This window comes from Neomonachus schauinslandi, chromosome 4 (genome assembly GCF_002201575.2).
Source record: "Neomonachus schauinslandi chromosome 4, ASM220157v2, whole genome shotgun sequence".
NCBI lineage: Eukaryota > Metazoa > Chordata > Mammalia > Carnivora > Phocidae > Neomonachus > Neomonachus schauinslandi.
In genome coordinates, this window is record NC_058406.1 from 102,557,994 (window position 1) to 102,702,172 (window position 144,179).

Genomic DNA, 144,179 nt, shown 5'->3' on the forward strand with positions numbered 1-144,179 from the left:
CTTCTCCCTCTCCCTCTGCTCCGCCCCCATTCCCTCTCTCTCAAATAAGTAAATAAAATCTTTTTTAAAAATTGCAAGATACACCAATGGGTTTTAATTAACAGAATACAGAAAGTTCACTGATATGGTTTCAAATACCACATTACAATTCACCTTGAAGAAACTACCACTTGTGTTTTGGTGTACTATCAAAGAAGAATACCCAAAATTATCTGAAAAGGGTATTAAAATTCCTCTTCCTTTTTCCAATTACTTATCTATATGAGGACAGATTTTCTCTAAATACTTCAGTCAAAACATTAAATGCATAAACAGATAAGAAAATCAAGCTGTTTTTTTTTTTTTTTAAAGATTTTTTATTTATTTGACAGAGAGAGATATACAGCGAGAGAGGGAACACAAGCAGGGGGAGTGGGAGAGGGAGAAGCAGGCTTCCCGCAGAGCAGGGAGCCCGATGCGGGGCTCGATCCCAGGACTCTGGGACCATGACCTGAGCCGAAGGCAGACGCTTAACGACTGAGCCACCCAGGCGCCACTCAAGCTGTTTTTAATTAAACCAGATACGAAGAGATTTGCAAAAATATAAACAGATACTTTTCTTGAAAATATGTCATTTATATTAACCTAAAATTGGTTTATTATTATTATTATTATTATGTTTATTATTGTTTTAAAATGAATTACTATTTTATTTTATTTTAATTCTTTTTTTAAAGATTTTATTTATTTGAAAAAAAAGAGAGAATGAGAGAGAGAGAACACATGAGAGGGGATAGGGTCAGAGGACGAAGCAGACTCCCTGCCGAGCAGGGAGCCTGATGTGGGACTCGATTCCAGGACTCCGGGATCATGACCTGAGCCGAAGGCAGTCGCTTAACCAACTGAGCCACCCAGGTGCCCTACTATTTTATTTTTAATTTTTTAAAAATTAAAAATTTTTTTTTATCATTTGTTTTTGTTTTAAGATTTTATTTATTTATTTGACAGAGAGTGAGATAGCAAGAGCAGGAACACAAGCAGGGGGAGTGGGACAGGGAGAAGCAGGCTTCCAGCCAAGCAGGGAGCCCGATGCGGGGCTTGATCCCAGGACCCCAGGATCATGACCTGAGCCGAAGGCAGATGCCTAATGACTGAGCCACCTAGGCGACCCTGAATTACTATTTTAGAGGCACCTGGCTGGCTTAACCAATAGAGCATGCGACTCTTGATCTCAGGGTTGTAAGTTCGAGCTCCATATTGGGTGTAAAGATAACTTAAAAATAAACAAATCTTTAAAAAAATAAAATGAATTACTATTTTATTATTATTATTTTTTAAATTTTATTTTATTATGTCAGTCACCATACATTACATCATTAGTTTTTGATGTAGTGTTCCACGATTCATTGTTTGCGTATAACACCCAGTGCTCCATGCGATACGTGCCCTCCTTAATACCCATCACCGGGCTAACCCATCCTCCCACCCCCCTCGCCTCTAAAACCCTCAGTTTGTTTCTCAGAGTCCATAGCTCTCATGGTTCGTCTCCCCCTCCGATTTCCCCCCGCTTCATTTTTTCCTTCCTACTATCCTTTCTTTTTTTTTAACATATAATGTATTATTTGTTTCAGAGGTACAGGTCTGTGATTCATCAGTCTTACACAATTCACAGTGCTCACCATAGCACATAGCACCCAATGTCCATCACCCAGCCACCCCATCCCTCCCACCCCCCACCACTCCAGCAACCCTCAGTTTGTTTCCTGAGATTAAGAGTCTCTTTTTTTTTTTTTTAAAGATTTTATTTATTTATTTGACAGAGAGAGACACAGCGAGAGAGGGAACACAAGCAGGGGGAGTGGGAGAGGGAGAAGCAGGCTTCCCGCAGAGCAGGGAGCCCGATGTGGGGCTCGATCCCAGGACCCTGGGATCATGACCTGAGCCGAAGGCAGACGCTTAACGACTGAGCCACCCAGGCGTCCCGAGATTAAGAGTCTCTTATGGTTTGTCTCCCCCTCCAGTTTTATCTTGTTTCATTTATTATTATTATTATTATTATTTTAAAGATTTAGAGAGAGAGGACATGAGTGGGGGGGGGGCAAAGGAAGAGGGAGAGAATCCTCAAGCAGAGCACCCCTTACCCTACTGAGTGAGGAGCCTGACATGGGGTTTGGTCCCAGGACCCTGAGATCATGACCTGAGCCGAAACTAAAAGTCAGACACTTAACCAACTGAGCCACCCAGCCACCCCTGAATTACTATTTTTTAAAGTTTCTCAGCTTTAATTTCTAAGGTAGTAACTATCAGTAGATAAAGCCAAAATAAACACAGAGGTCTTTGGGGTCCTCAATAACTTTTTTTTTTAAGTTTTATTTATTGAAGTAATCTCTTCACCCAACGTGGGGCTCAAACTCACCACCTCGAGATGAAGAGTCACATAGTCACATGCTCTTCTGACTGAGCCAGCCAGGTACCCCAATGACTTTTAATAATATAAGAGGATTCTAAAACCAAAAAGTTTGAGAACCACTGGTCTATGAGAGTACATATACATATCATTTATCACAGGATCTGGCATATAAGCACTAACATAAATAGTAGCTGTTAATATGCAGTAGGAAGGAGCACCGGGGAGTGGCAGGAGCTAAGACTGAAGAGATAGTTAGGTGCCAGATTGATTGTGAAGCGCCATTGATAGCATTTTAAGCAGGGGATGACATGACTGAATTTTGTACTTTAGGAATCTAATCTGAGAGCAGTAGGCAAGAAGTGGGAGAGATTAGTTCCTGGAAATCTAGCTAGGAGGTTATTGCAATTGTCTGGGAAAGATTTGACAAGGATTTATTTATTTTTTATTTTATTATTTTATTTTTTTAAAAGACTATTTGACAGAGAGAGAGAGACACAGCGAGAGAGGGAACACAAGTAGGGGGAGAGGGAGAAGCAGGCTTCCCACTGAGCGGGAAGCCTGATGCAGGGCTCGATCCCAGGACCCTGGGATCATGACCTGAGCCGAAGGCAGCCGCTTAACGACTGAGTCACCCAGGCGCCCCTTGACAAGGATTTAAATGAATGTATCTAGAATAGGAAAGGAGGAAAAGACCTAGATTTGAGAAACATTTCTCAAGGTAGAAGCAGCAGGATCTGATACCTGATTGAATGTGTGACATGAGAGAAAGGAAAGAATCTGGAATAACTGTAAGATTTTTATAATGGGAGACTGGGTAACTAGTATGCTTTTAATAAGATAAAGGTATTATTTGGAAAACAAGATTTCTTGGGGAAGATGATATATATATTGAGCCTGAAGTGCCTGTGAGGCTTGTAGGTTGGGCATCTAAGAGGCAGTTAGAAATGCAGAATTGAGGCTACAGGAATTGTCAGGGCTACCGATATTGTTTCAGGAGTTATTAAGAGATAGATTGCAGCATAAAAGGGAGAAAAAATCATATTTATTGTCTGCTACATGCTATACACTCTGGTAAATGTGCATGGGCAGGGCACTCGTAATTGATGGCCCCAGTTTTCCCTGAAAGGGAAACCTTATATGAGGGAATGGAGGGGTGGGCAGCCACATGGACTTCTTGAGAAGAGTTTGGGACTGCTCCTCTGGCCTTTAACCACTCTTAATCATTCTCACAGAGAATGTTCCTCTCTTGGCTGAGGTTCTTTCCTTCTGATGAAATAGAAAATTCATTGGAAAGGATGGAAATTCCTTTCTACTTTACCTTAAAATTTAGCTATATTCACAGAGCATAGGCTTTGATATCAGATAGATTGGATTTGAATGTGCTTCTGTCCCTTACTAGTTGAGTGACTCTGGTCAAGTAATTTAAACTTCTGGCCTGTTTCTACATCTATGAGATGAGTAAAATAGCTACCTTGCTGGGTTATTATGAGCTTAAGTGAATAAAGAGGGTAAAACAATTATTAGCCCAGTCCTTTATACATAATAAGTACTGAACAAACAGTACTATCATCATCTTCCTCCCAACAACTCTGTGAGATAAATATTATGCCCATTTTTACAGAAAAAGAAAATTAAATATAGATTCAGAAACTTAACTACAATTGACTTTTATTTTTATTTTATTTTTATTTTTTTAAGATTTTTTTTTTTTTAAGTAATCTCTACAACCAATGTGGGGCTTGAACTCACAACCCTGAGATCAAGAGTCACGTGCTCCTCTGACTGAGCCAGCCAGGCGCTCCTACAGTCAACTTTTTTAAAGATTTATTTATTTGAGAGACAGCAAGAGCATGCAAGAAAGTGTGCATGAGCGGGGGAGGGGGGCGGGGGGGCAAAGGGAGAAGGAGAGAGAATCCTCAAGCAGACTTCCTGCTGAACGCAAAGCCCCTCTTGGGGTTCAATCCCAGACTCTTAGATCATGACCCGAGTGGAAACGAAGAGTCAGACACTCCACTGACTGAGCCACTCAGGTGCCCCCCTACAGTCAACTTTTAAATGGTGGCTAGCATTTGAATTCAGAACTAATTTTAGAGCCCTTCCCCTGCAGAGAAACTATATAGAGTAAGAGAGGAGAACCATATAGAACTCTGAGGAATACCAAAACTTAAGGGGTAAACAGGAAAAGAGATATCATCAAAGAAGAATCAGAGATAATAGTTTGTTAGGGCTGCCATAACAAAGTATTCTGGGCTTAACCAACAGAAGTTTATTTTCTCACAGATCTGGAGGTTAGGAGTCTGAGATCAAGGTATTGTCAGCGATGTTATTTCTGAGGTGTCACTCCTTGTTACACATAGCTGTCTTCTGTCTTCACATGGTCTATACTCCGCACATCTGTGTCCTGATCTCCCTTGGTAAGGACACCAGTTACATTGGATGAAAGCCCCCCTGTCCCCGACCTCATTTAACCTTAATTACCTCTGTAAAGATCCTATTTCTAAATATAGTCAAATTCTGAGCTACTGGGGATTAGTACTTCAACACATGCATTTGGGGAAAAACAATTTATTATGTATTATAGCATTCTTTTTTTTTTTTTTAAAGATTTTATTTATTTATTCATGAGAGACAGAGGCAGAGGGAGAAGCAGGCTCCCCGCGGAGCAGGGAGCCCGATGCGGGACTCGATCCCAGGACCCTGGGATCATGACCTGAGCCGAAGGCAGACGCTTAACCGACTGAGCCACCCAGGCGTCCCTGTATTATAGCATTCTTAATTTTCCTTCACAGCATTTATAACAATTTTAATTATGTGTTTTAATAATAATTCTAAATTATTTATTATATGTTAAATTTCTAGATCTTAATTGTACCTTTTAAAATCTGTCTTGCCGTTTTTATAGTCTTTTATCCTTCAGTCATACTTATATTTCCTTTAAATTTATTAAACATATTTATATGCTGTATTATGATTCCAATATGCAAAGTCTCTGTGGGCTTAGTTCTGCTATTTATAATTTCTACTCATTCTCATTCATGGTGCCTTATTTCCTGTTGGCTTGTGTTTTGGGATTTTTATTTGTGAACTCATATTTGAAGAAATTTTAGGGAACTTTTGAGGTCTGGATTGAAGGTACCTTTCTTCAGAGAGGATTTGTATTTGTTTCTTTTCTTTTCTTTTTTTTAAGTAGGCTCCATGGCCAGCGTGGAGCCCAATGTGGGGCTTGAACTCATGACCCTGAGATCAAGACCTGAACTGAGATCAAGAGTTGGACGCTTAACTGACTGAGCCATCCAGGTGTCCCTGTGTTTGTTTCTTTCAAGTGCCTGGGGATACTACCAACTTGTAAATTACTTTAAAATAAAATCTGAGCTTAAGTTTTTCTGTTTATTCAGGTAATGTGAATTTAGGCTATAAACCCGTGAGAGGACTAACTTGTGAATTCTAAGGGGAGATCTTTTTCCCCTCACTCTGGGCCAAGACTGAGATAAGGATTTTTCTTTTCCATCTCTCTTCCCAGGGTGGATATTTTCTAGTTTGCCCTTTCAATGAGAGTGGAGTCTGCAGAAGTCCTAGCCTTATTCAGGGGCATTCCAATCCAGGTGTTCTTTTTGCACAAGCCCTAGGCTTTGTCTGCTATCCCTTGAGAAACCATTAAGATGGAAAGCTCTGTCTCTGGGGGTTAGCAGATGTCTCTAGAACAGCCAATGTGGGGCTTATGTTTTTGGATTCATGTCTGCTACATGAGTAGCAGCCTTATGTTTTTGGATTCATGCTTTTGCTTTTTATATTTGAGCTGGTGTTTTGAGGTGTTTTGTTGTGGAATAGTTGTCAGGGTATCTGGTCTGTCATATTGCTAGAATGGAAGTCTGATTCTTTGTTGAATGTTGGTGCCCCGACACCCTCCTGCCTCCCCCACTACAAAGTTCCATGAGAACAGAGGGTAGGTCCATCTTGCCACTGCTATTTTCTGGCACACAGAAAGTGATCGATAAATATTTATTGACTGTATGAAAGTGGAAAGAAAGGAGTTCCCTGAAAGGCAAGAGGGGAAAAAATTCAGGTAAGGACTGAAAATAGGCCATTGTACTTAGCAATTAGGTCATTTTGAGAATAGATTTTATAAATTAATGAGGGCAAAAGCTGAATTTCACTGCGTTAAAGAGTAAATAGTAGTTGAAAATTTCTTTACCGAGAAATTTTAGAGTGATGAGAAAGCAGAGGGTGGTTGGGTTGAAGAAAGAATGAGTTTTTTTTAGAATGAGGGATTCAAACATTTGTAGGTTAGGGAGAATGATCTTCTGGCATGAAAGAAATTACAAAGAAGAGAGAAAGGGGGCACCTGGGTGGCTTAGTCAGTTAAGCGTCTGACTCTTGATTTTGGGTCATAAAATTGGTCATGATCTCAGGGTCATAAAATTGAGCCCTGTGCTGAGCCCGGAGTGGGGCTCTGTGCTCAGTGGGGAGTCTGCTTGAGATTCTCTCCCTCGTCCTCTGCCCCTCCCTCCCCTCGCACACTCTCTCTCAAATAAATAAATCTTTTTTTTTTTAAGATTTTATTTATTTGAGGATGAGAGAGACAGAGACAGAGCACAGGGAGGGGGAGGGGCAGAGGGAGAGGGAGACTGATGGCAGACACCCCGCTGAGCAGGGAGCCTGATGTGGGTGGGACCGGGATCACGAACTGGGCCAAAGGCAGACGCTTAGACCAACGGAGCCACCCAGGTGCCCCAATAAATAAATCTTTAAAAAAAAAAGGAAGAGAGAAGGGGGAATTGATAGGGCACAGTATTCCAGAAGAGACAGATGGGAGGGCAAAGTTAAAGCCTCTATAAGGAGATCCTCTTATTTAACTAAGCAAGATGGGGTGCCCATTCCTTTTTAGGTGGAATGCAAGGTCGTCTACAAAAGCCAGAGGCTAGGACTAGAGTGAGGTACTTGAGGAGGACAGCTCTGGGAAATTCACAAGGAATCTAGCTTTCCATACGGACTGCCAAGTTAAGGCTGCAAATCACACATGAGTACTAGTTCTGACTCCCATAAATGCTGTCCCATAAAGCAGCAGCCTATAACCAGAAGTAGAGAAAACACACCTCTATCCCCAATACCTAGAACAGCTCTTGGCACATCAGTAGGCAGTTGATAAATATTTCTTAATAAACAAACATAAAGATTAGATTCCTTAGAACTGGGGAGTGGTGAGGTAGTTGGGACCAAAGAACAAAAGACAAAGGTAATTGAGGGTGTGGCAAAAGTGTCTTGAGGTAGATCATTGTCCATGGAGCCTCAGGTGGACAGGGTAAAAACTGAAGCTACAAAGGATCTGATAGGCTGGAACTGTAGTTGGTCCAAACTCAAGAGATACAACATTGAAGAATGAGTGACATTTTTTTAATAAGATTTTTATTTATTTATTTGAGAGAGACAGAGAACAGAGGGAGAGTAGGAGGGAGAAGCAGGAAGCCCGATGTGGTGCTCGATCCCAGGACCCTGCGATCATGACCTGAGCCAAAGGCAGCCTCTCAACAGAATGAGCCACCCAGGAGCCCCTGACATTTTTTAAAAGATTTTATTTATTTATTTGAGAGAGAGAGGGAGGGAGAAGCAGACTCCCTGCTGAGCAGGGAGCATGATATGGGGCTTGATCCCAGGACCCAAAGATCATAACCCGAGCCAAAGGCAGACAGTTAACCGACTGAGCCACCCAGGCATCCCTGAATGACATTTTCTTTTCTTTCTTTTTTTTTTTTTTTAAAGATTTTATTCATATGAGGGCGCCTGGGTGGCTCAGTTGGTTAAGCGACTGCCTTGGGCTCAGGTCATGATCCTGGAGTCCCGGGATCAAGTCCCGCATCGGGCTCCCTGCTCGGCAGGGAGCCCAATGCAGGACTCGATCCTAGGACCCTGGGATCATGACCTGAGCTGAAGGCAGATGCTTAACCGACTGATCCACCTAGGTGCCTCCATTTTCTAAGTGTTTAGAAAATCTGTAGATTCTGAAATGGAAGAAGAAGATCCTTACATAAGCTGACCCAGATAACTGAAGCCTAGGAAAGGGGTAGTAAACTTGGTTTACTACTCAATTTCAATGTTTATCCTTTTGGCCTGGGACATGGAACTCAGACTGACTTCTCTTCTTTAAAGTCTGACAATGGGACGTGCAACTGCAGGTTCCAACTGAACCAAGCTCCTGATTGCTATAAGGTGAAAAGGCAATGTGCGCACTATCCAGAATCCCATTAACTAATAATAGATTAATACCAAATTAGAGGTCTCTAGAACATTCCACCAGGCTCTGACCTGGGAGCTGTCTTGTTCAACGTTTGTACAAATGGTTTATTTCAAGAACACTGATGACAGTTGCACCTGGCTATGGTGGTCTACAGTTGGTAGAGCTTCGACTCTTGATCTTGAGGTCATGAGTTCGAGTCCCATGTTGGCTGTAGAGGTTACTTTAAAAATTAATTCATTTTAGAAAAAAGAACACTGATGACAGATGATCACACTTATAGATAGCAAGAATATGGGAGGGGTAATGAATATATTGTTGGAGAACAGAATCAGAATGCAAAGAAATCTTGGTAGGCTAGACCAAATCTAACAAGATTTAGTTTAAATGGATTAAATGTAAAGTATAGCACAAAGGTTATGTGTGTGTGTGTGTGTGATATAGGAGATATGGCATAATATGTTTTGAAAATTACTTAGGAAACTGAATAGAAATAAGGGCAGAGTAGAGGGCGCCTGTGTGGCCCAATGGGTTAAGCCTCCGACTCTTGGTTTCAGCTCAGATGGTGATCTCAGGGTCATGGGATCAAGCCCCATATTGGGCTCTGTGCTTCAATGCAGAGTCTGCAAAAGACTCTCTCTCCTTCTCCCTCTGCTCCCCTCCACTCCCCCCGGACACTCACACTGTCTCTCTCTCCCAAATAAAATCTTTTTTTTTTTTAACATTTTATTTATATATTTGAGAGAGAGAGAGCATGCACAAGAGAGCAAGAGAGAGCAGGAGCAGGGGCAGAGGCAAAGGCAGAGGGAAAGGGAGAAGCAGACTCCCCACTGAGCAGGGAGCCTGATACAGGGCTTGATCCCAGGACGCTGGGATCATGACCTGAGCCGAAGGCAGTCACTTAACCAACTGAGCCACCCAGGTGCCCCTCAAATAAAATCTTAAGAAAAAAAAAAAAAGAAAGAAAGAAGGGCAAAGTAGGCAATTAAAATAGAGGACATACAAATGGCATATACATATATATACACTTATACCTATATATATATACATACATATACATGTATGTGTGTGTTATTATATGAGATAACTTTTTTTAAAAGATTTTATTTTTTCACTTGAGACACACAGAGAGAGAGAGAGAGAGAGCATGAGCAGGGGGAGAGGGAGAGGGAGAAGCAGGCTCCCCACTGAGTCAGGAGCCTGACGAGGGGCTCGATCCCAGGACCCCGGCATCATAACCTGAGCTGAAGGCAGACGCCTAACGACTGAGCCACCCAGGTGCCCCTATATGAGATAACTTCTGTTCATCTTTCTTATTGGCAAAAATTTAAAACTGCTAATACCAAGTGTTAGCAAAAGTATGGGGAAGTATCCAAGGTATTCACACAAGGTTGGTGGGAATATAAATCATTTTAGGGCAATTTTAAAGTATATATTAAAATTTTAAAAGTACATATCCTGTAACGTAGCAATTGAATCTTTTAATATTTGCCCCAGAGAGTCTCAGTTGGTTAAGCATCTGACTCTTAATCTCAGCTCAGGTCTCAATCTTGCGGTTGTGAGGCCTGTGTTGGAGCCTACTTAAAATTTTCTTTTTACCCCACAGAGATACTCCTGTATAGCACTAAGAGTCATAAAGAATTTTCACTGAAACATTGTAATAACCAAAAAAATGGAAACACTGTGGGTGCAACAACAGGATGTTTAGACTGATACATCCATACTGTAGGATACTAGATGGCAGTTATAAAAGGGAGATAGCTTTATACCTACTGGTGTGAAGAGTTCTCTGTAATGTGTTAAAGTGAAAAAAGATGTAGAACAGTACAAATCGTTTTACATATTTCCACATGTAAATATATACCCATGTAAATATGTAGGAAAAAGTCTGGAAGGATACATAACCAAAATGAAACAGTATGTATCTCTGGAAGGAAAAGACCAGGATTTGGGATAATGGTCAAAGAAAACTTTGGATTTGTCTGTCATTTTTTTGAATAAAGATTTTGATCCCTATTATTTACATGTTTTGGTTTTTTTTTAAAAGATTTATTTATTTATTTGAGAGAGAGAGAATGAGAGAGAGCAAGCACATGAGAGGGGGGAGGGTCAGAGGGAGAAGCAGACTCCCTGCCGAGCAGGGAGCCCGATGCGGGACTGATCCAGGGACTCCAGGATCATGACCTGAGCCGAAGGCAGTCGCTTAACCAACTGAGCCACCCAGGCACCCTGTTTACATGTTTTACAAAGTAAATGCATTCATGTTATTCATGAAGTCAAAACAAATTAAAACAACCCCACCTCACTCAATAACTACACCTGTAGGTTTTCTGTAGTAACAGTTATATTTTATTTTTTTTTAAAGGACTTTATTTGACAGAGCATGTACAAGCAGGGGGAGAGGCAGGCAGAGGGAGGGAGAAGCAGGCTCACCGAGCAGGGAGCCTGACGCGGGGCTCGAACCCAGTACCCTGGGATCATGACCTGAGCCAAAGGCAGACGCTTAACGGACTGAGCCACCAAGATGACCCTGTAGTATCAGTTTTAATGAGTCAACAGTGTGGAGCACCTGGGTGGCTCAGTTGGTTAGGTGTCTGCCTTTGCCTCGGGTGGTGGTCTCAGGGTCCTAGGATCGAGCTCGACATCAGTCTCCCTGCTCAGAGGGGAGTCTGCTTGTCCCTCTGCCCCTCCCTCTGCTTGTGCTTTGTCTCTCGTTGTCTCTCTCTCTCAAATAAAAATCTTTAAAAAAATGAGCCAACAGTGTGATAGGGTAGGCAGTGAATCTAAGGATGCCTAAGGCTCTCTTACAGTCCAAGCCCACAACCAAGCAAGTGATGGTTTAGTTCTTGCTCAGTCAGGCCCCATCTGGACCAAACTTAGGCACATTGACATATTTGAGCTCTTCCAGAAAGCAGCCAGGGTCATGCCAGGAGTGCACATCACACATCAAGGAGAAATAACTGAAGGAAGGGAGAATGTTTAGACTAGTGACATGAGATATACAGAGATGTAGAGCATTTGATACTTGAATAGTTTTAAAGATTTATTTATTTGAGAGAGAGACAGAGCGAGAGTGCACACGCACATGAGTCGGGGGAGGGGCAGAGGGAAAGAATCTTCAAGCAGAGTCCCCGCTGAGCGAGGAGCCCCACATGGGGCTTGATCCCACAACCCATAAGATTATGACCTGAGCCAAAACCAAGAGTCATACATGCAACCAACTCAGCCAACCAGGCACCGCTATACTTAAATAGTTTTAATGAGGATGAAGATAGTAGTAAATTTCAAGACACTGGAGTTATTCAAGAAAAGCCTGAATGATCACTTGTCAGGGATGCTGAGGAAGAGATCAATTCAGGAGGAATTAGTTGGAACTAGATGATATTCAAGGTTTCAACTAACTTTAAGAATTTATTTTAGGTGATTAACATAATAAAAAATTTAAAAAAAAAGAATCTATTTTAAATTCCCTTGGTCTCAGCCATATGTGCCAAACCCCAAATCCCTAAAACTCCTTTCTTTTGAATTGTCTTATTATAGAGAGGATGTTAACTTTTCCTTTTTTTCTAAGATTTTTTTTTTTAAGATTTTATTTATTTATTTGAGAGAGGGAGAATGAGAGACAGAGAGCATGAGAGGGAGGAAGGTCAGAGGGAGAAGCAGACTCCCCGCTGAGCAGGAAGCCTGATGCGGGACTCAATCCCGGGACTCCAGGATCATGACCTGAGCCGAAGGCAGTCGCTTAACCAACTGAGCCACCCAGGTGCCCTCTAAGATTTTTTGGTTGTTGTTATTTTATTTTGTCTTGTTAAGGAGGCTCCAAGCCCAGTGTGGGGCTTGAACTCAGAACCCTGAGAACCCTCTTGACCTGAGCTGAGGTCAAGAGTCAGATGCTTGACTGACTGAGCCACCCAGGCATCCCTTTAAGATTATATTTTTAAGGAATCTCTACACCAAATGTGGAGCTCACATTCACAACCCCAAGATCAAGAGTCTCATGCTCTACTGACTGAACCAGCCAGGTGCCCCAGAGGATGTTAACTTTTCAAAGGTACTTTGGCATACTATGAACTGGAAAGAATAGTCTCAATTCCATGAGTGCCAATTAAATGCCTCAAAGAATACAAAGATGATTATAATTGGAATGCTTAACAAGTACCAACTGAAGGGATGTAATAAAAAGTAAAAGTTTGTCTCCCCCTGCCTCTGCAAAATTTATTTCAGTGGGAGAGATTTTCCTCTGACATGGATGAAAATTCCAGCATCCCTCCTATCCTTTCATTACCTTTAGGTCACAGTCTTGCAATCACTTTAAGCAAAAGACACTCTTGATTCAGAAATATATTAAGAAACACATGAGTCTTCATCATATGTGAGGATTTCTCCCCCCCCACAGCTAGGCCTGCCTTTATGGAAAAAGGGTGGTTGGCTTCTCCTCCCCTTCTGCTGCAGGTCCTTCTTTACTTCCTGGGTCCTGACACTGTGAGCTCTAGGAGTGGAGCGGAAGGGAGACGGTGAAACGCTTCCTAGGCCTGGCTGATGGTGAAGGCTGATGGTCTCATGGGCATTTGTACGGATCCACCAGAGGCTTCCCTGCTGGGCCTTTCCAATGGCAATGCCAGCTTTCCTGACACAGAGATGACGCATTGTTTTTCTACGGCCACCACATCCCCTCTCATCTTTTTGTTTTCCAGAGGTCCATTCTATGCAGAACCCTTTGTGAAGAATCCCACTATGCTTCCACAAAGTTCTCTTGAGTAGGATTTAAACTGGCTCCATACTTGGCTTCCAGGATTAATGCATATTTGACCTTTTGTCAGAAGGGAGTGCAGTTACTACCAAGATGTAGCTGTTTACTTGGTTATCTCGGGCTTTGTTGCTAGCCAACCTTTGCCTTGAATTTTCTCTGCCATGAGTCACACACAGTCTAATGACCATCCTCTACCCAGAGACAAATATCAAATGCTTCAGTGGTTCCCTCAAGGCCTCTCTTTCTAGGCTTGAGGAGAAGAGAGAAGTGCTCCTGACTGCTTCTCCTTGGGATTTGGTGCAGCTCACAACAGGGTAGTAGCTGTCTCCAAAGAAATCTCTTTTGAAAACCCTGTGTATCTACTTTTTATATGAATAGAATTTCATATCTATTATATCTCGGTACTCCAGCTGAAACATCCAATTTAAAATCTTTCTTTTTTTAAGATTGATTTGAGAGGAGCGCCTGGGTGGCTCAGTCGGTCAAGCATCTGCCTTTGGCTCGGGTCATAATCCCAAGGTCCTGGGATCAAGCCCCGCATCGAGCTCCCTGCTCAGCACAGAGTCTGCTTCTCCCTCTCCCTCTGCAGATCCACCCCCCTGCTCGTGCTTGCACTTTGTCTCTCTCAAATAAATAAAATCTTTTGTTTTAAGGTTTTATTTATTTATTTGACACAGAGAGAGAGAGAGCATGAGCAGGGGGAATGGCAGGTAAAGGGAAAGGGAGAAGCAGACTCCCCACGGAACAGAGAGCTGGACTGGGGGCTCCATCCTAGGACCCCAGGATCACGACCTGAGCTGAAGGCAGATGATTAACCAACAGCCACCCAGGCGTCCCTAAAGAAAATGTTAAAAAAAAAAAAAAAAGATTTGAGAGTGAGAAGCGCTTGTGAACATGAGTGGGGGGAGGGGCAGAGGGAGAGAACTTCAAGCAGACTCCCCACTGAGAGTGGAACCCGGTGTGGGGTTCGATCTCATGACCCATGAGATCATGACCTGAGCTGAAACCATGAGTCGGTTGCCTAACCAACTAAGCCACCCAGGCACCCCCCAATTTAAAATCTTACTAAAGGGCACCTGGCTGGCTCAGTCTGTAGAGCATGTGACACTTTTTTTTTTTTTTTTTTTAAGATTTATTTATTTATTTGGGGCGGGGGAGCAGAGGGAGAGAGAGACTCCAGCAGACTCCCTGCTGAGTGAGGAGCCTGACGCTGGGCTGGATCCCACAACCCTGAGATTGTGACCTGAGCCAAAATCAAGAGTTGGATGCTTAACTGATTAAGCTACCCAGGCGCCCTGAGCATGTGACTCTTGTTCTTAGGGGCCTGAGTTCAAGCCCCACATTGGGTGTGGAGCTTACTTTACAAAAAAAAAAAGAAAAGGAGTGCCTTTGGGATCGACCCTCACGTGGGACTCTGCTCAGTGGGAGTCTGCTTCTCCCTCTCCCTCCGCCTCTCCCCCCAGCTTGTGTGTGCCCTGTTTTTCTCTCAATCTTGCTCTCTCAAATAAATAAATCTTTAAAAAAGAAAAAAAAGAAAAGAAAAGACAGGTACTCTAAGTGCCTTGTCAATAAATAAGTAAGTAAATAAAATTTTATTAAATATAGGGACCCCTGACTGGCTCAGTTAGTGGAATGTGTGACTCTTGTTGATCTCGGGGTTGTGAGTTTGAGCCCCCCACTGGGGTGGAGATTACATAAAAATAAAATCTTATTAAATATAAAACATAATCTGCTTTATCAATTCTGCTTTACAGCCTTCCCTGTTTCCTACCTGGGGTCTATGTGATTCAGTCATACTTCACAGGCCAATTCATAGGGTAGTCAGCAAGTTGTTCTGACATGGTCTGGGCATGTTCCCCTTTAGCGATAAAAAAAAAGAAAAGCCAACCCAGGGCCTAGGGCTATACAACAATTCCACTGCCCATGAGATGGAAAGTTGAGGACTCCCTCCCTGATCTAAACCTAGTTCTCCATGAGGGTTGAACAGAGGGCATTGTGATTTGGTAGAACAGCCATGGATTTTGAAGTCTGTCAATTACCAAGTGACCTTAGATAAATTACCTTTTTTGAGCTTCATTAAAGTTTTGTAAAATATATAATAGTCTTTTAATTCAAAATTTAATTTTTAATTACACAATACATATTCTCCTTGGAAAAAACAAAACATGACAGATGAGACTAAATTTCCTTTGATCACCACCTTCAAACGCACTCCTTAACCCCCTCCCCAATGGCCTCCCCGAGGTAACCACAATTCTCAGTTTAGTATTTATCTTTCCAGGCCTTTTTCAATCAAAAAAAATTTTTTTTTTCTTAAGAGAGAGGGGTGGGGGTGGGAGGGCCAGAGGGAGAAGGGGAGAGAGAGAATCTTAAGCAGGCTCCACAACCAGTGTGAGCCTGATGTGGGGCAGGGCTCCATCTCACAGTCCTGAGATCATGACCTGAGCCAAAATCAAGAGTCGATGCTTAACCAACTGAGACACCCAGGTGCCCCTCAATCAAATCAGTTTTACCTGTAAAAATAGGATAGTAATATCCATTCTGTGAGATGGAACAGTGGTGAAAATGCAAGTGCAAAATGTTTTCTTCTTTCTGTTTCCTCAGTGTGTTGGAAGGAGCTGAGACCTCCTGCAGGAAGAGAAATCTTACTTATTTCCGGGGGTGAAACTGCCTGCCCTCTATCTGGTATTAGGTGTGTTCCCCCCCCGCCCCGCCTCCGCCCAAAATTCAACAGACATCATGCACAGAATCTACAGTAGGAACAAGTCTCAGCTTGTTACATTGACAGACCCAGCCTCTTCTTGAATAGGGGTCTGCTGAAGGAGGGTAGCCAGAGCCAAAGGTCCAGACAGTATTTTGTCTCCTTTTTATTCTTCCATTTTAGCCAGGCAAGTATAAGTTAATGTCTTGTGTCTTCTCTTCCCTGTGGCTTTCATTTTAAACTGCAGAAAGGAAGAGATCATACGCCCAGATTTTTCCTCCAAAACAGCTTTCTGAGTACAAAGACAAAGCAACCCATCGCCCCCCAATTCTGCTCTGCTATCACTCCACAGGACAAGGGTTACTCCCACAATAGCTTTTTCCTACTATCAGGGAGGAAGCACAAGCCAAGATTCCCAAAGGCACTAGGGGTTGGTTCCCAGGTGCCCCAGAGCAGGATTTTATTTTAGCATAAGAACAAATTCCATTTACTGAGCATCTACTTTGCCAGCCATGATACAAGTTTCTTTACATATATCTAATTAATTCTAACAAAGCCATATAAGTTTTGTATTATAATTATCTTCTTATTACAGATGAAGGGACTGATGCTCAGAAAGGTTAAGTACTCTGGTTTTTTTTGTGGGGGGGGGGGGGCAAAGGGAGAGGGAAAGGGATACAGAATCTTAAGCAGGCTCCATGCTCAGCCCGGAGCCCAACGCAGGGCTTGATCTCACAACCCTGACATCACAACCTGAGCCAAAATCAAGAGTTGGAGGCTTAACCGACTGAGCCACTCAGGCGCCCCCCCCCAGTTCTTCTGTTCTTAAACTGTGACTTCCTGAGCCAAAGGAGATATTTAAGAACAGTACTTGTCAGTAGGAAGTGGTATTATGGAAGCAGGAATGAGAAGCATGGAAATCTGTGGAGAACAGAAGAGGTAGGGTAACAGCAAATTAAGAAAAATGCATGTCCCAGCAAGAACTGCCATTCACCCCTACCACTCAGCCTGGGCCATGCTTTAGGGGTGTGTATAAACAAATCTCTATAGCAACCATCTGGTTTCTGTCTTTCTACAACAACACAGGCTTGCATGTGTCTAAATATGGGCACTGGTGAGGATGAGTGTGGCTGGGGAGGGGAAGTCGACAGCTGAGTCAAGAGAAAATTGTGCAAAAAAGGCAGATTCCTTTGGTATGCCGTCATCTACCTCTCCCAGCCCAACCCCAAGGTAGGAAAGGGCTTAAGGCCCTGATCTCTCCTTGATTCACAGTCACAGTTAAGAGCTAAGCCCTGCATACATTTTGTCTTATTTTAACCAAGTATGTAAATTCTCATGCAGTCAGGGGGATCCCCTTGGTGCAAGAAGGGGAGGGTAGAAACTTTTGCTTCCCATTTCACCCCAGGTGCCACTTTCGGGGCCACTGAGGGTAGAAGTTGAAGGATCCCATCTGTTGAAGGCATGCTAGCCCCAGAGGGAAAGGTAAGAGAGAGAAGCCAGGCACAGGGGTATAGGAATAAGGATAGGCACTGCTGAGAGGATTAAATGGGACCAGGACTAAGTTACAAGAGCCCCTTAAGTCAGCACAGGGGTTCTCAACCAGGGGACCCCACGGGACATTTAGCAATGTTTGGGGACTTTTTTGTTGTTCTGACTGAGCATCTAGTGGGTAGAGGACAGAGCTAGTGTTAACATCCTAAAATGCACAGGACAGCCCCCACAACAAAGGTGTGTCTGGTCCAAAATGTCCATAGTCTCAAGGTAGAGAAACCCTGAGTTAGAAGAGCCTTCTCCTTGGTCCACTGCAGGACACCATCATATGTTACTTGACGGGGATACCATCGATGCCAGCTTGTTCGCCTGGGCCTTGAGTTCCTCTCAGACTTCCAACCCAAGTATTTAGTTTGTTTACTTCTAATAAAAGTAAATGCAAACCAGAGTCTCAAATTTGCTGTGAAATCAGCTTCTATTTTTTTTTTTTAAGATTTTATTTATTTGACAGAGAGAGAGCACGCAAGCGAGCATAAGCAAGGGGAGCAGGGGAGTGGCAGAGGGAGAAGAAGCAGGCCTCCCGCGGAGTAGGAAGCCCGATGAAGGGCTGGATCCCAGGACCCTGGGATCATGACCTGAGCCAAAGGCAGGCACTTAACCGACTGAGCCACCCGGGCGCCCCTGAAATGAGCTTCTAGAGAAGAGAGCCTTGGGTGTAGGAAAAGCCGCCTGATAGAGGTTGTGCAACTAGGCAGAAGGTACCACCATCTCTTGGCCTCAGTTTTACCATTTGTGAAATGAGCACACTGAACACAATGACCTCTAATGTCCCGTTAGTTCCAAAACTTGTCCTTCTGAATATTTCCCATATGTAGTTGTACCAGTTTAGGTCATTGGAAAAGGAAATGACTCAGAAATTCGAGAAGGGAAGTCTGAGGGTGACTCAGACTTTCCTAATCATAAAAGGCGTTTCAGACATGGCCCTTTAATGCTGAGCCAGGACTCCTGATCCCTGAATGATGCCAGGACTTCCCTTTGTGTATCTGAGTAGGTGGTCTCCTCATGGGGTAACTTTAACAACAGTAAGTTGCTTCTGCCAACTGCCCCCCCACCGCCCCCTGCCAACAGGTCTGCTAGTGCATGAGAGTTTTCTTTCTAGTTGAAAATATAAATATTCTAGCATAAGTATCCGTTTGATGTTACCAGTTGGGTTTGAGGCTGTAAGGCAGGTAGCTGGCACAAGATCAAGAATGGTGCTTGTTCATGGATACGCAGTCCTAGCAGTTAATCTGAATACTCTGAGAAAAGTTCATATACTGTGTCAATTCTATTTAGTTCGAGCTTTTCAACTAAATATTATAAGAAAGATTTAATAACCAAGAGTTCATATTTTGTATTAATCTCTAGTATCTACCTATGATAAATATGTCAAAACAAGGCTCAAAAAAAGTCCATCTAAATACACTAAGTGCCTCTATCACCAAATGTCCGTTTATATCAAAACTTTTTTTTTTACCTGAAGGGGCCACTTTACCACAGTGTGGTTATCAGTATTGAGTGCTCTCTTCCTGTCATAAGGAGACCTTTCAAGGTCTTGAAGAGAAGCTATCCTGGGTTGATGGAGTATTTGGCTCTTACTTTTTTTTTTTTAAAGATTTTATTGATTTATTTGAGAGAGAGAGACACAGAGAGAGAGGGAACAAAGCAGGGGGAGTGGGAGAGGGAGAAGCAGGCTCCCCACGGAGCAGGAAGCCTGATGCGGGGCTCGATCCCAGGACCCCAGAATCATGACCCAAGCCGAAGGCAGCCGCCCAACTGACTGAGCCACCCAGGAGTCCCTTGGCTCTTACTTGTTCTGAGTCATGTGGCTCATCTAAAAGTTTTCCAAAAGAGAGGCCCAGCTTTGTCTAGGGAGTAACCTTCCAATGCTGTTCTCCCGTGAGAGGTTTCATCTCTCTGCTTACCCACTCCAGCTGCGGTTCAGAGACTGCTGCCAAGACGCCAGACTCTTTGTAATCTTTTCTGAATAGTGACAGACTCACAATGAACAATTCCATCCTTCAACAAATATTTATTGAACACATATTATGTGCCATTCTTGATGGTGGGGATATACCAGTAAATAAGACAAAGTCCTGGTAGTTCAAGACGTACTTGTGAAATGAGTGAAGGACCCCCTTCCAGTTGTTTGCTTTAGTCTAGCCTGATTGTTCCTCTTTGTAATCAGTTGAAAACTGCTCCATTCTCTTTTCTTCCCTAGGATGCCTTCTCAGAGGTGCAATCCTTAACCTACCACTCAGTACCTATCACTCAGGCAGGCCTGAGGAGACTGGGCTTCATAATCCTCTGGGGTCTTCAGTCAAACGGATACCAAACAGCTTGTAAACCAAAGTTGGGAACCTTAAGGCTAATTCATTGCACAAGTGGTTCCCATCTTTCTATAATCTTTGGATTCTGCCCGAAATGCAGAACTCTTCCACTCACTTATGCCTTCACCCCTGGTCTACGCATTTTTCTGATGCCTCACACAGAAATTCTTTAGAGAATTTCCCTCAACCCACTCATTCAAATTACATCTGGGTTTCCCCTAAGACACTGCTTTGTTTGCAGCCCTAGAGGTCCCCCCCACCTTCCAATATCAGAAAGTGGGGAAACTGAGATACTTCTAGCTCCCTAAGGTCATTTTCAGGTCATTATTCTTCCAAGATATTTACATGCCATTCCTCCTGCTTTGGAGTTCATTCCATCAGGCTAAACTCTCTTTTATGTTCTTTGCTAGTCTTGGTCACTTCTATGCCAGGATGGTACTAGGCTTCATCTTTTCCCCAATCCTGAATAATTCTGGATTCATTCCAACAACCTGATTTGCTGATCCAAACATTCTATGCCCATAATTCTTTGTTGTTGTTGTTTTCTAAGCTAAATGGTTTAATCTTTTATTTAAAAAATGCAGTTGGGTTTAACAAGAGATAACAACAAAACCACAAATACATGAGCCACCTACCTTTGCAGCTGGATGTGGGAACTCCCTTGTTCTTTAACACTCTAATGACCTTTACTTTTACTCCACTTCAGACACCCATTCCTATGACCCACATTGTTACATGGAAGAGTTCCAACTCTAAAATCTTCAACTCTTAACGTCATTCTGACTACCAGGTCCCGAGCTTCCAGCTTAATCACTTCTTTGACTTCTAAATCATCAGCTCTTTGACCTTATCAAGACTCCTCTTGACCAGAGTTGATCATACCTTCCTTAGCCTACCTTCTTACCCGGTCTGAATCAGATGGATTTCTTGAACTCTCTCCCCAGCACCTTTCATTCCCTTATTCCCTTGTGAGTCCACTCCCTGTGTCTACAAATCATGATCCAGGAGCTGCTAAATGGTAATGTATCTTCTCTGCTTTTGTACCCAGGCAGTTGGGTGTTGCTAGAGAAAGAGGCAGAAATATATAGACTGGTAACCATTCCAGTAGCTTACACATTCCAAGGATTATACATTCATGGTTTCCAACCTGTTAGGCCCTTGACACTGTTCCCTAAACCTTTTACTTAGTATTATTGTCAGCTCTCTTCCGTTCCCCTCCCTTTCATCATCTCTTCTAAGCTTCCCTGGCGGTCTAGTGGTTAGGATTTGGCGCTCTCATCATCTCTTCTAAACTATGGCCACTCAAAAAAGCCCCCTAACTCCCACCTCCCTCTCAACTAGCAACTTTACATCTCCACAAAGAACAATGAAGCTGTCAGACAAGGATTCCCATCAATCACCGACTCCCAGTCACAAAGAGCTGTGAGTTTACCCATTGTTATATCTTCACCTTGAATCTCCAGCAGGATGCAGTATACATCTTCCTGCTTGAGACCAATTTCCTACTTAGCTCGCTTCACACTAGACTAACCCCAGCACCTCCCCTTGCATAGTGGTTGGCGCAGAGTAACTGCTTAATAAATGTTTGCTGAAATGTTTAATTGACCACATCCACCTGAACTCATTTTCATCCACTCCTCATTCTGTACTGAGCTTCAACTTTTACTTGTTCCTTTCAGTCAGTCAATAAATGTGCCTAAATCATTCCCATCCTAAAACAACAACAATCTTCCCACACTACTCAGTTCGATAGGCAAGATTCTACCTCTACCAATCCATTGACACTGGTGGATCAAAATGGTTACTAACTGCCAAATCAAATGGACACCCTTTAGTACGTTTTTTAAAAAAACATTTTGAGATTTTTATTATTGTTTTTAGAATTAAAGTGACCTCTATCAAATATATGCTCATTGCCAAAATCTTGAAAAGTACAGAAAGTGGACATACATGTATACTCTAAAGTATATTCCTGACCAATAGTTACCCACTATTGTGGCACATTTCTTTCTTGACATTTTTGGGTTTTGTTTTTTTTTTTAAAGATTTTATTTATTTTTTTGTCAGAGAGAGACACAGCGAGAGCAGGAACACAAGCAGGGGGAGTGGAAGAGGGAGAAGCAGGCTTCCCGCAGAGCAGGGAGCCCGATGCGGGACTCGATCCCAGGACCCTGGGATCACGACCTGAGCTGAAGGCAGACGCTTAATGATTGAGCCACCCAGGCGCCCTTTTGGGTACTTTTTATTACAGAGGTGAGATAGTCTAATTTTTTGCTTCATCAACCTCTAATAGCATTTTACATTATTGACCGACCCAGTTCTTAGAATAAACTTTGTCACTGGGCACATCTTCCTGATTCTCCTATTTTGTTGGGCCCTTTTCTTTATTCCCTTCACATGTTAGCTTTCTTTCTTTTTTTTTTTTTTTAGTATTTTATTTACTTATTTGACAGAGAGAGACACAGCGAGAAAGGGAACACAAGCAGGGGGAGCGGGAGAGGGAGAAGCAGGCTTCCCACCGAGCAGGGAGCCCGACGCGGGGCTCGATCCCAGGACCCTGGGATCATGACCTGAGCCGAAGGCAGACGCTTAACCACTGAGCCACCCAGGCACCCCACATGTTAGCTTTCATCAGGGTCAGCCCTCCAGTCTTTCTGCTCTATATGCTTTCACTTCCATGGTCATTAGAGTGTTAAATGCAACACCTAAGTGCGGACACTCCACTTAGTGGAGTTTCCTATTTTGACTTCTCCAACCTCTAGACTCATAAATCCAGTAACTTCCCAGTCATCTACTCTTGGATGTCCTAGAGGCACCTCATATCATCCCTTCTGCAACACTGAACTCATTATCTTCCTTTTTAAACTTGCTCTTCCAGTAGTAGTGTCTCTCTAGGTTATGACATCATCCTTTACCCAGTAACCCAGGCCAGAAACCTAGGAATTTTTTATTAGAGTCCTGTCTCTTCCCAAGTCGCACACCCCGCCCCCCCATCAAGTTCTGATTGTACTTTCCGTGTATTTCTTGATTTGTCCACTCTTCTTCATCCCCACTGTCCTTACCTTCTTTAGTTCCTAATCTGTAGCAACACAATAGTCTGTCTTACTCATAACTAGCCCACGGTAACAGTTTAAGTGGAGTGTCCGCACTTAGGTGTTGCATTGCTACTTCGAATTTATTATGCCACAAACTGAATCATCATCTTTCCCTTCATAACAACCAAATCCCTTAACTTTTCCATCCTGTTAACAGCCCCTCTAAATACATCAATTTTACCCTCTCCAGTCTCTTGCCCACACCGTGGTCAGAAAGATTATTCTAAAGAGCCAATCTGATCATGTCATTACCTTGCTTAAAATCTCAGCAGCTTCTCATTGCCTCCAGGATCAAGTCCAAAGGGCCCTTTGTGATCGGACTCTCCACTCCCTCCACCCATTTCTTTGCACCCCATCTGCTGTTTGGTATGCTACAGCTACTCTCAATTATTATTTTTTAAAGATTTATTTATTTTAGAGAGAGAAAGAGAGTGCACGAGCAGGGGGGAGGGCAGAGGGAGAGAGAGAAAAAATCTCCAGCAGACTCCCCACTGAGTGGGCCCGATCTCATGACCCTGAGATCATGACCCAAGCAGAAACCAGAAGTCGGACCCTCAACTGACTGAGCCATCCACGTGCCCCTCAATTATTTTAAGTTCCCAGAACACAATACCTCTAAATCTTTTCACATGCTGTCCTTCCATTTGGAAGACCCCCTTTCCCAATCTAACCCCTTTACATGACCATGTCCTACTCCATCAGGTTTCAGCTTACAAGCTACTTTCTGTGAAAGGATTTTCCTGACTATTCTTCCACCTCCCAAATGAGGTGAGTGCTTTCAGAGCATTTTGTGCTTATCCCATCTTTCCCATCTTGTATTCTGTCTGCCTACCCGTCTTTATCACATCCCCCTATAGTCTGTAAGCGCCTTGAGGGCAGAAACCATTTCTTAGGTGCTGTTACATCCCTGAAGGGCTTTACACGCCTTATTTTGTTTAATCAGCACAACCACCCTTAATGGTAGGTACCACATCATTCCTATTTTACAAATAAATAAACTGAAGCAAACAGTTTAGGAAACTTGTCCTGAGTTACCAAAATATATCAAAATCAGAATTTAAAACCAGACAGCTTGACACTAGAACCAGTCCATCCCTAAATCCTTCACCTTTAATTTAAAGCCCTTCACACAATTTGGCAGTAACCTACCTAAAACACAGATCTGACCAGGTCTTTTCTCTGCCATCCCCTCAGAGGTCCCTGGGCCTGCCTGCCTGCCATATCCTCTGTAACCTAGCTCCTGCCTGCCTTCTTGGCCTTGGACCAGCCACTCCCTAGGACCCGATACTGCTGCTGAAGCACCACCCATTCCACACTGTCTCATCCTTGTCTAAGTGTTGGTCTGTCTACCAAAATGCCCCTGATCACCTTATCTTTCTGGAGAAATCCTGCTCCTCTCTCAGAACTTACTCCATGAAAGTATTCCTGATTACTCTTTTCCTGAACCCCTTGTAGGCATTGGAGTGACTCCTGCCTCCACTCTCAGAAGCTGTGTGACTTGGGCAAGTTATTGTTTTAGTTTCCTCACTTGTATAATGGCAGCAGTCTGACTGCCTACTCATAGAACTGCTGTGAGGAATAAATGAGAGGGTGTAAGTTAAGCACGTAGCATGGGGCTTGACACATCCTAAGTACTCAAAACATTGAGCAATTATTTACTCATCCCTCTTTCTCTACGTAGCTAGGCCTCTACGACCCAAGTTTAACAATATAGTATGGTTTCTTCATGTGGAAAAAGAAAGCACCCACATATCACTTATATTTTAGCACAGTGCCTGGCATATTTTGGGCTCTTATTAAGTAACTGAACTGGACTATTCATTTATTATTTTTTTGAAGATTTATTTATTTTTAGAGAGAGACAGGGCAGGGGCAGAGGGAGAGGGAAAGTCTTAAGAGGATTCCATGCGGAGCACGGAGCCTGACCTGGGGCTAGATCTCCCGACCTGAGCCGAAATCAAGAGTCAGAGGCTTAACCGACTGTGCCACCTAGTGCCCCTCAAACTGGACTATTTAAGTACTATCCAACTTTCAAGGCCCAGTTCAATTTCCATTTCCACCAGTAATATTTACCTAATGATTCCAGCCCTTTGGATTTTCCCTTCTGGGAATTTTTTAAGATTTTATTTATTTATTTGACAGAGAGCACACACAAGCAGGGGGAGCAGAAGGCAGAGGGAGAGGGAGAAGCAGGCTCCCCGCTGAGCAAGGAGCCCAATGTGGGGCTTGATCCCAGGACCCTGGGATCATGACCTGAGCCAAAGGCAGACCCTTAACCGACTGAGCCACCCAGGTGCCCCTGAGATTTTTTTTAAAAAGATTTATTTATTTGAAAGAGAGAGCGAGAGAGAAAACCCAAACGGACTCTGAGCTGAGCATGGAGCCTGACACACGGCTCAATCTCATGACCCTAAGATCATGACCTGAGCCGGAACCAAGAGTTCGTCGCTTAACCGACTGCGCCACCCAGGCACCCCTCAGAATTCTTTTACCACAGCCTGACTGATGCTATGCAGTCTTGCATCATATGTAGTTTTGTCTCAATGCGGCTTCAAGTTCCTCCAGGGCAGACACCATTTCTTACGCTGTCTATCTGCCCAACAATAGCTAATATTTCTAATTGCAAAGTGTGTTCAACAGTTACATGTGAATGAACATATTCTTGCCCAAGCATGGGAGGCCTCACCTTATCATTAGTAAGTCCCCCATCTCTAAGAAAATTTCAGCTAACAACTCCTCTCCTGACTCTCCTTCCCTTGGCTCTTGGCATTCTGTGTAGAACTACATGAATTTGCATTTATTTGTATGCCTCTGTCGCAGCTTAGCTTCCCTTTCCTTGGTAACCCCCTCAAAGGCCCAGCAGAGGGCACTACACACCCGAGGGCTGCTTGCTCACTGCAGATATTCTCAACGGTGACTCTCCCAAGTTAGCTTGCTTTTGCCTGCATTTTCCATGCCCAGGCCACATTAGCTCAAAATAAATGCTGCTGGACAAGAATCATGGTGACTTCGTCCCTACCACCCTATGTATCAGATGGCTGAGAGGCTTGTCAGCAGAATCATCACTCAGCCATGTTGGGAGGAATGGAAGAACTCTTGACTCCACTCTCTGGAATATGGGCAGGAATCGCCATTTGGAGCAGTGCAGAGCAGTCTGTTCTGGTTGCATGGCCCCGCAGTATGGGAGTGAGGGAGAAGGAATGGCAAGGTTTTACACCACAATAGAGATTGCCATAATCCTTTCTTGGCACCCAGGATTCCTAAGACTACAGCTTAAAACTAAGGACCAGGAAAACCAGGAATAATGGAAAAGTCATATAAAAGCCTAGATATGGGACGCCTGCATGGCTCAGTTAGTTGAGCGTCCGACTCTTGATCTCAGCTCAGGTCTTGATCTCAGGGTCCTGAGTTCAAGCCCAGGGCTGGGCTCCATACCCAGCGTGGAGCCTTCTTAAAAAAAAAAAAAAAAGCCTAGATACTATCTCAAGCTCTTCAGCGAACTAACTTTGCCACCTTATAAGTAATTTATTTCTATACTTCAACTTTACCTGTATTAAAAACGAAACTGCACTGAATGATCCCCCCACATTCAGCCTCACTGATCTCACTCCCCAGCTGTATCCACGTGGCAAACATACACTAGGGATGGCATGCTCAGAAGTCATGGGATTGGTTTAAGGGGAATAGGAGGGTTGAGAAGACTCACTAACCCCAAGACAGTAAACATTCTACTAATTTGTGTATGTGTAGCTCCTTGCTTTGAGTTTATAACTTCTGAAGCATGTGAACTTTTGCATAGCTTTTCTTCCACAAAGACAATAAACCCCACAAAAGTAGGGAATGTTTTTAATGTATCTCCATACCACGGGCTCACTCAGAAAGGCCAGTGGTTGGGAGGCATCACAATCCCCTGGCTAAATCAGGAGAGTGCAAGTCAGTAACATCCTGAGTAGCTGAAAACATATTTGGAAAACTTCTGATTAAGGATCATTAAGAATGAGTCAGATACTGAGAACAACATTCCTAGTCCAGTTTAGAAGTGCCCTTCCCCTTCAATAAGATGGAGAGTTCTCTGGAATATCTATGTCTACTGGACCTTGTTTATCTTCCTTGATGCATACTCATTTGAGAAGCCAATCACATTTGGGAAAATATACTCTCCTCAAAGTTGGGCAAAATAGGCAAAGAGATACATGTCAATGTTGGTGTGTGTCGGGGAGACAGGTGTGAGTTTGTTGGTAACATTCTTTTCTATAATACATTCACAAGCAGTTTGTAACTTCTTGCAGTCGATGCTTGGGAGGTGGGGAGGAAAGAAGTCACTCTGCCTCCTGCTGGCCACAAGCAGAAAGGCTTGAGTTCCTTTTGGCTTATTACTAGAGGTCACATTTCTCCTTCACAGACATGAGAACTTGTGAAGGAATGGAAGACTGAAAGGGAAAAGGAAGAGTGGGCTTCTCTTTTTTGCTTAGCCTGAACTAAGCTCTAGGTGTTAATAAACTATTTAGATCAAATTCTTCATTTTGTGAGCCAAAACCTGAGGTTGAGGCATCTTCTACATTAGCTACAGAAACAAAAGGATAGACGGGAGTCAGGAAAAGCCCAGATCTATATGCTAACATCCCTACTCGCTCTCCCTGAGTGATGGAAGTGGGAAGCCCAGTCACATCCCCTATTAAGGGCCCCTGTTCCTTAGAACTCAGGACTCCACACCAGCTTCTCCCCTGAATGGTGTCTTCAGTTTCATTTTCTTCCCTTTCCCCAAACCCCAATAAAACACACCAACTGCTTCAGAGTATTTCTGGGTTGTGTTTTTTTGTGGGTTGTCTTCTTTTTTTTTTATTTCAAATACTGAAAAAGTCTCCTGGGCTCTGTGGGGCTCCCCACGCTCATGGCCCCCTTTCCCCACACTCACTGCCCTTCTCCCCACAGTAAGTCTATTTCAAGGACAGCACTTTTTTCAACGAACAATTAACATTAATTGTGTTCTCAGCTTGCTCTGCAGAACCAGAGGAGCTGTCTGCATCTGTCATATTTAGACGGACAGTTTCTTTTATCTGACACCAGATCCCCAGCCACATCCAAGCAAACAAGGCATTTCTCTACAGAGCTGAATTGGAACTCCTCATCTGGAGTCTACTCCACTCCTCCCCCTCATACCCATCCCACACCAGCCACATGGTTAGGAAGGAGGATAGTCAGGCATGTTTTTATCAACTCCAAGCCCTATTTCATATCCCCCCAAATTTCCCACCCCACCCTCTCAAACACCACACCCGCGTCCCACCCACCCCCTCCCATCCCCGCCAGGATTTCACTGAGATTTCTCCCAACAGTTATTTGGAAAAAAGGTAAAACAAAAAAGGTTCAGGGTCTTGGTGCTCAGCCCAAGGGGCCCCATGCGCTGGGACACCGCCGGGCAGGGGCTTCTGCCTCTCCAGCCCGCGCCCGAGCCACCTCCTGACCCCTGGCTGCAAAAGCAGGGAGGGGCAGGAGCCAGCACAGGACCCAGGAGGGCAGCGTCTCAGGATCTGGCGGAGCCCCGGGCAACATCATTCAACTTGGCCGCTGCGGACGAACACAGAAGAAGAAAAAGAAAACACTGTCAAGTAATAAGGGAAAAAACCCGAAGTTCCATCCCAGTCCCTACCCCGTGACTCTTCCATACTTAACAATCATTAGGCTACCTGGCATAAGCCTGAATCCGATCCGCAGAGAGTCGGAGAGAGACAGAGAGACAGAGGAGAGAGGAGGGGGGAGGGGGGAGGGGAGAGGGAGAGACAGGAAGAGAGAGAGAGAGAGAAGGGGGAAAGAGGGAGGAAAGGGAGGAGGGGAAGAGAGAGAAGGAGAGAGGGAGAGAGAATTTCAGGGTTTTTCTATCTACAAAACAGTGTTCTCTGTCTTTCTGGAGATGGCCATGAAAACAGTACAGAAAATTCTTTAGACAAGATCAAAGTAATTGGAGGTTTGCAGGGGCTCAGGCTGCCTGGCTTGGAGCAGGCTTGCTTCCACAGGCATGGCATAGGCACGTGCAGCAGCAGAGGCTGACGGGGGCACCCAGTGATGAGGAGGCGATGGCATGGAAGCCAGGGCCCGGCAATACACAGGCTGTTCTGAGTGGATTTAATAATCCAGGTTTAATCGAAGCGATTTGGATTTGGATTTGGGAATGAGCCTTCTTGCCATGGAAGTGATGTATTTCATGCTGTGGAAACAGGCGGCAAATACAGAATGTGGCTTGTTTCTTTGTTTTCTCAGCCTTGAAGATGACCAGGTAGAGAGGGAGCGAGCGGGACCAACAGTTTTCTGATTTCTCTATTTCTTCTATTCCTTACTGAAAAAACAGACTTGTGACCTCAGTCTTGAGGATTCAAATGACCAATAGAGAAAGCAGCTCAGACAGAAAAGAAAAAAGTACAAAATTCGAGAAGATCGGAGATGAAGAAAACGTACAAAATTATATATATATTTATATATATAATAACATGACATATCTATGTACAACATGGCTCGGACAGTTGAGGAAACTATACAAGGATGTTCAGCATTTTCCCCTTCCCACATGGACTTTAGACTAAGGAAGACAGCATGAGGAATGGTGCAAGAAACACAAAAATTATATACAATTACAAGTGACAGTCAAAGGAGTCTGGGGGCCAGGGAATCCAGGGATCCTGCTCTCTCCATTCCTTCCTCACCAACTCTCTCCTATCCAATCTGAGCGATAGCCTGAAAAGTGAATGGCTGGCCAGGAAAGAAGTATACACACCTGCCATCACCCCGCGTGCGCATCAGCAAGTTCATGGTCATTCTCATCAGGCCAAATGTTTGGCGTATCAGAGTTTATGAGGTGAAAGGGCAAGAGAGGATTATAGAATCTTGCCCTCTTGCAATTAGTTCTCCCCGTGGCCCTCTGTGTCCTGACTGGGAGGAGGATTCAGGCCAAGTTAAATAGACCGAAGGTGCTGGCCACCTGCACCCCTCTCCTCTACCTGCTCACGAATCCGCATTGCTGCTTCTCATCCCACAGGAGCTGAGTTACTGAGCTCTAGGAAGGCAGAGGTTTCTTAGAGATTTCTCTCTCCCTGACCACCTTCCCCCACCAGCTTCCTCCCAGGTGAATCATCTCCTAAGAACCTGCTGCTCTAGCCCAGCCATAGTACCAAGGCCCGGAGGCTGGCTTCAGCTTGTCCCTTTTCTTCTGTTCTCCCTAACAATGCTATCCCTGACATCTGATTACATCTCAAACGTGGGACTCCACCACATGTGCGTGACTGAGCATGTGTCCTCAGGCCCACAGCTGGGCTGCCAGAGCAGCTTTTTAGCAGCAAAGGTCCAGACTGGAGGCCGGGGGGGGGGGGGGGGCAAAGGCACAAAGTTTCCATAGAAGCTAGCTTCTTAAAACTTTTTCCTTGACCCTTTAGACCATGATACTTATGAGGCCCTCCTGACTGAATTTGTAACTCCGAAATCTCAATGTCCTCTCTCCCCATGTAGTCTTCAAACAGTTCCCCTCTGCAGGCTCATCCACAGGTCTTCCTCACTTAGTTTTACAATGAATACCAAAGACTTTTTTTCAGCTGGCAGTTATACGATTTTTAAAATTTGAATCAACCTTATCTACATTCAGCTCTTTTACAGATGAGGAAATAGAAATCCATAGAGGTTAAATGACTTGACCAAGGTTACACATCAGTTCTGCTCAGACAGAGTGCAACTGGAACCCAGATATCTTAACTCCAAACCCAGTGCTCTTTCCACTACCCCATACTTGCAAAAGCAACATGCTGGAAGAGAGAGAGAAGGTGCCCATTTCATGTAAATGATGTTCTCCAATCTTTACATTACTTAAGAGCCAGGGCAAACTGTCAAAGACACTCACTGGGTAAGGGAGGTTAAGTGGGCATTGTAGTTTTAGGAAAGCAAATCACTTTTTCTTTTTGAGGATTCTCTAAACCTGCCATAATGGAAACACGAAGCAATAGCAGCCTAAGGGAAAAAACACTCAGAAGCACAGAAAACAGATCTCATTCAATCTATCTTTCCCAACTATGTCAGGTTAGCCTCTGGATGTAAACCTACCAAATTATTCCCAAGGCTTAGCCTAACCAATCTGGGGATATGCTCTTCCAAAAGGAAAAAATCACATCTCCCCAGTTTCTCATACAATAGGAAAAAAAGCGTTTGCAGCATTATCCAATCCTAGTCTCTGGTCATTCTCATCAGGCCAAATGTACCTGGGCTACAGTGAGGGTGTGGAAATCTCAATTTAATCAAAGAAATGAACTCAGAACCCCTTTCCAACCCACATCACCTTCTCAGAAGCCCCCAGCAGAATCACAGTCATTTCTGCCTAGCAAGCTGAAAAGAGCTAACTAGGCGCTCATTCCATCCCTGCCTATGATATATAAAAGTCCAGTGGGTGAGGAAGGGGACGGGGGGGCCCAGGTTACCCCGCAAGCTTGCTGGTGACGAGCGAGGACTTTCTCTGGGGCAGATCCTGTGGGGTGGGGATGTGATCACCAGTCACCAGGTTCTTGTCTGGTCCTGCACTTGGCAGCTGCTTATTCTTCATCTTGGCTTTGGCCATGTTGTAGTCTCCTGAGTCAAAGTACTTTTGCTAAGAAACAAGAGGGATGTTTAAGTGAGTGAGGAACTCTGGCCTACCTCAAAAGCAAGGAGACTCTCATCCATTATAAACCCTCATCAACTTAGATCTTTCCAGTGCTCCTTGATTAACCTCATGCACACATAGTTTAGCATTAATTACATGTACTTATGTCTTCTCCCCAATGTGTTCTGACCTTTTCAGGTATGTAAGCAGTTTCCTAGCTACGGTATAGATTTTAGGAGTTAAGAGACAGCCCCTACATCCTTTATACACCCATCAGTACAGGATAGTTCAACCAAATTACTGATTATTCATAAAGGCTTACTTGGGACCGGTCAGTCTCCAATGGACTTGGTGCTGAGGAAATAAATGGTAAGATATAAAGAATAGTCAATCTGGGGCTATCCTAGCAACCAGCAGGAGATCAACCTCAATTCAACAACCTCAAAATTAAAAATGATTCCCTCAGACCATGAATAGAAACTGGGCTCGTTCATGAGGATAATGTACTTTTCCTCTGACTCCCACTGCTCCCACACATGTTCCATGGCTGTGACAGCCTGCCCACGCCTGCCTTGCCTACAGCAAGGTAAACTGCAAATCAGCATCACATCATCATCTGTGACTAAGACTCAATAACTAGGACTCTCCACAGGGATCTGTTTTGCTGTCCATTTCATCCACACCTAGGAACACACTCCAGTTTAATGACTTACAATCCCTCAGTTAGTTTTAGGTACATCTGGGGACAGAGAAACCTGATCAGGAATTAGATGGCTATGAAGGCAGATCCTCCCTTGGTAAGGAGGACCACTCTGGATGGAAATATAAGTCTCTTGAGGGAGTAGAGTTAATGGCTGGTACTAATTTCAAGGGTCTATTCATTTCAAGTTGAAGAAATCTATAGGACAGATGGTTTGATCTTTTTTTGAAATCATGCACCCCAAAATTTAGCTCTAATCTTAGAAAGTGCAGTCCTAAAACTCCCACCATCTAAACACACAAATGCCCGGAGGAGTCATTATTTCAGTTTCTAATGTCCTTCTTTCCCTCAATCCCCCAATGTCCCCATACCCAAATGTCTCAACATTAAGCCTTAACATCCTGTATGATACCATATCAGGGATTTATAATTATTTGCCTTGCTCTTTATAAGTTTCTGATTCCTCTCTACTACTGCCCAACAACAAAACCTCCAGATAAGCATTCAGGAGAAGCTCTACAGTTCTCATCCCTAAAGCCCCCTTTGGCTCCAAAGTAAAAGGATAAGAGATTGCGTCCCATACCCCTTTCTGGAGTCTCTTCATGAGGAAGTCGGAGCCTCCAGGCTTTTGTCCTAGGCTTGGATATTTGGCCTTTAGCTTTGCCTCCTCGGCTCTCTCAGGGAGAATACCTTCTTTCTCCTGTGTGTCCTGGAGGAAACAAATGGGCCAATTAAATTAAAAACTGAGAAGCAACTGCTTCTTAACCAACTGAGCCACCCAGGCGCCCCAGAAGCAACTGCTTCTAATATCTAATAACTTTTATACTATCAACTTTTCCTAGAGGTCCACCCTCTTGTGAACATACTGGCTCTATTCTGCTCCTAAATATAGCTAGACCTTTGTTCAAATCCCTGAAGCTCAAGACGACTGTATTGTGAGGAAAAAACAAAAACAAACAAACAAAAAAACAAGCTGCTTCTCACACTATGCCCAAGGAACCACCTCAGTGACTTGGGAGTATTGGGTTAAAGATAACACCTAAACAAAATACTTCAATCAAGAGCAAACCATAGCTCATTCAGCACAGAAGTTAGGGAAGACAAAGAGAGAAAAGAGCTAACCAGGGCTTCTGGTGACCCAAGATGAGCAGTAAAGTTCCCTAGCTGTCCCTAACACACAGTACAGGTCAAACAGAAAATCAAAGGGGATAATTCTACTGAGATGTTCCTTCTTATCCAGAGTCTAAGGTAGTCATCTGATAAGTCTCTCTATGGAGAGACTAGAGCTGTGTGGCCTTCTCCAAAAATCTCCACCCTAGTAATGAACAACATCGCTTCAGCATTTCCATAAACATTAGGTAGGAAGGTGACAGGTAAACAGAGATGAAAATGACACTGTTTTTAACCTCGGGAAAATTAAGATACAGGAGGTTCACTAGTATTTACCCACAGTTGTTGCCCAAAAGTAAACACCTTCCCAAATGGGGCAAATGATGGAAGTTTGGGGAACATGCCAAGAGCATGCAACTGGTTTGCAGGAGGCTCACGCTGTTGTTATTACTCTCTTCTTGCTTTTTGTGGCCCTGATGCTCTTTTCTTTGGTGACTTTTTACAAGGACCTAAAACCAAACTTGTGGCTTTTTTTAATGGAACTATATTCCCTTCCCTTGACAATCCGGCACAGTTATAACCAGGTGCCTTTCATGAATCCCGGAGCCCAGGACTAAATGTTGTAAGTCAAATACAAGCCACAAGAAGAGGTTTACTTGGGGTTTTTTCATCAGAGAATTGTGGATGAACTAAGTCCCACTGCCTTGGAAGTCGGGGTGGTGGTGGAAAGACGGTGGCGTCATTCTTGTCACGACTCTTTTGGTGTCTTTTCTAGGTTTAACCTCCATTATTCTGTATGAAACTCTAGTCCTCTTCAAGCCTATTCGTTCGTGCCTGAGGATGGGCAACCGACCATCCCCAAATGTCAAAATAGGTCTCTTGAGAAAGTTGCCGCCTTAAACTAGCCATGATTTTAATTACTTCTTCTCCCTTCTCCCAGTGCTGGTCTTTTAAACGTCTCTACCTCCACCTCTATTTTTCTGATGCGGGCCCCAGCCTGGTGGTTGGGTCATTTGCCCCCATTAACCAATAACACACATCGCTTCCCGGTACCACCATCCCCTTTCATTCACCCAGTCTTTCCAAACACCCGCCCCGCGCCCAAGCTTGGCCAATGATAGCACAGCTTCCATGAGCAGAGCGGTAGGCCTATTGGCCAATCAGGAAGAGCACGGCAGTGACTGACAGTGGGCCCAACTAATCAGCGCCAGAGCTGCAAGCTGTGTTGAAGCTCACCCGGCGTGATGCAAGAAGTGGCCAACCCCTGCAGAGCTTGAGACCATGGCGACCAATCCGCACTGGTGGGAGACCGTCTCCCGCCCCATCACAGTCGCCCCCGGCTCGCCCGCCCGCACCCCCTCCATTTCACCTGCTTCTCCTCGCCGGTTTCCTCCGCAGGGATATCCTCTTCTTGTTTCTGGGACATGGCGGGACCAGGACTGTGGAGTGTAGGGGGCCCGGGAAATCAACCGGAGAAGGGAAGGGGGAGGGGAAACGGGGACAACCTGAGCTGCTTCTTCGGCTCCTGTCACTACGGTTGCTCAGTCAAAATGGCGGCCCTTGCCTGTGACGTTGTGGCCGCCCCTTCCAATGGGAGCCAATGGAAGTGGGGTAGATGGAGCAATGACGTAACGATCTACCAATAGTCACCGGCTAAAGGTGGGGGTCTTTGGAGGTGACGGGCAAGCTGAAACACCAATCTGGAAAGAGAGTGAGCCCCAAGGACCAATTGGAAGCCCGTGGGGGATTTAAGGGGGCGGCGCTGCTAGGTTTGGCATTTTTGCTCCTTTGGTGGGACCAGATTCCCTTCATCGCTAGCACCTGGTGTACGGAAGGCTTTGCTGAGCTTCACACTGGAGAGGAAGGCTGGAGACCTTTCATTTTCAGATGGAGAGGATTAAGCTTTGCTCAGTGTTAGCAGAAAATTATCAATTTCCAGAAAATAATTTGGAGGTCAGAGTGCACCTTAAGTTGGTACAAATTACTATTGCAATGTATGTACTTGGCGTATGGAAAACGGAGAGACTGGGACCCCAAACCAAGTTGTCTTGCACAGATGGCTTTACGTTCCATTATTTAACGCATCTGTACAGTTTTATACTTGTTCAGGGTCAGCCCATGGAGAATAAGTTCCTTGAAACGGAAAGCACAGTTCTAGGTACCTGGTAAACGTTTAGTAAATACAGTTAATACTAGTTAACGTATCCTGAGTCACAGTTCAACAATATTTCTTGAGTGTTTGTGTGTAGATGGTAACGTATTAGTTTTACAGGGGTACACATAGAGTAAGACAGTCTCTGCCTGTAGAAAGCTTAGTTTAGTGGGCATGTGGGGAGGGTTTTCACAGTGTGCCAGGTATAACCTAAATCCCCGAGACAAGATTGTAGACACATCTTACTGGAGCGTTAGTCCACAGTTTTATATTAAAAACAAACAGTCTAATACTGATTAACACTGCAAAATTCATAATAAAATTTAATTTTCCAGGCAGCTTCTTGTGACAGCCTTGGGGCTATCTGCTCATTTTTCTGTATAATTAGGTGTACTTCTGGAAAAGTCTGAGAAGCACAGATTATTATAGAAGCAAAATCTGGTAAGCATTGAAATAAAAGTGTTAAAGTGTTTATAGGGGTTCAAAGGAAGACTAATTCAGTTTAGATTCCACCCCCCCCCCCAAAAAAAAAAGACTTCATGAGGGAGGTGGTATTTGAAATAAGTTTTGTTTTGTTTTGTTTTGTTAAGAGAGAGTGCGGTGGTGGGGGAGGGGAGGGGCAGAGAGAGAGAATCTTAAGCAGGCTCCAGGACAGCGCAGAGCCTGAAGTGGGGGGGGCTCGTAAGTTCATGACCTGAGCTGAAATCGAGTGGGACCCTTAACCAACTGAACCACCCAGGCACTCCTGAAATAAGTTTTAAAGAACTTAGCAGTTTGCTGAGTAAAGATGAAGGAAGGAAGGGTATTCTAGGTGAAGGGCTCAAAATGAAGGCCAAAAAAACCAGAATTGAGAGCAGATATGTAGGGCTTTCAATGCCAGGATAAAGAACTTGTGAATAATTCAGTAATCCATCAGAGACATTTAAGATTTTTAGGCCAGAGAGTGGTAGATCAGAACTGCCCTTTAGGAAGATTAATTTGGAGGTAATGAATAAAAAAAATTCAGAACTCCAGGCAGAAAGACACCAGAGACCTGGCACTCTAGCCAGGAGTGTACTGCAATATTCTAGGTGGGAGATAATTGAGATTTAAACTAGAAATGTGATAGTTGAGAGTAGAAAACTGTGAACCTAATTGAGAAGGTCTGTGGCAATGGAGTCTATGAGATTAACATCTGGGTGAATATAGGGAATGAGGAGGCCATTGGCTTCAGGGTGACTGCAGAAACAATAAATTCAAGACGAGGAGTCAATTTGGGAATGGAATTGAAAGAACAGAAAATGAGGTGTTCAGTTTTGACTTTTTAAAACCAGTGGGACATTTTGTGGAGATATCCAGGCAATGAGGTCTTTATAGACCTCTGAGATCTCCTCCAGAGCTAAAATTTTAGAGGTCTAGGAAATGTAGACATAGAGTTTGGGAGAAAAGTAGAAGGTAACTATGAATAAAGCTTCTTCACATATATGTAAATAAAGTTGTGGAAGTAGATGAGATCACCAAAGGAGAAAGAAAAAAAGAGCCTCAAGATGGAAACCTGGGGGCACCTGGGTGGCTCAGTTGGTTAAGCGACTGCCTTCGGCTCGGGTCGTGATCCCGGAGTCCTGGGATCAAGTCCCACATCGGGCTCCCGGCTCAGCGGGGAGCCTGCTTCTCCCTCTGACCCTATCCCCTCTCATGCTGTTTCTCTCTCTCTCTCTCTCTCTCTCTCAAAAAAAAAAAAAAAAAAAAGATGGAAACCTGGGCAAAAGTTGGCAAGGGACACAGATACACACGATCAAAGGGGTAAGGAGAAGAACCAGGAGAAAAGTGACAGAGAAACTAAAAGATGGAGAGGACAGGGGCACCTGGTGGCTCAGCTGGTTAAGCACCCAAGTCTTGATTTCACTTGGGTTGTGATCTTGGGGTCCTGGGATCAGGCCCTGCGTCACCCCCCACCCCCACCTGCATTGGGCTCTGTGCTCGGCAGGGGGTCTGCTTGAGGATTCTCTCTTTACCTCTCTCTCTGCCCCTCCCACTGCTTGTGTGTGTGTGTGTGTGTGTGTGTGTGTCCTTGCGCAGGCATTTGGTTAAAGAGCAAGGAGGTGGTAACAATATTTAACAGTAAAGCAAAGAAGGGCATCAGGGCAATGAATTGAAGAGGAAGCGGCAGAGGATTTTCTTTTTTGGAAAACAGGAAAGATTCAAGCATGTTTTCAGAAAAGGCAAGGGACTAATTGAGAGAAAATAAAAATGTAATTATCCATTTTTAAAGAGGAGATAATGAAAGAATTAAAGTCTCAGAGGAGATCATTAGATCAAGAGGGAGAGAGGCGGACAGGTTAGAGGAGAATGTACAGAGAGATTTTGAAGTAGCTAAACATTTAGGGAAGTCACACTGACTGGCCTTGCTTTTCCGAGGTCATTCTTTTGAGAATAAAAAGGATGGTGGAGTGGGATAGAGAATCTAGGAAAAATGGGGTTGGAAACAGCACTACAGAAAATAGCAATGGTTCAAAACAGCAAGAAAGATCTGAGATTAGATGGGTATGAATTTGTAATAGTCCTGATCCCCATGGCTTTGGTCAATAACTCTTGATTGCCTTGGAATGAAGAAAACAGACATCCTGTTAACAAGGGTAAAAGACTGGAAAAGAAGGAACAGTGGAGGGAGGACAATGAGGAAGTCTAGATTGCTTTGCTGGTTTGTTGAAATAGCTGATCATGGCATCTAGGCTCTTTAGGAAAGACAGAATAGAAAGGAGATGGGTGCACCCGGTGGCTCAGTCGTTAAGCATCTGCCTTCTGCTCGGGTCGTGTTCCCAGGGTCCTGGGATCGAGCCCCGCATCGGGCTCCCTGCTCGGCAGGAGGCCTGCTTCTCCCTCTCCCACTCCCCCTGCTTGTGTTCCCTCTCTCGCTGTCAATCTCTCTGTCAAATAAATAAATAAAATCTTAAAAAAAAAGACAGGAGATGAAGAACTGGTCATGACACAGATGAAGCTCAGATTTGGTAGGAATGACAGGGAGAGGCAGAAGAGTAGGAGGTTGCAGTGAGAGGGGAATTTCAGTGTGGATCTAGGAAGGTGGAGAAATTATAGGTTATGATGAGCTCTAGCCTATAATTATAATTGATGGCAGATATGGCATGGCTACAAAGTCACCGACTTTGATGTAATCAAGTAAATGTGAAGTCACAAATGTTGAAGTCTCAGAGCATAATCATAGGGAAGGAGGTTAGGACAGGGTAACTGTGACCCCTATGTTGGGAATGAGCTATAGGCCTCCAACATATATATGTTATTTAAATACGTAAGGCACCACATTGTAATACCTACAATATTAGCTAAATATCTATGACACTTACCAAATGAGTTGTAGTTGTAAGTGTTTAAAAGAACATTTCTGGCTGAGCTGGTCAAGGAATGTTTCAGAAAAGGTAGACCCTAAACGGGGACTGTAAGGATGAGTAGGAAGGTTGGAGATTGGCAGGGGGTGGGGAGGGAGGAAAGGAAGACAATTTAGAGGACCACCTTATCTTATAAAAGGTTAGAGGGTAAATGAGGACAATGGAAAATGGAGACAGAAACTATAGCAAGAGTAACAACTTCCTAGAGAGAGAGTGATCCTACTAGCCCATCTGTATTTTTGAAGAGTTCCCTAAAGAGAGTCTACAGATAAGGCTGATCTGGGAACCTATGTAAAAGCAGCAAAACATGAAGCTGTTTAGGTTGCTGGGGTCCTGGGGTGACTAGTAAGTCATGCTAAAGTTTTGGGGTTTCATGAAGACAAAGGGGAACCTGATTTCAAGCAGGAAAATGGTATCGTTAGACTTGGGATTTGGAAATATTTAACTGGTAGCTGCGTGAAGAGTGGACTGGAGGGATGGGGGAGGCCAGCTGGACCTCTGACTGTGGTAGCTCAGGCAAGACTTGAGAGGCCTGATCAAAGACAGAAGCCATGTGAATGGAGAGGAGCTGAAGAGACAAAGGATATTGGATGTGGGGAATAAAGATGAGGAGAGAACCAAGGATGAATCCCAGGTTCATGAGTGAAGTGCCATTTACAGAAAAGCAAATCCAAGGAGAAGAGCAGATTGGAGGAAGTAAGGAGAGAAGGGGACTTGGACATCTTACCTTTCAGGGTTTTTTCGTCCTGTGTCTGAATTTTTCAAGTCAGGACCTAAATCTGTTCACAGAGTATGGAGATGGGATATCTGGGCATGACACTGTAAAATGTGTCAGTGCTTTAGCTACATTCTTCAGAAGAATGGCCACTAAAAAGAAGTGAGACTGCAGAAGTATCTGGGTTTAAGACCTATGCCATTGGCACCCTCTGATGGGCCAAACTGAGAATACCAGGAGATTAACCAAGCTCCAGCCTCTCCTTGCCTCCTTTACAAACTCACATTCTTAGAACGGGCCTGAAGTGTAGCCCAAGGAAAAGTAGCTAAGTGATCAGACTAGTACAGTGTTAAAGATAATTTTCTTTTTTAAAGATTTTATTTATTATTTGACAGAGACAGAGCACATGCAGGGGGAGCGGCAGGCAGAGGGAGAAGCAGACTCCCCGCTGAGCGGGGAGCCCGATGCGGGGCTCCATCGGAGGACACCAGGATCATGACCTGAGCTGAAGGCAGATGCTCAACTGACTGAGCCACCCAGACCCCTAAAGATAATTTTCTTTTTTTTTTTTTTTAGATTTTATTTATTTATTTGACAGAGAGAGACACAGCGAGGGAGGGAACACAGGCAGGGGGAGTGGGAAAGGGAGAAGCAGACTCGCCGCTGAGCAGGAAGCCTGATGTGGGGCTCGATTCCAGGACCCTGGGATTGTGACCTGAGCCGAAGGCAGACGCTTAACGACTGACCCACCCAGGTGCCCCTAAAAGATACCATTCTAAGGGAATATATTCAAGTTGTAAACTAAAAGTTTTTTTTTTTTTTTTTAAAGATTTTTATTTATTTATTTGACAGATTGATAGCAAGAGCAGGAACACAAGCAGGGGGAGTGGGAGAGGGAGAAGCGGGCTTCCTGCCGAGCAGGGAGCCCGATGTGGGACCCGATCCCAGGACCCTGGGATCATGACCTGAGCCGAAGGCAGACGCTTAACGACTGAGCCACCCAGGCGCCCTAAAAGTTTTTTGAAACTAGAAAATTATCTGTGTTTATCTTCATTTATTCCTTCCCTGATGCTTTTCTTTATATAAAACTGAGTTTCTGACATACCATTTTGCTTCTCTCTAACTGCTTTTAATATTTCTTACAAGGCATATCTGCTGCACATAAATTCCCTCAGTTTTTGTCTGAGAATGTATTTAACCTTCCCTTTTGAAGGATAATTTCACTGGATATAAAATTCTAGGTTAAAGGGTTGTTTTTGTTGTTTTTTTATAACACTAAATATTTTACTCTCTCCTTGTGTGCATGTTTTCTTTTCTTTTTTTAAAGATTTTATTTATTTGACGGAGAGAGATAGCAAGAGCAGGAACACAAGCAGGGGGAGTGGGAGAGGGAGAAGCAGGCTCCCCACTGAGCAGGGAGCCTGACACGGGGCTCGATCCCAGGACCCTGGGATCACGACCCAAGCCAAAGGCAGATGCTTAACGACTGAGCCACCCAGGTGCCCCGCATGCATGTTTTCTGACATCAAATTTTTTAAAAAGCGTGAAGAGAATTCTAATTAAAAGATTAAAGATTTGGGGTGCCTGGGTGGCTCAGTCGGTTGAGCATCTGCCTTCAGCTCAGGTCATGATCCCAGGGTCCTGGGATCGAGCCCCGCATTGGGCTCCCTGCTCGGCGGGGAGTCTGCTTCTCCCTCTGCCCGCCACTCCCCCTGTTTGTGCTCTCTCTCTCTCTCTCTCTCTCTCAAATAAATAAAATAAATAAATAAATAAACCCCAGGTGTCCCGCCAGCCCAGACGGGACCCTGGGACAGAGAGGTCGTCTCTCAAAAAAAAAAGATTAAAGATTTGTTCTTCCCCTTTTCCACATAGCTAAAATGCCTGTAGACATATATTCATATGATTTCTAAAAATGTTTTACTCCCTAAATAATAAAAATAATTGTTTTAATGCTGAAATAAGTTAGGTAGAACTCTTTTTTTCCTATTATCTATTACATGTATACATGGATCTCTGTTCCTGTGTCCCCAATTCTTCCCCAGGCTTTGGTCTGTCTTCCTTTTCTCTTCACTGAGTTCCAGTAAAAAGAGACAGACAGACATGACTCTGTATTAAGCGAGAAAGGGAGCCATCTCTCCCAGGAAGCAGTAAAATGATCTCCGAATGCAAGTCCAACAAAGCAAGGGTCACCTCCTGGCAGAAATCGCCTATTTCTAGCAGTCCAACTTACTGCCGTTAGTTTCCTTTACATTCCAAATTATAAAAAAGTAGATTCAACTGGGGAGGGGGGATCAAGTACTCCCTAAGAGCTTTTCAAATAGATATGTTTTGTGTAGATTTTTTTCCCTGAATATCAATAATCTGTCCACCACTTTGGGTTTTTTCAACCTACTTGAACCTCCCTAAGTATAATAGCATATTTTATCTGAACTTACTTTAGAAATCAGGAATCTAGGGGCTTTTACCCCTTCAGAAGGACTTCTGGACCAAATCTACATGTTTCTGCCACATAAGTAGGCCCAGTAGATGCGCATCATTTTCCTGATTTGATGGGAAAAAATTCAAAGCCAAAATTTTTCTTGCATTTCAGAGATGTTGAAATTCCTCCCACTCCCATGTTAAGATGAGTACTTCTTCAAAGATTTCTGGATATTTAAAGCCATAATACCTCAAAATATTTCTGAGTTAGCCTAATATTAAAAGCAAAAATTTCAGGGCGCCTGGGTGGCTCAGTCAGTTAAGCGTCTGCCTTGGCTCAGGTCATGATCCCAGGGTTCTGGGATCGAGCCCCGTATCGGGCTCCCTGCTCAGCAGAGAGTCTGCTTCTCCCTCTCCCTCTGCTGCTTCCCCTGCTTCTGTGCTCACTCTCTCGCTCTCGCTCTTGCTCTCTATCAAATAAATAAATAAAATCTTTAAAAAAGAAATTTCTCCTCAGCTCTGTCACCTCAGCTTTTCTTAAACTCCAGGTGGAGGCCAAAAAGTTCTTAGATAACTTAGGCTAAACTGATTTATATTAAACTAAATTAGGGGTACCTGTAGGTTAAGCGTCAGACTAGTTTCAGCGCAGGTTGTGATCTCATGGGTCGTGGGATCAAGCCCAGTGTCAGGCTCTGCACTCAGTGCATTGTCTGCTTGGGTTTCTCTCTCCCTCTCCCTGTGCTCCTCCCTACCCCCATGCTCACTCTCTCTCTCTCTCAAATAAATCTTAAAAAAAAAAACTAAATTAGACTTCTGCTTGGGTGTGGGAGAGATGGTTATGATCAAAGAGGGAAAAGTACAGAAGGTAGCGGAATAGCTGAATGGATTCTTTCTTTTTTTAAGGTTTACTTATTTATTTGAGAGAGAGAGGGAGAGCGGTAGGGAGGGGCAGAGGGAAAAGGAGAGGGAGAATCCCAAGCAGACTGCCCACTGAGTGCAGAGCCCAACACCAGGCTTGATCATGACCTGAGCCAAAATCAAGAGCCAGTGCTTAACCAGCTGAAGCCACCCAGGCACCTCAGATTCTTAAGAACATCACGAACATTTAAAAGACTGAGCAAATATTTATTTTAAAATGCTTAAGGCAATAAAAATATGTTTTAAAAATAGATGATTTTTTGGGGTGCCTGGGTGGCTCAGTCAGCTGAGTGTTGTACTCTTGGTTTCAGCTCTGGTCATGGTCTCAGGATCCTTGGGTTGAGCCCGAGTCTGGCTCCAGGCTCAGCTCGGAGTTCTACTTCTCTCCTTCTTTCTCTCCCTCTGCCCCTCCCCTGGTACACTCTCTCTCCCTCCCTCTCTAAAATAAATAAAATCTTAAAAAAAATAGATGGCTTTTTTAATTGAAGTGTAGTTGACATAAATGTATATTAGTTTCAGGTAAACATAGTGATTCAACAATTCTATACATTACACAGTGCTCACTACCGTAAGTGTGGTCACCACGTGTCACCATACGTTATTACAAGATACTGACTATATTCCGTATGCAGTACTTTTCTTTTTTCTTTTTTTTAAAAAAATTTATTTACTTATTTGACAGAGAGAGGCAGTGAGAGAGGGAACACAAGCAACAAGAGTGAGAGAGGGAGAAGCAGACTCCCCACTGAGCAAGGAGCCCGATGTGGGGCTCGGTCCCAGGCCCCTGGGATCATGACCTGAGCCAAAGGCAGATGCTTAACGACTGAGCCACCCAGGCGCCCCTAAGATTTTATTTATTTGAGAGAGAGCACAAGTAGGGTGAGGGGCAGAGGGAGAAGCAGACTCCCCGCTGAGCAGGGAGCCAGATGAGGGGCTCAATCGGGGACTCCAGCATCATGACCTGACTGAGCCACCCAGGCGCCCCTGTATGCTGTACTTTTCATCCCCATGATTTTTTTATAACTGGAAGCTTGTACCTTTTAATCCCCTTTATCTATTTTGCCCATCCCCCAAACCTTTCCCAGTTTGTTCTGTGTATTTGATTCCGTCTGAGATTTTGTTTGTTTCTTCAAGGTAACTAGGATGGCTCATTCTTCTGTGCCTTTCCATTCCTCCTGCCACTGCCCCTTGTCAATAAGCCAAAACTGGAGTCATGAGACCTTGGGAACAGTGGCTGGTGATTGTGGGCAAAAATATGAGGATAATTTTCTACACTCCTCTATACCCCCTTTTATTATCCAATCACTTCCTGAAGCAAGTGAAACAAGCAGAGGGGGGGGTGTTTGTTTTGCTTTAGCTTAAGACTTATATTGAAATATACTTACAGAAAAGTACACATGTAATAAGTGTACAGCTCAGTTTTCACAAACTGAACACAGCCATGTAATCAGCACCAAGATTAAGAAACAGAATATTACTAGCACTTCAGAAACCCGCCTTGTGCTCCCTCCCAGTTACTACCCTCTAAGGGTAACTTCTAACAACACTGACCGGTTTTACCTTAACAGGGTTTTTCAGATAGATGGAAAAAGCTTAGTGGAGGAAAAGAAGTTGGAAAGGAGAGGTCCAGACAATCTAAAAAGAAGAGGAGAAGGGAGGAGGGAAAGAAGAAGAGGGAATGAAGATGAGGAGGGAGGGAAAACAGAGGTTTGAAGAAAGAGAATCTGCTACCTGCTCGGCTGCCCAAGAAACCCAACTGTGATACTCTTCTTAAGCTTCCCTCTTTCAGGTGCCTGGGTGGCTCGGTCGTGTAAGCATCTGCCTTCAGCTCAGGCTCATGATCCCAGGGTCCTGGGATCGAGTCCCACATCGGGTTCCCTACTCAGGGGGGAGTCTGCTTCTTCCTCTGCTCTGCTCGTGCTTTCTCTTGCTCTCCCTCTCTCCCCCCCCAAAAAAACCCCAAAAAAACAAAAAACCTTGCTTCTTTCTCCTGCTCCAGCCTCCCACGTCTTTCCCCAACCCACTACCCTCCCTCCATTGACAGGGTTTTAAGGTTGAAAGCCCTTTGCTCCAACTCTCCCTCACAAGTCTTAGGTAGCACATTAAATTTCATTAGTGATCCATTCTTTGGGGTTATAATTGTCCCCTTTTGACTGAATACTCTTTTAAATACAAAAACTACAACAAAGAGTAAGCCACTATCAGTAGCTGATAGTATATCCAAAGGCCCTGACTAACCAATGTGCTACTTATAGCCAGGCACAGTTACCTAAAAAGGGAAAATTCCCTATGTCCCTATACCTCCTCACCTTCTCCCTTTAAATACAGTCCCCACAGTCTCTGCTTTCCTGTCCTGCCCACCACTCCCTAGGTACATTTTCTTCCTTTTCTGTGATTTTCTTTCTAGGGTCTTCCCTGGGCCAATATTTCACACTGTAGCTGTTAGTTAAAGTTTATCTGATTACTTAATCCAAATTTAAAATGGCAACTGATAATAATTGATTTGGTATTTTCTGGGTAATTTGTTGGCACTTTAATGCAATTTCAATGGAATTTCAATGCAATGGAAGGACAAGGTGAGGTAGTTATGAGAAGAAAGGTTTTCTGTTCTCAGGGAAAAAATTATAAGAGACTTTGAAATGAGCAAAGGGGAACGCCTGGGTGTCTCAGTCGGTTAAGCGTCTGCCTTCAGCTCAGGTCATGGTCCTGGGATCGAGCCCTCCATTGGTCTCGTTGCTCAGCGGGGAGCCTGCCTCTCCCTCTGCCTGCCGCTCCCCCTGCTTGGGCTCTCTCTCTGACAATAAATAAAATCTTAAAAAAAAAAAAAAAGAAAGAAAAGAAATGAGCAAAGACATTGTTGGGTATTGTCTAGAGGAGTCTTCAGACTTATCTATGGCTTTCATTGTCTTTGAACTATTTTATAGTTTTTAAGTTGAGAAAACTGATGGCAATGCAAATTATTTTTATTCATAGAGACAATTTGAATTTTGTCTAGCAAGATACAATTGATTTCCACCCTGTGAAAAAGATCATCCTAAACATTATATATTATACACTATAGATATTGACTAATTTTACCTCTATTAGCAAGCAAGTTCATTTCAGCATTCTTAATTGCCTATGTATATATCTGTCTTCAGATTTTCTTTTGAGCCGGTTTAACACCTTATTAGTTCCATCATTTGTGTAAGTTATGATTTTCCTTTTTTTTTTTTTAAAGATTTTATCTATTTATTTGAGAGAGAGAATGAGAGAGAGAGAGCACATGAGAGGGGGGAGGGTCAGAGGGAGAAGCAGACTCCCCGCTGAGCAGGGAGCCCGATGCGGGACTCGATCCTGGGACTCCAGGATCATGACCTGAGCCGAAGGCAGTCGCCCAGCCAACTGAGCCACCCAGGCGCCCCGATTTTCCCTTTTTGAAAATTATCTTTAGGGCGCCTGGGTGGCTCAGTCATTAAGCGTCTGCCTTCGGCTCAGGTCATGATCCCAGGGTCCTGGGATCGAGCCCCGCATCAGGCTCCCTGCTCTGTGGGAACCTGCTTCTCCCTCTCCCACTCCCCCTGCTTGTGTTCCCTCTCTCGCTGTGTCTCTCTCTGTCAAATAAATAAATAAAAAATAAAAATCTTAAAAAAAAAAGATGGTATCTTTTAGAAATCTAAAGATACGTGAAAAGCACACATACTCACCCACAAATTCCAGCATGACAAATTATTTTGTACATATTGTTCTCCTGCCTCAAATAGCTCAGCTCTTCCTCCTCAACCTGAAAAGATTCTTCAAGACTGAGTTTAAATGGAGGAAGGAGAGAGTAGTGGTTAAAAGCATGTACTTGAACTTAAGCTCTGCATTGTGTCCTTAGGCAAGCCTGAGGTTTCTCTAAAATAAACTTATAGGATTTTAGTGTTGTGAAGAATAAATAACATATAAAGTAGCATAGTACCTCACAAATGCTCAGTACATGAAAGCTACTATAAATTAATATAACTCCTCTAAGTCTGTCCTAATGGTCCCAGGAAGAAGGTTACTCCTTTCTTTGTGTGTCCAAATATTAAATTTAGGGGTGCCTGGGTGGCTTAGTTAGTTTGGTGTCTGCCTTCGGCTCAGGTCGTGATCCCAGGCTCCTGGGATCAAGCCCACGTTGGGCTCCCTGCTCTGCGGGGAGCCTGCTTCTCCCTCTCCCTCGGCCTGCCGCTCCCCCTTCTTGTGCTGTCAAATAAATAAAATCTTTAAAAAAACCCACAAATATTAAGTTTATGTTTCTATTAGAGCACTTACCAAAAAGTATCTTATTTTCCCACTTTAATGTGAATTATTGGGAGTGAAATTGTATCCTACACAACTTTTTATTGTCAACACCCAGCAAGTGCCAGTTTTTGGCACTTGTGCCAAATTTGTAAGTACTCAATATTTGGGGGATGAATGAATTACAAGCAATAAAATATCAAGCAGTGTTCTCGAAATTTAACATGCAGCTTTTGGAGACTGTTTAAAATGCAGCTTCCTAGCCCCTCACCTATACCAGAGACGAATTTACCAAGAACCTGCATTTTAGCAAGGTAGCCCCCACCCCAAGGTGATTTTGGTGCAGTACTCTTTGCACCACGTTTTGAGAAACATTGTATAAAGGATGACTTAAGGGAACAATACTTTGCTTGAAATAAAATTAACAAGTGTAAACAATCCTGGTAAATATATTTCTTATTGTCCCCTGTGCTGTAGACATTATAAAGAAGGGAAGAACAGTAAGCCAATTACAAGCACAATTATCTTTTTGTAGGTGCCACTTTAGGCAAGAAGCTTGAGCAATGGAAACTTGAGCAAGGCAGAAGGGCCCACCATAACCCCTGGCTGAATACAGACAGGCCATCAGGTGACCCACCTCAAAATATCCAAAGGCCCTGACTAACCAATGTGCTACTTATAGCCAGGCACAGTTACCTAAAAAGGGAAAATTCCCTATGTCCCTATACCTCCTCACCTTCTCCCTTTAAATACAGTCCCCACAGTCTCTGCTTTCCTGTCCTGCCCACCACTCCCTTGCAATGTATTCAGTAAACTTCTATCTCCTTTTTCTGCTTCAGGTGAGATCCTTTCACCACCTGTACCTCCAGATTCCACCCGATCGGGTTGCCTCACATTTGGGGGCCCCATCTAATTGGGAGAGACACCATACTTTTCACATGTTGTTAACTCTGTCACAGCGAGGTATGTTACCTGTGTTGCGAACTTAAGACTTTCAGCTCTTAAATAAGTTTAGGTGTCACTTGCAAGTAGATAATAGGATAGAACATACTCCTTTTCTTCATGATAATAATATTATAATTGGGTAAATTATTTTGATTGAGGGGACATTTTTCAGACCACATTAGCTGCTCTTCAGGTTAGCCTTGATGTGCCTGCCCCACCCACCCCCACAGCCTATATATGTTACGACTCTATGTATTCCTAATTTTCTACACAGGATGAAACAGGCTGGTCTCCTGGTGTAAAGGGATAGTGTTATTGGCCCTGTGTGGAAAGTTCTTATTTCCAGTTAAAATAATTGAAGTTGTAAAACCAGAGAACCAATAATTGATATTTATTGTACAGAAATGTGAAGGCCATATGCATTAAAGGAGAAGGTGTTTTGCAGTGAATACAGATTCAAACTGAAAAAATCCTCATTGAGATACAATATAAAAATAAACACTGACCAAGAGTTGCAAGGAAGAACTCAACTCAACTTCTGCCCCCCATCCCCCCAATCAAGCTGATACTTTCCACAGGAAAACCTGGTTTCAATTCCTGCTGAATTGTTCAAATGGAAAGGAAAATTAAGTCAGGTAGATACAACACATGGACTGGTTTTTGTACTTCCAGAGAGCCAGACTGAAACTCTACTCAGGCTCACATTTAGAATTCATTTCACACTAAAATTTGTATCTCTAGTCACATAAGCAATACCTGAAGTGAAAAACTTAATTGAGTTAATTGAGTTGGGGAATTTTGTGGGGCTAAACAGGTTTGGGGTAGGAAATGAAAGTTACAATCATTCATTTAATTACTGAATATCTGATATCAGGTCTGGGTTGTCTGTATTAGCTCTCTGACAACCTGTTTCTCTGTAATGGTCATGAAGCATGCTCCATTAAAAAATATTAGCATAATAAATGCTTGACCTTAGCACAACTTGGTGTCTGTCCTCTTTATATTCCCAAACACTAGACTTTATATTAGCATTCTTTTGACACCAAATTGCTCTTCTAAACAGGATTTATCTTAATCTTCTCTTTGCACTCACTATTGAATTGAAAAAATTGAAACTTTTTAGAGATTTGGGTAGATAGATGGTTGTGTTGAAACAAGACTAATGACTAGGAGGGTAACTGTGAATGAAATGTAGACAAAAATACTCCTAGAACCCTTAAATATAGACAGAGTCTATCAATTTATGAAGGAAGTCGAAGATAGGGAACAAGAACATCTGGAGTTTAGATAGACTGTCTGGACTCAGGATGCTGCTATTCAGCAACTGAAATTTATAACTCCCTCAATTCAGAGACATGTAGAGTATATCTGGAGGAATAAGGACAGTCATGTGCTAATGGGTGGAAATTATCATGCTACCTCCCTCCCTTATAAATCATATAACTGAAGGCTGAAGGACATGGTTGAGAGATACATTTTTTTTTCATTCAGACTTTTGTCCTAATGAATGAGGGAGTAGGATAATGCTAAGAGAGAGTATAGAATATATTTCTGATTCTAGGGCTGTGAGAACCAGGCAATCAAATTTGCAATCTTCTCATTAGGTTAGAAAAGGAAAGAAGAAAAAATCATTAGTGGGACATACAATCCCAGAGACCATCTGCTCCAAAAATCAGTTTTGTTTCCACTGCCCCTTATTCAAAGAGACAGTTATTTCAATAACTACATTACTTAGTAGAGTCTGAGAGACAAAGACTGTGAAAACATGTATTTAAGGTAGAAAACAGGGGTGCCTGGCTGGCTCAGTCCGTAGAGTATGTGACTCTTAACCTTGGGGTCGTGAGTAAGCCCCATGTTGGGCGTGGAGCCTACTTAAAAAAAAAAAAAGATAGAAAATTTTTAAAAACTTAATAAATGGTTTGCTCTATATCTCACTCACATTTTCTGACTGGAGAACTTCAAATCCCACTTAGATATTCCTGCTTATCCAAAAGCACACTGGGTGGAAGTAAACCAAGAAATGAGAAAAAATGATAATTGGGTGTGTGTGGGTTCACCTAGTTTATTCACCTCTGTAGTGGAAAAATAAGGAGAAATAAAGTCTGTTTACAATGGCCAAAGTTTATGGAGAAGCCCTGAAGCTGCTCTCCCCAAATCACAAATCTGATTCAAGAGAAGGAAAAAAATGATGAAAAACATCTCATCACACAAAACTCAGTGTGGTGTCTCTGACAGTCACCAGCCAGCAGGGGAAAAGGAGAAACCCACCCACTGGCTTTAGGATTTATTGAAGGCTGCCAGCACAGCCCAGATCATCTCTGTGGCACTGTGCTTTGTCCCCTCCACTTCAGGGTCCAGTTCTACTAGATCCTTGGCTCGATTCATTGCCACATCATACTTGTCATCTGTCAGAGAGGAGAAGACATTCTCTAGCACGTCAGAGGAGTGGGCTAGCACCAGGAGTGCTAGTGTTCGCTTGTCCATACGCTGAGGGTCATTTACCCACCGCTCTAGGACACTATCTTGAAGTTTTTTGACTAGTCGTTGTTTCTCTGTTGTATTGGTCACTGGATGAGTAGTCATATCAAATAGGAGGAAATTCTGCTTCTCAGTGGTTAGAATACCCTTTTCTACTAGGTTCTTTGCAATTCGCTCTCTTACATTTCTCAGCTGGTACTGTAATTTGAAGGGGTTCCAGGTTTCACCTTTGGGGAAAAAAAAAACAGAAGACTTGAACAACACTATAAGCCAACTAGACCTAACAAGACATCTACAGAACATTCCACCCTAACAGCAGAATACATATCTTTCTCAAGTGCACATGGAACGTTCTCCAGGATAGACCATATGGTAGGCCATAAAATCAGCCTTAATAAACTTAAAAGGACTGAAAACATCCAAAGTATGCTATCCAACCACAATAGAATTAAATTAGAAATTAACAGACAAAAATCTGGGAAATTAAAAAATATGTGGAAATTAAGCAACCCACTTCTAAATAACCAACTGGTCAAAGAAGAAATCACAGGGAAATTTAAAAAATACTTTGAGTTGCATGAAAATGAAAACACAACAGACCAAAATTATGGGCTGCAGCTTAAAGCAGTGCCAAGAGAGAAATTTATGACCCCAAATGTTATATTAGAAAAGGAGATGTCAAATCAATAACCTAACTTTCTACCTTAAAAAAGTAGAAAAAGAAGAGCACATTAAGCATGAAGGGAGCAAAAGAAAGGAAACAGTAAAGATTAGAGAGGAGATAGATTGAAACAATGAAAACAATAGAGGAAATCAATAAAATCAAAGTTGAAAAGATCAACAAATTGACAAACCTAGACTGACCAAGAAAAAAGAGAAGACTCAAATTACTAAAATTAGGAATGAAAGAGGAAACATCACCACTGACCTTAAAGAAATAAAAAGGGTGGTAAGAGGACACTATAAACAACAGTATGCCAACAAATTAGATAACCTAAAAGAAATGGACAAATTCCTTGAAACACACAAATTATTTAAATTGACTCAAGAAGAAAGAGAAAGTCTGAATAGATCTGTAACAGTAAATAGATTGAATAAGAAATTTAAAACTCCCCCCAAAAAGCGTGGTTAAGATGGGTTATTGGTAATTCTACCAAATGTTTAAAGAATACTACTAATCCTTCACAAACTCTTTCAAAAAAACAGAAAAGGGAACACTTCCTTAAGTATTACTCTGATACCAAAACCAGACAAAGACATCACAAGAAAACTATAGACCAATATCCCTTATGACTATAGGTACAAAAATATTCTACAAAATACTACCAAATAAAATCCAGCAACATATAATAAACACTATGTAACAAAATTAGGTGGGACCTATTCCAGAAATGCAAGGTTGCTTTAATATCCCCAAATCCAATTATGTAACACATCATATCAATAGAATGAAAAGCAAAACCAAATGATCATCTCAATCAACACAGAAAAAGTATCTGACAAAATCCAACATACTTACATGATAAAAACACTCAACAAACTAGGAATAGGTAGAACCTTCCTCAACCTGATAGAGGGCATTTACAAAAAACCCACAGCTAGCTTCATACTTAATGGTGAAAGAGTCAGTGTTGTCCTGCTAAGATTAGGTATAAGACAAAGATGCCATTTTCATCACTTCTATTTTTTTTTTCTGGAGGTTCTAGTTGGGCAATTAGGCAAGAAAAAGAAATAAAAGCATTCAGATCAGACAGGAAGAAGTTAAGCTATTTTTATTTTCAGATGACATGATCTTGTATACAGAAAAATCTAAGGAATCCACTTGAACTACTGCAACAAATAAATTCAGCAAGGTTGCAGGATACAAGATTAATATACAAAAATCAACTGAATTTCTATTCATTAGCAACAAATAATCTGAAAATAAAATTAAGAAAACAATTACATTTATAATAGCATCAAAAAGAACAAAATACTTAGGAATATAACAAAAGCAGTGTAAGATTTGTCACTGAAAATTACAAAATATTGTTGAAAGAAATAAAGATTATCTAAATAAATGGAAAGACATCCCATGTTCACAGATTGGAAAACTTCATATTATTAAGATAGCAATATTCCCCCAAATTGACCTACAGATTCAATACAATTCCTATTAAAATCCTACCCTGCTTTATTGCAAAAATTGACAAGCTAATTCTATAATTCATATGGAAATGCAAAGACCAAGCATGGCCAAAAAAATCTTGAAAAAGAAGAATAAAGTTGGAGGACTCACAGTTCCCGGTTTCAAAACTACTATAAAACTACAATAATCAAAAAAAACAAAACAAAAACCAAACCCTACAATAATCAGGAGAGTGTGGTATTGCATAAGAATAGACATATAGATCAAAAGAAGAGTCCACAAATAAACCCATATATTTACGGTCAAATGATTTTTTACAATGGTACCAAGATAAATCATGGAGGACAGAACAGTATTAGGACAAATAGTGCCAGGACAACTGTATTTCTATCTTCATGCAAAAGACTGAAGTTGGAGCTCTATTCCACACCATATACAATTAACTCAAAATGGACAACAGACCTAAATGAAATAGACAAAGCTATAATCTCTTAGAAGTAAATACAGGAATAAATTTTTTAAATAAGATTTTAAAAATTTATTTGAAAGAGAGAGAACATGTGCGTGCAAGAGAGAGAGCATGAGTGGGAGGGAGAGGGGCAGAGGGAAAGGGAGAAGCAGGCTCCCTGCTGAGCAGGGAGCCCAATGCAGGGCTCAATCCCAGGACCCTGGGATCATGACCTGAGCCGAAGGCAGAGGCTTAACCAACTGAACCATCCAGGTGACCCAGGAATACATTTTCATGATGTTGGGTTAAGCAATCATTTCTTAGATATTACACAAGTAATAAAAGAAAAAAAGATTAATTGAAAAGTATTAAAATTGAAAACTTTATCTTTGAAGGACACCATAAAGAAGTGAAAAGACAGAATGGAAGAAAACTTTTGCAAATCCTGCACATGATGAGATTTGTATCTAGAATATATTTGAAAAGTACAACTCATAGTAAAAAAGGTAAACCTAATTAAGAAATAAGTAAAGTATTTGTTTTTTTTTTTTTTTTTAAGATTTTATTTATTTATTTCACACACAGAGAGAGCAAGAGAGATCACAAGCAGCGGGGGGCAGTGGGAGAGGGAGAAGCAGGCTCCCGGCCGAGCAGGGAGCCCAACATGGGGCTCGATCCCAGGACCCTGGGATCAAGCCCCGCATCGGGCTCCCTGCTCCGCAGGAAGCCTGCTTCTCCCTCTCCCACTCCCCCTGCTTGTGTTCCTGCTCTCGCTGTCTCTCTCTCTGTCAAATAAATAAATCTTAAAAAAAAAAAAAAAAAAAGAAAACTCATACATTGGTGTGGAAATATAAAATGGTGTAGCCACTTTGAAAAACTGGCCCCATCCCTGTCCTTAAGATGTTTAAAGTCTAGTATGGGGTAATAGTGGGGAGACAAAAATAATATTTGAAGTGGGCCCTAATGACAAATTCAAACTGGACATAGATGATAAGGTTCTTTAAATTATTAATCACTGAGGTATGACATCAGGGATGATGACAGAGTAGGAAGTGCCAGACATTCCTCTCTTCACCTAGACAACAATTATACTAGAACCTAGAATCTTTTTTTTTTTTTAAACTAGGCTCCAGGGGCGCCTGGGTGGCTCAGTCGGTTAAGCATCCACCTTTGACTCAGGTCATGATCCCAGAGTCCTGGGATCAAGTTCCGCATTGGGCTCCCTGCTCGTCAGGGAATCTCCTTCTCCCTCTGCCCCTCCCCTTGGTTGTGAGCATTCTCTTTCTCTCAAATAAATAAATAAATAAAATCTTTAGTAGTTTTTCTTCCCCTTTCCTTAAAACAAACAAACAGGGCACCTCCTCCACTCCCCCTGCTTGTGTTCCCTCTCTCGCTGTGTCTCTCTCTGTCAAATAAATAAATAAAATCTTAACAAACAAACAAACAAACAAACCAACCAACCCAGGAAGACAGAAGTGAGTCTTTACATACAAGGGATCCTCAGTAATATTATCAGCAGATTTCTCATCAAAAAATTTGGAAGCCTGAAGGCAGTGGGCTGATATATTCAAAGATATAAAAGGAAAAAAAAACTGTCAAATGAGAATTCTATACCCAGAAAAACTGTCCTTCAAAAATGACTCATACTTCCCAACTTCAAAACTTACTATAAACTATAGTAAGTAAAACAGTATGGTATTGGCATAGGACAAACATAGATCAAAGCAACAGAGCAGAGAGCCCAGAAATAAATCCTCGCATCTATGATCAACTGATTTTCAACAAGGCTAGTAAGACTATTCAATGGGGAAAGGGCAGTCTTTTCATGGATATGAGACCAAAAGTGCAGGCAACAAAAGAAAAAATAGATAAACTGGATTTCATCAAAATTAAGAACTTTTGTGCATCCAGGATTACCATCAAAAAAGTTGAAAAGACAACCTACAGAATGGGAGAAAATATTGGTAAATAATGATGGATCTGATACGGGATTAATATCCAGAAAATATAAAGAACTTCTAAAACTCAACAGCAATAACAATAGGGAGCCAACAGGGTGGCTCAGTTGGTTAAGCATCTACCTTTGGCCCAGGTCATAATCTCAGGGTCCTGGGATCGAGTCCTGTGTTGGGCTCCCTGCTCAGTGGGGAGTCTGCTTCTCCCTCTCCCTCTGTGTATTTGCTAGCTCTCTCTCAAATAAATAAATAACTAAATATTCAGATAAATAAAATCTTTAAACAAAAACAGTAACAACAGAACCTAATTAAAAAAATGGGCAAAGAACTTGAATAAACATTTTTCCAAAGAAGATATACAAATGGCCAATAACCTATGAAAAGATGCTCATCACTGGTCATTAGGGAAACACAAATGAAAACAACAATGAGATATCCCTTCATGCCTACTAGGGGAGCTAATAATTAAAAACGAAATAAAACAAAAAATAGAACAAGTGTTGATGACAATGTAGAGAAACAAGAAAGCTCATGCATGGCTGGTGAGAGTGTAAAAGGGTGTAGCCTGTACAGGAAGTAGTTTTATGGTTTCTCAAAACATAGCACTATCATATGACCCAGCAAGTCTACTCCTAGCTATATATCCAAAAGAATGGAAAGCAGGGACTTGAACAGATATCTGTATACTAATGTTCATAGCAGCATTATCCACAATAGCTAAAAGGTGGAAACAACCCAAGTGTCCATCAACAAATGAATAAAAAAAAAAAAAAGGGTAGATCTGAACAATGGAATATAATTTGGCCATAAAAAGGAATGAGATTTTGATATATGCTACAACATGAGCAGACCTTGGAAACATGCTTAATGCAATAGGACAGATATAGAAGGACAAATATTGTATGATCCCACTTATATGAGTTACCTAGTACAGGCAAATTCATAAAGACAAGTAGAAAAGAGGTTGCCAGAGAATAGGAGGGTGGGAAGAAAGGATGTTTGGAATGATGAGAAAGCTTTGGGTATAGAGAGAGGTGATGGTTACATAACACCTTGAATGTATTTAATGTCACTGAATTATACATTTATGAATGGTTAAGACAATAAAGATTATGTTATGCATATTTTACAATTAAAAAAGTTAACTATATAAATTAAAACACATCCACAAAAAACACATCTGTGAATGTTCATAGCAGCATTATTCATAATAGCCTAAAAGTGGAAATAATCCAAATGTCTACCAACTGATGAATCAATAAATAAATGTGGTACATCTATACAATGAAATATTATTTAGTGATAAAAAGGAGTCAAGGTAAAACTGGGGAAGTTCTAATAAGATTGGTGGATTTTATCAATGTCAATATCCTGTGGGTCATATTATACTATAGTTTTGTAAAAGATTATCACTGGGGGATCCGGGCAGTGTATAAGGGATCTCTCGGTATTATTTCTTACAACTGCATGTAAATCTACAAATATCTCAGTAAAAATTTCCATTAAAAAAATTGTCCCAGAAGGTAACACTGGCTGTGATCTCAAAGTGTCCTGCTTTCTCCTAAAATTTTATACCACAGAGCTACTTACTTATATTAAAGTTTTTGAACTTGCCCTTAAAAAAAAAAAGATGAAGTACTGGAACATGCTAAAACACGGATGAACCTTAAAAATATATCTTAAGCCAGTTACACAAAATGTACATTTCATTTATATGAAATATCTAGAATAAGCAAATCTATAGAGACAGAATGTAGATTAGTGGTTGCCTAGAGCTGGGCAGGAGGCTTGGAAAAAACTGCTAATTAGTATGGGGTTTATTTTTGGGGTGATGAAAATGTTCTAAATTTAGATTGTGATGATGGTTGCACAATTGTGTGAATATACTAAAATCCATTTAATTGTGTACTTTCCATGGGTCAACTGTATGGTGTATGAATTATATATCAATAAAGATGTTAAACATTTTTCTTGTGAAGAATATTTTTAGAGAACTTATAGGGTGGGGTGGCAGAAGTAAGATGAAACCTTGGAAAACTTTATGTATTGATTAACCATGCCTTTTCTGTCCCTCTTTAATACATTTAAACAGTGAACCATGTATTTCTTACCCAGCAGCTTTAATTCCTGTACTCCTATTCTTGAACTAGTAGCATAAAGATTACAAAGTGTGGGATTTTTGAACCATTTGAGCCATTTTACCTGTGAGTAGCTCTATCCATGTCTGGACGGTTTCTGTGGGTTCAGTTGCTTTGATGTGTTTGAGAGTTTCATCCAGTAAAACATCCCCTGTTGGGCTATCTGACTTTAGCAGTACCTTTAAAAGAAGAATCAAGGGACCCTAGTTCATTTACTTAATTCAAATTAAAATCTTTCAGTATACCATATATGTATTATTGGTTAAGTGTTGTAAGAAATGCAAAGCAACTTAGTATACTGTTCCTTTCCTCAAGAAATTTAAAATTTAGTATGGGATAATAGTAAGGAGACAAAAATAACATTTGAAGTGGACCCTAGCGACAAACTGGATATAAATGATCATGGAAAAAATACGCAATAAGTCTTTGGGTCTGCAAAACCAACTTTAAAAAAAAAATATTTGAGAGAGAGTGAGAGAGAAAATGCGCAGGGGGGGAGAGGCAGCAGGGAGAGAGAAAAGCAGACTCCCTGCTGAGCAGAGAGCCTGATGCGGGACTTGATCCCAGGACCCTGGGATCATGACCTGAGCCAAAGGCAGACGCTTAACCAACTGAACCACCCAGGCGCCCTGGAAAACCAATTTGTGAAATAATAAATATAGGAAAGTCAGGAAAGGAACCAGTTTTGGAGAAAAGTTGATAGGTTTGATTTTAACTGATAAGGGATAGCCAAGTTGAAATGCCTACTCAATAGTTAAATAGGGTAGAAAAAGAAGGCCTAGGATTTGATAGGTTAATATCATGGAGGTGATAGATGAAGCTGTAAGGTAAATGATAGCTCCAAAAGGACAGGAAGTTATGCAAAAGGATACAAACTGAGTCTTAGATGTTAAGGAATGGAGAAGTACAAGAAATAGGGTACAGCCAGAGAAGCAAGAAAATGTAATATAACAAAGGCCAAGAATGGAGAAAATTTCAAGTAGGAGGAGGTGGTCAAAAATGTCAAATGCCACATATAGCTTAAAAGAGAAAAATAAAGACAAAAGAGAGGGTGGTGATAGAGCACCTGGCTGGCTCAGTTGATAGAGCATGTGTCTTTTTTTTTTTTTTTTTAAGATTTTATTTATTTACTTGAGAGGGAGCGATAGCAAGAGAGCACAAGTGGGGTGGAGGGTTACAGAGAGAGGGAGAAGCAGGCTCCTGGCTGAGCAGGGAACCCGATGCGGGGCTCGATCCCAGGACCCCAGGATCATGACCCGAGCGGAAGGCAGACGCTTAACAACTGAGCCACCCAGGCGCACCCCCCCCTTTTTTTTTTTTAAGATTTTATTTATTTGACAGAGAGAGACACAGGGAGAGAGGGAACACTAGTAGGGGGAGTGGGAGAGGGAGAAGGAGGCTTCCCGCTGAGCAGGGAGCCGGATGTGGGACTCAGTCCCAGGACCCTGAGATCATGACCTGAGTGGAAGGAAGACGCTTAAAGACTGAGCCACGAAGCACCCCTCACTTTTAAAAATATTTTATTTATTTATTTGACACAGAGAGAGAGAGAGAGTGAGCGAGCATAAGGAGGGGGAGCAGCAGACGGAAAGGCAGAAGCAGGCGCCGGATGAGCAGGAAGCCTGACGCAGAGCTCCATCCCAGGTCCCCAGGATCATGACCTGAGCCAAAGGCAGACGCTTAACCGACTGAGCCACCCAGGTGCTCAGAGCATGTGACTCTTGATCTCAGGGTTGAGTTCAAGCCCTACACTGGGCACAGAGCCTGCTGGTGATACCTAAAGAATGTAGTTTTGGTAGAGTTCTGAGTATGACAGTGAAGTTATGAGTGGAAAAAATAAGTAGTAAAAAATGGAGACAGGAGTATAACTCATATGGTGGACCTGACTTGCTGTAAATGGAAGGAGAAAAATCTAATGGTTATCTGAGCATGACTAGAGTTAAACAAAGACTCACCTGACCCATGTGTTTGCCCCCCTGCTATATAACACTCTATTTCATAATGTTATATAGAGGGAGTAATAACAGCATCCTAAAGTGATTTTTCTGCATAAAAAAGACAAAACCATAACCTTCTTAAAACTCTTTAGATGATGGATATTTGAATTTCTCCCTCTGCTATAGGTTAATTAAAACTGTTAGACAATGGAACAACTGAGTCAGTGATATTTATCTTGTCTCACTACTCAGATCTTCCCATTCCCCCCAGGGGCACCTGGATGGCTCAGTTGGTTAAGCATCTGACTCTTGATATTAGCTCAGGTCTTGATCTCAGGGTCATGAGTTAAAGCCCCTTGGAAAAAAAAAACAAAAAACTTCCCATTCCTCCAGAATGGAGCATTAGTATCTGCCCTTTCATAACTTAGGAGGATGTCCACAGAGGTGCTGTACCTTTCTGTCCAGCAGTCGCTTCTTACGCATCGTGGGGGGTTCCAGATAGATTCGACCCCGCATGGCCAGCTCTATCAGGATACCCCCTCGCAGGCCAGATGATATGCAGTCATTCCAGAAAGATGTGTAACCCTAGAGAAGGCAAAAGAGGAGAGAAGGAATTTTTTTTTTTTTAAGCAGAACATTATTATATTTAAATACACAACTTCTATACAGCCAAAAAGTAAAACATCACAGTAAAATGGTGGTGAGAACACATGGTATTTCTTTTGCAATGCATGGTTAACATCCTTAGTCATAAATGACCTTTTAGAAATCAGTAACAAAAACACTAACATTCTGAGAGAAATGAAAAAGAAAACACAGAGGAAAATGAAATAACAAGTGACTAGTAAGGTTTAAGGACATATGAAGATGACAAGCCATTTTTTTTGTAATACCACATTTTCAAAGATTAAAACATTGAAATGTAATGTTTGTACTGTTTAAGAAAATAGAAGTCTCATAAACAAACACTGGGAGACAAGACTGACGAGGACAATCTACACCATTTGGGGAAAATTTCTACTTTTGACTCAGAATATAAATTTTGGATATACTTAATTCCAATAAGGTGGAAATACTAGGACTATTTTCAACAAATTAGTCAGAGAAATTAAAAATAATTTCTATATAAAGCATGTAACCGCCTAGAAAATTTGTAGCTAATATATGGGTCCAAAAGACTACTAGCATAACAATTTGTTCATCAATATACCCCAAAAGGATACACACAACACTCCATTAACAGTAGATAATGTTGGGAAGTAGAATTAGGAGGGGGGAAAAGCATTTAAGAAGTAAAAATAATATCCTTCACAAATTTCTGTGCTTTTTGAAATCTGGAAAAAGGTAATTTTTTTATCAATCAATTTTAAATTTACCCTGTAATAAGTGAAAATTATAAATATGTTCACTATATTTATACTTATGGAAACACTGAAATGAAGCCTTGCCATCACACCATCCTGAGCTTCTCTGTTGAAATAACATCTCCACCATTCAAGCTCCTGAGATTTAGTCCAATGTCAATAACGAAAACAGTCAACATGCCTGGTTACAATTCCCTCCAAGGACACTCTTTAGGTAACTTTCAAACTTGAGCTTTCTCGATCCAGTTTTTCTGATCTGTGAGGAGTATCCACTCCAACACATGAAACAGAAGTCTCCATACATTATGAAGACCGTCTTTTGGATTTAAAGATGGTGGCAGAAGCAACAGCATAAGTTTTCTGTTTAGTCATCACAATAATTTCACCAAGGGGTATCCTGGGACCAGAGATTGGAGGTGAAGAACACTTGAATGAATAATACTGCCAATGAGAGGTATTTGAAATTTTACAGATATTTCAAAAGAACATTTAAACAACAAAAGGGAATTTTAAAAATACAACCAATCTGTGCCTCTCTGTATCCTTGCCTATTGACATCTTGGGAGTATTGGGCTGTTATATCCAATTTTGTATTCCCAGTGGCCATTATGAATAGTTTGTGAGTGATCACAAAGAATGTGTGATTTAGAGACTCTAGTACAGCAGAGAATTATACATACTGAAACAGTATTGTGGGATCCAAGAAAAGAATATGGGAGAAGATGGGATTTGAGATGTACATGAAGAAGAGATTTATAGATAACCTGAGGACAGCTAACATCAGGAACATTCCTCATGCTATGGACTTCCTTAATCTAAGTCTTAACTGGGAACCACAGGAGATGATAGTTCCATGAAAACACACTTCTGCCCTCTTTGTTTGGAATTGCAAGAATTGGTATCACCAGACCTCTCGTTGAGAAATAATGTTCTGAAAGTGTTATGGACTTGCAGCAAGCACCTTAAGGATGGTTCACTGCGTTGTGATTCATTTCATGTCATATTACATGAACTCAAAGCATAGAATAAGAGAACAGAATCTCTCTTTAATCCCCTTAATCTAAACCCCCTAAATAAGGTTTTTTGTCTGACTTCCAGCTCTTTGTGAATTCCCATGGTTCAGCTGTTAGTTGATAACTGGCATGTCAAATTTTAATTTTTGAAAAGAATTTTGGCTTCTTGGAAATGTTTCCATGACACCCTAAATTTCAGAGTAGAATATAAATAAGTAGAAAAATGTATAAACCATTTGAGCCTTTTACTCCTCCAAGACATGTTTTATTTGCAAGCTATTTTGATGGGTGGTGTGGTAGAAACCCGGCTCTGCCACTGACTAGTTAAGTGCCTTGGGTATGTTATTTAACCATTTTCAAGTGCAATATCCTCATCTGTAAAACAAGAACACTAATATCTATCCTTCTAAGTTGGCTGTGAGGAATAAGTTAGATGTTACATGTAAGAAGGCGTTTAGTAGAGTGCCTGGCATATAGTAGGCACCTAAATACTAGTTTCCCTTCCCTAGGAGCTATACAAAGATGTAAAAGAAATACCCACTGTCTTAAGGAACAAACAAATCTAACTGGAAATACCACACAAATGTGAGGAAAATTCTGTGATAATATAAATTTTAAATAAAAGCTCAATTGAAAAAGTAGCAGAAGACAGGCAAAAATGACTAAGTTTGGTTTAGATGATAGCTTTTCAAATTACAAATCATTTTTGGGATAGTCAGAAACTTTTATGGGACTTGAACTGGAGTTTGAAGAATAGATTGAATTTTTCAGAAAAGGGAGGGTTTTCCAGATGAAGATGAAGGAAATCACCCAAATTCTACTATTTTTCAAAAGGGCATTCTAAGCAAAAGTATAAAGGAAAGAGACATCAAATATGTTTAGAGATCGGGCGCCTGGGTGGCTCAGTCGTTAAGCGTCTGCCTTCGGCTCAGGTCATGATCCCAGGGTCCTGGGATCGAGTCCCGCATCGGGCTCCCTGCTCCGCAGGAGGCCTGCTTCTCCCTCTCCCACTCCCCCTGCTTGTGTTCCCTCTCTCGCTGTCTCTCTCTCTGTCAAATAAATAAATAAAATCTTTAAAAAAAAAAAAAGATTAAAAAAAAAATATGTTTAGAGATCTAACTCAAGGATGTGAGATCAAGTTGGTTGGGGCCAGGCTGTGGAAAGTCTTGATGTTCTGAACTTTTACTGAAAGGCAATATTGAATCCTGAAGGTTCTGGGCAAGGAGTTACGATTAACACAAGACGACCCGTCAGAGTTATTAGAACTGTTCAACACTCTAGCCATCTTTGGGTGTAGCACTCACTCTCATGGAAGAGAAGCTGGATGAGACGTTGGCAGGGAAGTTCTAGCATGGCTTTAAAGTACCACCTTTAATGGTCACTATATAAATCACTATTTAAAAAATTTTTTTTAATTTACTTTTTACTTTTTAATTTTTTTTTTTTTAAAGATTTTTTTATTTATTTATGAGAGACAGAGAGAGAGAGAGAGAGGCAGAGGGAGAAGCAGGCTCCCAAGGGGCAGGAAGCCCGATGCGGGACTCGATCCCAGGACCCTGAGATCATGACCTGAGCCGAAGGCAGACGCTTAACCATCTGAGCCACCCAGGCGCCCCTTTACTTTTTAATTTTTTAAAAACAAGCTCCATGCTGAATGTGGAGCTTGAACTCATGACCCCAAGATCAAGGGCCTCATGCTCCACCAACTGTGCCAGTCACGTGCTCCATAAATCACTATTAATAGTAGTAATGTCTAATATTTATTGGATACTTACTATGTAGACTTGTGTTCAGCTTTTTTGCATGCACTATCTGATCACATCTTCACAACAACCATATAAGGGAGGTACTACTATCCATATTTTAAAGATAAGGAAACTAATGGAGGTTCTGTGACATGGCAGGGGTTAGTTACAAAGCTAAATAGTGGCAAAGAATTAAAAAAAAATTTTTTTAATTCCACTTTTCCTCTTTATTGGTTTAGAAGTTATGCAATCTCTTTACTTTAGGAAAGTTATCCTCGAAATTTTAACATGCATGACAGTTAATTTAAAATTAATACAAAATTTAATTATTTTGAAATGAATCAATATTTAACCACTCTTCTAGTTGACCAATATTTTATCTTTTTTTACCTCACATGTTAGACATTATTATTAGCATTAGCATTATTATTTTATACAGGTAGCACTTACTTAGATTTACTCAGATGCTTACCAATGTCTTTGCTCACCATTCCTACCTGCATCTTAGACCTCCTTTCTGATACCATTTTCCTTTTTCCTAAAGCAGAATTTCCTTAAGTGAAAGTCTTTTGGAGGCCAACTATTTTATCTGAAAGGTCTTTATTTCAACATTGTTTTTTAAACATAGTTTCTCTGGACATAACATTCTAGGTTGACAGTTTTCTCATATCACACTGAAGATATTAAGCCCTCCTCTTTCAGCTTCCATTGTTGCAGTGAGAAATGTATCATTCTTATTGATTGTGGTCACTTGTAGGTGATTTCTCTTTTTTTCTTAGGTCCCTTAAGATCTTCTCTCTTGGTGCTTTGTAGTTTGACTATGGCATGACTGTGTGTGAATTTACTTATCCTGTTTGGCATATGCTTCCTGTATCTGCAGGTCCATTTCTTACTTTTCAAAAATTCTCACTTCTTGGGGCACCTGGGTGGCTCAGGTGGTTAAACAACTGCCTTCGGCTCAGGTCATGATCCTGGAGTCCCAGGATCGAGTCCCGCATCGGGCTCCCTGCTCAGCAGGGAGTCTGCTTCTCCCTTTGACCCTCCCCCCTCTTGTGCTCTGTCTCTAAAATAAATAAATAAAATCTTTAAAAAAAAAAATTCTCACTTCTTATCTCTAAGAATTTTAGCTCTCCTCCATTTTCTTTATTTTTTCCTTCTGGGATGTCAATCTTCCTTATTCTAACCCCCATGTCTTTTAATCTCTCTTTTATATTTTCCATTTCCTTTATCTCTAAATTGCTTTCTAAAGACTTATTTCATATCTGGTTTCCAATTTACTCTCTCCATCTGTATCTAATATGCTAAACTAACCATGAGATTTTGATTTCAACTTTGATTTTTTCATTTCTAAAAGTTTTAAGCAGTTATTTTTCATATTTGCTTCGTTATTTGTGATCATTTCTTTTTGTTGTTCATTTTGTGATTCTTTTATTTAAAATGTCATAGATATTTTATGTTGTCTGATCATTTTAATATATGAGGTCCACGAATCTTTGTGATTTCTGCTGAGTCTTTCTCATGGGTATTTGATTCTTCGTATGTTTAATATTTGATTAAGAAGTGGCCCAATTTTTTTGTCAATCTGTGAGATCCTGAAGGCCTAAATTAAAGATGTCTTCTTTCAGAGAGGAAGATCTGTATTTGCTTCTGCTGAGAGTCAGGCATGAGGGGACTGGGGGACTGCCACACAACTGGGATCACATTTATTTTTTTTAAAGATTTTAAGTAATCTCTACACCCAACGAGGGGCTCAAACTCACAACCCCAAGATCAAGAGTTGCATGTTCCACTGACTGAGCCAGCTAGGCGCCCTCAACTGGGACCACATTTAAACCTAGCTTCCCCATTTCTTCTCAACTCTGAGGTTTATTCCTGAGTGTCCATTTCCTGGATCTCAGGACTGATTTGATAATTTGTCCCAGAGCAATCTGGTTTTCATGTTTGTTTATTGCTCACCTCTAGGATTTTAAGTTTGGTGTTTGTTTGGGGACCCTGAAGATTTCTTTCTTTTTTTTTTTTTTTAAAGATTTTTTTATGTATTTATTTGAGAGAGAGAATGAGATAGAGAGAGCATGAGAGGGGGGAGGGTCAGAGGGAGAAGCAGACTCCCCGCTGAGCAGGGAGCCTGATGTGGGACTCGATCCCGGGACTCCAGGATCACGACCTGAGCTGAAGGCAGTCGCTTAACCAACTGAGCCACCCAGGCGCCCTCTTTTTTTTTTTTTTTTTTTTTTTTAAAGATTTTCTTTATTTATTTGAGAGAGAGAGTGAGAGAGAGAGAGCACAAGGCGGGGGAGCGGGAGAGGGAGAAGCAGACTCCCTGCTGAGCAGGGAGCCCGATGCGGGACTCGATCCCGGGACTCCAGGATCATGACCTGAGCCGAAGGCAGTCGCTTAACCAACTGAGCCACCCAGGCACCCGACCCTGAAGATTTCTTAATTTCCAAAGGCCCAACAGTACTTTAGAAATTATGTTTATTCAAGACTTAATATCTGACCACTATACTGCCAGAGATAGAGGTCTTCTAATTCCAGTTTTCCCATTACAGCCAGGATGATCTTTATGCTCAGATCTAATAATGATATAACTCTCTTCCCCTCTATTTAAAAATCTTTGAAATGCTTCTCCCAGTCAAGTCCAAATTCCTTAGTATAACACTCGAGCCAAGAGGCGACTCACTGGTCTCTCCCTGGCCTCTTTCCCCTAGAACACTATGCTCAGCTTTCCAGAACTATTTTTTTTAATAAAGATTTTATTTATTTATTTGACAGAGACACAGCGAGAGAGGGAACACAAGTAGGGGGAGTGGGAGAGGGAGAAGCAGGCTTCCCGCGGAGCACGGAGCCCAAGGGGCTCGATCCCAGGACCCTGAGATCACGACCTGAGCTGAAGGCAGACGCTTAATGACTGAGCCACCCAGATGTCCCCCCTTTAATAAAGATTTTAAAATTTATTTTATTAGTAATATCTAAACCCAATGTGAGGCTCAGACTCACAACCCCGAGATCAAGAACTGCATGCTTCTCAGACTGAACCAGCCAGGCGCCCCCAGAACTATTTTAAGTACTCTTAATATATCATTTTTGCCTACTGGCCTTTGTACACATTGTTCTCTCTGTCCAGAAGAACCAGTACCCTTCTTTCCCCAATTCCCCCTTGTTCTTAAGGACTGTGTAGAGGGGGGCGCCTGGGTGGCTCAGGTCATGATCCTGGAGTCCCTGGATCTAGTCCCGCATCAGGCTCCCGGCTCGGCAGGGAGTCTGCTTCTCCCTCTGACCCTCCCCTCTCTCATGTGCTCTCTCTCTCTCATTCTCTCTCTCTCAAATAAAATAAATAAATAAAAAGAATCTTAAAAAAAAAAAAAGGACTGTGTACAGGGATCACATCTCCCATGTACCTTCTCTAACAATGTCTTTCCTTCTACTCCACCCTCAAGGTTAGGTTCCCCACCTGGGTGTGCCTATATATACTTATCCCTTATCATTTATCACACTGTAATCAGCTGCCCTCAGTAGACTATAAATTCCTTAAGGAGAGAGTACTGGACTAATACATAGTATTTCTCAATGTTTCTTCACAGCATAAATTTATGATTGAAAGTAAATATGTTAACCTGGCAAAAGCTCAATTTGAACCATATACATCCCTAAACCTATCCATATTTCCTGTGGGCCTGATCTTAGATTCAAAGCTGGGATCAGTTCTGCCTCTACCTGCCTCTTTAAGGAGGGAGCAGACTTTTTAAAAGATTAATCCTTGGTTTTATGCAACTCAGCTGCCTAATTAAGGTTAAACTATAACTTTCTTCAGGACACATAATTTATTTAGGCATAACTTTTATATAATCTTGGTGATTTTATAAATCTCAACAGGTGTGCAAACACATCTGCCAGTATTAAAGCAATTAGAGGAAACTAATTTGTTTGTTTTTTCATTTCTTCTTGACCACGTTACTTCTGTTACAGTAACAGTGATGTCAGATTGTCAACAGAACTGTAAATGAGAAGCACTGTAAATAAAGAAACAATGGATAGCAGGATGTAGAAATTATGTTTTTTAATATCATTCCCATCATAGCATCTGATGTAAAACTACCCAAATGGGTTTTTTTAAACTTTCTTTTTATTGAGTCAAGCATCATAATAGAAAAAAGCTTAAAAATACACATGTGGAGTTTAAAGAAATAGTTATAATTATAAGGTCCATATTCTTCTAAATAAATATATCCAGCTGTACTGGTCAATTCTCAAAACATCTATAATAAAGATTCTTTGTTAAAGGGCCAATGCTTTACTATGCAGGATGATGTAGCACATGCATACTGAAGTTCACCATTCAGGGCACCTGGGTGGCTCAGTTGTTAAGAGCTCAGGTCATGATCCCAGGTCCTAGGATCGAGCCCCGCATCCCCTGCATCAGGCTCCCTGCTCACCGGGAAGCCTGCTTCTCCCCCTCCCACTCCCCCTGCTTGTGTTCCTGCTCCCGCTGTCTCTGTCCCTGGCAAATACATAAATAAAATCTTAAAAAAAAAAGATATTTAAAAAAAATAAAGTTCACCATTCAGTCATTAAATGTAGTTATCAAAGGCTATACACACGAGGGAAAAGAGAAAGAGGAAAATTTTAGGATCTACTAAAACAAATGGAATCGCACATTGCCTCATGACCAACAGAATCTTGAAGGCTTGGCAGAATGAGATCTTTGAATAGTGGACTTTGTTCTGTCTTAATTAGAAGTGTAATAAATGATTGTAAAAAAAGAAAGGAAAAAAGATCTTATTATAGAAATGGATAACTTACAAAGTGAAAGTTTATCCAGAGGGGATAAGTCTAGTGTGTACTTTCTAGATTTTATCTACATATTCTATCTTTATTATTATTATTTACCGAAACAAGATCATATTGAGTGGCAACTTTTTCAGTTAACCATTATTTTGGCTATCTTCCCACATGAGTAAATACAGATCTACCTCATTCATCGTAATGTCTACATAGTATTGCACTTTAGATGTACTATAATTTATCTATTCAAGACTTTACTGGTGTACATTTGCTTAAAATTTTTTGTCATTACCAACAAAATGCTATGAAGACATACTCATTGTGTGTTCTTCCTAGAAGAAATTTTGGGGTCAAAGATTATACATAGTTACATTTTTTAAAAGAGAGTTATTTATTTATTTGAGAGAGAGACGCATGGGCATGGTGGTGGGGGGTGGTGAGGGGCAGAGGGACAGAAGGAGAGGGAGAGAAAGTCCTAAGCAGACTCCCCACTGAGCCAGGAGTCTGAGTTGGGGCTCCATCCCAGGATCCCGAGGTCACAACCTGAGCTAAAACCAAGAGTTGGATGCTTAACATACTGCGCCATCCAGGTGCCCCACATATTTACACTTTTGATAATGTCATTTTGTTCTTATAAAAGGTAGGGCAATGAGATGTCTTTTTTTTTTTTTTAGATTTTATTTGAGAGAGAGAGAGAAAGCACAAGCAGGGGGAGGGGCAGAGGGAGAAGCCGACTCCCCGCTGAGTGGGGAACCCGACACGGGGCTTGATTCCAGGACCCCAAGATCATGATCTGAGCCGAAGACAGATGCTTAACAGACTGAGCCAGCCAGGCACCCCAGGCAATCAGACTTTAATAAATTCAGACAGTCAACATTTTATGCTGAATTTCTATCTAGTCAAGTATTCTTTATTCGAACTTCCTTAAAGACACGCCTTAAAACAACTCTGAAAGTTAAAGATTTTAAAGTTGCCTGCTTGGGATAAAAAGGACAGAAAACAAAAAAACTTAAAGCATCATTAAAAACTATGCTAACAAGGAGTTTTAAAAATAATGTTAGAAAAATTCTTATGTAGGGGCGCCTGGCTGGCTCAGTTGGTGGAACATGTGACTCTTGATCTTGGGGCTGTAAATTCGAGCCCAATGTTGGGTGTAGAGATTATTTAAAAATAAAATTTTTTTAAAAAAAGAGAAAACAAAAAAAGAAAAATCTTATGATAAAGTTTAATGAAAAAGAGCCAAATACATAATTGTATATTCAAGATTATCACAATTACGTAAAATACCTTACTTTAAAAAATAAGGCTGCTTTAAAAAATGGTTTTCTAATTTTTCCAAGTTACATACACTGACAAAACATCATTTTATTAGGAAAAATCTCAGAAAAAAATCTTTCCCTCTCTCCAAATCTGAAGATTCAATATTAAAACTGCTTCACCTTCCACGAGAAAAGGAATCTTACTGTGTCTTTTTTTTTTTTAAAGATTTTATTTATTTGTCAGAGAGAGAGACAGCGCACAAGCAGGGGGAGCAGACAGGCAGAGGGAGAAGCAGGAGCAAGGAGCCCAATGCGAGACTCCTCTCCAGGACCCTGGGATCATGACCTGAACCAAAGGCAGATGCTTAACCAACTAAGCCACCCAGGCATCCCCTTACTGTGTCTTCTTAAAGCCTTTTCTATATGCCCAATGTCTGTGTAATGATCTCTAGGGGATGTCAAGAATTACCACAAAAAAAAGAATTATCAGAAAATTATACAAGCAAAACTAATTTTTTTCTCTAAAAATTACTTTTTTTAAATTTATTTTTTATTTTTTTTTTTAAAGATTTTATTTATTTATTTGAGACAGAGAGAATGAGAGACAGAGAGCATGAGAGGGAGGAGGGTCAGAGGGAGAAGCAGACTCCCTGCCGAGCAGAGAGCCCAATGCGGGACTCGATCCCGGGACTCCAGGATCATGACCTGAGCTGAAGGCAGTCACTTAACCAACTGAGCCACCCAGGCGCCCTCTCTAAAAATTACTTTAAAAATAGTAAATGTACTGTTTTTCTTTAAAGTGCTCTACTGAAATATTAGCTTCCAAGATTTGAATTAAATTCCTCTTTTATAAAGCAATGTGATTCATTCTAACTCCAGTTAATATTTCTATGTCCACATAGCCAATAGAGACATTTCATAAAAGAGATTAAGCATTAAAAACTCACTCTGCTTAATCATAATGGGGAAGGAGGAACTGTGACCTGGATGTTATTCCGGTTTAACACATGATTTCGGCATGACTAAGGATGGACTAAACAAATGGACAAAATTTCTCAATCAACTTCATGAAGATTATATCCTTTCAGGCTTATTCAGGAAGTTGGGTGAAATATACAAAGCTAGTCATAATGATCAGTTTATTAATTTTCTCAACACCAGTTGAGGTTTTTCTTAAGATAAAGCTATTATCAAAAGTTCAGGAAAAAGGGTGCCTGGGTGGCTCAGTTGGTTGGGTGACTGCCTTTGGCTCGGGTCATGATCCTGGAGTCCCGGGATCGAGTTCCACATCGGGCTCCCTGCTCGATGGGGAGTCTGCCTCTCCCTCTGACCCTCCCCCTCTCATGCTGTCTGTCTCATTCTTTCTCTCTCAAATAAATAAAAAAAATCTTAAAAAAAAAAAAGTTAAAAAAAAAAAGTTCAGGAAAAAAAACCCATGATAATGCCTTATCGGCGAAAAAGAAATTCAAAATAAAGGAAAGCAACTGGTAATCTTTGTATATTCCTACATAAGCTTTAAATCTCACTGCCAACAAAAATATGCTTAATTTTTTACTCTAAAAAATTTAAAAGTGATTATAGCACCAAAACCAGTAACTTACATGCCTTTCTTTTCCCACAATTTGCTACTTATGAGAAAAAAGGATAGTGCTACACACTATCCAAAGAGAAAAGAAAATAGATAGCTGAGAAAAGGGAGTAAAAATCTAAAAACACATATGTAACTCTAAATCTATTTCCCCACAACTCTCAAATAATTTAAAATAGATTTAGAAACACTTTAAGGCAATTACGGCATCAAATCTCAGAAGAGCAAAACTTAAGTAAATGCAGATTCATTTTGTTTTCAAACAGCTTTCTCCCCGATTAAAAAGTAGTACAGATATATTTTAGAAAATTTGGAAAGAAAAAAATTATAAAAAATTAAAATGACTCAGAAATTTCATCATCCTATTATCTTATGTAAAACCAGATTTTTCTTTATACATACAATATACATTTCTTCTCTCCTAACCACTAATTTTCCCATACGCTTCTTCCCCAACTTCAATTTTGGAGCTTTCCTTCAAAGAATAGCTTTGTGTGAATTACGAAATGACAAAATGTATATATTACAAGTTTTCATAAAACACTGGGGAATAGAGGTAGAACAAACAGAGTGGTAATTTCATCATCTTTCAGAACAGGGAGTCAATAGGATATTGTGTAAAATGGAATCATGTGGTTAAGAAAACATCATTTTTCTTTCTTTTTAACATTTTTGGCTTAATGTTCCCAACACACACAAAGTGGAGAGACCATGAACCTCTATATATCCATCATCTAGCTTTAACAGCTACCAATATAATCATCTCTCTTCTATAACTCTCCCTGCTCACCAGATTATTTCAGTACAAATCCAAGTTAACATATCATCTATAAATTTTACCATACTTTCCCCAAGGCAGGAAGGTTTAAAAAAAAACCAACTGTAATACTAGTATCACACCTAAAAATTAATAAGAATTTTTAAAAATTAACAAGAATTCCTTAATTTTATCAAATATTCAGTGAGTCTTCAAGTTCTACCAATTGTTTAATACATACATAGATAGTTTTAAAGATTCATTTATTTTGAGAGAGAGAGAGCATGCACACATTGGGTGGGGGAGAGACAGAGAGGAAGGGAGAAACTCAAGCAGACTCTGTACTGAGCGTGGAGCCCAAAGCGGGGCTGGATCTCATGACCCTGATGTTATGATCTGAGCCAAAAGGGTCAGCTGCTTAACTGACTGTTCCTGTATATATATATACATACATATAAGTATATGTTTACATATATACATACATACATATATAGAGAGAGGGGGAGAGAGGGAGGGGAGGGGCAGAGGAAGAGGGAGCGAGAGAATCTTAACCAACTGAGCCACCCAGGCATCCCGGGAGCGAGAGAATCTTAAGCAGACTCCTTGCCCAGTGTGGAGACTGACTTGGGGCTTGATCTCACGACCCTGAGATTATGACCTGAGCCAAAATCAAGAGTCAGATGCTCAAATGACTGAGCCACTCAGGTGCCCTACTTAACACTTATTTTATTTTATAGAGATATTTTATAGAGATAATACTGACTTCATAGTGCTATTGTGAGAATTAAATTACATATATAAAATATTTAAGTCAGAATCTGACATGTATAAATGCTCCATAAATAAAGTAAAATAAGACAAAGAAATACTGTGTAATCTCACTTATATGTGGAACTAAAAACAAACCAGGAATTGGCAGGCGTAGGGAGTGAGGGCGCTGTTAAAAGGTACAAATTTCCAGTTATAAAATAAATAGGTCTTGGAGATGTAATGCTCAGGATGATGACTATAGTTGGTAATACTGTACCATATATTTGAAAGTTGCTGAGAGTCCTCATCACAAGAAAAAAAATTTGTAATTGTGTGGTGATGGATGTTAACTAGACTTACCATAGAGATCATTTCAAAATGTATACAAATATTGAATCATTATGTTGTGTACCTGAAACTAATGTTATATGTCAATTATATTTCAATTAAAAATAACCATATAAATTTATAATTTAAAAACTGGGAAGTAAAGGAATAAAGATGGGAGCAAGTGTAGGAGATATATTAACTTTTATTTTTTATAGCAAGAAGTCAGCTGGATATTGTCCAATATTGAAACATTTAGTTAGAAAAAAATGACCCCAACCTCTTAATAATCTTTCTTAAGCTTAGAAAGTAGTGTTTTAGGAGATACCTCTTATAATAAAGAAATGTCTGAAGTTCAGTAATTCCATCAGTTTCACTTCATTTTCTTTTTCTTATGCTAAATTTAAGTAAAATTATATTTATTACACTTTACTTTTAAAATAGCAATATGAGGGGCGCCTGGGTGGCTCAGTCGGTTAAGCATCTAAGTCTTGATTTCAGCTCAGGTAATGATCTCAGGGTCCTGGGATCAAGCCCCAGGTTGGCTCCACACTCAGCGTGGAGTCTGCTTGAGATTCTCTCTCCTTCTACCCTCCCCCTGCCCCTGCTCTCTCTCTAAAAATAAGTATAAAATCTTAAAAAAAAAATAGCACAACTAGAATATTGATTCCATTTTGTTAAAAAGGTGATAAATGTAATGTTATTTGACTTTTACATAAAAGGGCAATTGAGGTTAAACTGAATATTGCTTTTCTTTGTCACAAAATACTGTTCACTAAAAAGCCCCACTAAGGTTAAAAAAAGAGCTTTTGAAAAACATAAAGCTATGTATATGTGGAACTTATTTGGCTCCGGATTCAAACAAACCAGTTATAAAAAATGTCTGCTTGGGGTTGCCTAGGTGGCTCAGTTGGTTAAGCATCTGCCTTCAGCTCAGGTCATGATCCCAAGGTCCTGGGATCGAGCTCCACATCATGCTCCCTACTGAAGGATTTTTTAAAATCTTAAAAAAAATAAATGCCTGGGGCGCCTGGGTGGCTCAGTCGTTAGGCGTCTACCTTCGGCTTGGGTCATGATCCCAGGGTCCTGGGATTGAGCCCTGCATTGGGCTCCCCGCTCCGCGGGAAGCCTGCTTCTCCCTCTGCCTCTGCAACTCCCCCTCCTTGTGCACTCGCTCTCTCTCTGACAAATAAATAAATAAAATATTAAAAAAAAAAAAAGCCTGGGGCGCCTGGGTGGCTCAGTCGTTAAGCGTCTGCCTTCGGCTCAGGTCGTGATCCCGGGGTCCTGGGATCGAGCCCCGCATCGGGCTCCCTGCTCCGCGGGAAGCCTGCTTCTCCCTCTCTCACTTCCCCTGCTTGTGTTCCCTCTCTCACTGTGTCTCTCTCTGTCAAATAAATAAATAAAATCTTTAATAAAAAAAAAAGTAAAAAAAAAAAGAAAAAGCCTGAAGATTCTCTCCCTCTCCCTCCACCCTTCCCTTCACTCTCTAGCACAAGCGTTCTCTCTCAAATAAAATAAATCTTTTAAAAAAATAAATATAAAGAGAAAAATGTGGAAAGTGAAGCCAAATCGAATAGTGTGCTAGACTTTTTTTTAAATAGTAATTTAAAAAAATATATTTTATTTATTTATTTGAGGAGAAAGAGAGAAAGCACAAGCAGAGCAGCAGAGAGGGAGGGAGAAGCAGGCTCTCTGCTGAGCAGGGAGCCCGATGCAGGGCTTGATCCCAGGTCCGAGGGAAAGGCAGACACTTAACCGACTAAGCCACCCAGGTGCCCCTAAGTGGTAGACTTTGAATCTGAATGTAGATATATCTGATTCCAAGTCCTGTTTTTAAACAATGCCTATCAGAAAATAAGAAAATACAGTAACTAAGCACATTGGTAGATAAATGCAAGGGAACTTAAAGAATGGGAAGGTCATTGGTGATGTTTCATCACTGGATTTGTGATGGGCTTTAAAAGGAAATGCAGAATTTATTTAAGATTTATTTATTTTTAATTTTTTTAAAAAGATTTTAATTTATTTATTTGAGAGAGAGAGACAGAGATAGCGAGAGCGAGCACGAGCAGGGAGGAGAGGGAGAAGCAGGCTCCCCACTGAGCAGGGAGCCCGACGTGGGATTCAATCCCAGAATCCTGGGATCACGTCCCAAGCTGAAGGCAGACGCTTAACCAACTGAGCCACCGAGGCGCCCCAAGATTTATTTATTTGAGAGAGAGAGAGAGAAGGAGAGAGAGTGTGAGCAGGGAGAGGGGCAGAGGAAAAGGGAGACTCTCAATCAGACTCCATGCTGAGCGTGGAGCTGACCTAGGACTGGCTCCCAGGACCCTGAATCATAACCTGAGCTGACATCAAGAGTCAGATGCTTAAACAACCGAGTCACCCAAGAGCCCCAGGAAATGCAGAATTTAAATTAAAACAAACTATAGGGAAGGTAGCAAAAGACAAATGGGGGGATTCTGGGAAGATGACAGACCAGAAGACCAGAAATCTTTGTCTGATATGATCAATTTTTTTGTAATTATGCATCTCTGTGTATATATATGCACAGAAAATAGTCTATAAGCATATATAAAAAAAAATTTTTTTAAAGGTTTTATTTATTTGACAGAGAGAAAGACAGCCAGAGAGGGAACACAAGCAGGGGGAGTGGGAGAGGGAGAAGCAGGCTTCCCGCTGAGCAGGGAGCCCGATGCGGGGCTCGAACCCAGGACCCCGGGATCATGACTTGAGCCAAAGGCAGACGCTTAACGACTGAGCCACCCAGGCGTCCCTATAAAAATATTTTAATAGCAGTAATCTTTCAGTGGTGACATTATGGGTGATTTTTATTTTCTTTAAACTTTTTATAAAAAATTGAGGTAGGGTACCTGGGTGGTGCCTGGGAGTCTGCTTCTCCCTCTGCCTGCCACTCCCCCTGCTGTGCTCTCCCTCTCTCTTTCTCTGTCAAATAAATAAATAAAATCTTAAAAAAAAAATAAAATAAAAAATTGAGGTATAATTTATAGAGTGAAATGCACAGATGTTGTTAGTTTTGACAAATGCATATATCCACATATCTCATTCCCCTATCACTAAGTTCTCTCATGTAGACTTCTGAATTTTTTAGTATAAACATATTTTGTTTTTTAAAAAAAAATTTTAAGATTTTTTACTTATTTATTTGAGAGAGAGTGAGTGGGGGAGGAGGGAAGGGCAGAGGGAGAAGCAGACTCTACGCTGAGCAGAGCCCAATGCAGGATTGGATCCCAGGACCCTGAGATCATGACCTGAGCCGAAGGCAAATGCTTATCCCCACTGAGTCACCAAGGCACCCCTATTTTGCTTTTAAAATAATAAAAATAAAGCTATTATTTTTATCTTAGACATATATATATATATTTTTTTATTTTTTTAAAGATTTTGTTTATTTATTTGAGAGAGAGAATGAGATAGAGAGAGCATGAGAAGGGGCAGGGTCAGAGGGAGAAGCAGACTCCCCGCCGAGCAGGGAGCCCAATGCGGGACTCGATCCCAGGACTCCAGGATCATGACCTGAGCCGAAGGCAGTGGCTTAACCAACTGAGCCACCCAGGCGCCCAGACATATATATTTTTTCAAGTCAATAATAGCAACATAGGGTGAGCACAATCTACCAATGAACACATGGAAGCCTGAAAACCGTTGTTTCAGTTTTTTGTTTTTTTTTTTTTCCCATTCCCATTTAAACCTTCTGGACAACTGTGAATAGGGAGGACAAACAATGAAAGTAAAGAGTAACCTCCAAGGAATTTCCTCCTTTTCCATGTTTTTTTTCCCCCTCTTGCATGTTCTTATAGCACTTTTTGTACCTTTCTTACAGCACTGACATATTGTATCTAGTAGTATGGTTATTGTATACATATCTTTTCTCCCATATCAGATTCAAATGCTTCTTGAGGAAATATAAACACATCTTAATTACTTCTCTTCTTCCTTATTTTACTCAGTGCCTTGGACAGAGCAGGTGCTCAATAAATGTTGGCTGACTTGAACTGAAGGAAAAATCACATCATTATATAGTTTTAATAACACTTCCTGAGGGTAAACTGCACTCCAGGTGCATATAAGTAAATAATTACAAAATTATCTCCAAAATCTTTCTATTTCCTCTCAAACCTTTCTAAATCATTGTTACAGGGTGAACTGTGTCTCCCCAGAATCCATATATTGAAACCCTAACCCCTAATACCTCAGAACGTGACTGTATTTGGAGATAATGCCTTGAAAGAGGTGATTAGGTTAAATAAAGCTGTTAGGTGGGCCCTAATCCAATCTCCTTATAGAAGGAGGAAATTTGGACACAAGGACATTAGGGATACACGCACAGAAGAAAAACCACGTAGGGACACAGTGAGAAGATGAATAGAGAGGCCTCAGGAGAAACTGAATCTTGGACTTCAAGCATCCAGAATTGTGGGGGGGAAAAAAAAGTTCTATTGTTTAAGCCACTCAGTCTGTGGTGTTTTGTTATGGCAGCCCTAGCAAACTTAACACAATATACTCCTGCTGAAAAACCTAGAAGAAACTTAAGTTTTAAAATTAAAGAAAAAAGTACACTATCTACTCATTTCTTCTTTTTAGTATAATAGCCCACTCCTGGGCGCCTGGGTGGCTCAGTCGTTAAGCGGCTGCCTTCGGCTCAGGTCATGATCCCAGAGTCCTGGGATCGAGCCCCACATCGGGCTCCCTGCTCAGCGGGAAGCCTGCTTCTCCCTCTCCCACTCCCCCTGCTTGTGTTCCTGCTCTCGCTGTCTCTGTCTCTGTATAATAGCCCACTCCTTCTATAATGAAGATATATGACATGGGTTGTAATCTATGGCTGGCATTGTGAACTGAGAAGAAAAATATAAAATGCCTATTTAATTATACACTAAACTTTCTAAAGATATGGTTATAATAAATACTATTTACTGCTTTTTAAATAATTTTTTAAAAGATTTTATTTACTTGTCAGAGAGAGAGAGAGCAGCAGGCAGAGGGAGAAGCAGACTCCCCGCTGAGGAAGGAGCCCGATGTGGGGTTCAATCCCAGGACCCCAGGATCATGACCTGAGCCGAAGGCAGACACTTAACTGAGCCACCCAGGTGTCTCATATTTACTGCTTCTTTAAACATTTTTCATTTTGCAAATTGGGTTCTTTAAACTTCTTACTTGGACTTATTTTTCCTTATGACCAGAATATCTTGTTTGACAGAAGAAAGAAAAGAGAAAAAAATGTATAAGACTTTCATATTTCCTCCTTAAATTGTGAGGTAATGGGATGAAATATAAAACAAAACCGTATCATCCAGACTTGCTAAGTGATACTTTCCCTTAGTTTGCCATTACTGATGTCAACTTAATATTTTTTATGGGATCCCAAAATCTTTAAGAGTGAGCTTTGCTAAAAAAACAAACAAATAACACAGAACAGAGTGAGCTTTGCTAGAGTATTAAACATTGAAATAAGAAAGCTGTGAATAAGACTTGAAAAAATAACTCGTGCCAAATATTACTGCAGAACGTAATAATCTTTTATCTTACTAGGAGATACAAAGTTAAGCTCCATATGAAGCTATCTTAGGAGATGAAATTCTTGGGTTTCCATTAAGCATTAGCAATCCTGAATAATTAATTCTCTTTGTTCAGCAAGAAATGCAGAAAAATATGTATACATGCTTTGCAAGCATGTCCTTTTAAAAACTATCTTTAGAGTCAGTTTGAACATAAATTCCACCACTTATTGGCCAATTAACCACCTAACTTTGCTTTCATAAAGAGAAGACAATATTTGCCCCGTAGGATCAAGCAAGACAAAGTGAGAAAGTGCAAAATGTTTTGAAAACTCTAAGTTATACAAACAAAAAAAAATGAAGGAGGACACAAAAGACATGGAATGGCTCATATCAAATTTATAGGTTCAGTGGCTACAGCCAAAGGTCCAAATATAAGTAAGTGGTTTTTATTTTGATATCTATGCCAGATATTTTGGAAGAGAAGAGTGTACAATTAGGGGTTGGGGGATAGGGAGAGGCAAACTCTCAATGAAATAGCTTAAACTATATTTCCTACTGTTAAAATAGGACTTTGGTCTCCCAGTTTATTTCCTTTCGTACCCACAGTAAATTAACTATGGGGGGTTATATGAATGGATATAATAAAACAAAAGTTTTTTTTTTTAACAGCTTATGTTAATAAAAACCACAAAAAACCTGACAAACAAGTCCTTCTGATACACTTGCCCTATTCACAATGGCAATAACTACTAACAAGGGATTTATTGTTCATTTTCTGCAATCAGGAAACTAAAAGCCCAAGCAGTGAACTAAATGAGACTTTTAATTTTTTGATTTTAATAAAATGTTTTAGGACTGAGCAACTTTTTTTTTTTTTTAAGAGAATCTTTTTTTTAAAGATTTTATTTATTTATTTGAGACAGAGAGAATGAGAGAGAGAGAGCACATGAGAGGGGGGAGGGTCAGAGGGAGAAGCAGGCTCCCTGCCGAGCAGGGAGCCCGATGCGGGACTCAACCCAGGGACTCCAGGATCATGACCTGAGCCGAAAGCAGTCGCTCAACCAACTGAGCCACCCAGGCACCCAGGACTGAGCAACTTTTTAAGAGGAGTAGCTTTCTCCATTGATAGCCAGTCATTGACAAGTTGTATACTGACTTCTTGTGATTTTTTTTTTTTAAAGTTTATTGATTAGTTCACCAAAATTTTTTTTTACCAGCTTTAAAAAAGCTTGTCCTTCTAATCTCCCGTTGCTAATAAATTATAATGAGTGAATTAAAACTGATGGGTGATCATTAGTAGCTTGAAAAAGTTGAGCATTAACATATTTTATATTTATAACTTATAAGTTTTATCCAGTCTGATTTATCATTTTTCTTTTTAAGTATTTTATTTATTTATCTGACAGAGAAAGAGAGAGAGAGCACAAGCAGAGGGAGCAGCAGGCATAGGGAGAGGGAAAAGCAGGCTTCCCACTGAGCAAGGAGCCCGATGCGGGGCTCGATCCCAGGACCCCGGGATCATGACCCGAGCCGAAGGCAGATGCTTAACTGACTGAGCCACCCAGGTGCCCCATATCATTTTTCTATATGTATGAGTAGTGGCATTGTTTGAAAGAAAATAACTGATAAGTACAAGAATAGTCTTAGAGGCACTGTTTATAATGGACAAGAATAGTCTTAGAGGCACTGTTTATAATGGACTCCACTGTTAACCAGTAGATTGAATGAATAGTGGAATGAATCTCGAACATCATACTGAATAAAAAAATACCTAACAGTATCAACCCAAGAACATACAGTTTAAAAACAGGCAAAACTAAAATACATTGTTTAGGAATATACACACACATTTTAGAAATATAGGGAGGTGAGGCAGCATGTGATTAGGGAAGGGCAGAAGAGGATGACCCCACAATGCTGATAATGTTCTTTTGGTGGTGGTTATATGAGTGAGTGCTTTAAAATTACTTGTTAAGTTGTACATATGTGTTTTATATTTTTTCTAGATATGCTATATTTAGCATATACATGACTTAGCAAATACATGACTGAACACTGAATGTCCAGCTAAGTTCTGGTAGTTCAGTTTCAAAACATCTGAGTTCATTTAAAGGAGATGAGATGCTTTCAAATATCTGTGGTTATTCCAGTTGCAAATCACTGAAATTATCACATACATTCAGCTGATTTTTTTTTTCCTAGAACCTGTTTCTCTTCACAAACTAACTCTTGCTCATCTTCAGAATTCAAGTTAAGAGTTATCACCTCCCAGAATTCTTTCCCAGTATCTCTTTCCTCCCCTCTCCAACTAGCTCTTTCCACCACCCATCTGGGTTAGGTATCTTTCCTCTTTGTTCACTCAGTATGCAGAACACAGTCACACACACATCACATGTACTGCAATGGTCTGCTAACATTCCTGATCCCCTTCCCAACCTCTCCAGCCACTCTTATCCCACTAGACTATAAATGATCTCAAAAGCCGGGACAATTGTCTTTGTTCTCTTTCAATATCTAGCACTTTATATATATGTGACATTCAGTAAGTTTTTGGTAACCAAACAAATGAATGAAAATCTATTTCCATAATTCCAATGAGCAATACTTCCTGCCAATTTTGACTCCAGCGACATGAGAAATAGGATTAAAACCTTTTATGTCACAGCACATAAGTATTCAATAAATGGCATTACTAGGAGAAAGCGTTGCTTTCTTTTTAGGGTTAAAACACTATCCACAAACTAAAAAGATTACTGCCAAAAGTCAAAAGCATTAATAGGCTCGCTCCTCTAAGTAACTTAAGATTTCATAAAGGAGGGCGCCTGGGTGGCTCAGTTGGTTGGGCGACTGCCTTCGGCTCAGGTCATGATCCTGGAGTCCCTGGATCGAGTCCCGCATCGGGCTCCCTGCTCGGCGGGGAGTCTGCTTCTCCCTCTGACCCTCCCCCCTCTCATGTGCTCTCTCTCATTCTCTCTCAAATAAATAAATAAAATCTTAAAAAAAAAAAAAAAAAGATTTCATAAAGGAGAAGTTTTAAATATCCTAGCAATGTAACTAAAGCATTAACTGTCCATGAGTCAATAATATCTATATTAAAACTTCCACCAAAGGCAATAATGACAAATAAATAGGATCTTGATTTCAACAGAAAATAAATCTATATTGTTTTGGTCAGGGTAGTGCTCAAGTTTAATTTTCTCAGTTGAGGGCAGTGTTATTGAACTGAGATCTTAATTTTATTTTCATTTTATTTTATTTTTTTAAGTAGGCTCCATGCACAACATGGGGCTTGAACTCATAACCTTGAGATCAAGAGTCTCATGCTGTACCAACTGAGCCAACCAGAGGCCCCTGATAACATCTAATTTTAAATGTGCTTAAAAGGTCAGACTCTTCAACATATACTTAGATTTCGCAATTATTTTCACAAGACAGTAAAGCTTAATACAGTTGACCCTTAAACAATAGTAGGCTATCTGTAGTTAAGTTTGGGGAGAGCAAAAAGTTATACATGGATTTTCAACTGTATGGGTAGTAGGTACCCCTACCCCCCATGTTGTTTAAGGGTCAACTGTATTTTTTTCAATATTTATTTATTTATTTGAGAAAGAGAGAGAGGGGGGGAGAAGGTGAGCGTGTGGTGCGGAGGGGCAGAGGAAGAGTCTTAAGCAGACTCTTCGCTGAGCCTGGAGGCCCAAGCGGGGCTTGATCTCACAATCCTGAGATCACGATCCAAGACAAAATCAAGAGTCAGACGCTTAACTGACTGAGCCACCCAGGTGCCCCTTGCCACAGAATAGTTTTAAAATAGTTGACCCTTGGGGCATCTGGGTGGTGTAGTGGGTTAAGTGTCTGACTCTTTTTTTTTAAATTTATTTGACAGAGAGAGACACAGCGAGAGCAGGAACACCAGCAGGAGAAGTGGGAGAGGGAGAAGCAGGTTTCCCGCTAAGCAGGGAGCCCGATGCAGGGCTTGATCCCAGGACCCTGGGATAATGACCTGAGCCTAAGGTAGATGCTTAACGATTGAGCCACCCAGGCATCCCTGGGTTAAGTGTCTGACTCTTGGTTTCAGCTCCAGTTGTGATCTCAGGGGTGTGATATCAAGCCCCACTTCAGGCTTCGGGCTCTGGGCTCAGTGCAGAGTCTGCTGGTTCCTCTCCCTCTGTTTCTCCCCTGACTCTTGCACTCTGTCTCTGTCTCTCTCTCTCTCAAATAAATAATCTTTTTTTTTTTTAAAAGACTTTATTTGTCAGACAGAGAGAGAGGAAGAGCATAAGCAGCAGGAGTGGAAGGGAGAGGGAGAAGCAGGCTCCCCGCTGAGCAAGGAGCCCGATGCAGGACTTAATCCCAGGATCCTTGGGATCATGACCTGAGCTGAAGGCAGATGCTTAACCGACCGAGCCACCCAGGCGTCCCATATAAATAATCTTAAGAAAAAAAAAAACCAAAATCATTCATTCTATGGCAGCTATCCCTCAGAGGAATCTTTTTTTTTAAGATTTTATTTATTTATTCGAGAGAGAGCAAGAAAGAGCATGAACAGGGGGGAGGGGCAGAGGGAGAAGCAGACTCCTTGCCGAGCAGGGAGCCGGACACAGGGCTTGATCCCAGGACCCTGGGACCATGACCTGAGCTGAAGGCAGATGCTTAACCGACTGAGCCACCTAAGCGCCCCTCCTCAGAAGAATCTTTTTTTTTTTTTTTTTAAAGATTTTATTTATTTATTTGACAGAGAGAGAGAGAGCAAGAGCAGGAACACAAGCAGGGGGAGTGGGAGAGGGAGAAGCAGGCTCCCTGCCAAGCAGGGAGCCCGATGTGGGACTCGATCCCAGGACGCTGGGATCATGACCTGAGCCGAAGGCAGACGCTTAACGACTGAGCCACCCAGGCGCCCTTCCTCAGAAGAATCTTAAGAAAGGGATGGTAGTAATATTTCACAAGTGATTTGACTATAGGTGACCTACTGTCATTCTTTTCTAGGCCTACAATTCTTTTTTTTTTTTTTTTTTTTTTTTAATTTTTTTTTTTTTTTTTTTAAAGAGAGAGAGACAGGGAGAGAGGGAACACAAGCAGGGGGAGTGGGAAGAGAAGCAGGCTTCCCGCCGAGCAAGGAGCCCGATGCGGGGCTCGATCCCAGGACCCTGGGATTATGACCTGAGCCGAAGGCAGTTGCTTAACCAACTGAGCCACCCAGGCGCCCCTAGGACTACAATTCTTGAAATATTAGTTTCTTTATATTATTTTCTACTTTTTTTTAAAGATTTATTTTAGAGAGAATGTGCACAAGCAGAGGGAAAGGGAGAGAATCTCAAGCAGATTTCCTGCTGAGTGCAGAGCCTGACATGAGGCTTGATCCCAGGACCGTGGGATCATGACCTGAAGGCAGATGCTTAACCAACTAAGCCCACCACCCAGGCACCCCATGTTTCTTAAAAGAAATATAATTTTAAAAATTATAATATTGGGTTCTAAACAAAGAATCTTAGGGAAATCTTCAGTAAAAGTTAACTTTGGGACTTTGGGATGCAAAGCTTAACACTTAGGATTTTTTTGACACATCACAAACCTCAAGCCATGTGAAAACAAGAAATTATATATATATTAAAACATATATTCACATAGAACATAGAGCAAAAATATCATTAAGTCCTTTTTAGGACAGAAAAATGAAATGGGCGTTGCTGTTCTCATTAGGCTGATACCCCTACTTAAAGGAAAGAATCTGTAACTATAGAGAAAAAATTGATCATTATGAGGGGAGGTGGGTGGGAGGATGGGTGAAATAGTTCAAAAGAATTAAGAGTACACTTATTGTCATGAGCACTGAGTAATGTGTAGAATTGTTCAATCACTATATTGTATACCTGAAACTAATATAATACTGTATGTTAACTACACTGGAATTAAAATAAAAATAAAGAGTCTAAAAGTCTCTGCCTGGCACTCAAAATCTGCCACACTCTAGTCTGAATCTAATTTGCCAATTTTGACTCTCATTGTTCTCCAAGAATACCACCTACTTCAGTCAGTGGTTACTTAATTATCTCCCAAACTCATCAAGCTCATGATAATTTCAGGTTCCCTCATCCAGAATGTGTTTCCTTCACTCCACTTATGTTAATCCTACCTGTTCTTAAAGGCCCAGCTTGTTTTACTGCCTTCTATTCTTCCCCAGACTATTCCAACCCATTATATTCTCTCTTCCTTCCAACTCTCTTGGCTCTTACTGTTCTAACATGGAAAAACTCGTTGGATTTTTACTATTCTTTACCGCTTTAGAAATCTTTTGAACTGTGAAATATAATGCACACACAGAAGAGTGCATGAAACAAAAGTGAAAAAAGCTCAATGATTTATCTCTAAGTGAATATACATGAAACTTTCCCCAACTACAGAAACAGAAAACTGTTAGTACCCAGAAAGCCCCCTCATGTTCTTTTCTAATCACTAATACCTTCCTCCTCTCTCACCCCCCTACAAAAAAGTAACCACTGTGCTAACAAGTATGGTAATCCCTTTCTTGCTTTTCTTCATAATTTTAATCATCTAAATATGCAACCCCAAACACTATAGTTTTTCTGAATTTTATATACATGGAATCATACAGTATGTCTTTTGTGTCTGGCTTCCATTACTGAATATTACATGAGACTCATACATGTTTTATAACAATGTTCATTTTCATTCTGTATAGAAAAGATGTTTATAGGGCGCCTGGGTGGCTCAGTTGGTTAAGCGACTGCCTTCGGCTCATGATCCCAGGGTCCTGGGATCGAGTCCCGCATTGGGCTCCCCCTGCTCTGCGGGGAGCCTGCTTCTCCCTCTGCCTCTGCCTGCCACTCACCCTGCTTGTGCTCTCTCTCTCTGTCAAATAAATAAATAAAATCTTTAAAAAAAAAAAAAAGATGTTTATACTCATTTAGATAAATGAGTATGGAATTTAGATAAATTCCACAGCTGATGGACCTTTGGGTTACTTAACTTTTAAAAAAGTATGTATGCCTTGTCTCCCCAGCTGGCATACAAGTTTCACGAGGGCAGGGACCATATATTATACCGTTTTACATTTACTTCAGTATTTGCGTAATGCTAAGCACATAATGGGTGCCCCCAATCACACTAAATAATGATTAAATAAATCTGAGTAGTTTAGGAGGTGAGAAGAAAATAATTAGTGCTGGAAATCAATATTTTTAAAAAAGATTTTACTTATTTGAGAGAGAGTGAGAAAGAGAGAGGGAGAGAGAGAGAGAGAATATGAGTGGTGGGAGGGGCAGAGAGAGAAGCAGACTCCCTGCTGAGCAGGGGACCCAATGCGGGGTGAAATCCCAGGACCCTGGGATCATGACTTGAGCCAAAGGCAGAGGCTTAACTGACTGAGCCACCCAGGTGCCCCACCAATTAGTATTTTTAGAGATAGTTATATAATTGGCATTTTGGAACAGCACTACTGCTTTAATAAATCAGAAGGTTTGACCTCTCCTATTTATTTACACCCAAGAATTTATCATTTCTTTTTCTTCCTAAGCCAAATGAAAGCTAAAAATGTAATTTATCAACTATTTTCAAAAATAAAATTAGAACAGGGACGCCTGGGTGGCTCAGTCGTTAAGCGTCTGCCTTCGGCTCAGGTCATGATCTCAGGGTCCTGGGATTGAGCCCCACATCAGGCTCCCTGCTAGGCCAGGAGCCTGCTTCTCCCTCTCCCGCTCCCCCTGCTTGTGTTCCCTCTCTCGCTGTCTCTCTGTGTTAAATAAATAAAATCTTTAAAAAAAATAAAAAATAAAAAAAATAAATATTAGAACTCAAAAGGTAATTATTCAAAAGCTTAATTATCTGTTCATCTTTGTACAGTATCTCACCAGAGCTCCTTTATTTTTTATTCTATTTCCTTATATTTATATTAACTATTATAAATCTAAAAAAACACACGAAAAGAAGTCCAAAGTTAGATTCCCTACAAAACAGAAGCAAAAATTCTAGTATCTAGGGTCAGCAGGAAATTAATCATTCCTACTCAAAAGTAAAACAAACCAAATAGCTTTTTAGTTCTAATATGCTCTTCTACAGTGAACATTTCCTAAGTACTGTGTAAACATCTCAAAACAGTATTTATACCACCTAATCTTCAGACCTACTCTGATATTCTCTTGGAGAGTCAGTTGTGCATTTTTATTTGCTTTATTTTCATAAAACTAGAGCTTCATCAACTTTCTCAGCAAACAGGAAAGTACACTTGCAGGCAAGATTTTCTGATATCTATGTCTTGGCCAAGTACATATATGCGTGTCTCTAATATTAATTTTAACAATACACAGGCTATAAGAAGTCTTGGAAGTTTTGTTCAAGTCGGTAATTTGATGTGACAAAAAATAGAGAAGGGAAAGTGGTAAAGAAAATGTAAAGTCTAAGAAACAAGGATAATCCCAAATTGAGGAATCCATGCAGAAAAGAACAGATGTTATCAGATGAATGTAGTCAATTCATTACTAGCTAAGGATAATTATCAAAGCCAAATTTAGTCTTTTTTAATGTAAAGTAACATTTTAATATGTTAAGTTTTCAAAACCAAGGCAAATAATAAATGTGTTTTTATTATTATTATTATTATTATTGTATGTAGTAAAGGCTTTCTTGGAAAAGAAGTAGGTTTTTAAAAATATTAACAGTTACATTTCTTCATAACCTCTTCATGAGGGAAGAAAGTAAAACAATAAAAAGTTAAATTACAAATGGAGGATAATGTACTACAGTAGAAAAACCAACAAATATGTGGTTATACCGTAAGACTTGCTATCTCAAGACTAATTCTATTACAAAGTGTTCTATTAATAAGGGAAAACTTAGAGAAATCTGCAATTAATTTAAAAACATTTTCTAAAATTAAAATATTCCTTTATCAGTTGTTGATATTTAATTTCTAAAGATCCACAGAAATGAATTAAAAAAAAGATTTCTACTGCATTGTTAAGTTGAAACCTATCCACTGTTTATTTTTGTAAAACAGCTAATCATACATGTTTCTTGTCTTGTCATTTAAAAGATTTTCCTCCTCATAGTTCAAGACAATTTCAATGTGTGGGCCCTCTTTCTTAGTTTAACAGGAGGCTATTTCACCATCAATCTCACTTGGGAAACTACAAGTACAGAAATTTTACATGTGTTATAGTCTCTCATATCTTCCAAAATTTTGAAGGAATTTTGTAATTACATTACACTTCAAGTAATTATCCTTCTGGATTTTATCCTCCAATCATCAGCCACACTCCCAAACTCCCCCAACACCCAGACGGCTAGAGCACAGTTCTAAGGACAACTTAGCATTAATGAAAACATTCTGGGGTCCCTGGGTGGCTCAGTTGGTTAAGTGACTGCCTTCGGCTCAGGTCATGATCCTGGAGTCCCTGCATCGAGTCCCTGGATCAAGTCCCTGCATCGAGTCCCGCATCGGCAGGGAGTCTGCTTCTCCCTCTGACCCTCCCCCCTCTCATGTGCTCGCTCTCTCTCATTCTCTCTTTCTCAAATAAATAAATAAAATCTTTAAAAAAACAAACAAACAAACATTCTGTCAGATTACTTCCTAAAAACATTCCAATATCCAAGAGTCTTTGGGAGAGTCCTAGCAAACCCAACTGTGTTACCTCTTTATCTTTTAGTCCCAGGAGCAATACTTCTTCCATAAGGGTGAGGCGAATATCCTTAGAGTCACCAGAGTCTTCACTGTCTGGACTCCTGTCTTGATTAGTGTCTTCCTCACTTTCCATCTTCTTTTCAGAGTTCTTGCCTACTTCAGTGCGACGGGCCCGGTGAGTTAAAGTTGTCATTCTCACCTCTTTCTGGAGGGGGTGATGAAAAAAAATATCTGTAAGTGAGCTTATGTAAACAAAAACATACATATTCATACAGACCTACCACAAATGTATACAAATATGAAATATAAATATAAACTTAAACAGAGAAAGAAAGGGGCAATGACCAGAAAAATTAGGTGGATAACACAATATGTTTTCTAAAGTACAATAGCTTGAAGGCACAGAAGGCATTGACAGAAAATCAAATCAGTAATCTTAAAGACCAGTACAAATGATCTTTTTTTAAAGAAATGATCATCTTTTAAGCCTGCTGATTTTGTGTGCATAATCTATAATCCAGAAGTATATATGCATCATTGTAATTCTTTTTTCACAAAATGGATCCTCCCCAAGTTAAATAATATGGGACAGCAAAAAATTGTGAGAATCCAGGCCCAAAATGCATGTAATAATTTATATGTAACTTCTATAAACATTCAATGGCACATCAAAAAATATAAAAAACAGAGAAAGTAAAAAAATAAGAAAAATTAAATATATATATTCTCAGATTTTCTTCTCATAACTCATCTCATGCACTCCCTTTGGAAATCACATCTACAGAGTAACACTCAGAAGATCATGTGTAGTAATTCCATACGGACAGAAAACTTTCATCTCTATCCCTAGCTAGCCATCTTGCAAATACTCAAATAGCTGCCAACAAAAAGTATCAGCAAGAGAATGTTAAAAGATTAACGATTTCTTTCTCAATTGCAAAAAAAAAAAATCAAAGCACATGCCCTTTTACACTATGTACTACAAATGTTTTAAAAAATTTAGTCAAGAGAAATGGCACTAAATCATGTATGATAAAATTTAAAGTTAGCATACTTTATTTTAAAATACATCTAAATGTCAGTTTTTAAGATGATATACAATAAATATTTTAATCAGTAATTATTTAAAAGAATATCTTTTTCAAGATCAAAAGAATGCATTCAAGAGCCTCTGTGATTAGATCCTGTTCTAGCAATATTTCCCATTACATTACTCTCAATTACGTACCGTTAACAAACCATTTCTCAAACATGTCCCATGCTGCCATTTCTGCTCCTTTGTACATGGCTGGTGCTCTCTCCCCTTTCCTTTCCTCTTTATATTCTACCCATTCTTCAAAGGCCTATCTAGGATACAGGTAAAGCCTTAAGTGAATCCCCTTCTCCATTACCCTTATGTCCCATGGCCAGAAATGGTCTCTGTCTCAGCTGTACTTTCACAGAACTTTATTTATACTTACATCCTTTAAAGTATTTATTATAGTCTTTCTTTTGGTATGGCTGTCTCTCAACTGTAAACTTCTTGAGGGCAGGGATATTGTCTTCTTGGGTTTTTATAGTCTCCATAGCAACTAGCACAATGTCTTTAACGTTGTAACTGCTCAATAAATATATACTGATTAAAATGAATACTCAGAAATGCATGTGAACATTTTAAAATAGAAATACAAGTGAAGTGACTTACAAAAGATTCTTTGTACAAGGCTATATTTCAAATACAATTCTTGGTGGGAGGCGGGAAGAAGGGTGAAGGATAAAAAAAACAACCATGAAATAATGCTTAAGGGCATTAACCCTATCTGGCACTGTGAACAGGGTTTATTTCCTAACCCAATCCAAGAAACTTTAAGTCTTCAGAGAAAAAAAAGGGGGGGGGGAGATTTTGAGGAACTAATACCCCCTGGACATTTACTAGTTAAAAATCCTATTTGGAAAAAAAAAAAAAAAGACCAAAAAGTAACTAAATAAGAACCTCCCTCTCCCCATAAAATAAACAATCTGTAGGCTTTTTTGGACATTAGGAAATGTATATCCTCCGTTGCTTACCTGACGTTAACTCCTGGGTTACGGCCGGACACAGGCAGCAGCTTGCGCTCTATTTTAGGGGGACACCTGTTCCCCCACGTCCCTCCCCCCACCCCGTCCTAGTAGGTAAAAAAACTTCTCAGCCACGCAGAGAACACAAACTTCCTGATCCTTCGATGCAGAGAAGGAATAACACATCAGCTTCCTCAGGATCCCTAGGCAACCTACCTTGGTGTTTCTTCATTGGACCAATCAGAAACCGCCAAGGTTGAGTCCAGCCAATCGGAGCTTACAAGGGGAGGCTCTCCTCGGGCTATTGTGTTGCGATCCCGACAAACACCACCAAAAGGAGGCAGGTTTGGGTCAACCTGACAGCTGGTCAATCCAATGAAGTAACCTTGGTAGAAGAGAGGAAAGGGAGCTGTGCTCCCCACCCCCATTAAACCGGCCAATCAAAGCGTTCAGTGAGCTAGCACAAGCTGCCGATCTACAAAGGTTTTTGTTGGTCAATCTGTAGCAGGTGTGTTAACTGTAGCAGTGTATTCTAGGACAATTAGGTGAGATGTGCTGGGATCCAAAAAAGCTAAGAATAAATAAACATTTTAAAATTGGTTGTTTTCGACAATTAGCTTGTCCCTAACTTTCCTGTTCCAGAAAAACCTGATCTGGGTCAGTTTGTGGAGGTTTATTTGGTTTACCTTAAACAGGATATGTACATTTCTACCATTACATACACACCAACCTTCTATATTAGCGTTTGTTACTGGCAAACCTATGGCTAATCTTATGTTTTATAATATGGCTGCTGAAACTGCAAGAAGCAAACAGACCAAGTTTTGAGTCTTCCTTTTTTAAGGCAAAGGAAATGGTCAAAGCTGAAACCAGGTCCCATGTTTCTCACTAAACGCGCAGTATCTTTCACACTACCACTCAAAGTTCTGGGAAGTGTGCTCAACTCTTGCAAAGTATCATCTACCAAAATGATCTCAAAATTAGTACCTAAACATTTTCTGCTAATTAAATAAAAATTAGAAGCCATGGAATAGTCTAGATGCTGAACAATATTTTATTTATGCTGCCCAAAATGCCAGACCTTAAAAATCAGTTCTCATTTTGCCTTGAAGTAAAAAAAAAGTTTAAAAAGATTTAAAAAAAAAAAGCACGACTAAATTTTACTTAAGTCACTCAAACGGATCGGAAGTAGAAAATGTTGTCCCAGAATAGTAATTTTTTTTATCTCCTTCCCCCTTCCTTGTCAGTCCCTTATTTTGCCTCTGCCTTTACAAAATCCTCCTATCAGATGCCAGCCTTCTTCCCAGTTCTACCACCTGGCTCCAGAAGTATGCTGCTGAGACAGTCTCCAAGCTCTGACCCGAGTCATTGTCGCAATTCCTTGTTCTTTTAGAGCATTCTGTTGCCACTTAGGCCAGTTCTTTTGGCAGTTGCACCCAACATAGTAAATCCAGACACACACTGACATATTTAAAATATGACCATTACCAATTTTTAACGGTATGTTATGTTTTACTATGTTAATATACTCTATCAAAGTGCCGAAGAACATTGTTTTAATGACACAGGGACAAACAGCCAGTTAAGTGTTACAGTTTTAACATAAGTAAAAAGTAAATTCCTACCAAAATTTAATAACAAAATAAACATTATTTGTTTTTAAAATTGGCTCTAGAGGGCCTTAAAAGTTAATATATGTTTAAAGGAAGTATCCACCAAAATGGAAAATAGATCAATATTGAGTAAATAATGAGCAAAATCAATTATGACACTAGTACTTTTTGTTTTATTCAAAAGTTCTCTTGCATTGTCTCAGATAAGACTAAGGGTCACAATATGACAGCTAAAAATTCATTTTAGTGTACTAACTGCTTAAGATTACATATAAATTTTCACAGGCAGGGCAAATACACGTTAAAATAGTAATACAGTGTCCTGTAGTTTAAATGTTGAGTACTTCGCAAACATGCAGAAGAAAAAAATTTTTATATATGCTCCTTTGGTTCACTAAACTTTCTTCTTTTTGGCACTGTCTCTTGACTAGAAGAATCAAAGCGATGAAGGACCTGTCAAAAGAAAACAACTACTGAGGATACTTTCCAGTTTACATGTCTTTACTTTTAGATTTTTTTTATGTTTCTGAGATTTGTTTGCTTGTTCCTTCCTTCCCTTTCTTTTTAAAATTATATGTAGTGTAACCATTTCCTACTAAGATAGGATACCTGAGTTCTTTAAAAAGTAGGGTAAATTTTATTACTGATATATCTTCTGATGGCTGCTGAAAGTATATACTTATAAAGTGTAAGGTCTTCATTAGGGTTGTTGGAGAAGTCAAAAACATAGATCTAACATTATGTCCTCAAAATAGTAAAATATTTTTGGGGGATAAGAAGGAAAAAAGATTTTTAAATGAGCTGCAGATAGAGAAACATTCTACCTTGGCACCATGTAAGATTTAAATCATGTATTCCTTTTGTATCCCTGGTACTTAGCAGTGCCTGACAGATGTTAGACATTCACTGCACACTTTTGAATGAATGGGAGAACAAATAAAGAAAATTTCTGGGGTGCTTGGGTGGCTCAGTCAGTTAAGCGTCTGCCTTCTGCTCAGGTCATGACCTCAGGATCCTGGGATTGAGCCCCACATTGGGCTCCCTGCTCAGTGGGGAGCCTGCTTCTCCCTCTCCCACATTCTACCTGCTTGTGCTGTGTCTCTCTCTCTCTGTCAAATAAATAAACAAAATCTTAAAAAAAAAAAGAAAATTCCTAAAAGTATTCCCTGAGATATTCAACTTTGATTTTTTCTGAAAGAAAAAATGGTATGGTTATGTATTTAATGGTATGTTAAATGATACAAATTGAATGATTTTGAAAAAAAAATCAAAGCTTAATACACTGGGAAAAGTTAGACAACTTAATATATTAATGAAGTGTCAGGTTATTTCATCCCCTTAAGTTACGTAAATTGAAAATGATATTAACTATATTTTTGAGATTACCCCTTTGTAACATTTGATTTTTTTTTTTTTAAAGATTTTATTTATTTATTTGACAGAGAAAGACACAGCGAGAGAGGGAACACAAACAGGGAGTGGGAGAGGGAGAAACAGACTCCCCGCCAAGCAGGGAGCCCGATGCGGGACTCGATCCCGGGACTCCAGGATCATGACCTGAGCCGAAGGCAGTCACTTAACCAACTGAGCCACCCAGGCGCCCTGTAACATTTGATTTTTAAAGCAGTCTTAGATATTCAGTTGTCTAAATGTTAACCTACTAATAATACTAAAAATTCTAGTTGAAAAATATAAATATTTATCTCAGAAATGACAAATACATGATCTAATTTGGTAAAATAAGGTTCCAAATATGAAACAACTGTTAAAAAAATTTAAGTCAAGAAAATTTTTCTTTCTCCTAAGGTACTAAGAGGAGATGTTATTTTTTAGGGAACAAGTTTATTTGGTAACTTATTTATACTTCACTTTTGTTCTCTAGGAAGCTCAGATCAAATTTGTGGCCCAACTTTAGCTCTATGTAAATAAAATGGCCTAAATATTCTTATACTCTCATTTTCTCATTCTACTCATACTTTTCTGGACATACTGATTTTAATTTTTTTATAAATTTCTCCAACTACTTAAATCATTCATGAAATCAGTAAATATTTATGTGGAAAAAATTAATTAACATAGCACATCTTATTTTAAAATCACCCCATTTTTTAGAACCAATTACATATAAATAAGATTTAGATATCAGTACTTGGAGGTAATATCCAGAGATATTATCATATTTATCATTTAAAATTTAATCTAGGGGCGCCTGGGTGGCTTAGTCCGTTAAGCATCCAACTCTTGACTTTGGCTCAGGTCAGATCTCAGGGTTGTGAAATCGAGTCAGGCTCTGCACTGGGCATGGGGCCTGCTTAAGATTCTTTCTCTTTCCTTCTCCTTCTGACCCTCCTCCCTGATCTCCCTCTCTAAAAAAAAAATAAATTAAAAATAAAATTTAATCTATAGTAATGATAGTCTGATACTTGCCATTTTATTCAACCTATATATTATAAAACTTACTGTTTTCCCAGGTTCGAGTTGACTTCTCTTCCGATTTTCTTTAGAAGATTTTACTGGTTGATTTCCATTAGCCTCCACAAAGATGGAATAATTACTAATTGGTTATTTCTCAAAGAACAACCAACACTTGATTTTTTAACTATGGGCAACTATATGCAGTTTTTTTTTAAAAAAAGCTTTCCTGAGATATAATTCAGATGCCATATAATTCATTTATTTATAATTTTACAGTTCAATAATTTTAAGTATATTCAGAGTTGTGCAACATCATTGTATTCAATTTTAGAACACTTTCATCACTCCAAAAAGAAACCCTGAGGTTGATTTGTTCCCTTTCTTAATTCTCTTCTTTCTTTTGAAAATTATGCCTAGTATAACTATTTCCTACTAAGATAGGATACCTGGGTTCTTTGAATGTGGAGTAAAGCTATCACTTCCCGATTCCCCCCTTCTCCCACTAGCTCTAAGACTTTCTCTCTCTATAGAAATCCCTATTCTGGACTTTCAGATAAATAGAATCATATAATATGTGGACTTTTGTGACTAGTTTCTTTCATTTAGCATGTTTCCAAGGTTTATCCAGGTTGAAGCATACATCAGTACTTCATTCCTTGTATGGCTGAATAATATTCCATGGTATAGATATACTATATTTGTATATCCATTTGTCTGTTGATGGATATTTAGGTTTCTTCCACCTTTTGCCTATTGTAAATAATGCTATCTATGCAGTTTTTAAAATGAATATTGGATGATGAAACATTATTAGCTGTCATATTACTATTCTCTAAAAGAACATACTTATTTTCCGTTGCTGAAAATGTACTTTTCAATAACTTTCTTAGTTTAATACTATTAAATATTTTCATTTCTTGCCCTTTCCTAACAATAATTCAGCTATGATTCTCAAAATCAGGAGTACTGTGACAGAGAGGTCATATTCAAAAACATCGGCAATTTCAGAAATGAATTTATGTTCCCGAAGTATCTTAATGTCATATTACAAGAAAATCCTTTCTAATACTTTTTTTTAAATTCTTGCTTTTCTCTCCACATCCTAGTAAAGGATACTCATCCTAAGTAGAATTTGCCTAGAAGACCATTTTACTGCAAGCTGTACTAATTTTTGAAATTCTTTTATCTCTTGCTTTCATCAGCATACTAGTTTGAATACTGCCTTCTGCCAGTTCAAACTTCCTATGGAGAATGTAGAAAAAGGGGACCTGGCCGGCTCAGTTGGAAGAGCGTATGACTCTTGAATGTGGAAAAAAGGGCACCTAAAAATGGCACTATAATCATTGGTGTGCTGGTAAATGTTTAACAACCAGTTCTCTAGGAGTAACAAATCCTGAGTTGAGGCATTTGCTGATTTCCATGATGTGAATATTCTCATCATGTCCAATTTCAAGCTACCAACATGACGTCACTGAATGAAGAGCTGGGAAGAAATGCCACTATACCACTGTTAGAGTGTGCTATTTGTTTCCTAAATTTAGATATAATATTTTACAGAATGGTTTTTCTTCATCTCTGAACCTTTGAGTAACTTAAAGGTCTAAAATAAAATACAAATTTCCATTTAGTAAAAATAAAAAACTAAAATAAAGCAGTGGGTTTTTTGCTGAAAAACATGAGATTCATTTTATGCAAAATATATACAAAACATTCATTTTTAATGTCTTATTAACAAGACAATCTATTTACAAGATAGAACATGAGAATATTTTGGCATTCTAGGCTATTCTTTGGGAGTCTGGATGATACTGTCATTTCTCAAAGCCTTTCCTGAATTCTCCTCTTTTATGGACCTTCAATAAAATTCACCATTCTTTCCTTTGTTCCATGTAGCCTATTCAAACTGCTATCATGACCCTCTATCACTGCTTGTTGACTTCCAATTACTAAACTTTTAGCTAAGATCAGGAACTATGTGTTATTCATGTTATATCTCCAGCACCCAGTAAAATATCTGACACATAATAAGTGCTTACTAAATATTAGTCCAATAAAGGAAGGATTAAGAAGTCAAATAAACTCACATGTGGGAAAAAATTATAAGGTTAGAATGGAAAAAAAACCTAAAGGTACACTTACCATTTTATTCTGAAAGATTTTTCCACTTCTTGTTTTACTTTCAGACACATCAAGTGCAGATGTTTTACTGACTAACTGTTCAACCTAGAAAATAATAACACAAAATCACATAACATAATAAAAACTTTCCATAACATAATAATGGGGCTCCAAAACTCACTAAGATAAAATCTAGGGTCTTATTATGTTAATGAAAACCATTAATTTTAAGGAGTTCTTACTGTCACAAAAAGGGCAAAGATGAAGATAGTGAAACTGACACTGTATATAATTGATCATTCACTGAACTGAAAAAGTCCCAAATGATCATCAGGCACTACACTACTCTTCCAGAAGATAAGAACTTTAGCTCACTCCCACTGGAGAAAGGGGAAGTGCAGAGGAAGGTGGACAATAATCAGTCCCATTATTTTCAAGTTCTTTTTATCTAAATGTTATATCAAGATTTTATTGTCTTTGGAAAATGAAATTAATCGTGTCTGCTCCAGGCAACAAAAAGTATTATATTCTCCATTTGTAAATACAAAAGGTGCTGGAATAATTGCTTAAGATTCCATCTAGCTCTGAAATTCTGAAATTCTATGAGCAGTATTTAGGTTTATTACTAAATAAAGCCACAGTAATATACTCAAAACTTTTCAACATATATTTTTCAAATTTTGTTAAAAAGCTTTCTTAAGACCTAATTTTCTTCTTCTTCTTTTTTTTTTTAAGATTTTATTTATTTATTTGACAGAGAGAGACACAGACAGAGAGGGAACACAAGCAGGGGGAGTGGGAGAGGGAGAAGCAGGCTTCCCGCTGAGCAGGAAGTCCGATGCAAGGCTCGATCCCAGAACCCTGGGATCATGACCTGAGCCGAAGGCAGATGCTTAACGACTGAGCCACTCAGGGGCCCCAAGACCTAATTTTCTTCTAAAAGACCTTGAATATAATAAGAAAATCTGAAAATTAACTAAATAAGCATATAAGTCATAGTCTTCTGAAAAAAAATTAAAAGTGAGATGAATTATCAAATTTATACCTGAGAATGAGAAATTGAAAGATCTAGACTTTCTTTAGACCTCATAATTTCATCTTCCTCACAAATTAAACTTGGTTCTGTTAAAAAAAAAAAAGAGTTAAAATGGTATAAAACTGAATTAGAAGTAAATTAATCTATGTTTTCATCAATTTCTTACCTCCAAGTTCAGAAGATCCAGGGTTTTTTTTTCTGCTCTTCCATTTTAGTTTCAATGTCAAAATCATCCTACATAATTACATGAAGAAAAAAATGGACACATTTCAAAAAGCAATTAAAACAACTGGGTAGAAGTATTTATGAACAGATGTGTTACGTGAAGGTTAAATATAACATAACACTACAACTACCTTACACTTGCTAGAAATAAAGTCCTATAATTACCATACAAGGTACCATATTTATTTGCAGGGTTGCTTTAAGGACAAAATACACAACTTTCTCAAAAATATAATGGTTTTAAAACCCTTAGTTCTTACTATTGTTTGAGGGCAATGAATTAGACAAATTCATACAACCACTCCTTCTATATCTTCTTTATCTCCGGAATTGCTATACAGATGTTATCATATACTCTAAATAAAAAAAATGCCCCAACCCTCTTCAGGGAGTTAGTGAAGAAAAAGCTCAGTCATGGTATGGTAGAAATAGCAACAAGTTTAAGGTCTACTTTATAATTATTTTTCTCTTTGTGACATATGTCAAAGAGCTTTAAATATTTTAAAGAATGCAACATAAATCCCAGCTATATCTGTTTATAAACCATCACTGGGATTTAGGTTTAGAGAAGACTTCTTCTTGAACTAAAGTGGTTGAAAACTGAATTTTCTATTTGTTAGGATGTGGCAGAACCTAAATTAGAAAAGTCAGTCTCTATACATAAGTACTGAGGTTATAATTTAGAATAAAATGAGGTAACAGAATAACAACAAAGATGAGATTAAAAAACAATCATGTTAATGTGAAAGATTTCCTGGGAGGCAACAATTAAAAAAAGGCTTTTTTATATTTCTAGTCATCCATTCATTCAACCAATACTGAGAATGCACACTGTACACTTAAGTGCTAGGCACAGGAGGTTTACGAAGATGAGATATTTTTCCTGCCTTCTGGGAACTTCCAGGCTGCTTCAGGACAGTGACTTTGCAGGCCCCAAGGAAGTTCAAGTACAGGTCTAAAGTGAGCACCTAGTAGGGGTATGGTAGAAAGGATTCCAACATTATTTGGGTGATTGGAGTAGTTCAGTGGTTTTCAAATTATGCTCCAGACCAAAGAGTTTCCTTAGAGTCCACTATGAGGGTAGTTGAGGTGGTGAGTGACTGGGCCTCCAGGACCATTCCCTGCTTCATTCAGAATAGTTGTGCTTTTAAATTTCTGATAATAATGTTTGTACCAAGGTAAAGAGTTTTAAAACAAAAAGCCGATACTTTCTTTAAGGTCCCTACCAACCTTGAGTTTATGATTATAATAAGTCTTTACATAAATATTAATGAGAACTAGAATTAGTCTTCAGAATTGAGTCGAACATTTGTTACTATTGTACTTTATAACTCTTTAAAATGTACTGACACTTATATAATGCTCCTGTTCATCTTCTACATCATCTTTGTCCATGAGAATTTTTTGAAGTGGTGTTTTTAATTGTTTTGGTGACAATATAGCTGAATCAATATTTTCCATTCGTTCTTTCTCAGTAGTCACTTTTACTTTGAAGGTGTGAAAAGGTGTTGGGACTTCTCCCACATTTAAGTACATAGGCTCCCCTTCAAATATCACTCCTTCACAATCACCATCCTTAAAACCAGGAGGCTGGTAATCTGGGGGTGTAACTGCAAAAAGTAAGTATAAACTGTGATGTTCATGAAATTGAAGGGAACATAATAACAATAATAATAAATACAGATTGAAGACATTTCAAATAGTATAGAAAAAACAACCTTTTTTTCCTTCATTTGACTATATGAACTTGAATAAATTATTTATCATCCTTGATTTGGTTTTCTCATCTGAAATGGGGATAATATAGTACCTACCCCATGGGGTCATTGTGGGTGTTAGATGAATTAAAGTGTGTAAAATGCTCAGACCAGAACTGGCACATTTTAAGTATTCAATAAATGTTAGTTGTTATTATTGTTGTTGCTTTATGTACTTCTAGAAGATATTACACATGTAAAATATATATTTCATATATATGTATATCCTTAACAAAACACAAATAAGATCATACTGTTTGATACCTAGCTGTTTTTTTTTAAAGATTTTATTTATTTGAGAGAGATAGAGCATGTGTGTGTGTGTGTGTGTGTGTGCATGTGGGGGGTGGGGAGGTTGGGGATGGGGAGGAGCAGAGGGAGAGGAACAAGCAGACTGGTGCTGAGTGCAGAGCCCAATGGGACTCAATCTCATGACTCTGAGATCATGACTTGAGCCAAAATCAAGAGTCGGAGGCTTAACCGACTTAGCCACCCGGGTGCCCCTATACCTACCTAGCTGTTTTAACATTTCTTTTTAATCCATATTTAATACTCCTTGGATAAATTATCAGCACATTCTCTTTAATTCGGAAATTCTATAGCTAGAAAAGTATCTTGGGAATATACTTAACACAAACATGCAACGTTATAGGTTTATAAGGATACCATGCAAGCTATTAAAAAGAATGTGCATCTAAAATTTCAATACTGCTAAATTGTCCTCTAAAAATGTTGCACCTATATACATTCCCTCAAGAATTTATAAAAGTGCCTGCTTTCCCCCACACCCTTGTTTACAAATCTTACTGCTGCGGTAAGTGAAAAGTAGCATCTCAACAGTTTCATTTCTTTTATTATTAGTGAGGTTGTACCTCACATGGATATGTTCGTATCACTGGAAAAGTTTGTGTATATTTGAAAGTCTATTTTTTCAAATCTTTCTCTTTTTTTTTTTTTTTTTAAAGATTTTATTCATTTATTTGAGAGAGAATGAGAGAGAGCACACGAGAGGGGGGAGGGTCAGAGGGAGAGGCAGACTCCCCGCCGAGCAGGGAGCCCGATGCGGGACTCGATCCCGGGACTCCAGGATCATGACCTGAGCCGAAGGCAGTCGCTCAACCGACTGAGCCACCCAGGCGCCCTCAAATCTTTCTCTTTTTTTAAGATTTTATTTATTTATTGGATAGAGAGAGGGAGAGAGAACACAAATGGTGGGGAGGTGCAGAGGGAGAGGGAGAAGCAGGCTTCTCGCTGGGGGGGGGCTGATGCGGGGCTCAATCCCAGGACCCTGAGATCATGACCTGAGCCAAAGGCAGACGCTTAACTGATGGAGCCACCCAGGAGCCCCTGAATCTTTCTTTTTCAAATACTGATATTAAATGAAAATTTTATAATTTCAAAAAATATATTGCAATTTAGGTGCTTAAAATCATTTGGGATGAAAACCAATTGTTTCAATAATAAAACATATAGGTACCAACAGGATGTATTATAAATAGTACCTTCATCGTAGTAAAAAAGTTTCATGGTCAAACAAACATCATTAGGTAAAGGTCCCAGATTTTGCATTAGAATATAAATCTTGCGAATGAGGAGAATACTTGCTTTCTTGGTGTCAGCAGATGACATACTAGATTCACTGCTTTGGTTTTTACTACAAGAGAAGCACACATTAATTTCTTTTATGACGCCAGGGCTTCTAATAACAACTTCACATTTTACTATTTGATATTCTTATTCCTATTATACCATTAAGTTTTTAAGTTGAAAGTTACCATAAAATGTGTTTTAATGTCACTATTATTAAAATTAATATCATTAATATCATTACTAATAATGTTATAAACTAATAATTTTATTTAAATTAATATGCATTTTATATAAGATGTTTAAAGGAAATGAGTGAGGGACTTTAATTACATTTCTAATCACTCAAGCATATAATAGCTTTCCTACTCTTTGGCTCTGTTTCACATCAAAATAGTATATAATTAGCCACATAATCTGGGCTTGCAGCTATGAAGGATATTTTGTACAGCCACACCTCAATGGTTAATTGGGGATGTTTGAGAAGTTTAAGAATTAATCCTGAAGTTTAGCAATATATTATTAATATGAATAAGTGGTAATCTGTAATAGAAAAAGAAAATGATAAAATACCTTATGAAGTCCATGACTGGTCCATTACTAGAGTACTTGAATTTAAATTGGTAACATTCTGAAATTGTCTTAAATAGAAAACATTGCAGTTATGTATTTGATATACAGTACTGGTGGCCAAGTAGCTACATACAGCTTTTGTATGACTCTTAACATTGATTTAATAGTTTTTTCTGCCATGTTAATCCTTATTGGTCCACTGAAACTTTCAAGTCCTAATAGTAAATTCCCATGATTTGGGATTTGGGGCTTCAGTCTTAAGTGAGATACATATTATCCCACTAATTGTAATGTATATCATATATACCAGAGGGGAGGAAATCCTTAGCAGGCAGGTAAGAGGGGCAGTATTATGTCTTACTCAAGCAGAATGGCTTTAAGCACAGGGCTTAAATCCTTGCTGTATATAACCGGAAGCAAGTTATTTAAGCCTTCTAGGTTTTAGTTTCCCCAGCTAATAAAAGGGGTTGAAAATAGTACCTATCTCATTGGTGGTTGTGAATATTTAACAAATAGGATAATTTATACAGAGCCCTTAAAATAGTGCCTGGCACACCAAACAATCAATAAATATTAGTGAATCAACAAGGTTGCTCTTTTACTGAAAGAAAAAATGTTCAACTACATAAAACATCTGAAACTAAATGAATATTTTCTGAACAATTAGTTAGCTTCTGAACAATCAACTAATTCACAACCTTTGCCCATGAGATTTTCTTTGTCACCATGGACATATATTAAGCATTAACTTCAGGGGTGAGTAGCAAAGAGAAGACACATTGCTAGCCTTCTTGAAGCTTTTTTTTATTGCTTTCTTTACATTTCAGTGCTCACATAGGAATGGGGATCAGCTCTCTCTTTTTTAAAAAAAATCTGCTTCTCCACGACTGAATGAAAAACTATATTATAATAGTGATAGTGTAATGGTTAAAGCACCAAGATCATGGACTGGCCTCCTTAGGTCCAAATTCTGGTTCTGCCACTGTGATCTTAGGCAAGAAATCTTGTATCTAGGTTTCCTTACCTATAAAGTGGAGATGATAATGGTAGTTACCTTATGAAGTTTATGATGATGAGTAAATGAGACAACTCAAAGAACAGAGTCTAATAATAGTAGGTACTCAAATATCTTTCCACTTTGTTCCTTGTTATTGGTTTTCCCTATCACTTCTTGTAATCCCTTCTTTAATTGTCAGATGAACAGGTGGATGTGACTGGATTGGGATGAATATTCAAAGTTCAGGATAAGTATCTTATTTTTTGTCGAACTCAACCCCTTTCATAATTTTATAAAAAGAACGTTATATAGAAGCAGAAGTCAGGAGATTTAGGTTATTTCTAAGGGGTTTTGGATTTGTGGCCCAGGATCAGTCACACAATCTCTCTGGTAGTAAGTACATTAATCTGTTTAAAGATAACAATACAATCCTTGTCTTACCTCAAAAAAGCCTTTATGAGGTTCAAATGTGTAAATACATGTGAAAGTGAATACAATTAAAAGCATAAGATAAAAAAAAGAAAAAGAAAAAAATAAAAGCATAAGATATTATAATTTATGTTATATTTAGATATTAGAGATATCATGTTTCTTTACTAACTTAAGCACACCTACCTGAGGGTCTTCTGGATTGGTGTATACCTATTTAAAAATAATTTGTAATTGAGTTATAGAAGACTAAGTATTCAAGGAGAACTAAATTGGATGTTTAGACTAAACTATTAAATGGATTCAGCAAAAACAAAGTACAAAATGACCCCCCAAAATATTAATTTGTTACTTTTTTCCACTGAATAGATCATTTGTTTGAATAAAGTGACATAATCAATTGCTGGTTTTAGTGTTATTTAAATAAGCAAGGCCGAATTTGACAGTCTTTAAGAAAGAACATACAATTTAAAAATACTTACAGCTAGAACAACCATCCTTAGCTGAAATATAACAGAGAACAAAAATCTTACTTTTACTCTATAAAATATTTTTTCATGATGGATCACAAGAATTTTTTGTCTTATTTCAACATTTATTCCTAATAAGAAATAATCTTGCAGAAAATATGATGTATATAAAGCAACACCTTGGATGTCCTTCCTTATTCCCCCAAATATCTATTTCTAGTTGACTTACTGAAGGTTGACATGCAGGACATTGATATAAGCAAATACAGGCATTTCTGCCAGTTACAAGGAAAATATATATTGTGAAATAACATATTAAACCTTACCAATGTAAGAACTGATTTTGAAAAGAGAAAAGCAGAGTTCAGGACTCTGCTCCTTTAATAAAGGGAAGAGGCTTTAGAGACCATAGGAATAGAGACTCGCAGGAAATAATCCACTCAAGTAATCTGCCAAAAATCTGAGTCATCCTTGATTTGGATCTTTTCCTTACACTATACAACCAATCTATCAAGTCCAATCAGTTTTACTGCTAAATATATCCTGAATCTTTTCATTTCTTTCCTTCTCTGCCATGCTGGTCTAAGCGCTGGTGATTTTTCACCAGTACAGCATTAACAGATTAAGCACCATTCTCCTGGATTCCAATCTTATTCTCCTTCCACTGTATATTGTCTTAACAGCAGCTGGAGTGATTTTTAATTTAAAATATAAATCAAATGATGTTACATTTCTACTTAAAACCTTCAAGTGGCTTTTATTTGCACCTAAAATAAAATTCAAACTCCTTACCTATACAGTCCTGAATGCTCTGGCCCTGCCTATCTCCTTAGGCTCCTCTGGTCTATTCTCCCTCCCCTACTGCTCATTGCATTCCATTCCCATTAACATTGGCCTTCTTTTTTTTTTTTTTTAAAGATTTTATTTATTTATTTGAGATAGAGAATGAGACAGAGAGAGAGAGCATGAGAGGGGGAAGGATCAGAGGGAGAAACAGACTCCCTGCTGAGCAGGGAGCCCGATGCAGGACTCGATCCCAGGACTCCAGGATCATGACCTGAGCCAAAGGCAGTCGCTTAACCACCTGAGCCACCCAGGCGCCCAACATTGGCCTTCTTTTTGTTCCTTGAACTCTCTAAACTCCCCTTCAACTCTTTGTATTTGCTGTTCTGCCAGAAATATTCTCTCCCAAAGTCAATGCCTGGCTGGTTTCTTCTCAATCAAGTCTCAGCTTAAATGTCACCTACTCAGGACCACCCTATCTAAAGTTACCCCACCTCTCCACCTGCGACACACTTTCTCTCAGTATTTTATCGGCATTTAACACAATTGGAAATTATCTGATTTACTTGTTTTATTGACTGTTTTCCCACTACAGAAGGGACCCTCTTTGTCTCATTGACCACTGTTAGTTCACCCAGCTCCTACCTAGAATATGTGTCTAGCACATAGCAGGCACTCAATATTTAATTAGTATTAAATATTTAATGCCTTAATAAGGGAGGTTAGTGACCATGGATAAAATTTTATCTTTTTTACAATTTTGTTCAGAGCCTGACTTCTTTATATATGCTGATATAAACATAAGTATATAAAAACACTTATAATCTACAGTAAACACTTATTAATTGAAATTTCACTTATTCAGAATTGGTGACAATTTAACCTAGACTACACGGAAATTTACTTTTGAACTCTCACAAAGAAATAATTTATTAAATTATTAGTATAAACAAAATTGTAGAAGGAATGTGAAACTAATAAATGAAGTATTTTAAAAGACTTTTTAATTCATTAAGTTTTTGTAAGTTAGTATGTGTTACTAAAACAAATACGTGTTAACAATTAAAACTGGCTTGGCAAAATTTGTTAAGTATTAATTCTATTGGCTTAAAATGATTGAATATTAGTCTTTAAAATATTCAAATATTCAAACTTTTGAGTAATTTGGATTGGCCTATGCCCAAGTTAGTTTAATGTTTTACTTTGTGTCAATTGTTATTACATTTGTAGAGTATAAACAGTAGGAAAAAAGATAAGGAGATACTGACTTACGTATTTTTTTTGTAAAGCATCATAGCATCCTAGCATCCTAAAAAATAACAAAGGATTCATTTTTAGATTGAATGCATTTCCAGAAAAGAATTCTTTTAATAAGTCTCCATGTTATCTCATTACTAAAGAATACAAAATTTTATTAAAGCTCCCTTCTTTTTTTTTTTTAAGATTTTTATCTTTTTTAAGTAATCTCTACACCCAATGTGGGACTCAAACTTACAACCCTGAGATCAAGATCAAGAGTCACATGCTCTACTGACTGAGCCAGCTGGGCTCCCCAAAGCTCCCTTCTTATTAACCAGCTTAAAATAATAAAACAAAACAAATAGTGGCAGAAATATAAAATGTTGATAGAGGATGGTTCGGGATAGGAGGTAAAATATCTGAATAACATTAAAAAAATGTTATTTAAAAAAATAATTTAATATCATTAGGTATTCTTTTACTTACCACTTCACTAACTGTGTAGATCCTGGACAGTTTTTATCTTCTCTCAGAATTTTGACACAAAGATCTAAACACCAAAATGATATAAATATAGGGTAAACAACTAGAAATTTAACTGAAGATTATTTTCTTCAGCTGTGTATTAGAGATATATTTTTAAATGGCAATGAACTTCCAGATGATTGGTAGTAATATAATTTAAAAGAAGAAAAGTTTTATGGAAACAAAGAATCTTTTTATCCTCATTATAAAATGGCATCATAATGATTAAGATACATGTTGATGGGTAGAAAAAAATTATTTTTTAGAAGTTATAAAATATTTGGCGCGCCTGGGTGGCTCAGTCGTTAAGCGTCTGCCTTTGGCTCAGGTCATGATCCCAGGGTCCTGGGATCGAGCCCTGCATCAGGCTTCCTGCTTAGCAGGAAGCCTGCTTCTCCCTCTCCCACTCCCCCTGCTTGTGTTCCTGCTCTCGCTATCTCTCTCTCTCTGTCAAATAAATAAATAAAATCTTTTTAAAAAGTTATAAAATATTTAAAGTTAGATATAATGTTTTCACACCATCATAATCCAAGAGTCTTAGAGAATTTGCATGGGCCCTTATCCCAATTAAATACCTGTAAAAGACCAAGTAGTTAACTGGCTATCAGAGATAGAGAACTGCAAGAAAGCAACAGGTAATACAATGGAAAGGACTGAGATCTCTGTCTCAGGTTCCTTACCTGAAAAATAGGTATAATATCTAACCACAGGCCTATAATATGAATTAACAAGATATAATACATAACATAGCGTAACATATTGTCTCAGCATATAGTTAGCGCACAAAGTTAGGTACATACTATGGGCTGGGTAATGAATTATTACTGTAGTATAAATAGGCTTTATTATTTTACTTCCTTAAAATAACACAAGAACATATACTACCACTGTACAAAGCTATTAATAATCGAATGCTTTTATCTACTTTGTTCATCACTATAAGAGTAATCTCAGGTAAAATTAAACTTGAGAAACTGAGGAAAAATTTTATGATTAAGTGCTTCCAAAGGTATTAAATATAGTTTAAAAAAAGATTTATTTATTTATTTCAGTGAGAGACAGAGCGCATGCGCAGGGAGGAGGGGCAGAGGGGAGGGAAAGAGAAACTCAAGCAGACTCTGTGCTGATGGCTGAGCCCCATGTAGGGCTTGATCTGAAGACCCTGAAATCAGGCCTGAACTGAAACTAAGATTCGGTTGCTGAACCGACTGCACCACCCAGGCATCCCTTAAATATACTTTTAAAAAACCACTTAGTCCAGGGCGCCTGGGTGGCTCAGTTGGTTAAGCGACTGCCTTCGGCTCAGGTCATGATCCTGGAGTCCCTGGATCGAGTCCCGCATCGGGCTCCCTGCTCGGCGGGGAGCCTGCTTCTCCCTCTGACCCTCCCCCCTCTCATGTACTCTCTCTCTCTCTCAAATAAATAAATAAAATCTTTAAAAAATAAAAAAAATAAAAAAAAAAAAATAAAAAATAAAAACCACTTAGTCCACACAAAAACTTGTACATGAAAGTGGCATTATTTATAATAGCCCAAAAAATGGGGCGCCTGGGTGGCTCAGCTGGTTCAGTGTCTGACTCTTGATTTTGGCTCAGGTCATGGTCTCTGGGTCGTGAGATAGAGCTCCACATCAGGCTCCACGCTCAGCACAGAGTCTGCTTGAGATTCTCTCCCTCTGCCCCTCCCCGCTCCTGCTCGTCGGTCCTCTCTCTCAAATTAAAAAAAAAAGAAAGAAAAAATACGTAATAGCCAAAAAGTGTAAACAACTGAAACAAATGTTCATCAACTGATGAAGGGAATAAATAAAATGTGGTATATCCATATAATGGAATATTATTCAGCAATAAAAGAGAATGAAGTACTAATTCATGTTACCATATGGATGAAGCTTAAAAACATTCAAGTGAGAGAAGCTGGTCACAAAGACCACATATCGTATGATTCCATTTATATGAAATGTCCAGAATAGGCAAATCCATAGAGACAGAGTGCAGATTGGTGGATGCCTAAGACTGCGGAGGTGGAAGAAGTAGAGAATCACTTAGTGGGTATGGTATCTTACGGGTTGACGAAATGTACTAAAATTGACTGTGGTAATGGTTGCACACTGATTTGAATATACTAAAAATCTTTCAACTGTGCACTTTAAATGCATGAATTGTCAGGTATGTGAATTATATCTTAATAAAGCTATTATTTAAAAAAATCTCTAAGCAAAAATTAGTTTTATTATTTTTTCCCATTTTATTTATTTTATTTTTTAATTTAAATTTAATTAATTAATATATAGTGTATTATTAGTTTCAGAGGTAGAGTTCAGTGTGATTCATCAGTCCTATATAATACCCAGGGCTCATTACATCACAACGTGCTCTCCTCAATGTCCTTCACCCCTTCCCTTCCAGCAACCCTCAGTTTGTTTCCTATTTAAGAGTCTCTTATGGTTTGTCTCACTCTCTGATTTTGTCTTATTTTTCCCTCTCTTCCCCTATGATCTTCTGTTTTGTTTCTTAAATTCCACACATGAGTAAGTTCATATGATAATTGTCCTCTGATTATTTCACTTAGTATAATACCCTCTAGTTCCATCCATGTCATTGCAAATGGCAAGATTTCATTTTTTGATGGCTGAGTAGTAGTCCATCTTTACCCATTCATCTTCTTTACCCATTCATCTGTCAATGGATATCTGGGCTCTTTCCATAGTTTGGCTATTGTGGACATTGCTGCTAAAAACACTGGGGTTCAGGTGCCCCTTTGGATCACTACATTTGTATCTTTGGGGTAGATACCTAGTAGTGCAATTGCTGGGTCAAAAAATTACAGTTTTAAAGCAAGCCAAAATAAAAACATGTTTAAAGAAAGAGTTTTGTGTGTGTTTTTTAAATAGGCTCCACGCTTAGCATGGAGCCCAACATGGGCTTGAACTCATGACCCTGAGATTGAGACCTGAGCTGAAATCAAAAGTCAGACACAACACACTGAGCCACCCAGGCACCTCTAACAAAAGTTTTAAAATAAACATTACATTAAAAAAATTGAAACAAACAAAATATAAACATGACATTACCATCTAGATATCTTGTTCCATAAGCACATTCCGGAAATATTCCTCTCAAATATGTGATGCAGGATACTGAAACTGCTAGGAGCCTCTTCACTAACACTAGAGACTGTTGCTCTGTTGATATCTTATTGGGAAACACCAATGCACTCTAAATTCAAGGAAAATTAAATTTATTTAATAATAAATTTAGATTTATTAAAAATAACATCTTCCTGAACTTTGAGTAGATCTAATTTTGCATAAGCATGATACTTTCCCAAAGAAGCCTAACCATAAAATAAAATAAAATAAAATAAAAATTCCTAACCACAGTGGTTAGTAATCCCCAGCAAGTCAGGGTGGCTTCTAAGATGTGAGGGTAATTCCAGGGTTGCAGCCTAAAGGTAAAATGCAAAAAGTGGTTAAGAATCATGTTAAAAATCCTCCTGCAGGTTGACTGTCTGTAAGGGCATAATACATGATAGATAACACTTCTTTTCTCTTTAGTTTCTGACTAGGTTTGACACAGGTAACTATAACACAAGAACTGCGCAAAGATGAGAATTTTATCTTTGTGAGGCATGGACCTTCATTTCCTAGGAATGGACTGCTAAGAATGATAATTTCATCAAAGCAACAGAATGGCATTTATTAACACCTAATGTAAATTGAATATGAACCAGTTATTTAATGCAATGCATCAAATATCTAATACAATTCTCCACTGACTCTATAAAGAGTTTAGTAAATATCTTCAGTTCTTAAAATATGGAATTTCCTGATCTCATTAAACCCTCAAACAGTTGACTCTAACTTTAGAATATAAAAAGAGTTGAGACTTCAAGAAACAATAAAATTAGCTAAATTAAAATACAGTAAAATACACAAACTCATACCATGGAAGTTCTTTGCAATTGTGCAGTGGCCATCTTCCAATAAAGTCTTTTCTTTAATTCAACCTTGTGACACAAATACAAGCTTTAACTTCAGATCTTCTTTATTCCTAATATTCTAGTTTATTACATGTAAAGTCAGAAAGAACTTTATGTAAATAAATGAAAATAAATTCTACATGAATTTTATGTAAATAAATTTTACACAAATAAGTAAATCACAGTATTCAAGCATTGAGTACACTGCTACAGTTAGGTAGGTATCAGGTAATGAAAACTGCCCCTGCCAAACTCTTTAAAATAATCTAAAATTTTTGTTCTGGATGTGTCTGTGAGGGTGCTGTGGATGAGATGAACATTTGAGTTGCTGGACTGAGCAAAGCAGATCACCCTCCCTAAATCTGAAACTTCAGCTCCTTCTTGAGTCTCCAGCTTGCTGACTGCAGATCTTGGGACTTCTAATTATGTGACTAATTCCTTATAATAAAGATCTTTTATGTATGTATACCTAAAAAAAAAAACCCAACAACTGTGGGGGCGCCTGGGTGGCTCACTCCGTTAAGCGTCTGCCTTCAACTCAGGCTCAGGTCATGATCCTGGGAAGCCCCTCCCTCCTCTGGCTCCCTGCTCAGCGCGGAATCTGCTTCTCCTTCCCCCTCTGCCCCTCCCCCTGCTCCTGCTCTCATGTGAGAGCTCTCTCGCTCGCTCTCTCAAATGAATTAAAAAAAAAAAAAACTTAAAAAAATAAAATAAAATAAATAATCTTAAAATTTTTGTTTTAAATTTGTAGTTTCAAAATGACCGAATCAGGTAACGGTCCTTCACTGAACTTCAGCATGGCTCTCGATATAATGACATACTGTCCTACTCTGTGGAACAACCACAAAAGAGGAACAGAAAATATTCCAGATTTTGGCTGATTCCGATTTCTCGATTATAACTGTTATTTTCATGTAAGTTTCAATTTTTTTGGTCCCCAGTTTCACTTTTCTTAATCAGACAATTCAACTGGAAGAAGTCCCAGAAGAGACGATTTACTGTACGTGTTTTAACTGATCTTGACAAAGCCTGGACCAGACGCCAGAGTTAACCTCGCCTCAAGAAACTCCTGTGAAAAATAAGTAGGTCTACGTTTTCCCCCCGTGTGTTTCACCATTAAGACTTTAAGAAACTTAAAAGGAGTTTGGAGGTGTTAGAAAATGAGATTAAAAAGCAAAAAACAAAAACACGAAAGAAAACAAACAAACAAACACATATACATTACGGAACGTCTGAGGGCCGGGCGCCAGCGACCACCAAACCTGCACCACGCGGCACGCGCTTTGCCTGATGCGCAGGCGTTTTCCTTCAACCGTCGCCGTTGAAGGCGCGGCAGCAGCCTTGTGACTTCCAGTTGCTTTCCCGCCAAGAGCCGCGCAAGGAGCTCTGGGAATCCCGAGAAGCTGAAGAACCAGTCTCAGCCAGAGAAATGCCAGACTGCTAGCAGGCTTAGGTTAGGTAATTGGATGTACCAAGCCTTCCCGAAATACTTAGCTTTCCTACAGTGACTAAAGTGTTCTCAACCGCCGTTTAATTAATCCTGTTAATTTCTGATTGTTTTCTAACTTTCGATTTTGTTGTTGGATCTGCCACAAATACATTGCATTCCCGCCTTAGTCTCCCGTGTCTTCAGGAAACCAGGTGATCCGGCAGTCTCCTACTTAGATATTTCTACTGTGCTGTCTGTGGGGACAGTGGATAGCTTCAAGTGTAGTTAATGTCTCATTTAGAAGCAATAATAAAATCAGAGCTGGTCGGTAGTTGGAGATTGCTGAAGAGTACAAGCTGTTTACAAATTGTTATACATCTGAATAAATTGTGTTAGCAGTGTAAACATATCATAATTATTCATTAACTTTGATATGTCTGCATTACCAGTTAGAAAACAGCCACCCCAGTATTAAAAGATTTGCCCAGAGTCAATCAGGAGAGGAATGAAGTCTAGAACCTTGTTTTCAGTAAAAAATTCTGAAATCCCCTGGTCTAGTGATTATTTTGCTTTATAGTTCTCTCACATTTGAAGTTTACAAGGGGCTTTCAAAATTCACTATCTTATTCTTCTATCTTACTCCTACTTTGCTTCTTCTAAGACCTTTGTTTTAGGAGGAAAACACAAGTATTTCTCCTATTTTAGAGGTGAGAAAACGGATTCAGGTAAACTTGGTTTCCTGAGACCACAACCAATTTCAGCCTTGCCAGAGGGGGAGCCAGGACACCATAATAATGACACGTTAGGTTTATGATTCAGTGCTTCTTATTACATTTACTTTTGAGTTATTAACAACAATCAAAAAACAAAAAAATAAATGAAAAAGTAAATAGCTCATCTTGAATCACAGAATCAGAATAATGCTGTAGGGGATGAATAATTTCTCCTCTAGTTTCTTAGGGTCTCTGGTTGGACCTAAGAATTTAACTAACAGAAAACAGATTAACAGGAAAAAACATACAAATTTTAACTATATCTTCTTTACATGCACTTGGGAGTCTTCACAAGAAAAGTTAAGACCCAATTGAGTTGAATGCTTTATATACTGAGTTGGACAAAGAATAGTAAATTGTGAAAATGTGACTAGGCAAAGGGGCTCGGGCTAGAGCATTTATATGAGTCAGTGACTAGAAAGATAGGGGTTAGGTTAACAAGGTTGGTTTGTATAGATTTATCGTGGCCTCGACCTCATGCCCTTGGTGACATGAATTTCTCTTTCCTTCTGAAATAGGGAGGATATCTTTCACATGGGAATTTTATCTCCTGCTTTTAAGAAAAGGAAGGAGAATCAGAATGTCCTTCTCGCAGCTGCTATTTTTCAAGTGCTTTTAACTCAAAATAGTATGCCGGAGCATCATGTTTTTGGGTGCTGTGTTCTGAACTCCTTCAATACAATCAGTAACTACTGATTTAACTAACTATATCACTGACTATATTTTGAGAATGAGAGTGGAGAAAAGGGTGGTGTTGATGCAAGACATCTAAAACATCGATTACCATAATAGTAAGTAGATACCATTAAAAAGAGCAATACAAATATATTAGAAACCTGAAGGTAAATACTAAAAGAAACAGCTAAAAGAATTATCATTGATTTAAAAGTATTACTGATTTTAAAAATAATTGGTTAAGGGATGCCTGGGTGGCTTAGTCAGTTAAGCAACTGCCTTCAGCTCAGGTCATGATCTCAGGGTCCTGGGACTGAGTCCCATATCAGGCTCCCTGCTCAGCTTCTCCCCCTGCCTGCCTTGCTCAGCTTTTCCTTCTGCCTGCCCCTCCTCCTGCTTGTGCTCGCGCTCTCTCTGACAAATAAATAAAGTCTTAAAAAAAAAAATTGGTTAAGAGAATGGGATGTTAGGCTTTTACAGATACTCACTGTAAAACAAACAGCCTTCAGTTATGCATAGTGTTAATCACAGTACCATTTTGATTGTGTCTCTGAATTGTTTGATAACAGCTACTAGGTACTTACTGAGAGAACATAACATTTTTGCTGTCTAGAAATTGATAAATTCTTGGTTATATTACACAAGTGCTGCCCAAATACACGTATCTATGTACTATGGATCGATTTTTGTACAATTTATCATTTGCTCTTTGAAATTGTTGGGGAGGAACATCTTTTCCTGTATCCTTTTCGATTTTGTACTTGGGGGCCTGCATTTTAAATGCACAACAGACAGATTAGCAAGAGGGAAAAACAAATTTAAGTATGTATATATGCACAGGCATTCACAAAGAAACGTGCAAGGATGTGGTTAGATTTTGGAGTTTATAAGCCATCTTAATAGGGGAAGGGGAGGAGCAGAGGGGAACTTATGAGAGAACATATGACTTGTAGGAAAAATGAATGGGCCCTTAGGAGAATAGGTGGAATATATGAGAGTTTTATGACAATGTCTCTTTAGGTGATTTCTTATCCAGGGGCTGACTTGTGCTGACTTCTTGTCTTTGGTAACAGGAGTTAATCATCCCCTGTTGTGAAACTCCTTGGGAGGGGATTCAGGACAATTGAATTCTTTTTTTTTTTTTAAGATTTCTTTTCTATTTATTTGACAGAGAGACACAGTGAGATAGGGAACACAAGCAGGGGGAGTGGGAGAGGGAGAAGCAGGCTTCCCGTGGAGCAGGGAGCCCGACGCGGGGCTCGATCCCAGGACCCTGTGATCATGACCTGAGCTGAAGGCAGACGCTTAATGACTGAGCCACCCAGGTGCCTCCAATTGAATTCTTTCGAGAAGCTTTGCTTTTAAGAAAATAAAAGGAATGGAGGAAAAGCCTCTTCCTACAGTCATTGATTTTCAAATTTCTTCAGTTCAAAATAATCCTTATGCCACTGGAACATAGTCCGGACCCCTTCAAAATTAATGATAAAAAAGGGGCGCCTGGGTGGCTCAGTCGTTAACTGTCTGCCTTTTGCTCAAGTCATGATCCCGGGGTCCTGGGATCGAGCCCCGCGTCGAGCCCCGCATTGAGCCCCGCATTGAGCCCCGCATGGAGCCTCTCATTGGGCTCCCTGCTCCACGGGAAGCCTGCTTCTCCCTCTCCCACTCCCCCTGCTGCTTGTGTTCCCTCTCTCTCTGTGTTTCTCTCTGTCAAATAAATTAATAAAAAATCTTTTAAAAAATTATTAATGATAAAATGATAATGATAAAAAGTAACATACATGCATGTTTAAGTTGCCATTATATGCATAATAAATTCTAGAAAGATATACAAGAAACTCATAATTGTGGTTACTTCTGAGGAGGAGGGATCTAAGCCTTTAGGGGAAAGGAGTAGAATAGAAATTTTTCACTGTTTTATATAGTCAATCTTCATTATTCATAGACTTCATAAAAGTGAATTTGCCCAGTTACTAAAATTAATTTGTAACTTCCAAATTAAAAAGCAATTCAACCACAACAAAGTAAATCCATGGAATGGAGCTCTTCTACTGGACTACATGGAATACCCCAATATCATGAGGACACATTAGAGTTCTGGACCAATAAGCCAGCACATATCTGAGCAGAAAGAAAATGCCAGTAGGTAACTATTTGAGCAGCCCATTTATGTGAGCCCAAGTGGTAGTTCTGACAGCCCAATTATGAAAAGTGACATATTTACAAGGTGCCAATCTGTCAAATAAATGGAGACTAAATTTAAAAAAAAATAAAAGCAATTCAAAATAGTGCTTTTGAATTCATTTGCAGACATGTGCAGAGTGGCAAAAAAAATTTTGCGTCTTTCTACATACACATTCCCAACAGAGGTTGAACAACATGATGTTCAGCCTTCTTGTTTCAGCTCTCATATTGTAAACAAGTACCATGTTTTTACATTGTTTTTTTTGGTTTTGTTTTGCATTGCTGTGCCTTTTTCTTTTTTTAATAGATTTTTTTTTTAAGATTTTATTTATTTATTTGACAGACAGAGAGCACAAGGAGGGGGAGCAACAGAGGGAGAGGGAGAAGCAGGCTCTGCACTGAGCTGGGAGCCCAATGTGGGGCTCGATCACAGGACCCTGGGATCATGACCTGAGCCGAAGTCAGACGCTTAACTGACTGAACCACCCAGGTGTCCCCAGGACTTTCCATTCTTCATCAAATGTAGTATAAAAAGTCAAGTTTATTTATTTATTTTTAAAGATTTTATTTATTTGACAGAGAGAAACACAGCGGAAGAGGGAACACAAGCAGGGGGAGTGGGAGAGGGAGAAGCAGGCTTCCCGCCGAGCAGAGAGCCTGATGCAGGGCTCGATCCCAGTACCCTGGGATCATGACCTGAGCCGAAGGCAGACGCCTAACGACTGAGCCACCCAGGCGCCCCAAAAGTCAAGTTTATTTTTTGTGGTCTTCATTTCCTTATGAAGGCTCCCGTGTCATGTAAAACTTATATTAAATATGTATGCTTTTCTATTGTTAATCTACCTTTTGTCAGTCCAATTTACCTGGCTCCAGCGACAGAATCTAGGAGGGTAGTAGGAAAAAGATTTTTTTTCCTCCCCTGCAATCCTTTTTGATTTTTGAGCCATGTGAATATATTAGCTGTACTAAAAAAAAATTAAACAAGTAAGTAATCTCAGGAACTGATAGCTACCTGAATATTATAAAATTTTAGCTTACTGTTTTATTAAAGCAATCTCAGTGAAGTAGAAAGGAAGAGGATTATCTTTATCTCAGTGAAGTAGAAAGGAAGAGGAGCAAAATCCAGATCAAAGTATAGGCCTAGGAGGGGTAGGAAAGAGACGGAAGAAGGAAAAGAAAGTTTTGAATGATAGGTTCCTTTAAATTTTAATAGAAGTTTTAAAATAGTTTCTACAAGTGTTAGATTTCCATTACTGTGAAAGAACTATTAGGACATAGTTTTATTTCTAACTCTTATAATGTGCTGGTCATTCATTTGCATTCATCCATCACTCGTGTATTTTTTTCTTTCAATAAATGGTGACAGAGTACTTTCAGGTAGGCACTGTGCTATGTTCTAAGTACAAAGTGGTAAGTAAACAAGAGTCATGATTTCTGCCCTAGTTGAGCCTATGATCTAATGAAGGAGAGAGATGTTATACAAATAAGTATATAAATACATATATAATTATAATTTGGTACAAGGTTTGAAAGAAAAGCATTGGATTCAATGAGAGTCAAAGGAAAAGAAACAATTTACAGGAGAAGGTGGGTCATGGAAGGCCTCTCTAAGGAAATGACATTTGAGTTACAACCACAAGGCTGAGTAGAAGTTATTGGAAGAGTGTGGCGGGAAAGTATCCTGGGTAGAGAGAACAACACTTGCAAAGGTCCTAACATAAGAAGTGCTTCAAAAACTGAAGGAAGGCCAGTATGGATTAGCACATAGCAAATGAGGAAAACTGACTCCAGATGAGATAGGAAAGCCAGGATATGCGGAATTTAATAGTCAATGTTAAGGAATTTGTGTTTTATTTCAAGTGTCATGGGAGCTACTGAATGCTTACAATTGGGAAAGATATTATGAAATTTATGTTTGTAAATGATTGCTTCGGCTGTTGGGTGGAGAACAAATTGAAGGTTGGGGAGGGGGGCAGGCATCAGCAAAGATACATTGATTCATCTTGAGTCGTTATGTTTCTTTTTTTTTCTTAAAGATTTATTTATTTGAGAGAAAGAGTGTGGGGGCGGAGGAGGAACAGAGGGAGAGACTCTTAAGCAGACTCTGCTGAATGCCTCAGGCGGGTAATCTCATGACCCTGAGATAGCAACCTAGAGATCACGACCTGAGCCAAAACCAAGAGTTGGACACCTAACCAACTGTGCCATCCAGGCGCCCTAGAGTAGTTATGTCCTCTAAGGATTGCTTTCATTTTTAAGAAGATGGACCTGTTCTGATTTATATAGTCTCTCTGGTAACTTAGAGTGTGAATATTTGAAGCATCATCAAGATTCTCATTTAGAGGGATGGCCTGGGTGGCTCAGTCGTTAGGCATTTGCCTTCAGCTCAGGTCATGATCCCAGGGTCCTGGGATCGAGCCCCACATCAGGCTCCCTGCTTAGCGGGAAGCCTGCTTCTCCCTCTCCCACTCCCCCTGCTTGTGTTCCCTCACTCGCTGTGTCTCTCTCTGTCAAATAAATAAATAAAATTAAAAAAAAAAAGATTCTCATCTAGAACAATAAGAAAAGAATAATTTTATTTGAGGAAATACATCTCTGTCTTCATATTTTTCTTATATGTTCATAGTGGCATTGTCCAGTGGACTCCTAGTTCTGCAATGTTTAAATCCTTGTTTCTTTACCTTTATTGTCCAGTTAAAAGATTTGTCAACTTTTACTCTATAATGACTTCCAAATTTGCTCCTTGTTTGTTTGTTTTCTTTTTCTTTTTTCACAGCTGCTAAAGTTGTCCAAGGTTTTATATCACCTCACATATGTACTTACTGTAGTACTTTCTAGCTAGTATCCTTTTTATTTTCTTCAAATCATCCCTATATATAGGTTCCAGAATAAGTTTATTCTTTTCCTTTTTGCTTTAAACTTAATTTTTTAAAAAAGCTATTTATTTCTGAAGGTTTGAAATTACTTATTGCTAAAAATTTCCCTTTATGTTGCACATAGAATACAGATCTTTGTTAAATATTTCATTACTCTGTTTATTTAGTTTAAGGGTTCTTCACCTGGCATCCAGGGTCCATGGATAGAATTCAGAGAATTTGTGTGGGAAAAAAATTACATCTTTATTTTCACTAACCTGTAACTAAAAGTTATCATTTCCTTCAATTCTGAATATAGTCCATAAAACAATAATATTAGCAATACTTGTAACTTTATCACCAAAAGAAAAGTCAGATATTTTTTATATATAACATTATAGTTTCTGCAGATACCTGTCAAATATCATTTATACTCATCACTACTTCAAATTTAAGATAGTTATTAATTCTTGTTATGAAGAAGCATATGTATTACTGTGGCACAGATATATATTTTAACATTTTTTTTAAGACTTTGTTTATTTATTTGACACAGAGAGAGGGAGAGAGAGCACAAGTAAGGGGAGTGGCAGGCAGAGGGAGAGGGAGAAGCAGGCTCCCTGCTCAGCAGGGAGCCAGACTCAGTGCTTGATCCTAGGATGCTGGAATCATAACCTGAGCTGAAGGCAGACACCTAACCAACTGAGCCACCCAGGTGCCCCTATATTTTAACATTTTAATAACTGCATTTCAATAAAGTTGGTTTCCTTTGTATTCCTATATATTTTATTTTATGTATTTAAAAACATTATTTTAAGCAAGTGTTTATAGGCTTCATCAGACTTACAAAAGTTAAAACCCACCTATGTTTTTGTTCCATTTACAGTGCTTAAAAAATTGTGGGCAAAATAAAAACTAAAGAATAATCAATTAAATATTTTTTTAATAAATACTTTCATTTTTCTTCTTTTTTTTTAAGTAAGCCCTACGGCCAACATGGGACTTGAGCTCACAACCCGGAGATCAAAATCCCATGCAGCCAGGCACCCCTTGACTAAATACTTTTTAATTACAATGTTTCTCTACACTTTTGATGGTAGTCATATATTATGTTCATGTTTTTACAGTTAGCAATTCTTCTTCTTTAAAATGTTCTCTATGGGGTCACCTGGGTGGCTCAGTTGGTTGAGCATCTGACTCTTGGTTTCGGCTCAGGTCATGTTCTCAGGGTCGTGAGATTGAGCTCCAAGTCAGGCTCCATACTCAGTGCCAAGTCTGTTTGGGATTCCTTCCCTCTTCCTTTCCCTTCTCCTCCTCCCCTCCCCCAACTTGCACACTTGCCCTCTCAAATGGATAAATAAATATCTTTAAAAAAATAAAATGCTCTTTATGGAGAGGGAACCAAAGATAATCAAATCAGTTTAAGTTCATTTTAAGATCAACTAATTACATCATCCCACACATTTTTCATGTCATAGTCATGAACTGATTAAAATTTATGTATTTATTTTTTTAGAGGGGGAGGGGCAGAGGGAGAGGGAAAGAGAGAGAATCTTAAGCAGGCTCCATGCCCAGCATCGGGCCTGTTGTGGGGCTCCATCTCACAACCCTGAGATCATGACCTGAGCTGAAATCAAGAGTGGGTGGTTTAACTGAGCCACCTAGGCGCCCCCAAATTTAAAGTTCTTGCTGCATCTTCAGAATCTGTCTACTCTTCTAGAGCAGTTGGGACAAAGTTCAATCTGAATTAGATAAAAATATCAGTAATGGAATTTTTTTTTTTTAAGTAGGCTCCACACCCAGCATTTATTGACTGAGCCACCCAGGTACCCCAGTAATGGAATATTTTAAAAGAGATGCAGTTTGGTTATTTTATTCAGGTTGACTTAATTATTTGCCCCCAAAAGGTTCTGGCCAAATTGCTAATGACCAGGTAAAAATAATTTGAATTAGTATTTTTTTTTAAAAGATTTTATTTATTTATTTGACAGAGAGAGACATAGCGAGAGAGGGAACACAAGCGGGGGAGTGGGAGAGGGAGAAGCAGGCTTCCCGCCGAGCAGGGAGCCCGATGTGGGGCTCGATCCCAGAACCCTGGGATCATGACCTGAGCCGAAGGCAGACGCTTAACGACTGAGCCACCCAGGCGCCCCTGAATTAGTATATTAATTGTTGATCATTAAAATGATTCTTCCAAAGTGCTTGAAAACAGATTGCATCTTAAGTATTTGCCTACTTTAAAAAAAATTATCTAATCCTTTAATGTGCAAAGATATAATCTGAGCCCTCCAGACATTAATAACCTAGTAGTTTCCCCCATTAAATTTGCCAAAGCCCTTCACCAGCATACTATAATTTACATCCTCATGATAGATTATAATAGTTACCTAAGGATAAGAAAAGAATGGTATGTGGTAATGATACAAAGTTGAAAAGAGATATTTATTAAGCATTTATATGCCATCATATTACAAAAGGATATCAGGGAACTTAAAAAGACAAAGCATGTAAAATAAGAGTGACAAAACAAGCATGACAGATTTCTTCGGTTGACCAGTTCTCATACAGGTATATCTATAGTGCATTATTAATTTATGTAGCAAAATTTTTCCAATATCTGCAAAACTAAAAAAAATAGAAGAGTCAACCTATATTCTATTAGTACAGTAAATATACATTGGCCACAACATACTTATTTCTACAGGTTATAGCAGGTAAAATTAAGTTAAGAGAAAGTGTTTCATTTTTTTGGACTGTTATAAAATGAAGAGATCCTCTAGATTTCTGGGTAAGAGGGATAATTAGCAATCCCACAGTGATTTCCACTGTTTCTTGCCATCCGAATATATCCTTGGTCACCAAAGTTGAGGCCCCAGCTTTAGAAAAAGAAATAACACAAAATTACAAATGAATATAATCAAATCACATTATCAACTTTTTATCTCCTAGATTATTTTTCTCCTAAAGTGATTATATATGAAAAGCTATAAAACAAAATTAGAACAAAATAATATAATAATTTCCCCAGGGCTTTTAGGCAATTTTCAAAGGATAGTCTGGAAGGCTTTAGTGCTATATTGATGAATAGACTTAATACCTAAGGAAAACAATATAAATTCCATCCCAAACCTTTAATCCTCCTACTTTGTAAATACACCTCCTGCAGGGAAAGGGTGTTATTGTCCTTTCCAAGGCCCCATCGCTAAATGTTTTTGCATTACAGGATCATAGGTTATAATTTTTGTCAAACTTAGATGCCTTTAGAGAATGTCAATTAAGAAATATTTTTGAGTGACTACCATGGAAAAGGCATAAAGTAGGGAATTCGAAAGTAAGCAATAAAAAGTGCAGCTCTCAAACAGCTTTTTGACCTAGAAGTGGAGCTGAGGTAAGACTTTCTCATAGGTAAAGCTGTTAAAAAATGAAATATGCTATCTTAGGAGGCAGTGGCTCCTAACACTTCCACTGGCTCTGGAAGTGTTCAATCAGAGGTTTGCATAACTTGTTAGAGATGTTGCAGAGGGAATTTGTGGGCCAGGTAAGGGTTAGAAGAGATTAATGGTTCTCTCGCTTTTTTATTTCATGAACTTTGAGAATTAAAAAAAATTTTGCAAATTTACATAAAGTTACCAATATTTTATAGGTATTTTAAAGATTTTATAGATTGATTTTTAGAGAGAGAGAGAGCGAGTGAGCAGGGATAGGGGCAGGGGCGGAGGGAGAGGGAGAGAGAATCTCAAGCAGACTCGACACTGAGCACGGTGCCCAATGTGGGATTCGATCCCATGACCCTGAGATCATGACCGAAATCAAGTCGGATGCTTAACTGACTGAGCCACACAGGCACCCCAAAGTTACCAATTTTTAAATTAGCAAGTATGGACATTAAAAAAAAATACTCTTTATATCACCATCATATTGTAAAAGAAAGGATGTTTCAACACCAAAACAAAACTTAAGAGTCTCTAGTAGTCTCTAATTAAAGGATAGTCCTTTGAGCCAAATAAATTTATATATTTATGAAGGATACACCAAAATATTCTTTTTTTCTCATTTTGCCACAGACTAGTGAAAAAACTGACAAGATTTCTGTAAGAGAAATATTTTCTTAAGTTTTCTTATGATTCTGAGATTTTGTAATTGCAGGTATACAAATAATTATAATATGAAGCAAATTCATTAAGTGCTATAACTAGGATACAAATAAAAGCATGAATTTGAGAAAATGCCTACTGTGTTTGTATTTGGAGGACAGCAAGACATTTAGTTGAAAGGAAAATTGGATATCTTTAGGGTAGTAGGGGACAAAGAGGATAGAAAGTTGGTTTGGGGCTATGTTGTGAAGAGCTTAGAACAACAGCCTAAGGAACCTGTAGTTTGAATTCCACAGGCAAAGGGAAGCTGTTGCAAATTTTTGCTCAGGACTCAAAGGAAAGGTTGGTTGTGTCTTTGCATGCAGTGGAGAAACTAAGAAATGTTGCTTTATTGCAAGCAGACAGATGGCATCATTTAAAATGGCTGTGCTCTAATGGGCCTTAGACGTTCTCTGTATCAGCCATTCAGTGGACACTTTGTAGGTCTTATTTTTCTCTTGTATCACTTAACAAGGTTGTCCCCACTTCTCTCCTGGCCTTAAGATAATACGTGTCCTGTTTTTTCCCTTCTCTCTCTGCTCACTCCTCCTTAAACTCTTTCATGGGCTTCTTTACTGTTTCCTTTCATTTATTGCCGCTTCACTGCTTAAAATCCTTTAATGCCTCCCCAGTATCTTTAGAATTAAATCCAAACTCCACTGTTACCTCTTATTGATGGATGCAGTATTCTTTTAGTATCCAAAAAAAAAAAATAATAAATTCTGGTGAAGCTATTATTAATATTAATAGCTATCATTTATTGAGCACTTAGCTCTGTGCTAAGCACCTTAACATATACTACCTCACTTAATTACCACCCTGTGAGGTGGGTAGTAACTTCTTTGTACTGAAGAGGAAAATGGTCAAAGTGGTAAAACGGCTTGCTCAGATGGTTAATTATGAAGCCAGGGCACAAATCTAGGATTGTTTTACTTCAAAGCCTACTCTAACATTTATACTATCCCTAACCCTACATTATTCCTGTGAGTGAGGTAGCATGAGGGATGAAATTCAGACCAGAACATCCAGGACCTTATATAATCAATATCTTACTATATCTTGCTTTGTAATTATTTCACTGCCTTAAAAAAGTAGGTAAATCTCCCCCTCTTCATTTTTCCCTTCCTACTATCTTCTTTTTTTTTAACATATAATGTATTATTTGTTTCAGAGGAGACGAACCACAAGAGACTATGGACTCTGAGAAACAAACTGAGGCTTCCAGAGGGGTGGGGGGATGGGTTAGCCTGGTGATGGGTATTAAAGAGGGCACGTACTGAATGGAGCACTGGGTGTTATACGCAAACAATGCATCATGGAACACTACATCAAAAACTAATGATGTAATGTATGGTAATTAACAAAATAAAATTTAAAAAAAAGTAGGTAAAAAATTTTAGACAAACTGAATTTGAACCTAAGTTCTGGTAACGAAAGTTGAACTGAGTTCTAATTACTAACAGTATGAACTCAGTCAGTGAGGTCCTATTCAGAATCTGGATAGCTTACTCTTCCCAGCTTCATAGACCAAGATCAACTGTCCCAAACTTTGTAGAAATCCCAGACCTCTTTTTGACTGAGTCCTGCTAACCTTCCCTTAAAGAATAAAACTGATTAAAAATCTCAAGCTAAATAAATATGAGGACAAATTCTTTCCTTCAGAACTATGCAACATCTGCTCCAAATGTTCATTCCAGTCCTTACCAAGTTGTTTATTTTTACTGGGTCTATAGCCCTTTCATTCAAACTGTTTACCTGCAGGCAAGTTTCTTAACTCTGTCAGTATCAGGAGTTTCCTATTCTGTATTATGGAGATAAAATGCGTATCTCGTAGGTTACCTTAAAAATTAAGTGAGAAAATGTATTTAAAGTACTTGCACAGTGTCTGTATATGTAGTAAATACTCAGTAAGTAGAGGTGGCTATGTTTGTTATTATCCAAGTCTGAGTCCATTTGATTGGACTCAAGTAGAGTCCATCCCCTTTAAAAAAATACAGCCTTTTTCTAGGGTAACCAACAGTCCAGTTTGCCAGGGACTATTCTGGTTTAAAAAAAAAAAAAAGTCCTGTGGCCTAGGAAACCCATTAGTATTTGACATGGTGAGATGGTTGGCCACCCTACCTTCTCCCTGCATATTGTAGACTACTAACTTGTTAGACATTCCTTCTAGAATGTATGCCAGTTTCTTTTGTAATAAACTGCAGTTCTGAGCTTCCTAGGCTGTGCCAGATACTATTCTAGGCATTAGGCTTATGGAGGCAAACAAGATAGAAAAAGTCTTTTCAAAGCCTACGTAGGAAACATACAATAAACAAATAAATAATATGATAAAATAGAAGTACTATAAAGAAAAATAAAGCAGAGTAAGGGGATATGGAATGTTGGGAATTGGGGCTACATTTTATTTATTTATTTATTTTACTTATTTATTTTAAATATTTTACTTCTTTATTTGTCAGAGTGAGAGAGAGAGCACCCACAAGCAGGGGGAGTGGCAGGCAGGGGGAGAAGCAGGCTCCGTGCTGAGCAAGGAGCCCAATGCAGGACTCGATCCCAGGACCCTGGGATCACGACCTGGGCTGAAGGCAGATGCTTAACCAACTGAGCCACCCACGCATCCCTCAGGGCTACATTTTAGAAGGAGTAGTTAGGGAATGCTTCTCTGAGGAAATATTTGAGCAAAGGCAGTAAGTGAAGGTGCAAATGAAAAAGAGCTGGAATAAACCTGATGTGTGAGAAATAGCAAGTGTACCTTGAGAAAAGTTACTGAAAAAAAGCTGGTGTTCTTGGAGCTGAGTGAGACAGGTGAATGTAGTGGGAAATGTCGTTGGAGAGACAGGCTGAGGCCAGAAATTGTCACGGCTTTATAGGTCATGGATTTTGTTCTGAGTGTAAAGGAAAGCCATTAGAGCATTTGGGGAGGGGTAACATCATCTGCTTTATGCTTCAGAAAGATCATACTGGCTACTGTATAGAGGATTGACTGCAAGCAAACAAGAGGGGAAGTGACTACCAGTCAGGAGACTATTGCAATAGACCAAGAGACGGATGGTGACTTGAACTAGAGAGGTAACAGTAGAGATACTGAGAAGTGGTAAGATTTGGGAAAATTTAATGATGATAGAAATGACAGAATATGCTGATGGTTTAGGTGTGAGGTATCAAACGAAGAAAGAAAGGATGGTTCCAATCCTTGACCTGGGGTAAATGCTGTTGGCATACACTGAGATGGGAAAAATTGGAGCAGTGGGCAGGGTGTCAAGAGTCTGTTTGGACGTGCTAAGTTAAAGGGGCCTATAGATACTCAGGTGGAGAGGTCAAATAGTAGGCTTTTGGATATGGAGTCTGGAGTTCGGAAAAGAGATAGGGCTGAAGGTATAAAGTTGAGAGTCATCATCTGCTTGTTGTTTAAAACCATGACACTAAATGAGATCATCAAAAGAGTATAAAGAGAGAGAGAAATTGAGGCCTGGGCATTATATTTAAAAGTGAGGAAGAATAAGAGGAACTATAGAACTCAGGAGACTGAGAGGTAAAGTAGGAAGAAAATCAGGGGGGTATGGTGTCCTGAAAGTCAAATAAAGTGTTTCGGAAAGTAGAGAGTAACCATACATCAAACGTTAAGAGTGCAGGAAGATGAGACCTGACAACTACTTAATGAGGCAAGATGGAGGTGATTGTTGATTTTGACAAGAGTGATTTCAGTGGAGTAGTGGGAATAAATATCCTATTTGAGTTATAAACCAATATGCATATTCCTAATCTCTTTGTAGAGAAATCTCTAAGAAAAATTATTAGGTTATAACTTTTTCCTTTTTTAACTCTTTTCCAGCCTCTGATTCCATGGAGGAGGTAATACATATGAGTTTAATGTAGAACTTTAACTCTAAGAGTCAGGATCTCTTGAAAGATAAGACAGTAGCTTTCAGTGAGGGAAAATGGAATATGTTCTTTTTTCCAACTTGTATTTTATTAATTTAATCCATTTATGGATGAAAAGGAGGCATTTCAGTCTCCCATCCATCAGCTCCATTGACTTACCTCATTATCTAGAGACCCATCAATTTTGCAACTGTTTATCTTAGAGAGTTCATCAGATATTGCTTAAAGGTGTTCTGGATGCTTTCTTAGTTTTCGGGGAGTGTGTGTGTGTGTGTGTGTGTGTGTATTTAAGGTTCTCATTAGCTTATGGTTAATGTTTTTAATTTTTTTCCCCAGGCTAAAATTATTCTATGCCCAATAACTTTGGGCCTCCATTACTCATTGATCTGTAGCTTAGATTAAACTCCTCCCTTTTTTAAAAAAAAAGCATAATTGACATACAATATCCTATTAGTTTCAAGTGTGATTTCACAGTGATTTGATATTTTTATACATTACAAATGATCCTCATGCTAAGTCTAGTTACCACCTGTCACTATACAAAGTTATTACAATATTATTGACAATATTCTCTATATTGTACATTATATCCCCATGACCTATTTATTTTATAACTGGAAGTTTGTATCTCTTAATCCCCTTTACCTATTTTTCCCATCCACCCAAACCCTTCGCCTTCTGGTAACCAATAGTTTGCTTCTTGTATCTAGGAGTCTGTTTCTGTTTTGTTTTATTTTTTAGATTCTACATATAAGTGAAATCATATGGTATTTGTTTATCTAACTTATTTCACTTAGCATTATGCTAGGTTCATACATGTTGTCATGAATGGCAAGATTTCATTCTTTTTCTATGGCTGAGTAATATTCTATTGTGTGTATATGTATATATATATACCCCATCTTCCTTATCCATTTATCTATTGATGAACATTTAAAGATTTTATTTATTTATTTATTTGAGAGAGAGAGAGTGAGTGAGAGAGTGCATGCATGCAGGTGGGAGGGGCAGATGGGAAGGGAGAGGGAGAAGGAAAGAATCTCAAGCAGACTCCCTGCTGAGCGAGGAGCCTGATGTGGAGCTCAAATGCATGACCCTGAGATCATGACCTGAGCCGAAACCAAGAGTCAGAAGCTTAGCCCACTGTGCCACCCAGGTGCCCCAAGGGAACTAGTATTCTAACCAAGATCTGCCTGGCTTCAAAGTTACTGCTTTTACTCACTGTGCTATAGTGTATTATATAAAAAGTTAAACACCTATGTCCAGAAAGGGGAGAAAAATTCAGGGACATGGATCAATGTTAAACACCTGCCAGAAAGATTAAGTATAAACAAAAGGAAGATGTAAAAGAAGCCAAATAGAAGAAGACTCACATTCTTTTACTTGAGGTTAACTTAGTAGCATTGGAAATGACATATAATGTAACATTTTAAGAGATCAATAAGAGAGATCTGATCATCTAAGAGGATTGTGTTTGAGTCAACCTCTTGTAGAGTCTGGAATTCATGTCCATGTCCAGTCTCTCCTTGTTAGTACTCAGTGCCAGCGATCATTGTGGTCTCTTATAATTTGGTCCCTTTCGATCTCACTTCTCTAACAGTCACTCTATACTACAACCTTTATAAAAGAACATGCAGTTCCCTTAACTCATTTATTTTTCTCACCCTGGGCTTTTGCACATTTAGCTTCCTCTGCTCTGATTGTTCTTTTTCACATGGCAAAGTCCTTCTTGTCTTTTAAGACTCAGTCAAATAACCTAGCTAAAAGGCCTTCCCTGACTTCCAGGCTAGGCCAAGTACTCCTCTGTGCTTCTACCCTTTATCTTAGTGTTTATCACATTCTATTGCAATGGTCAGTACATACACCTACCCATTTTCCTGATATTAGACTATGAGTAACGTGAAGGATGATAGAAAGTCTGTATTTTTCATTGCTAAATCTGCTTTGCACTCTGCCATTTGATTGGTACTCAGTATATGTTTGTTGAATCAAGGTATGAATGAAGATGCAAAAATGAATAAGGGACTATTCTACTTTTAAGAAGTTTATATTCTAATGATGGAGCATGCTTTACAGAAATAGCTAGAATTTATAAAGCATTTCTAAAGCTTAGAAGTTAGAGAAACAATTCTGAGTAAATTAATGGGGTATGGAGGAGAAGGCATGTGAGGTAGGTTTTGAAGAATGAATAGGATTTTTAGTGAGGTTTTTTTTTTTTTTTCCATTTTAAAAGTAATAAGGTACTTGTTAAAGACTTTTGAAAATACATAAAGGTAGACAAAGACAACCATTATTAACATTTGGTATAATTCCTTCTGGTCCTTTAGTATAACATAAATCATAGAAATTGGGCATGCTATTTTAAACTTAATATTTATATTGTATATAAATTTTATGTTTATAGGCATTCTCCTTTTTTTTTAAGATTTTATTTATTTATTTGACAGAGACACAGTGAGAGAGGGAACACAAGCAGCGGGAGTGGGAGGGGGAGAAGCTGGCTTACCGCCGAGCAGGGAGCCCGATGCGGGGCTTGATCCCAGGACCCCGGGATCATGACCTGAGCCGAAGGCAAATGCTTAACGACTGAGCCACCCATGTGCCCCAGTATTCTCCATTTAAACATCTATTACAAGTATTTTATCAGGTTATTAATAATAGTCTGAGTAAATATAATTTCTAATACATGGGCTTGAATGTGTAATAGTTTAATATTGTCCCTATTAGGCATTTTCGGTTGTTTACTGGTTTTCACTATTAAATAAGAAGAATGAATGCTACAATTTACATAAATTGGGTATGAAGCTTTCCCCATATTTAGGATTATTTTCTTCATACAGTTTCAAAGAAATGAGAAAAAATTGGACAAAGAATGTGAACATTTAAAAAGGTTTTGATTCATACTATCGAACTGCTTTCAAGAAGGATTGTAACAATTTATTCTTCCACTGGAATGTATGCAAGTGCCCATTTCACCATAGACAGGTGGGATTTCTGTAGGCAGCAATGGGCTTTAAGGGCATTTCAGAAAGATAAAATAGCACAAGTAAAGAAACAGAAATAGCTAAGTGTCTATAAACTTAGGGAATGATGAGTAAGTAGTTCACTGTGGCCAGAGTGTAAATGTGGGTGCATGAGAACATAGGGGGAGAAAAGTCTAGAAAGCTATGTTGAAAACTAGATAATGGAGAATCTTGAACACGTGGTTAGGAATTTAGACTTCATTATGATGACAATGGTAAACTATTCAGAACTTTTGACCATGGGTTTACATGATCTATATTTTAAGAAGATGCTTCCATAGCTGGGTGAGAATGGAATCTGAAATAGAGCAGGAATAGAAGGAAATATAAAATATGATTCAAAGGCTGAATGGACAGGGCTATACGGATTGAAGGAGAGAAAGGAGAGTCCAAGATGATACCAAGGCTTTGATAACCTGAAGATGGTGATGCATTACTCAAAATAGGGAATTATTTTCCCTTGGGCTTATTCTAAAATACTTTTCAGGGGTGGAGGGTGGAAGGGAAGTTTAGATGGAAGGAGAGAGGGAATTTGAATTTAGACTTGTTGAGATAGAGAGTGTGTGTGTTGTGAGTAGCAGTAGGGTAGGCAGGTGGGAAATTTGCATTTTTTTTTTTTTAAAAGATTTTATTTATTTGAGAGCGAGAATGAGAGACAGCATGAGAGGGAGGAGGGTCAGAGGGAGAAGCAGACTCCCTGCCGAGCAGGGAGCCCGATGCGGGACTCGATCCCGGGACTCCAGGATCATGACCTGAGCCGAAGGCAGTCGCTTAACCAACTGAGCCACCCAGGCGCCCCAATTTGCATTTTTTTTTAAGATTTTATTTATTTAAGAGAGAGGGAGCGAGAGAGAGAGAGAACACAAGCAGGGAGGGGCAGAGGGAGATGCAGACTCCCAACTTAGCAGGGAGCCTGACATGGGACTCCCATGGACCCTGGGATCATGACCCGAGCTGAAGGCAGATGCTTAACCTACTGAGCCACCCAGGCATCTGGAAATTTGGATTTTTTTTTTTTAAAGATTTTATTTATTTATTCGACAGAGAGAGACACAGCAAGAGAGGGAACACAAGCAGGGGGAGCGGGAGAGGGAGAAGCAGGCTTCCCGCTGAGCAGGGAGCCCGATGTGGGGCTCGATCCCAGGACCCTGGGATCATGACCTGAGCCGAAGGCAGACGCCTAACGACTGAGCCACCCAGGCACCCCTGGAAATTTGGATTTTTTAAAAAAGATTTATTTATTTATTAGAGAGAGAGCACATGAGTGGCGGGAGGGGCAGAGGGAGAAACTCTTCAAGCAGACTCCCTGCTGAGTGTGGAGGGCAGGGCAGCTGCGGGCCTGAGGCTCGATCATTATAACCCATGAGACCACAATCTGAGCTGAAACCAAGAGTCGGTTGCTTAACTGACTGAGCCACCCAGGCGCCCTGGAAATTTGGATTTTTTAGCAAAGCTGTCAAGTTGGAAGTTGGACATGGAAGTCCGTTGCTTAGTAGAGAGTTTGTTTTTGGAGTTTGTGAATTGGCTATCATCCACATAATGGCAATAGTTGAAACTAAAGTTGCAGATGAGTATGCGTTAGTACAGCTAGAGCTAGAGCATAAGGGACAGGTGGAAGAAAGTAAGAAATGAGGCTAAAGCTTATACAGCAAAATGAGTCAGGATAGTGTTATGTCTTATGTCGTTGATGCCAAAGAAATAAATGCAGTAGAGAGTTTATAAAGCAGAGGAATTTTTCACTTTTCTGTGCCATTGCATATCCTTTTTAGGTGATTGGGCCATTTATTTTCCTCCTCTAACACATGAGCAATTCCACTCATCTGAAAACTTAATGCAAATAAGTAGCGCCTTCTCTGTGAAACTTTTAGGCATTTAGGCATCTCCTCATCTATGGCTCCATAGCCATTGAGACATATATCATTATACCGTGATGTGTTGTATTTTATTGTTTTAAAAATATATCTAACTCCCTACTGGACTGTTATGTGAGCTTTTTTGGGACAGGATGATTTCTCATTAATTTGTATTTCTAGGGCCTAGATAATGCCCATCACATTGTAGATGCCTAGTAAATGTTCATTGAATGAGTAAGTGCTGAGAAGGGGTTTTGAATTTAAACACTAAAAGATATAAATGGTCTTCCAGAAGAGCAGTTTCAATAGGGAAGGGAAGTTAGAATACATACTGTAGGAAGTCAACAAGAAAAAAGATGTAAGTGAAAATATTGCTTCATATAAAAACATTATCACTGGTCCAGGCCCAAGCTGATCAGTGCTGTGAATAGGTTACAAGTGAACCAAGATGTTGTTTCCTCAACTACCTTCCCAATAGGACATACAAATACTACCACCTTCTATGTGTGCCATGTATTGTGCTAAGGACACAAGGACAATACAGATCTTTACCCCAAAGGTGCATACCGAATACTAGTCATAGATAGGTAAACATACAATTTAAATATAATGTATAAAATACTCCAGTATGCATAAGACATTTTGGGAACATAGAAAAAACACATTTTACTCAGCCCAAGGATTTAGAAGGAAATTTCTGGTATAGAGAACGCCTTAGCTGGTTTTGAAGGAAAAGGAGAAATAAACCAAGTGAGGAGAAAGAATGTTCCTGGCAGAGGGAACAGCATAACCAAGCTATGAAGATATTAAAGATAAAATGGTATGTATGGGAACTCTGTGTATAGTTCAATGTAACTGGAATGAAAAGTGTGAGACAAGTGCCAGCAATTGAGCCTGGCAAGCCAGGCAGGGACCACAACATAGATGACTTGTCTTCTCCACTAGGGAACATTAATTTTACACCAAATGGTACTCTGTAGAACAATTATAAGCCCAGTTTGTCATATATGAGACATACCAGTTTGGAAGCAGTTTACAAAAGATGGATTTGAGAGTAAAGGAGACCAGCTTGAAGGCTACAGCAATAGTCCAGGCAAGAGATGTCTGAACCAAAGCAATAATGGAAGAAATGGAGAGGCGACAGAAGCAAGAACAGGTATGTGGAAAATTAGTTTGACTTGTTGCTTGATTAGATCTGGCCTACAACAAATCTATAGTGTTTAATTGGGTGACTGTGTTGTGTGTTATTGCCATTTAGTGAGACAGGAAGTTCTGGGGAAGGACACAATATGGTAGAGAGGGTACTGAATTCCTTGGACATACTGAGTTTGGAGAAACTAAGATACATGGAAGTGGATATGTCCAGATAAATAAGTCTGAATTTCAGGGCAGAGGATAGAGCTAGAGCTTGAGCTTTGAAAGCTATCAGCATATAGGCTATGGCTAAAATCACAAGAAAAATGTAGGCTAAGAAGAGTAATGGGCAAAGGATGGAGCCCCAGAGGAAAGACCAAATTTGGGGGCTAAGCAGAGGAATAGATATTTATAAAGGAGACTGAGAAGGAACGGTCAGAGAAGTATTCTAGAAGAAAAATCATGAAAACAAACTGCTGAAGCCAGAATAGGAAGTGAGGAAATGGGGGCACTGAGTAATTAATTTAGAATGTCACTTTATAAGAAGCTGTAAATGTTTATCATTGTCATTATCATAATCATCATCATCATAATCACAGCAAAGCATTTGTTGAAGCACCATCGAATTCCTTATTTTAATTAAATATGCACTAAAGTGCAAATATATTACCTGTTTTTCACAAGCCAGTAATCTTTCCCATTAAGGTTACCATAGCCAACCACTAATACACCATGATTCACATTCTGAGTACAGGATGGGTCATAGTAGACACCTGAGAATAAAATATAGGTGGAGAAAAAGAGTGAACAGTATGTGACAATAAGGACATTTGAAAATGCTACTGCTTTTAGTAGACTGTTTTATATACATGGCCAGCAAGTTGAATTATGATTTTAGGAACATATACTCTCATTAAACTATGTGGAGTTCATAATTCTTTGCCATCAATTCTGTATTTATTGGTTTTCTTGCCAAGTTTGGCATTGATCCAGTCACAGTTCCCTCAGAAATCTTTGATAAACAGCTACCTTTTTCTAATTATTTTTTAAAGATTTTATTTATTTATTTATTTGAGAGAGAGAGACCGCGAGTGAGCACGAGCAGGAGGAGGGGCAGAGGGGGAGAGAGAGAGAATCCCAAGCAGACTCTGTGCTGAGCGTGGAGCCTGACACATGGCTCAGTCTCAGGACCCTGAGATCATGACCTGGCTGAAATCAAGAGTTGGATACTTAACTGACTGAGCCACCCAGGTGCCCCCTTTTTCTAACCATTTTTAATTTATATAGAGTCAGTTACGTCAGTTACTGTATTTCTTTGTATATATTCCTAAATTGTTTATTCTGTATATTTTTATTCTTTACTAGATGAAATGATCTTTGGGTGAGGCTTTTTTTTTTTTTTTTAAATAAAACAGTATAGCCATTTACTTGGTTTAACACAATGCTCTAACACTGGCAGGTGCCCTCCTTGTATCCCGTAGTGCTGCACCTACGGTGCACAGTGGCTCCAGGGGTTAGGAGCCCAGGCTCTGGAGTCAACGTTGCATGGTTTCTAAGCCTAGCTGACCACTTCCAGACTGTATGACTTTTGGCAAGTTAACCGTCTAAGACTTGTTCATCTGTAAAATAGGGTTATTGTGAGGATTAAATAAGATACTGCATGGAAAGAATTTATCATAGTACTTGGCATATAGTACTAGGAAATTTTGTACTAATTAGTACTAATTAGAACTGGATATAAAATACATATATGAAATGAAGGATTCTGTTTAACCTGAACATTCAGAGGTGGGGTGATGGGGAAGGATAATATTCTTTCTTACGGCGCAGGGGCAGCATATAATAAGAAGATAGCACATCTGAGTTTTTACCACTTCTGTACAGGAAGAAAGAAGAGTGTTTTGCGTCAATAGCAACAGACACAGGTCCTTTATTGGCCACAGCTTCCTTCAAGGCATCTTCGCTGCCAAAGGGAAGTTCAATATAATTTGAACATGTGGCAGCTCGATTTCTTGAGTCATACCTGCACTTTCCATCCTGCAAAAAAAAGGTATAAATCAGATAAAGAAGTATACTTCAACTTCCTTTATATCACCAACATCCTAAGTCTGGATTTCAAATATGCTTTCTTTCCTCATTTAGCCTTTCAGATGTCTAAGGTCCCTTCTTCCTTTTAAAGGAAGAAAAATCAAATCTTCCAAAACGCTAACAGTTCCATGTTTCACTAGTAACAGAGGAAATACATAACGATTATATTGTTTTAAGTTGTGAACATCTTCATGCATGCAAAAGTTGCTGGATAATGTCTCTCTCAGGTGGATTGCAGGGGTATACTATGTAAAGATCATAAACTCTATACTAGAACTTCTTTAAAGTCTTTTTGACGATATAATGTGTGCAAGATGATCTGCAGTTTAAATTATGGTTTATAAAGACCATATAATCTGAAAAACACTTAGAGTGCATATTTTAGTAGGAAAAGAGAGGTTATAAATTCACTTTTGTTGTGCATATATGTATGGTTTTTTAAATGCTTAATAGGACAAAAAACTTGAAAGAAATAAACCAAAATAATGGTGGTTAAGGTAGGAGGTTTTGGAGTGGTATTTTTATATTTTCTAAATTTTCAGTAACATGGATATATTAATTCATTTAACAAAATATATCATGAACTTGTGAGGAGAAAGAAGAGAGCATTATTTAGCTTTTTAGTAGGTAGGAGAATGATGTGGTTGATGATCTGAGAATAAGGTTGAGCATGGGAGGCCATAGGAAAAACAAGTTGAAATACCAAGCAGATGAACAGAAAGAATTCTTAGGTTTACTGAAAATCCATTTTTCATGAATTCTACTTGCTTAAAACCATTGTGCCACTGATGAATTAAGAAGACTACTGAATAAGGAAGTGAACTCTTGAAAATTTAAGAATTCCTGATCAGGATTTTCATACACTGCTTCTCAAGTGATTGGCTTGGTTGTGAGTTTAATTCAGTTAATCAAGGGATAACATAAAGACCCAAAAAAGTTTGTTTGTGACACACCATAGCTTTGTAGGGATAGGAAGCTTCTGAATCGATGCCCTTGTTATCAATAATATACTGGAAAGCCTCTGTCATGAAGCCACCATTGCAGCCTTCATTCCTGTATTTTTCAGTTGAGCAATCTACCAGGTTCTGTGCACTCAGGGACACCAGCTTTCCTGTTTTCAGCTTCAGCTGTGCTTCCAGGGCCCCCACAGCACTGAAAGCCCAACAAGCACCACAAGCACCCTAAAACAGAGACAAGGTCACAAAGGTAATCAGAGAGAGTAGGGAAGGAGGACTTCCATAACACAACCTGGTTACCTCCCAACATGTCTGCTCTGTCAGTTGTTATAGGAACAGCTCCCCCCACTACAGTTTCTTCATTTCTTAGCCATGGACATGAAGACTAAATACTTGATTGTTTTCTGAGCAAGGTCCTATATTGATAGAAATTTGCAAATGGCTGAGCATAATTGCCGTAGTCAAATATATTAAGAAAGCACCTACTGAGCATGCACCAGATCTCAGCTATCTTCACCCATAAGTAAGGTAGATAGTCATCTACAGTACAGTGATTTTGAGAGGAGCTAGGATGATTCTCTTGACTTAAAATACCTTTTCTCCTGTCAAATAAGGCCGGAAGATATATGGTTAAATATTTTCAAACTTTTTTTTTTAAGATTTTATGTCTTTGACAGAGAGAGACACAGTGAGAGAGGGAATACAAGCAGGGGGAGTGGGAGAGGGAGAAACAGGCTTCCTGCCGAGCAAGGAGCCCGATGCGGGGCTCGATCCCAGGACCCTGGGATCATGACCTGAGCCGAAGGCAGACGCTTAATGACCGAGCCACCCAGGTGCCCCTTTTTTCACACATTTTTAGCTTCATAATTTTTTGATCAAAGATAGTTTACAGGGAAGCATAAACAAACAGAAAAACACAAAGCTGCTTTAGTTAAAAAAGATCTGGAGCCTTATCATAATTGTTCTCTTCACTTCTTCCTTCATTCCACCTTGCTCTCTACCCAAAGGAAGCAAATTGAATTTGCTTTTGGTTAAAGCAAAATCACCCATTAAAATGCAAGCATCCAGAGAACGGATCTCCATTAGATTGTTTATATTTAATACCTAAATGTGTACTTTACTGGATCTTCCCAAACTTTTATTTTCTTATTTTTTTAAGTAGCCTCCATGACCAACATGGGGCTTTAACTCACGACCCTGAGATTGAGCGTTGCATGCTCTACTGACTGAGCCAGCCAGGCGCCCCCAAACTTATTTTAGACTAAGAAACCCAAAACTAATTGCAAGAAAAATATCTAGGAAGAACAGAATAAGATATTAGCAGTACCATTCACTTCTTAATTTTTACTTTTGGGACACCTGGGTGGCTCAGTCAGTTAAGCATCTGCCTTTGGCTCAGGTCATGATCCCAGGGTCCTGGGATCAAGCCCTGTGTCAGGCACCCTTCTCAGTGGAGATTCTGCTTCTCCCTCTCCCTCAGCCCCTCCCCGCACCTGGGCTCTCTCTCAAATAAATAATTAATTCTTTAAAAAATATGTTTACTCTCAGGGGCGCCTGGGTGGCTCAGATGGTTGAGCGTCTGCCTTCGGCTCAGGTCATGATCCCAGCGTCCTGGGATCGAGTCCCGCATCAGGCTCCCTGCTCCTTGGGAGCCTGCTTCTCCCTCTGCCTCTCTCTCTCATGAATAAATAAAATTAAAAAAATAATAATAATAAAAAAAATAAAAAATACGTTTACTCTCTTTCGCTTTCACTCTCTCAAATAAATAAATAAAATCTTTAAAAATAAATAAATAAAAGGGGCACCTGGGTGGCTCAGTTGGTTAAGCTTCTGCCTTCAGCTCAGGTCATGATTCCAGGGTCCTGGGAGAGAGCCCCACATCAGTCTCCCTGCTCAGCGGAGAGCCTGTTTCTCCTTCTCCCTATGCCTGCCACTCTGCCTACTTGTGCTCTTTCTCTATCTCTCTGTCAAATAAATAAATAAAATCTTTTTTAAAAAGTAAATAAAATAAATAAATAAATAAAAATAAAAAGATATGTTTACTTTCTTCATTGGTCACCAGCTGGGGCAGATGCTCAGAACACTTGGCTTCTTCTCCCTTACCCTCACCTCTAAGGTGATACATGTGTTTTACCCTTATTTAGGATTTTTGCCACTTTTTTTTTTTAAGTAGTCTCCATGGCCAGCATAGAGCCCAACATGGGGCTTGAACTCATGACCCTGAGATCAAGACCTGAGCTGAGATCAAGAGTCCGATGCTTAACCAACTGAGCCACCCAGGCACCCCTTAAAGCGAACTAAAGGAAATACAAAAACATAGGAACAAATTCATAAAACCCACACTGTATTTCTTACTGTAACAATGCAAGCCTAGTCATGAGTTAACTTGACTGGTACAATTTATAGGCCACTCTCAGCTCTGGGTTTTCCCTCTCCTTCAGTCCTGAAATGTAGGGAGAAACTTCCTGATCAATATTCTCTCACACACACAATACTGTTTCTCAAGCAATTGCCTTGGTGGAAGGCCCAGTGCAGTTGATCGATAGTATGAGCACTAAAAATTTGTCTTAAAGAAACATATTTGCTCAGTTCACAGTTTTGTCTAATGTGGCTCTAACCATTGGTATTCTAATTATCAATTGAGATTTATGTAAGTATGGTAACTTACTCTAAAAGATTGTGACTAATCTTTAGACAATGCTTTCTAGAATTAATAAAAAAACAAAAGCAATAGTAGCCTGCAAGTTTCAAATATTCCTCTAAAAAATTTGTTGAGGAAAGTGGTCACAGCAGGACTAAACAAGGACTAAACTGTGGAGAATACAAATAAAGTATGATATGTGGTCATTGTCCTCAAGGAGCTTACAGTTTAGTTGGGAAGACAAGAATAACAAAAATCATTAGAAATAACATTAGGGAGATTCTGCTGCCAAATTATGTAGCTGGACTAAGTATTGACAGAAGAGAGAGCTCTTCCGGGGGTACAGAAGCCTGGGATAACAATACTCACCTGGTATTTCACTTTAGTAACACACCCCTTCTCTCTCCAGTCCACAGAATCAGGCAATTTCTGATTAGAGTTTGACTTGTAAGTGATATTTCTCTGCCATTGGCTGGGAACTCTCAGGGAACTCATCAAAGATATCACTTCTTCACTGGTCTACAAGACAAATATATATATATCTCCTTTTACTTATGACCTTCTTTTCAATATTCTAATAACTAACTGTGAATAAATTTAACAGCCAAGAAAAACTAGTGGTAGTTGTAACCAACATAGGTATTGCTAACTATCTGATAGGTGAATTATCTGGGTCTCTTTCACACTTTGTCTTGGCACCCACTTAGGCATTGGGAAGAAGAAGAAAGTGATAAAAACTAGAAGTTACAGGAAGGCAGATTTTTGGTTTAAAGCAAGGCAGAATTTTATACAAGGGCTGTCTAAAAAGTGGACTGAACTGGTTTTCCTTGTGAGAAAGAATTACAAAGAAGATGCCTGCATTTAGGTAGAAATTTAATCTACCCAGGGTGTTCTCTTCCAAGAGGTACTATGATTCTTAATTTTGGCCTCAACAGTAAAGTTTTGTAGGGCAGGAAAAAATTTAAAAACTAATGGGAGGGACGCCTGGGTGGCTCAGTCAGTTAAGCCGCTGCCTTCGGCTCCGGTCATGATCCCAGTATCCTGGGATCGAGTCCCACGTCAGGCTCCTTGCTCGGTGGGGAGCCTGCTTCTCCCTCTGCCTGCCTCTCCCCCTGCTTGTGTTCTGTCTCTCTGACAAATAAATAAAATCTAAAAACAAAAAACAAAAAAACTAATGGGAGAGTATTTGTGATATTAAATACCCACACTCTCTCATTAAGAAGGCAGGTGGACCATACTGAATTATCAGTTAAGATGTACATAAGTATGGTAACTTACTCTAAAAGATTGTGAGTAATCTTTCGGCAGTGCTTTCTAGAATTAATAAAAAACAAAAGCAATACTAGCCTCTGAGTTTCAAATATGCCTCTAAAAAATTTATTAAGGGAAGTGGTCACAGTAGGACTAAACAAGGAATCTGCAAATTCTTATGTCCTTAAATTCTACTGTTTTCTAACTTTGTACACACACACACACACACACACATATTCCTTTGCTGTTTACCTTCAAATTGCCTTTGGGGAGATGGAAATCATGCTTACCCAGAGATGAAAGTAGGATTATTTGTAATTTACTTACCATGTCTCCCAGATGGTTCATGCCTAGATCATATGAATGCATTCCCATTGAGTGTTCCAGATTGTGAAGCATCACAAATTTTAGATTCTTTTCCCAGATAAGACGCCTTGCTACTTCTTCATTCTAAAATGTAAGGAGGAAGAACATAGTCACAGGCATATCTTAAAATTATTGTAGGTTCAGTTCCAGACTACTGCAGTAAAGCAAATACCACAGTAAAGTGAGTCAAATAAAATTTTTGGTTTCTCCATGCATATAAAAGTCACGTTTACACTATACTATAGTTTATTAAGTGTGCAAAAGCATTATGTTATTTGAACTTTGAAATAAATTATAAAGGTAGAATACTAATCAAAAGTTATTTTCATTCCTTCCAAGGGACTGGAATCATTAAAAAGAGAGATAGTATTCATTTAACCAGATAGTGGTGCTAACTGAACAACTTACTCTGGTTAACCTTGAAATTAGAGGCTTGTTTCTAAAGGGGATTGGATGAGGGTAAAATTCATCACTACTAAGAAAACAACTTAGTGCACATCCTACTAAAAGTGTCATTTTTATACAAAAATAATGTATCAAAGAAATTAATACATAATTCTTGCTTACAAAGTCAGAAATATATATATCTTAAAGATTTTAAGTAATCTATACCCAACGTGAAGCTCGAACCCACAACCCCGAGATCAAGAGTTATGTGCTCCACTGACTGAGCCAGCCAGCTGCCCCTCAGAAATATTATTTTTAGAGTTGTGATTAAGAGTCTGAGAATAAGAGCTGTGATTAAGAGTCTCCTGAGCCAGCCATGCACCCCCAAACTCAGAAATAGTATATAGTTATAAGACTCAGTTATTTGAAGCACTAGGGTTAAGGTCTTTTTTAAAAAAAGATTTCATTTATTTGACAGAGAGAGAATGAGCGTGGGGGAGGAGCAAGGGAGGAGGGAGAAGCAGACTCCCTACTGAGCAGGGAGTCCAACACGGGGCTCAGGCTCGACCCCAGGACCCCGGGATCATGACCTGAACCAAAGGCAGATGCTTAACCGACTGCGCCACCCAGGTGTCCTTCTTAAGGTCTTAAAAATCAGTAAATATATGGGGCGCCTGGGTGGCGCAGTCGGTTAAGCATCTGCCTTCGGCTCAGGTCATGATCCAGGGTCCTAGGATGGAGCCCTCCTTGCTCAGCGGGGAGCCTGCTTCTCCCTCTCCCTCTGCCTGTAGCTACCCCCACTTGTTCCCCTCTCTCTCACTATCTATGTGTCAAATAATAATTAAAATCTTTAAAAAAAATCAATAAGTATGCATTGAAATAAAAACAAAAGTACATCGTGGGAATTGAAAGTCAAAAAACATCTGGTAGTGCTTCTATGCGCCAGGGACTGAAATAGGTCTTTTTGTCCCCAAACATGTGCTTTATCCCCCTTGACCTGGAACCTGCATTCCCGTTACAACTTTGTTTGCTCCCTGGCTTCTATGAATTCTTGGCTCACGTGTCACCTTTGATGAGGGTGCTTCCCTGAGCATTCTGTTGTATATAAAGAATAATCAGTTCCAGCCCCTCACAGCCATCTCCCAGAGCCCTCCAGAGCTCTAGGTATCGCTAGACCCCCATGCCCTGCTTTATTTTTCTCTACTGCACTTGTCACCACCTACCATACTATATATCTGTTTATTTATTTACTTAATTCCTGTCTCCCCTGCTATAATATGAGCTCCACAAAAACAGGAACTTTGCTTTGTTTCCTGCTATATCTTTGGTACCAAAAATAGAATCTGGCAAGAGATGAGTGCGTAAGCATTTATTGAAAACATTGCTTGTAAGCATATAATTTTGAGGGGGAGAAACCACAGGATACTTGAGCAAAAGCAAATTGCTCAAGTAACAATCCCACGTACCTTTTCCTTGTATTGTTTGCCATAGGTTTTCTTCCAAAGAGTCCAGTGCTGATCCAGAGTGGGATCTCTGTGTGCTTGCGCCTCCACACAGGAGCAGGCCAGCAGCACGCAAACCAGCCATTTCCTTCTGTTAAAGGGAAGGTAACAGAAGCAGAGTCGCTATTAGCTGCATATATTGTGACCAAATTTTCACATTAAAAAAATAGCACTGTAAAGTCAAAAGGACAATACAAATCAGAATTATACAGGAAACTTTCTGGGATTTATTGTCACAAGGAGTAAACTGTAGATTTATGACTGGAATACCACTTCCAATACTTAGTAGCACTTTAGAAAGTGATTTTCAGAAATTTCCTGATACCTGGTATGCCAAACTTTCATCCAAAGTAGGGGGAACTGGGTAGGAGAGGGAGGCAGGGACTTTACAGGATTTGCCAACAAATCTAATCAAGGGAAATCGCCCCCCACCATTCTCAAGAGGGCAAACCTTTGAAAAATCAGTTTATCTTCATAATTTTTGAATACATGGGCTCTTCTTTTTTTTTTTTTTTAAGATTTTATTTATTTATTTGAGAGAGAGAGAGAGCATGAGGGGGAGAGGGTCAGAGGGAGAAGCAGACTCCTCGCTGAGCAAGGAGCCCGATGCAGGACTCGATCCCGGGACTCCAGGATCATGACCTGAGCCGAAGGCAGTCGCTTAACCAACTGAGCCACCCAGGCGCCCTACATGGGCTCTTCTTAATTGGTCTATTTAAGTATCCACAATGTTTAGAGGTAATTGAAAGACACCTCCCATGTATTGCTTTCAAATCCTAGAGTCATTTTATTTTTTTAACCAGTTTTTCTAATAATCGAAATATCCATTTCAAAGGAAGCACTTACGTACTTTTGAAAACACCACTTCTATATTTAATACAAAAAGACTTGAACAGTAATTCAGTGACTACCTCCCTCAAACTGGATTCTATTTTCTTTTCTGATTATATTCCAAAGAAAGCTACGTTTCAGCCTCAGGTTTAGATGTGCAAGCAGACATTTAACTTTTCAAAAATAGATTCTCTTTAGTCAAAAAAAACAAGAGGCAAACTGAGCGGCACAATATTTTCGTTTACTTCCTGAAACCAATGGTTTAAAGCCTGGCAGGCACAGCAAGCTAAAGACACAAACGGAGGGTTTAAAGACCAAACAGTAGAAAAAGACCAGACATTACGTACATGATAGAACCGGCAGGTGCTCCCATACTATGAATGCCCGAAAGGCGAGCCCTCTCCAAAGGTTTGAAGGCAGCAGAGGGACTTTAGTTACATTGACTTTAAAAAGATACTGGGCTTGTCACATGAGGTATCCACAATGAGGAAGTGAACTTTCATTTCAGTTTCATTTAAAAATCTAACCACATCAGCTATCTTCTGGCCCTCAACCCTCTGGTTTTGGAGGGTACAGTCGGTATAGTAAGCCACCAAAAAGCACCCCAGTGGAGCCGATCAGTAGAACAAACTCAGCAAAATAGGAGCACCATTTGGATGATTCACTTTACCTCAAAACACCAAATACAGATGGAAAAATTTAGTTATGAAGAAATTTGGATTAAGCTCCTGAAATCCCACTTTCCTCCAGAATTTCCTCTGAAAATCTGTAACCATCTGTGATTACTGTTGTCTCATTCTTACTCAACTATTCCTTGGTTCATCAATTCAAAATATTTTTTTTTTTAAGATTTTATTTGTTTATCATTTGAGAGAGAGAACAAGCCGAGGGGAGAGACAGAGCGAGAGGGAGAAGTAGGCTCTCTGCTGAGCAGGAAGCCCGATGTGGGGCTCGATCCCAGGACCCCGGGATCACGACCTGAGCCAAATGCAGAGGCTTAACTGACTGATCCACCCAGGCGCCCCTCAAAATATCTTTATTGATAGTAATATTTGTTAGCATATTCATGGAAAGAAAATAGGCCTAGGTACATCTAAGTGCTAGAGTGGTTAGCTGCGTGGTGCAGGGGCAAGATGAACTAGCATTTTTTATAATTTGTGTATTCCTAATTACTAATGAGGTTGAGCATCTTTTCACACATTATGGACCATTGGAGTATTCTGTGAAATGTCTGTTCATATGTTTTCGTTTTTCTATTGTATTGTTGCTTTTTCTTAGTGTTTTGTAGTTGCTTTTTATATATACATATATTCTGGCTACTAATCTTCGACAGTTCTATATACTAAAAATATCTTCTCTCAGTCTTTCACAGGTATCTAGCTTATATTGATTTTTTCTATATGAAATTTCACAATGTTGATGTAGAAAAATTTATTCACTTTTACCTTATGATACATGCTTTTTTTGGTTTCATTTAAGAAAATGTTTTTCAGGGGCGCCTGGGTGGCTCAGTCGTTGGGCGTCTGCCTTCGGCTCGGGTCATGATCCCAGGGTCCTGGGATCGAGTCCCACGTCGGGCTCCCTGCTCTGCGGGAGGCCTGCTTCTCCCTCTCCCACTCCCCCGGCTTGTGTTCCTGCTCTCGCTATCTCTGTCTCTGTCAAATAAATAAATAAAATCTTTAAAAAAAAAAAAAAAAAAAAAAAAAGAAAATGTTTTTCAGGGGTGCCTGGGTGGCTTAGTCATTAAGCATCTGCCTTTGGCTCAGGTCATGATCCCAGGGTTCTGGGATCCAGCCCTGCATGGGCCCCCACATCGGGCTCCCTGCTCAGTGGGAGGCCTGCTTCTCCCTCTCCCACTCCCTCTGCTTGTGTTCCCTCTCTCGCTGTGCCTCTCTCTGTCAAATAAATAAATAAAATCTTAAAAAAAAAAAAGAAAATGTTTTTCATTCCAATGTAAAAAACATACACTCACCTAATTCTCATAGTTTTAGAGTATTATATATTTTTTTCTAATAGTCATTGCTTTTGGGTCTTTATTTCATCTGGAATTTAGTTTTTGTTTATGATGCAAAGTAGGGAACTTACTTAATTTGTTCCCATTGTGTTGGGAAACCTCTATCATATACCAAATTCTCATATATACATAGGTCAGTTTCTGAGCTCACTGATCTGCTTTTTTCTATTGCTCTTTCAATACCACACGGTATTGAAATAGGCAAAAGAGTCTGGACATTGTCTAGTAGACCCTGAGGGCAGGAGGCAGGATTATCTGATTTTATGAGTGCACAACTTTGATGGACTTTATATTGACTAGGCTATTTTACAACTCTGTAAGGAGAGTTAGGTTGTAAAAAATTAATAACTAGGGATGCCTGCGTGACTCAGTCGGTT

General features: G+C 39.6%; 4 protein-coding genes and 1 long non-coding RNA gene across 6 annotated transcripts; all 5 read right to left on the bottom strand.

Annotated features, from left to right (window-relative positions):
• Positions 1-2,426: 2,426 nt before the first annotated feature.
• On the bottom strand, positions 2,427-18,104 carry LOC110578527. The gene is made up of 3 exons (XR_002480182.2): positions 18,005-18,104; positions 9,253-9,255; positions 2,427-2,436 (listed from the first exon to the last, which is right to left on the bottom strand). It is a non-coding gene; the product is annotated as an uncharacterized LOC110578527 (long non-coding RNA).
• An 8,323-nt stretch (positions 18,105-26,427) lies between these two features.
• ENSA (endosulfine alpha) lies at positions 26,428-35,007 on the bottom strand. The gene is made up of 4 exons (XM_021688135.2): positions 34,818-35,007; positions 32,922-33,047; positions 31,478-31,644; positions 26,428-28,592 (listed from the first exon to the last, which is right to left on the bottom strand). Exons 1-4 carry the CDS (start codon positions 34,872-34,874, stop codon positions 28,577-28,579), a joined length of 366 nt encoding a protein of 121 aa, XP_021543810.1. The 5' UTR covers positions 34,875-35,007; the 3' UTR covers positions 26,428-28,576.
• A 15,096-nt stretch (positions 35,008-50,103) lies between these two features.
• GOLPH3L (golgi phosphoprotein 3 like) lies at positions 50,104-90,181 on the bottom strand. Its single transcript, XM_021688133.1, has 5 exons — positions 90,093-90,181; positions 88,057-88,251; positions 59,759-59,890; positions 57,433-57,547; positions 50,104-50,926 (listed from the first exon to the last, which is right to left on the bottom strand). The coding sequence occupies exons 2-5, from the start codon at positions 88,237-88,239 to the stop codon at positions 50,499-50,501; spliced, it is 858 nt and encodes a 285-aa protein (XP_021543808.1). The 5' UTR covers positions 88,240-88,251; positions 90,093-90,181; the 3' UTR covers positions 50,104-50,498.
• A 1,887-nt stretch (positions 90,182-92,068) lies between these two features.
• On the bottom strand, positions 92,069-109,825 carry HORMAD1 (HORMA domain containing 1). Its single transcript, XM_044914162.1, is given in 15 exon segments — positions 92,069-92,149; positions 94,157-94,228; positions 96,251-96,334; positions 97,275-97,351; positions 97,432-97,462; positions 97,464-97,499; positions 98,841-99,100; positions 100,750-100,901; positions 101,408-101,475; positions 103,020-103,046; positions 103,316-103,336; positions 105,359-105,395; positions 105,812-105,875; positions 108,921-109,065; positions 109,793-109,825. Coding segments are annotated over 15 exon segments (1,188 nt in total).
• Positions 109,826-120,154: 10,329 nt separating this feature from the next.
• On the bottom strand, positions 120,155-142,268 carry CTSS (cathepsin S). 2 transcript variants are annotated; one of them, XM_044914163.1, is made up of 8 exons: positions 142,136-142,268; positions 140,922-141,045; positions 139,030-139,152; positions 137,821-137,970; positions 134,808-135,035; positions 133,638-133,803; positions 132,437-132,539; positions 120,155-120,617 (listed from the first exon to the last, which is right to left on the bottom strand). In XM_044914163.1, exons 1-8 carry the CDS (start codon positions 142,159-142,161, stop codon positions 120,518-120,520), a joined length of 1,020 nt encoding a protein of 339 aa, XP_044770098.1. In that variant the 5' UTR covers positions 142,162-142,268; the 3' UTR covers positions 120,155-120,517. The 2 variants fall into 2 exon arrangements, with proteins under 2 accessions (XP_044770098.1, XP_021543716.1); XM_021688041.2 differs by having other exon boundaries at positions 120,157-120,617; positions 140,922-141,048; positions 142,136-142,264.
• Positions 142,269-144,179: the final 1,911 nt, after the last annotated feature.

Bases quoted from the DNA above. Each gene is read 5' to 3' on its own strand.
- ENSA (XM_021688135.2), bottom strand. From the start codon at position 34,874: ATGTCCCAGAAACAAGAAGAGGATATCCCTGCGGAGGAAACCGGCGAG. The intron at 33,048-34,817 runs GTGAAATGGAGG...TGTTTCCTCCAG, and splicing joins AAACCGGCGAGGAGAAGCAG to GACACACAGGAGAAAGAAGG. The intron at 31,645-32,921 runs GTATGGGACGCA...CTTGTTTCTTAG, and splicing joins TGAAGAGACTCCAGAAAGGG to CAAAAGTACTTTGACTCAGG.
- GOLPH3L (XM_021688133.1), bottom strand. From the start codon at position 88,239: ATGACAACTTTAACTCACCGGGCCCGTCGCACTGAAGTAGGCAAGAAC. The intron at 57,548-59,758 runs GTACAGCACCTC...CTTCTTTTAAAG, and splicing joins AGCGACTGCTGGACAGAAAG to GTACTGCTAAAGTCAGATAG. The intron at 50,927-57,432 runs GTAAAATGGCTC...TTTTCCCCAAAG, and splicing joins ATGGATAGAGCTACTCACAG to GTGAAACCTGGAACCCCTTC.
- CTSS (XM_021688041.2), bottom strand. From the start codon at position 142,161: ATGGGAGCACCTGCCGGTTCTATCAT. The intron at 135,036-137,820 runs GTGAGTATTGTT...TCTCTGTTTTAG, and splicing joins TTACTAAAGTGAAATACCAG to GGTGCTTGTGGTGCTTGTTG. The intron at 120,618-132,436 runs GTAATATATTTG...CTTTTTCTAAAG, and splicing joins TACTGGCTTGTGAAAAACAG to CTGGGGCCTCAACTTTGGTG.